Here is a 144179-nt window from a genome sequence, read left to right as displayed (position 1 = left end):
GAGGCAGTGAGGACCAGGGAGAGTTACAGCAGTTTCCTGCTTTGTTTTGCAGAGAATGGCGATGCCTCCCAGGTAAATTGTCTCATCAGCAGCCAGGCTGAGCAGAGGAGTTTGTTATTAACAACAACCAAAAAAAGAAAAAGTATGGAAAGTGATTTTTCATTTTTACCTAACCTAAAAGTGGCGGAACAAGATCTCTTTGTATTTTCCTTTCCAACTTTGCGCTGAACACACAGCGTTTAAACACCAGCATAAAAGTGCTATGCCAAAGAAAGTTAGGAGCGCTGGAAAAGAATGGTTGTGGTGGAAGTGGCAGTGTGGGTAGCCCTGATGAGTGGGATAAAGCCTCCAGCCCATGGATGATTTGTTAAGTGTTTTACAGATATACATACTGCAGGTGTGTGTTATGTGTGTGTGTGTCTAATCAATAACACGTGTGTGCGGCAGACGGACAGGTAGGACAGATAATTACATGATTACGGGTCTCCTGCTGTATTTATGTTCACCCACTAAAGCCACTTGTGAGTTATCCCCTCTCTCCTTACTCCCGCCGATAAAAGTCACGACTGCCACCAGCCAGCAGGTTACTTTACACAAAGCACGGAGACACGGAGGCAGCAAGCCGGGGACCTGACACCTGCCTCAGCAGCACAAATACCTCCGTCGGACACAGCACAGAGGGCCCAGCACAGACCTTTCTGGGCAGGCTCCAAGAAAGCATGGGGAGGGACAAACAAGCCTTGGCCGCACACTGATCCCCCATCGTAATTTTAACCAGCCTGGAGAGGTTGATCCCGACCCCCACCTCCAACCCAGAGTCACCAGCAGACTTTGCTGGAATGGAAAGCTGCATTTTAGCTTTCTAATCGATGCATTTTGAGTTAAAATATTGTAAATGGAATTTGTGACGTCAGGCTCCCATCCTGCTATGCCGTCAGCCGGATGAGATGGATCTGGAAACCAGTGGTTGCTTTTCTGGTTGTGTTCTTACGAACCCAGGTGCAAGAGGTGGAACAACATCGGCCTGAAGTCACTGCACCTCCTCTCCTGCCTTCCTGCAGGCTGCAGCTCAGCTGGGTCCCTGGGCATCGCCCCCTGCAACCTGTCCCCCCAGGGAAATACAAAGACCGGCGATCTCTGCGCCTCTGGGCTATTGATGGACACAAAAGACCGGTTTAGCACTTTCATTTCCACACGGGGAATTGGGGGATTAAAATGCCACTATCTCCTGATTGCGTTGTTTTTTATGCAGGCCCTATATAAACACTACACCAGTCAACAAAACACTGTTAATAAAAATTGCTAATTAGATGAGAACAGTGGCTCGCTTTATTTACAGAAGTATTTATAGGCTTTCTGCTTTCTTGTATTTTTCAAGGCTCTGTATATTTTGCATTTGCTTTTACACTTTGTCCCTGCTTGTCCTTCTAACTATTTCTTGAGAGGCCTTTTTTTTTTCGTTGTTGTTTTAACCACCCTGAGTCAGACATAAGGTTCTGCTTTATATTAAGCCTGTTCTATTCTTGAAAGAGCTTCTCCAACACAACACAACACAATTTTGGAGTTCATAGAAAACCCACACATTTGTTAAATCTATCTTTTACAATGTGTTAGTAGCCAAGATAGCATGTACTCTGGGATAAGACTTGGCTTTTTTAGCACACATTTGTCTATCTCCTCAAGAAATGGGGCCTTAAACCCTGACTGAAAGGAATTTTTATTCAGCCGAGCTTATCTCTGTTAATTCAGGATATGCAGTTGACTTTCAGATAAAGAAAGGCACCCAAACTGCAGCTCAGCGAGGGACTCCAATACATTCAGTCATCTTTCTGCCCGACATGCAGACTGCCGTCCTTCAATTATTAGCACATACCATTAATTCTGCGTAAAGCCACACCGGGCTGAAATGACAGAAGCAGAAGGAAGATGATGTCAGCTGGAGTGCTGCGCTGCTTTATTCCCCAGAAGGCTCCCACGTGGTAGCGAGGTCTGAGCATCATGTCAGCAGGAGAAGTTTCCCTGGCAGAGCGTACCCCAAGGACCTGACACCGCTGCTGGTTGCCGTGGAAGTTACCGGCTTGCACTAAATCACTTTCTCCAGGTCTCCCATATGCTGTATGCTACCCAACCTGCCTTCCCGCTCAGATACGCTGAGAGGCTGACATGCGCCCTGGCTTCTGCCTGTGCAAGGTTTTATTCCAGAAGGTGCCAAAGCCTGTTATCACCTTCCCATCACGGCCCTTGGGGGGCTACAAAGGGGAAACCCACGTTATCGTCAGAAGATGTGCTTTGCAGATTGATCTTCATTAAGCACGGGATGGGAATACAGGGATATCGTTGAGCCAGCACTGTTGAGAATGTAAACAAAATTGAATGGGAGTGAATACGATGCAGAACTTGTGTCCTTGAAAGCTAATTTAAGCTCTCTTGGCTCTGGTTAAGTTTTAAACATTTCTGGTGGGATGAGGGAGACAAGCAGCTGCAATACAGAAGATAAGGGATGGAGCCTGATTGGTATCAGTGTTTTGAAGGAAGGGTTTTCGCAGCCCATCTGGGAGTGATTTATTCGATACCACCAAACACAGAGCCATTCCTGAAATGAGCAGCCCCCAAAAAGACAGCCCCTAAACTGGAGTGAGGAGCGGGGCAAGAACTGAGAATGTTCTGAAATAACCACTCCAGTCAGCAGGTGAAGAACAAGGAATGTCAATTATAATAATCACAATAATAATAATGGCAGAGACTGCAATTCTGACCTTATTCTTAAAAATAATTAGCAATAAAAAGGCATTATAAAGAGTTAAGCAGCATCTGAGGCTGAAAGCCTGGCACACTCCGAAAGACTGCAGAGCACCTTTCAGTCCTGAGGGCGACTGTGGGTTTGAACACATGGAGAACTTACTGCTGGGTAACAAATTATCAGGTGTCTGCTGATCCATGGCAACTGTCCCTGCGGATTCTTGCTGCAGCACGTGTGGGATAACACAAGCTCTCTGTGTCCTCAGTGGAAAAGGAGAGGGGGTCTATGCTGATCTGGGCAGTATCACATTTACTGCCTGTGAATAGTCTTGTAGATGGTTGTCTGCTACCAGTTGACTGGTGGCAACTGGTTCTCCTGTAGCTTCTTTTTTCTGTGGGTGAGCCTGGATGAGGGTGTCACTGACTGTATTTTGGCCATGCATCTTTTTTTTTTTTTTTTTTTTTTTTTTACTGCAATGCAGTTCCTTTTCTGTTTTTCCTCCCCTCTCAGGTAATTAAGACGCCGAGCACAGTGTTGCTCCCCAGTATCAGGACTGTAGGACTGTTCCTGTACAGAGGGTAAAGGGGTAAGCTAACAGTCCTGTGGTGAAAAGTGATTTGGGGACCTTCTGACTAATAACCACCACGGTTTTCACATTACTATTGCATCCTTTAAAAATATAGGTCACATACAGCCATAGATCTACCTTCTTTCTAAGGCATTCTGTAGGGCCTGGGAACATTTCTCTATTGCAAACAAGGGCCACGAAGAGCATTTGTTATAAAAATGGGAACTGCACAAAGCTAACATGAATTTAGATTTCATTATGAACATGAAACCTGGCAAAGATTAATTGAAACATTTGCCAAAGGGGCAATCTAAAGTTTGATGAAATCAAAGGGGGACTTTAAGCTGACTTTGATGGTCTTGGGGTCAGGTTGTAAGGCAGATTGGACAAGTTTCAAGGTCCCTAGGTCAGTGGATTTTATTTATTTATTTATTTTAAATCAAAACCATGACACACTATTAGTTTAGAAGACATTTCAGCCATCATCCATAGAAAACACTTGGTACCAGTTGAACAGGAACTGGATCAGCTCCCATGGGGTACTGTGCATAATGCCTGGCCCTTGGGCATTATTTTGCTCTGGCATGGGGGTGAGGGAGAAACCAAGATGGGTCCGAAAGCCCCAGCCCTCACCTGGGGCGATCCATAGCAGGGCAATCTAAAGAGATGGTCATCATGGATGGTGTTCTCTACTGCAGAAGGCCTGCGGGGCACAATGCAAAGCCTGACGCCTCTTCCCCTATGTATTTGCTTGAGGGAACGGGTGGGTGGGTTGTTTATCTTGTGGGGAGGAGCCTTTTCCTTTTGACTCTGGGAAGAAAAGGAACCACATTGTGTATGTTTACTGAAAGTCCTATGTGCTCCCTGAGACATGAAGATAGGGCATGTCCTTATAAATCAGGGTGGAGAAAAAATAAATAAGGAAAGAAACGGGGCTGGGAGAGCTGCAGAGACAGCGTGTGTGCGTGTGTGCACTCAGCCAGCAAGGGGAATGACACTGACACTGTTTCAAAGGAAGGTCATTGCGTAGACCATAAATCTCAGACACTTAGAATTTGTTTCATTCATCTTCGTTAAGTCTCTCTCTCTCTCTCTTTTTTTTTTTTTTTTTTTTTACAAGAAGTTCAACAACTATCGGAAAATGTTGAAATGACTATTCATGCGGCCCTGCAGCTGCTCGTGGCTACTGACTTCCAAGTCTGACGTGGCCAGCCACAACACGATGGGCCTGATCCTGCCCAGGGCCACACAACATGAGGGATCTGTCCTCACAAGGGCTGCCTCTGCCCAGGCTTAGCCAGGTGCCCATGGCATACAGAGATGGAGGAAAGCACTCTGGGGAGAGACCTTTGCTATGTTCTTACAGCCACCCCCAGGCCCCCAGTTCTGGGCACTCTGGGGGCATTGGATTTGAGGGGGTAGAGCGATTCTTATGTCTGCTGCCAGTCTGGTTTTGCTGCTTTGACACTTCCACGACTCTCATGAGGTTTTGCTGAGCACCAGATGTGGTTACAAGTTCTCCAAAAACTCAAAGAAGAAAAGGTGGGGAGAGTTTTCTCTAAGTGATCACATGTAATTAGTACTTTCCATTTTTTCCTTTCCATGTGCTTTACCTTCGAGACCTTTATACATCTTAATACCTATTTCCATTCTTAATTACGTTCAGTGAGCCCACAGCAAAGAACAGATATGTCATTCTCTTCTGTGATCGGCTTCATGGAAATATTAGAAAGAGACAAACTGACCAGACTGAGCATTTAGTCAAATTCCAGTTCTCCCATTAACTTGCATGGTGGCCATGGCAAGTCATTTAATTTTGCTCCGGGTTGGTTTATTCATATAAAAAATGGAAATAGCAAACTGATCCATATTAAAGATCTAATCCAGCCCCAAACAACTTAATAGAAGCTTTGCTTGGCCTTGCTTAGCTTAGTTTTGCTTGGTAAGTCTTTTTGAAAACGTGAGTTTTACTGTTTTGAAAAATCCCTATAAATCATACAGCGAGGAGAGACAGGGAAAATCTATCCTGTTGTTTAAATAAGCATGCTAAACAGGAAAACAAATGCAGTCTCTTCAAAAACTGAGACACGAACTTTGTAGGGACATGTTTCTAATACGTAGAACATCCTGAGCGCAGCATGCTTTCAACCAGTGCCTCTATTTTCATCAGACGACTTCCTTCAGAAAGTCTGGGTCCGCCAGAGGTCAGAGAGGACCTTGATTTACAAGAGGTTGAGTTTGCAGTCCAAGAGCTCATTCCCAAGCAGTTGGGCACTTTGTATCAGCCCTTACTTGCTAACTAAGAGGATTAATGACCACTTTCCAATTCCAATCTAATGCTGCTAACCACCGACTGTCACGCTTGACTGCTTCCTTTCCCAAGACCAAGGGACTAGAGACATCTAATGGTAACTGCACGCATAGCCGAGCATCTCCTCCCGCTGTAGCAGGCTGTCCTGCAGGACTCCAGCTCCAATATTTAACTCCTACAGCACCTCAGGAGCGTATGTGTCCAAGGCCACCGGAATGACAAGGACTGTTCACAATTCATTCAGGTGGCTGCATGTTGATGGTCTCCATCTGAGCTCGGTTCTCCTCGTCCTTGAAGGGTGTAAGAAGGATTTGAAACGGGAGAGGTGTGTGAGTGAGTTACTATGGCATTCTTTACGGTATCCTCACACTGAAAAAAACCACCCTGGTTTTCCAGGGAAGAGAAGGAGAATCAAAGTAAACTGGAGATTAAGGAAGGGGAAATAGTCTTGGTCAAATGGACAAACGACTCTTGTTCTGCCTTCAGGACTTCCCATACGCTGAGTGAAATGGGTTTACAGACACAAAAGCTGCAAATCCCCGAGTTCACACCTAATATTTCCTAGCAGCCTTTGCTGAATAGAGAGAAATAGGTGCTGTTGAGCAATTCAGGTGGAACGCACAGTAACAAGTATGCCTTCAAGAAGGTGCTCAGCTCAGTAGCAGGTTTTTTTTTTTTTTTTTTTTTTTTTCGGCCTTGCCTGGGAGGATCCCAGAGGAATGACACAGTTGATGACAGGCAGAAAGAGATATTCAGCATGGGATTTAGAGAAGAGCCTTTGCTAAGCAAAGGCAGTGATTTTTGTATTAGCACAATGTCCAAAATCCAGAAGTCTAATTTTTGTGAAAAATTAAAATCTAGAACAGATCAGACAGATAAATGGAGACCAAACAGGGACAAGATTCTGAAGTATTGGAGACCCCACTTTTTTTGTAAAAGAAACATCATTTTGTATAGACCCAGGTCCTGAGATGCAGTCAGTGTGTGAAATGCCTGGGGATTTCCAGGCACGCTGCAAGTGCTCAGCTCTTGTCCAGAGATGTGCCCTTGTTAGCAGAGGTGGGATGGGAGCTGGAGCAGTGAACTGCTGATTCTGGTCCTGGATGTGATGCTGGCACCTTCTGCTGCAGGATTTCCATTTGTACAACCAGAAGAGCAACTTCTCCTTTAGTCCCCAAGGGTGCTGCGAGAATCACCCTGGCTGCTGACAGATGACCTCTGGAGGATCTTGCTCAGGACTGAAAACTATTCCCAGCTGTCCCTTCCCCTCCCACGGCTGCTCTCAGAGAATTCAATGCCAGCAGAGACAACTCAGCTCCTTCCATGAAAGATCCAAGGTCTCAAATTTACTGCCACAGTGCAAAGCTGTGGGCAGCTACTTCAAAACCCAGTACAGCAGGAGATGTAGAGGATTGCCTGTCAGCTTCTCAGGTAATGAGTGTTGTAGAGCACTTTGTGATATGCAGCTATGAAGCTATGAATGCAGATATGAAAGGCAGAGGAGCAAATCCATGAGCAGCTGTAGGCTCCACTACACTTTAAAAGAAAAAAAAAAAAAAAAAGAAAAAGAAAAAAAAAAGAAAAAGAAAAAGAAGACACCAAGAAAACAAAACACAAAACCCCAAACCCTGAAGGTCTGCGTACAACTAGGGTGACGGAAATTGCGGTCTGGCAGAAGCACCCTTCCAGTTGATTCCTTTCATCCCCCCAGCAAAGTGGGGGCCCGGAGCAGAGCCTCCCTGCTGGCAGAGGGTCTCTCAGCCCTTCCTCACCAGCTCTGCTCCACTGACTGCTGCGAGGCTCTGTCCTGTCCCTCTGGATGTGCTTCGTGGCAGCGTCCCAGCTTGCTGAGAACAGGACTGAATGCATTGTTTCCTTCAGAGACAGTATTTAATGGGGCTGTAACCATCTGAACTAGACATGAGCTAAATAACTAGTCCAACACTGCCCATCACATCTGGATTAGCAGTGTACTTAGTGCCCAGCTCCTCCTGGCACCTAACACGGTGTGTCTTCCTCGAGGGCTGTTCAGAAACCAAGCAGCAAAACAGTAGTGTGGCGAAACACAAGAACATATTTGGTTTTAGATCATTTGCACTGACTTTGGCTACATTTTATTTCTGATATCCTCTTACACACTATCTGCAGGGAATTTCATGGCTTGTCCAATGACCATTTAATTCAGTGTCAGACTTTCTGTCAAGTTCTGAGCCCTGCTTGGACTGTGGATTGGTCCTGTAATACGTACAGCTGTGAAAACATCTCAAATACTTCTCTGTAAACCTGTTTTTTTATCTCCAAAAGAATGTATTTGCAGAAGAATGCAGTTTCAGATCAAAGGAAACATTTTCAACTTCAAGATGAATCTGGGAAATAGTTATAAACAAATAATAATAATAATAATAATAATAAAATAAAAAAAAAATAAAAAAAGGAGGAAATGTCAAAGCTTTGGCATACCCAAGCCATCTTGCTGCTGTCTGGGGAGTGGCCTTTGGTCCACCGTGATTCAAAGGATAAAGCATAATCCCAACATGTGGGAGGCTTAGGTACGCGAGCCTTATCTGCTTATTTTGGAACAAACCTTATAACCAGGCTCTTCTCCCTGCCATGGGCAGCTCCCAGCCACCAGGCTCACGAGAGGTCCATCCAGAGGGGTGTGCTGTGTGTCCTGGCAGAGCTATTGCACTCCATAGAAAGACAGACTTGAGCACTCACTGAATTAGAGTAAGAGGACTTCATTGGTCAGACAAGGAGACACTCACTAGTTGGTCCCAGTGCTGGAAGCTCAGACATCACTCAGTACTCCATCGGCTGCTGTGGGTAGTGCTCGTAGGGTTTGAATTGGGCAGACAGTCTGACAAGTGGCTTTCTGCAGCGTGGACGAGCAGACTGAGGTGAAGAGGGAAGGATATCTTTTCCTCTGTACTTTTATGTGCAGTGTCTAAACTAATGTGTAAGACTTGTGATCTAGTCTTTTGTTTCTAACTGCCTCTATTCTTATTTGAAATGCTCATATATATATATATTTAATTCACTAAAAGATGAACAGGTCAATCCGGAACATTTTTCCTTCAATTTTTGAGTTCTAACAGCACTCTGAAAAAGTTACTTTTACTGCAAGCCGAGTCCCATGTTTTCATGCTACGAGGCGCACACAATGCTTCGATAGCAAGTTGTCAAATTCCACGGGACCCTGTCACCCTCCACTTACCTCCTATTGATTTTCAGGCTGGGAAGTGCTGTATGGAACCGATAGGCTGACTGGGTGTTAGCTTAGGTCTTGAGACAATTCAAGGGTAGAATGATCTGATGCGACAGTATCTGAGAACTCGGCACCCAGAGTATTACAGTTCTTGACTAATTGCCAGCGCCAGGAAACTGGCGGACACAGTATCGCAATGCACACAGAACTACCTAATCTGTAGCTTGCAGTAGATTTAATGACCATAAAGAAGATTTCAGAAAAGAAAAAACAAGGCAGCGTCTATGGAAAAGGATAGATAATAGTCGATTCAACCAGGCTTCATTAGTGGAGAAAGACGGCTAGCCATGGGATGAAAAGGGGCTCTGATACTTTCTCGAGCTGGAGTCCTTTTGATCTTAAGCATGTCTTGAGATTTTGGGTTGTTTTCTTAATCTTAAAATGGTTTTTAAAATATCATTTTTTTAGAAACAGGCTGCCCCAGTCTGTAGCCTACTTCCTGCACCTGGACACAGCACAAAGATGTTATGGCTTTCAGGAAGCAGCACATTTGTCAGCATGCAGCCCCCAGCCGAACAAAGGGCTGGATTCATTAATGCAATATCAACCACGAAAACATCCCTCCCCTGCCCCTCCCTGGCTTCTGACTCAATCTGCTGAAACAAAAAAATGAATTGTCATTGGATTTTGCAGCCTTTGAGGTTCCTCACCAGATCAATGCATCTTGGACGTGTTGGCGGCCCCTAATTTGAATGAAGCTGCACAAGAATCACAAGAATTTGAGCTAGATTGCGAGCCACATTTTTTTATTATTATTATTCCTAAAAAGGAGAAGTAATACAAAACTGCTACCAAAGAAGAGATGAGAGACGGTCTCTGCAGCAGGGAAAGGTAAGCGTGCAGTCAATTACAGTCAGTTCTGACTCGGCTCCCACACAGCAACACAACTTCAAGACTTCCCTCACCCCGGAGAAGCACGGTACCCTTCTGACAGGAACTCGGTGTTCGTTAGCGGTGTTTGCTCTGCCTGACATGACATTTAAAAGCCCTAGACCTGTACCACATTTATTCAACGTTGTCATATTCAGCAAAACATTTAAGCGGTTATTCAGCTTGAGGCACCTAAGTAGTCCCAGTGTCAACAACAGGACTCCTCAACTGCTTAAAATTTATGCATGTGTTGAAGTACCTTGCTGAATCAGGGCTTCAAACCCTAATAGCCTGCTGAACTAGAGGGATCACGCCAGTCTTTACCCACAGAGCCTCACAAGCACACACGGCATGCAACATAATTTTAGTTAATTGGATAGGATTGCATACGTACAGTCTGTGGCCTCTGAGAGCCTTGAGAACTAATCATGCCGGTGCCACCCTGCGTACCTGCTTGTGTGATTAGTCACATCCACCTGTACGAGACGTGGCACTGTCATCCGGTATGCTCTGTGATCTGTCCTAGAAGCTGGCACATCTTCAGCAGTGGGTGGGTGGGTTTCCCCCCGTGGCTGTCACACGGCACGGCGTCGCTACCTGTGATAACCGAGGAGCAGGTAGACGTCCCTTGTGCTCCCATTTTTAATGTGCTTTGCTCCATCCCCCTTCCAAAGACTAATAATTTCCGCTGGGCAAGAATATTGTCAGTCTGGTATCAGATAACTTCTCAGACAGAGAGCATGTATACCCTGCATTGCCTGTTTTATCTAATAAAGACTTTGCCATCTCTTGTCTATTGCTTCTAATTTAGCCTTCATAAATTGACTTGCCAACACAGTTGGTTGTACAGAAAAAGAAGTAAGATGCTGACGTGTCTTCAGACTCCTTTCAGCTGACATAAAACATTCCTTGTCAAAATAGGGCAAATAGAGGGAAAACATTTTGGCAATTATAAGCTGAATTTCAACTTGCCCCATTCCTGTCCTTTCAGTACTATGACAAGAAGTAATGCTTTGGTCATTTGCATGCTGGCAGAGGATAATGATTTGAGGATGGAGTGAAAATGAAGTTTGAACCTTTTTTTGTTGGGCGGGAGGGAAGTAACACTCAACCTAGCTAAAATAAAATTTTAGTAAAGGGCTGGGAACAGCACAAGCAGCATCAGGAGTGTCATCACGTCAAGATGGCTTTTCAAGGGTGTTTATCTCCCTTTCTCTTCGCTCCTTTCTTGGGCTAACATGGTGCCATGTGGACTGGTCTGCACCCTACTCCTTTGTGCTTTCTGTACCCACCGACTGGCACAGCAGCTGCCAGCACACAGCTGGTGGGACAACACCATCACCAGACATTTGAAGAGCACACAGTGAGCACCCCCTGCAGATAGTACCAGCAGTGAATCAGCCAAAATTATCTAAACCAAACTGATGGCGACATCTGCCAGGCGCTGGGCTGGGAGCTCTCCCTCTGCCTGCTCGTTGCATTCCACAGCCCAAATCCTGCGAACACTGAGGCACACGAGAGAGGTGAGCAGGACTCCTGGCAGCTACATTGCTTGTGGACACATTTGCGTGACTGAGACCCCAAATTCGTGGTGATTTGGGAAAAACAAACGGCGGCTTCTAGCTGTCCAATAAAAGTGCACCATACCCCTACTCAGCTATATGCATTAATCATGCCTTGAGAATTGCTTCTGAATTTCAGTTTAATAACAACAAAGCCATTTTAAGAGTCTCCTCAGCAGCAGAGGTGTTACCTAAGTATGCTGGAAAATAAAATAAAATTATACCGTCCAACCTGTGGGAGAAATATCAGCTGGGGTTTGTTAATTTTGGATAACATCTAAATTCTTCTGCTGGCACAGTTTTAAACTATAGCCCTATAATGGATCTCCTCATAACTTTTAGGGCAATGATAAGAAAATTGGCTAAAAAATGGTAATGCCCTTGTTGGCTCCTAATGTATCTTTTGAGTCTCGTCTGTTTAGTTTAATGAAAAAATAAAGTTAGTGCTGCCTTATTCCCGTCCCAATAACAATACCCCATGTTCAGATAATGAACGAATCACTTCAGGGGCAGAGCGCTTCTCCTGAAGGGCAGCCAAAAGGGCAGAGCTGGGCACTGAGGCTCTCCCCAGGTGACGTGGTGCTGTGGGACCAGCACCCCGTGTGGGTCACCGGGTCGGTACCTGAGAGGCCAGCACACCCACATCCCCTACTCTTGCCACACTAGAAAGCCTTAGGCTGAATGCAGACCGCTTTACAGAAGCTTGTGGCCACCTTCCAACATCTTTTAACCCTGAAATTTGGGGGGTGAAATTCATATTTCAGTCTGAGTTTCTTCTGCACATAGCACAGGCAACAGAGAAAGTGGAGATGTTCAGATGAAAGTAAATAAATACTTTTTGTTTCTTAATCATAGCGTGTTTGCCAGGTATTTGACAACCAGATTGAGCCTTTAAAGTCATAACATGTTACCTAAAGATGTGGCTTGATTACAGCCTAGACATGAATGTATAATGCCGGTTTTCAAGGGGCCAATTAGATGCAGCATTTCATGCAGCTATTCCATGAAGACTGAAATTATGCCAGGGTATATTATATATTGATCATTTTAGTTTTTAGAAGCTATTTCTTAGTCTGATGACAGTAGCTTTCAGAGCTAAGAATGCTATCTGCAGAGACTTCTCCTCTGCCAGAAAAAACCCACCCCACAGCTATTCAAAGAAAGTGAAAATTTTTATTCAGACTTTCCTGAGACAGCAAAGACAGGGGTGATGGAAATTCTGTTATCATCCCAACAGCAGAGGCAGTGATCAGGAGCACGCTCGCGCTTGCTGTGCATACAGCTGTAATTAAATCACTACGGCTTTTGGGATTTTAGCCATACTCCACTCATGGTGAAAGAGATGAGGTAAGACCACGTGAAAGCAGTCAATACCAACAACCGGCTGCAGCAGCACGGCAGCTTACCTCCATCCGGAGAATTCAAGAGCAGCAGAGGACACGGCACGCCGGCTGCGCTAACGCTGCAGGCACCGGTCCTGTACCTGGCAGCTCCCCACACACCAACGCTACCTAGAGCATCCCAGAGCTACTGCCATGGCCTGCAGGCCACCTCTGCAAGGTCATAAAATAAAAGCTCCTCCACATCAGTGATCCGAGCTTAATAAAAGAGTTTGGGAAGTTTTTCCAGGGAATCTAGGCATTTTTCTTGCTGAGTGCCTTGAAGAATCTAAGCTTGCAGGAAAACAAAACAAAACAAAAATGACAATGGCAGGAAATCAGCCAACTCGAACTGTTCAGATACTGCTAGTTGTGGAAGGTAAAAAAAAAAAAAATAAAAAAAAAAAAAAAAAAAAGTGAAAGTAAACCTCAGGGCAGGAATGTGCTATAAATGGGTGCATTGATCAAACCCCATACACGTTCGGAGACAGATTCATTGCTGCTGCTACCTGCAGTGCTCCTGCCAGAGATGCAGCCAGGCTGCTGGGGAAATCAGTGAGGTTTTGGGCAGGAGGGCAATGATACTACAGTGCAGCACATGATCAATCAAACAGGCTCTGCACATCCTGCAAAGCAGGCCAGCCGTGAACCCGGGACACCCCCTGCTCCACCGCCTCATGCAGTAACAGGGAGCTGCAGCTCTGGTCCCTGGTGGGGTTTCAGGGCTTGGGGATAGGAGTTGCTGCTGTTTCTGCCACCATCCCCATAAAAAGCACACAAAGTGATGCCTCAGCCTATGGGAGAACAGAGGGAACAGGGGATGCAGGGGTTTAGAGAGGGTAGCATCCTTAGGGATACAGACCTCAGCTAGCAAGGACATTGTCTCCACGGGCCAAGGCTGAGGGAAAGATGAGAGGAGCTAGCCATGGAAAGGGTCTGACTGAGCACACTGACACACTTTGCCTTGCTCGAAGCTAATCAACGTTTGGTGAATGTTTTGAAACCTGCCCTCCCACCTCATCCTGTGCACCTCCATGATGTCAGGTACCACACAACCCTACACATGCCCTGCTCTTGCTTTGCAACAAACCCATCAAAACCCTTAGGCAAGTAGGAAAGCTTCCATGCACAACCTGTGATAATAACAGAGTGAAGGCTCCCAGCATTATCACACACTTAAAGGCCCACTTGGAGGGGTCCTCCCTGGGCATTAACATTTACCATAAATTGCTAGAGGCTTACTCTTTCAGCAAAAGGAGAAACACTGCATGGACAAGCTACTGCATAATGTATAACATAGAGGGTATGGCAGAGTTATGAAGCACACATATATGAGAACACAGAAAATAACTGCAGCATGTGGTCTCCGGGGTACAGGTAGCCCTACCCAGCTCTCCTTACAAGGCTGCATCTTGACTGTAATATCTGGCCCCTGCTAGGGCTGGATATCCCTGCCTCACAGGTAACACCGGCCTGCAGCGTTTCAGACACTTGGTCTTGAGGTCCTTGCTTGAGCAAAGCTCCCAATTCAACTGCACAAGCATTTCACTTGATTCACAGCTCCTTGGTCAGCTTGGTCACTTTGGAGGTCAGGTTGAGAAAGTGCAGAGGAAAGCAGGTTTACTGCTCTGGACCTGCAAACACACCAGATCGTCCCAGTTCTACAGCCTGGCAGAGCTTAACGTTGCTTTTGTCTACATTAGGCCGCATAATTATTAATTCTGTTCTCAGCTCATATACACAATTTGGGAGTTTTCTCAATGAAAGGTAGTAAGATAACACATTAAGGAAAAAAATAATAATATTTTTTTTTCCAGTTCCCTAAAATTCAATAGGTAATAAAAGTAACATCAAAAAGACCTGTGCAAACCCCAGAATATGCTTTACTGCAGGTAACGCTTCGTTCAGAGATCAGATACAAACTGACCCAGACAAAGATTAATTATGAATTGCAGGTGTTTGCATCCTTTATAACTAGTTTGGATTGTAACTGTTATATTTTAAATTGCAAATAGTTTAATTTCTCTCCCTGTACAAAAAGATCCCTGCTTTTCAGATGCTCAGCTCTCTGGCTGAGGTTATTCATGCTCAGAAGATAAGTGACTTTAGGCAGTTCTTCAGAGAAATTTTACACTTTCCACAGGTTAACTATTTTCTGGTTAAACTGAAAAGCACGATGCTTTTCTCACTATTATAAAAGTGGTCTAATGACATTTTCTGAACCTGGCTTCTGAAGGCTAGATGAACGTCAGCAGAAACTTGGCACTAAGATGCCAGGAGCAGTCATATGCTGTAGTCTGGGAGGTGGTGAGAATTAAAAGATAGGTGACAGGAAGAAATCCCCTGTTGAACATGTTCGCTGGGGATCATTTTCTACTCATTCTTTGGCAAAAACATCAAAGGGGATTAGGGGAAGCCAAAAATCCTCTGCGAACCTTGGTGCAGGCACCTTCACATGAGCACTTGCAAGGCTTGTGTTTTCCACCAGCATTCTGGCAAATACAGTGACACCCCTTGTGCAAACGCTGGTGAAAAACCTCTGTAGGCAAATCTCTGGGTTTTCTCTGAATGAATGTGCATGAATAATGTTTTAGACAGCTGGTGGCTGAAACAAAACCTAGTCAGAATTTCCAGCATGGCTAGGAACACTAGACTAAAGCAGCAGCTGAGTGGGAAAAAACACAGCCTGCATATAGAAATGTCATGGTGACCCTCCATGGCCCTCCCAGTGACAATGTAGCAGAAATAACCAATACGTAAGCCAATAAACTGTATTGGGAATTCTCTCTCCTCGAGCTCTTCCTTAAAAGTGTGTGCGTGGAGCATTGCCACAAGCCAGGCAGCCCCACTGCATTCATTGATCTGGAGGGATGCGTCCGCTTAATACTGCAGTGCGTGCTTCCCATTTGTTTACCCTTTTCCACACATCTACGTAATTATTTTTTTTTTTTTTAATTTTTAAGCAAATTTCAGCACAATCACTGTATTTGCTTGAAGTTGTGCTTGTGCAACAAAACTGTCCCCAGCCCTTCTCTGCTGGCAGCCGCTGTCATTTACAAAGGCCACGCACTGGGACGGAGGCACTGGGGAGCTGCTGTCACCAGGCACGATGAGGTACCTTTCTCAGGGCCAAGCTTTTACACCTCTCACATACGCATATGTATTTTACCTCATTATTGGCTTCAGCTGTACTTATTGTTACCCGCTCGCGTCCTGATGCTATTTTTCTAGCCAGTCTCAGTGGGAAAGACTTGTGTGCAGAGCAATATTTGCATCTTGGCAAGCCTTTACTGGTATACATATTGTTAATACGCACATAAACAGGATGCCATTCATATTTAAACAGCACTTTCTGAGTCTGATGGCATCACAGTTGAGGGAATGGAAATGTTCTGATTTGTATCACTTATCTCAGTGGAGGTTGTTTCCTCCGCATATTCTGACTTCTGTAGGGCCGCTGTAATAAGGTAGTTATATTCACATAGGATGAGACACTAGGCATTTAATAACACCCGCTTCCTCCCCCCCAAAGCCTAATAAGCTTGCCTTGCCAGTTGATCTTTGCAGTCATTTACCCCTCTGTTTTTTCCAGACTACTGTGCTTCCTTTATACTTCAGCTCTTCTCTTCATTTTCATTTGCATATATTCAGGGCCCTAAAGAAAAACAGCTCTGCATTAAAAGGCTATCACAGAAATATATGCTATTTAAGTAACAATAGAACATGCTTTCCACTGGGAGGAAAGAAAAAAAAAAAAAAAAGAAGAAAAAGAGGATATTTAAATTCCTAATAAGACTTAAAAGGATGTCACATGTTGTTCAGCGTACACAGTGCTCACAGCATTTGTCCCTGCTAATGCTTGCAGTTTGTTGCAGCTTCTGCTGCAGCTGGTTTCCCTCTTGCTGTGTGTTCACACTTGACATCTCTGTCTCTGTCTGGGGCTTTCCCCCGCTGCAGAGAACCTGATGTATCCCTGTTTGCACCCCCTGCAGCTATTTGCTCTGGCGCTAAGGGTGTGCGAGGCGGTGCCACTCGCGCTGGGCAACATGCCACATGTCACAGTGACTTCTGCAGCCTGCCAGGAACCCAGCTCGGCAGGGCTAGCCCTGGCATCAGCTCCACCGAGCTGACCCGGGATCACATTCCCACCCAGGGGATGGTACTTTTTCACCGGGTCAGCAGGACATGGAGGTGGCAGAAGCAGACTCTCCCTTGCGGCTGCAGCCCGTCATCAGTCCAGCCAAGCTGATGGCGGAGTTGCGTGCTGGGTTTACAGCTCGAGGACTAGGTTAAGTTGCTGTCAGGTCTTGGTTTGCTTTAACACCTGAGGCTGGCCAGGTAGTGGCCACAGATTTTGGCAGGAGCCTCTGCTAGGTGGACAAGACATTGTGGGAGAGAGGAGGGCAGGGGATGGCGGTAACATCTCCACCTGCTGCAAATTCATCTTCTCCCCGCTTTCTTTGGGAGGGCTATTTTTAACTGGATCATCCCAGAGACCCCAGATGTCAATGTGCAGCCTCACAGACTGTTGGGTCAGCATGCACAAGGTGGCCTGAGCAGCGAGGACGTGGGGACAGGCGTTGGAGGAGGACCAATCTCATCACAGGAGGCACAGCACCGTGAGGACCACCAAGAGCTCCTGGGGCGCTTGAAGCTTCCCCGTAGCATTTGGGTGTGCTGAGCTGTGTTAGCTGATTTCTTCAAGACTCAAGCTTGCTTTTGGGAAGGAGCTTTGCTTTTGCCTGGGCTCTGGTAAGTAGTGGGCAGTTGATAATGCACAAAAAATCCGAACGCTTTCCCCAGTAACAGAGAAAACGGCGCTCTGAGCAGAAGGACAGCCTGGCTGTATTTTCAGTACATATTTTTTAGCAGTGAGTGAAGAGGTGGCTGCTTTATAGGTGTGAAAACGAGAGGCAAAGGCCAACAAACTATTGCTTGCATTTCTGTATTTTGGAAAGCAGTAGACAAACCAGACGGTTTTTGAACGCAGGAAAAAAAAAAAAGGCCCTCAGAGCAGAAGTAGGTAGTGTCGTGACTTTTCAGTGTTATTCTCATGAGAGAACAGGGAGGATTAAAAAAAAAAGAAACCCTAAAACACCAGTGACATATTTGCTAAACTTGTGTGTGAAGCAGTAGGAACGACTAATTTCTCCATCCTTCCACAAGGACTTTCACGGACCGTTTTTGCAGGGCAGACTCATGGATAACTGCACTTCATCATGCTACCAGGGAGCTCATTCAGACTGAAAGTTGGACTATTGGTTTTTAATTTCAATGCAGTTTTTCATTTTGATAGCTCTTCCACCTGACGTGGAATTGCCATGGTGCAAATTGAATACAATAAAATTGCTAATCAGCCCATTAGAATATGCTGATGGTATAACAGCTATTAGTTGTTGAATAATGTCTTCCTCCAATGTATTTTGAATTAAGTCCGCAGGATAACAAAATGTGCACATGCATGTGTAGCCTTCTCTCGGAAACCCCTACTACTCCTTAACACAGTGGCAACCTATCAGTGGAAGAAAATGTGTCTTCAGGTAGTGAAATAAGCAATAAAGCACAGAGACAAGACAGGCTACACAAGCTATTTGCTCTGATTACATGTCTTTCATGGGAACACAGAACTTATTACAGGATCCAGTTTCTCATCATAGGGCATTTTTCTGACTTCCAGTGCTGCTTATCCCGGGAATACCTCTCACATTTTACCTCCCCAACAATTAAAATAAACCACTCTCCTGCAGCGACATCTTCTTACCCTATTTTCTCCTGCTCTCTTTCAAGCCCTTGCCTGACAGTTTTTTAAGTCCTCAATACTGCTATGCAGAGGCCACAAATCCTCACCACACCAAGAAGAAGAACCCCTAGCCTGTTTCTTTTAAACTCTCTTTAATTTCTCTAACCCAGTCTTCCCTTCTCCATTATTGCAAAGACTCAAAACACAAACTTCTTTTCTTGGCTGCCCCTTCTTGGGGAAAGCTAATTTCCTACGCTGGCACTTTCTCTCGTCTGCCTTCTCTGGTGCTAACTCCCACGGGGCTGGAGGCTGCCACACCAGGAAAGCCTTCGTCTGAAGATGAAAGTAGAAAGAAGGTAGCAGTGAATACAAAATGTTTCCTGATTGTTTATTGTGCTCTGTTAAAAGATCCTACTCATTAAAAACTAAAAATTGTTGAAGGGGAAAATTGTCCCTATCCACAAACACGGGTTCCCTGAAGAATCACCCTTTATAGTAATCTTCTAGCAGAAACATAGCAGTCCTATCATAAAGTCCTACAATTTCTGGAACTTCATTTTCTGGTAGGAATCTTGTGATTTAAAATGAGTCAGAATCCAGACTTATCCAGTAACGCATAATAAGAACACAGTATTACTGAAACTTTCTTATAAAATGATGCAGTCCACTATGAGAGTGACTGCAGTTAGAACGTTACCAACAATATGATTTTAATATATTGGAAATGATAATCCAGGGTTTGTAACCCTGGGCATTAAAACAGAAATAAATAAATAAATAAATAAAAGGCTCTGTGTGTATCTCTGCAACGTTATGCACCTTCAGGGAATAGGCTTTCAAGGCACCCAAATCTCATGCAAACTAACATCTGTGTCATTTATGTCATGGGACTGAGAGCAGCCTACCTGAAAGAAACATTAGGGCTCTCTATCATATGCTGGTAAGAAAAGGAACAATGCATTTGAAATGGGCAAAGATGATTCAGCTCAATCTGAGGAGAGTGGCTTTGTATTCCCAGTCAGTTTAACGACCCTTTCATCGTTCAAGGAAATTATAACTGTGATTCACTGGGACAAAGTTAGCAACTTCTCCTTTTATCTAAGTCCTATTACTGGTGCCCGTCACAGCCATTCAAGGACCTCCTGGGAACCAAAATGGACAATCGCATCCTCCTCCCTCTGCCAGCCATCATTAACAACGCTTAAATTAATAGTGAATTTTGGAGGGAGTAAATGTACACCAGCAGGAAGCCGTGGATGAAGAGACAGGACATACATTTCAGTTCAAAGTCCTGCCTGCAAGTGGAGGTCTGTGACATTTTCCAGTTCAAAATTAGACATTCACAAGTTCACTGCAGCGAGGTGCAGGTTATTGTTTTTGTCTATGGAATCAATATCTGGGAGGGAGGAGGTGGAAGGTGGCTTTTTGAAAAAGGGAGTGTTTTTCAAAATGGAAAGAAATCCATAACGTGTAATAAGTGTCCAAAGGTGGTTCCCTGCCTTTGCTCTTTTCTGTGTGATAGAGGCCTCGGGGCTCTGAAAGGAACTGGAGCACAGGATGACGTCTTTCACCGAACTTTGCATTACCATGGATAACATAGCATCCAAATTTTGCCAGATTATATGAACACAGGAGATGTGCAGAAGCAAAATATCTTGAGCTTAGTCTAGGTGAGGTCAAAGCAGGGCTGGTAAACTGGGGGAAAGCCCACCTTGTGGCCAGCTACAGCCCACCAAAGCCTTCAGTGCACTTTATAACTCCAGGAATCCCTAATCCTAGGGCAAATGCCAGGGTTATCCCTGCACCTCTTAGAAAGGATGTGCCTCCAGTCTGTGTTATGATGGTGGCACCATGCAGAACCCACCACTGCAATGAGACTGAAGGCAGCAGTAACAGTAGTTAATGCTTTATTGCACTTAAGAATGATCAAAGTTGCTATATTCATTCCTTTCTAAGTGACCGGACTGGTATAATGTACATCTTTGTAATCTGGAGGCTATATAACTGTAAAACAGGCTGCCTAGTTTCAAGATCATGAGCTGAGATAAAAGAAAGCATTAGACAATCTACTTCATCTTCTGTCCCTTGCAGAAGCTCTGCCTCTTAATTCCCACAAGTGCTTTGTTGTATATGTTTTAAGTGTCTGCAATGACAGACCTACTACTTTTCAGAGACCATCTTGAAACTTAGCATGACTCTCCAGTGAGATTTTTTTTGTTGTTGTGGCTAGTTCATCTTACATTTTGTCTCCTTACAGTTAACTCCAAAGTTCCTGTATCACCCTAAATATATATATATATTTAATTTGGCTCCTTTCACAGAAATCTATGAATTTTTACTACCTTCAGAAGCAGAAGAGACTGCCCTAAGCCAGCACGAGTCTAGGAAGACAGCGTAGGAATGTGTTACATGTAAGTGTCTCACTCCTTCTTGCCAAAATCCTGGAGAATTATGTCAGGTTCTCTTTTAAGTAAACTCCCAGTGAATGCCTTGATCATGTAAAACTGATTGCCAGGCTTGATACCACACTAGAGCATCTTGCCCCATGGCAGATTCACCTCTTTCCAGTGGTATTTACATACCCAAGAAGCTTGTCATTGGTTAATTTGTTACCTTCCTCATTGTCACTTCATTGAAATTTATGATTTTCCTTCGTCTCCTAAGTCACTTCGTCCAGCCCCAGCTGAACAGGGCTCCATTTGAGAGACCTTCAGCCAATATCACTGTAATTATAGCCTTCTTCTCCTCACCCTCCTTTTGCACATTTTGTCACAGACTAACAATGTTTACCCTTTCTTCAGCAGCTGAGCAAGCTGATGGGCTCAAAGTGTAAAAGCAGAGGGTCTTAGTTTAAGTCAGCTAATGGGGGTCTTGGAAGTAATAAGAAGGACGTAGTGGATGGCTTTGCCCCTTCTCCAAAGCAAAACCTCACTGGAAACCAGTTATTTTCATACTATCAAAGAAACGCAGTCAGTAACAGGCGAGAAATAATCCTCTTATATAACAGGTCAAATAATAATATGTCATCAAGGTGCTTTTAACTTCATTAAAATTTGTCCCTTGATAAGTGACATTTTAATTATGTGATCAGGTAATAAAATAATACATGCCTGAAAATTTACGTCCAACCCACACATTATTAATGGTCCTAAATTAACCCTGAGAGTGTAGAACTTAATCTTAGACAGCAAATAATCTACTGAACCTTTTTCACACACGTTTTGGAGTTTTGAAATGATTATTCATTTTGACAAAATAACTGACATAGGGACATTAGTCTAGCCCATAAAATAAACAATAAAGGTAACAAATGCTTTTTAATCTACACTGTAATGGTGCCATAATCTAACAAAATGTCAGGAATTTGAGGATTAGATTTCTATATTGCTTTAGCATGAGTATTCCCCCAGGGGGCTTTGTAGTTCATCTAAACCTACACCCGGGAGGTGGGTCTCAGAACGGTGCAGGAATCTCATGAACCAGGTAAGGCAGCCAGTCTCCTGAACTGAAGCACCTTTCCTTCAAGATCAGATGAATTTGTCAATATGATTCTCGATCATCATCCCAGCATAACTAAAGAGCTACTCCTCTCTTTTTGTAGTTGAAGAAGAAACTTTTTTTTTTTTTTTTTTTTTTTTACCGTACTCTTATGTTTCAGGTTTTATTTTATTTATTTATTTTTTATTTATTTATTTTTTACCACTGCCCAGATACACACGGATCGAGTGCAGTTCATGCCAAGCACACTGCCTGCCTTTGGCATTTGCCCTCTTTGCATTGGAGGTGAACCTTTAATACAGCAGCCTCCATGCCCTGCTGCTTCTAAAGATTAGCAATATCCAGCCAATAAATCTTCGCTGTTGGGAAAGATGCAGTAAAATCAGGGGAGCTGGTTCCTTAGGGGAAAGTTTGATGCAAAACAAAGAGGCTCATTTACCAATAAAGGTTAAACCACTGTTGTGGTGGCGGCTGAACAAGCTGTTAAAGTCCAGAGCCAATATGTATTAGCAGAGTTGGTTGGCTCTATGAGACAACAAAGCCATCCTGGAGTGTCTGAACAATTCACTCAGAGGGGAAACTATAGCTGTGGTAGTTTCTCTCCTCATCTTCCCTGCCTCATCCAGAGAAAGAGACATCCTTGCTGGGTGGAAAAATTCAAACAGACAGACAGGGAGGGCTTCTGCATGCTAGAGAGTATCCTGGAGCTAGCCCAGTGGGAGAAAAAGTACAAGATGTCCCTAGGGAGGTAGCAAGCACCACTCTAATCTTGGGTACACTTGGGTGAAAGATGGCATGGTCTGTGCTTCGGTATAAGCGTGCTCCGAATCTGTGAAAAAAAAAATTAAAAAAAAAAAAAATCAGGAGCATTTTTCAAGCTGTGCGAGAGAGATCGATTACATAGGTTTACGCATGTAAAGGCCGATATAAAGGCCAATATGATCTTAGTTGATTTGAATTTTTATTTACAACGACATTTAGAAATAAATTAAAAAAAAATAAATTTAAATTTAAAAAATGATTTAAAAATTAAAAAAAAAAGTATGCACAAAACTAGTATCTGTGAATTTTTAAGACTGCTTGTATTTAGAGCTATTTGTTGGAGCAAAATCCATTAAAAAACAGAATGAACTGTGCTAGTCAGAAAACTCAGAGCAAATCATAAACTCCAAAGGTGCAGCTCCAGAATTCAGCCGCTGTGATGTAAACAATATGAGTCTAATATAACATATAAACGTCTCCAAAGCATTTATCACTGTAGTATCTAGGCCATGTACATAGATTTCAGAATATAGTGGGATCTGTCCAGAAGGGATGATCAATTTCCCATTCATCTGCTGTGCTGCCCATTGGCTTTGCCATTACGTTTAAAATAATGAGAGTTACTCTCTGATCACGAGCATGTAATTCACAAATGGGCTGCCCTGATGTGATTTTGATGCAGGCATTCAGGTAAGATTTATTGGGTTTAGATTTGCTTTTTTTTGCAGCTCTCCAGACATTTCCCAAGAGTAGAGTCCCTGGCTACATTGATCCATTTACATCCTGCTGTTCCCAAAGAGCAAATTTGGGTATCAGCAATCCCAGGAGAAAAAGCTAAGTGGGAGGACAAAGGTAAACTGTTTCAAAGATATCCATGTGCATCTGCCACCTCTTTTATTCTGGAGATCTGTTTGGGAACTTGGATGTTTTGTGAGGAGACATAGACCAAGCAGGGATGGGGCAGGTCTGGCCTGGGGAGTCACTGTTTTGTGCCTTAAGGGAGTATAAAAATCCCCACACCACGCAGGAAGCAGAATCTCCTTTCTTCCATCCTTCCCATCCACTGGCATTTCCTCTGATGCTGGGTATAAGCAAATGCAATGTTCAAATGATGAAAAACATGGCAGTTTCCCCCAAATTATACTGGCAACCTGCAAAGGATTTGGGTAAATTTATGTATTAGAAAAACAGGAGCCCAAGAGTGATTCTTGCAGCAGTGTCTTTAAAAAAAAAAAAAAAAAAAAAAAAAAAAAGGCAGCAAGAAGGGGAATGGTTCTGAAGTGGAAAGCATATAATAAAAATTGTTATTTATTAATAGTGCTGCTGGAAACTCCCTGGAAACCGTATCTGCCAGCAGCGATATCTGCATGTCAATCTAACTCCCTCTTTTTATTCTACAGCAAAAAAGCTGCATTATTGTTCTTGCTGCTGTGATCCCCTTTCAGGCTGCTCTGATACATGCCTCTCCGGTTCCCTCCTTTTGGGATAAATCCCCTCCCATGCCATCTGTCTTACGCCCCGGCTTCTCCTCAGCCGTCCCCACTGCTTCCCACACACAGCCTGAGCCAGAGGCTCCTTAGCACCCTTCCCGAGCCCACAGCAATGAGCACTGTGCTGGTGGAGGTTCTGGAGGTCACTGGTGCTTCTGTCTGCCCTGAGGGCCTCAGTGGTGTCTCTGAGACAGTGAGACACTCTGATGGACCGTGGACATGTCACCCCTGTGATCTCAGATGTCACCAAACACAGTGTGGTTCCTCTTCCATGTGCAGGCCTTTCCAGGCCAGGCCAGGCGAGGTGATGACTGGACCTGGTGTTGACTTAACATTGTACCCCGGGTTTTTCCTCTGCTGCTTTTGAGTATTCTGCCCACCCAAGAGCTAAAGAAACCACCCTGATCCCAGATGACTGGCAGAAAAAAAGTGTTTAATTATGGGGAGTGGCTGCAGAGTGGTGGCATGTTCAGCAGGATTAAAGGAAACTGGTAGCCTCCAAAACCATCTGGATGCACATGCAGTTAAATCAAGAAAGGTTACGGGGTGACATCTTGACAAAACCCTTGGAGGAGGGCAGATAGAGGAGGATTTGACATATTTCCAACTGGCATCATCAGCCCAGTGGTGGGCCAACTTGGTGTCCAGCTTATTCCCTATGTTTGAAGTTTTTACTAGACGGCCTCTTCCAGGTGCTCTGATCCAGATACCATTTTTGGATGCATTTCCCCAAATCAGGTTGCATGCTCAGCTCTCCCCAGACACTAACTAGCAATCTGGTGTGCTCCTGCAGCCAAGGAGCAGCGCGGTGGAAGAGCAGCTTCCATCAGAGCCAGAGTGATGAGAGCTGGATGCTGCGGAAAAGGAGCAGGCCTCACGGAAAGCAGGCTCAAGGATCTGCAATGTACCAAAGCCAGCAGGCAGCTCCCACTTGCAAGTGAGGAATGAAAAGGAGTAGGAAGCACGGGCCTGGACAGTGTGATATGGCACCTGGGGTTGTTCAAGGAAAGGTTGGACGTGGTGCTCAGGGACATGGTTTAGTGGGTGACATTGGTGGCAGGGGGATTGTTGGACCAGGTGATCTTGGAGGTCTCTTCCAACATTAACGATTCAGTGATTTCCTTCCAGACCACAGCTCTTTGCAGGATCCTGCCTACCCCTGGGCTCTGTTTGGCAGGGCTTCGTGCTGGGAGCCAGCTAGAGCAACCTCCAGCACTGCGGATTGGCAGCACGCAGCCGGGCAGACGGCACAGTCACCGATTAATAGCAGACAGCAATATTTAAACTAATCATTACAGGGATCAGCATAAAACAAAACTCTTGTTAAAATTAACAACACAGTCACTGAAACTGATGCTGTTTCATGCTATTCATTAGCTAACAGCTGAATCTAGCCAACAGCCCTTGACTGGGTCTGGTGGTACTTTTAGTCCTGTGTCTTCTGGAGACAAGGCTGGTGTGATGTCAGATGCTGTGTGGACACATTAGCGTAACCAAATGGAGTCATGCTAAGAGGGAAGGACTCCAGCCTTGGGCCCACAAGGTGGGAAATGGCTCCGAGCTGCTCACTGCCATGACCAGGTGGGTACTGAGAGCAGCTGCAAGGCTCCGTGTAAGGACACAGGGAGAATTTACACCAAAAAGAACCTCTCCAGCACACTAAATTAATTGCTAAGTTGGACACATGTTCCTAATAGCTTTTGAACTATTCAACGGAGTATGGAAGGCTTTAAAGTTAATCAGCCTCTGAAATGTTCATGAAAAGGGGTAGATGGACAGAGCCCTTATTAATATCCCCACTGATGGAAAGGCTGCTCTATGAACTCACACTTCGAGGAACAGTGAATCCACAAAATAAAATCCTCAAAACAAAGCTGCCAAGTTACCTAACTAGCACAGCACAAGAAGTGTTTGACCTATAACAGAGGGGATTCCTGCCTCATATGAAGCTGTGATGCATCCTCCCCTAGCCCACTGTGAATGCACAATGAAACATTTTCTTGAAATGCTTTTCTTCTTAACCTTGCATTCACAATGGTCTAGAAGTGCATGCACCATCATTTACTGTGTCTCTTAGGGGGGGAAAAATATTAAACTGTGATTTTCAAGAGACTTAATTGGTACAAGAGCAGATGCTAAACTCACAAGAAAAATTACTGCCATAAGATTTTATTTTTTTAATCTTTGTATGTGTCTGTCTATCTATATCCTTCATGTGAGCTTCCACTCTCCTTCCTCTACCCCCAAAGGCCCCCTTGAACTCTCTGCTTTTTAGTACTAACCAGCACTTTTGCTGGGTGTCTTCAGACTGAGTGCTCTCCCTGCTGACCCCCAGACACCTAATTGCTCCACTCCTTAATGTTCCCAAGGTCACAGCATGTGCCACGTCCCCCCTGACCTCTGAGGCACTTTCAATACCTCGTGAGCTGAAGTCAGCAGCCATCTCAGCCTAAAACATTACCATCAGCTCTGTTGCAGTAGCATCAGAAAGACCCAAAGAGGATCAAGGCCCCATTGTGCTCAGATCTGCATAAATACCCAGTGAGAGACAGCTCCTGCCCTCATGAGGTTACAGAATGAAAGGGAAGGCAGCCAGAGTGAAGGCAAGTGGGAGACATGGAAGTGGTGTTGCTAGTCACATAGCATGTTCATCTCTTGTTCTCCCTTTCCCCCAAAAATTAAAGTAAAATAAGTTGTTGGCCTGTTTTTCAGAGTTGTAATTTACTGTTTGCAAAAGTGATCATCTGTTTCCATCCACCTTGGTTCTGTGCCAGCGCTGCTCCGGGCTGCATTTCCTGAGGAAGCCCCGTGGCTCTGCAGGAACGGCGCAGCACAGGAGCACCAGGAGATGGAAGAAAACCCTTGGTCACCCTCCTGCCCCTGTCAGAGGTGGCTGCAGCCTTGCAACAACCTCATCAGGGGCAGACTGCATGCAATGCAGGGCGCATCCCAGCACACGCCTGATCAAGGAAGGAGAGAAGGGAAGTTTTGAGAACTGGAAAAATTACTCTCAAGTAGGGCACAAGGTCGCTTCAGTCTGACCCTACGGAGAATAATGCATTCTCCTCTTTCCTAGGCAGTGGAGGTGTACCAGCATCACAGAGCTGCGCAGCAAGGACAAAGGACAGTCTGTCCTGTCCTATGCAAAAAAAGTCCGACTCTTAAAGCAAGGCTTCAGAACGGTGTGCGCGAGTTTGATTTGCATCCAGAGTGGAAACATGCTTGCCAGCCATCAGGCTGATCTGATTTGAAGCAGCTGAGATATTAAATGCACTAAACCAGAATGTATAATAGCTGTGCTGGCAGACCTTTAATTATTGTCGTGCTTGTGGGCACTGATATCATTCAAATTAAAAGCTTTCCCTACTACTTGCATTTTTTTAATATGTTGATGTACTCTGCACTGATGGATTGTCCTCTCTTGTCCTTCTCTCACAAAATGCTTGGCAGCATTTGCCCCAGTGCAGAACTAAAAATTATTGGCACTTACTTGCCATATTCTTGTTCTTTTTGTTTTGTTTTAAAGCAAGGACCCCATAACTGGGAGAAAGACTTGATGAGTTTGGTCAGGAAGCGTTAATTCTTCAGTCACCAACCCTCCTCAGAAAAAGCAGGAATGCTCATTATTAATAGCAAGACCAAAGTTCTGGTGCAAGCTTCCCTAGAGGATCGTGCTGGCTGATGACAGCAAAATTTCCTAGCTTTGTGCTGCACAGATGCTCTAATTTTCTTCTCTCAGCTGGTCCGGAGACAGATATTTTAGGCCAGTTCAGTGTTCAGCTACAGCAGTAGAAAGCTTGAGCAGCTCCTCTGAAGTTCAACAGCATCTCTCGGTTTGCACTGCTGTCAGTGATACGAGGATTTGGCTCCATGTCTAGTACTGTGATAAGGCTGCTCATTGTAATTCTGGAGCAAGTGGAACTGTTAAGCGGAATGAGCACAGGACCAGCAAAAAGTATTTATCTGAAAAGTTGCCTACATCCTCTCCAGAGATGGAAAAACCCTAAGATAGGCAGAGGAATATTCTTATTTACTCCCCTGGCTGACACGCATAGCACATCACCTCTTCATTACATCTTCACAGGAGAAGCAGCACTCGTATCTTCCATATTGCTTCCAAATTACAGGCCCTGCCTTGCCACAGCTGCTGCAAAACTTCTTTCAGCTCCTGATGTGTTCATCAGCTCCCCTTGCTGTACACGCTATGCGGCTGGTTTTATCTTGGGAGCAGTGATGGAGCACAGAATGGGACCAGGGCTCAAACCAGTGCTTGTCCTTCCCTCACGTCTCCCTTGCTCTGAGCCTCTCTGTATACTCCACAGCACCTCTTGCTTGCGGGGGAAGGTCATGCCTGCAGCCGGTTTTATCCACCGGAGACTTGGTCTGATTGCCTGAATGCAGAACCAGGAGGCAGAAAACTCCTGCATTTGTGATCTTGACTGCAACGCTAAATCTCGCATTGGCCTCAAGCGATTCACTTCACCTCTCTGCCTTACTTTCCCCACGTGCAGAAACGAGATAATGTTTACTTTCCTCTCAGGGATATTGCAAGGATTAATTAGTTAACTGAGTTTGCTTCAAAGGTGAAAAGCATTTTACACCTGTTAAGTATTGTTGCTTCCTTGGGACGAAAAATAGACTCCACTCCACAGAAGTGATTTTAGAAGCCCAGAACCAAATAAAAGAAAAGCTGAGAATACCCGTGTTAACACCAGCCAGCAGGATGTGGGAGTGCTGAAGGAGGGAGATCATTGTAACACGGCAAGGTTTGCAAACGTGCCGCCTTCCAGCCCTTGGGAAGACAGATGAGGTGAGAACAAGCAGCACGTAGCGGACAGGCAGGATCTATTCCATGGCTCCTGGCGCACGCCCAACATAGTTAGTCAGCAGCCAGATATCCTGGCTGTCTGGTGGCCTTCGAATCCAGCCAGTCTGGCAGCAGGCGTAGCGTGGGCCATGCTGTAAAACGTGCTGTCCTAGTGGGGCTCCCAGCAGGGCAAAAAAGGACAGTGCTGCCTCACGTGTGCTTCTGAAACAGACCAAGGAAAGAAAAGGAAATCCAAACTTTCCCTGTACAGGCTTGATCCAGCCTTTGGGATTAAAGGTACGTAACTATTCCTCCTGCTTTCACTACCATTACATTAAGTTAAAAGAATTCAAAAGTAAATGCCCAGGACCCAAAAAGAGCTGCTGTCACAGGAAGGGGATGAGAACCTGTTCAAGAGACTAGTATGAGCCACAGCACCACCTCCAGACAAGGGAGAAGGTAAAGGAAAGCAATAACTCTAATCTGCCACTTAGGCAAATTGAGCAGGATAAAACCAATTACGCTAGCTACCCTTAGAAGTGCCTTTCTGCAGCTTCTCAGGATGCTGGCATAAAGGCAGCATTAACAGGGTATCTACGGCGATAGCCAGCCAGCTTCTACATTTAGTGATGTCCCTGGGAGGCAGCATGACCCTCAGGTCTGCCTCCCCACCACAGTGTGGTCCTTCCTGATGTGCTGAAAGAGTAGCCCATGTGTGCATGTCCTGTCCTACAGCAGGAAAGGTCAGGCATACACAGGCCGAGCTGCCTACCTGTTTTGCCTAATGTAAAATGGGGGAAGTTTTTGCAAGCTAGGGTGCAAGAGGGGATTTAAGTTCGACCTACAAGGTGCTAAAGAGTTCCTGTCCATTGACTCAACTGGATCTGAAAAATGGTGTCTGCTTGTAGCCTGCATGATATGAGAGCTTGCAAAGGTGAGGCTCTGTCATTGAGAACTAGCCAAAGGCTGGTGTTTCAGTGCTGCTGCTGCTTTCTGAATGGCACAGCTGCAAAAGCCTTTGCATCGCTGCCGATCAGCTGCTCAAGTCCGCTCTGCCCCCCTTCTCTCCTTTCCTGCATTTGTACCTACTGGGCGGAGGTACATTTGCACCTAAATTGCTACACACGTTTTGGCTCTAACTGCTCCAAGGGGTCCTGCATTTTCTCATTTTTGTATCAGTATAAATCAGGAGTAATCCTCGAGGAGATTCACAAGGGCAAAGCCGGTGAAAAAAAACTGAAATCAAACGGAGGCCCAATTCACAGAGACTGAAAGCTGATTTTCTTGAGAATGGAGGGTAATCCATTCTAAAATAGGAAGCTTCTAGATTTCAGGACTTCTAAGAAGGAATGTTTTTAGCTATAAAGAACAGATCATTCCCGTCTGTCACAGGCAGTGCTGCTGCTGAAAGCAATGGGTGTATTGACTGGCTCCAGCTGAGGAAGCGGCCAGGTGGAGTTAACTCTTCTAAAGAACAATCCTTCATGAGTTTACAGACAGAGAAAAGTCCACATGACGGGCCTCAGCATGACCTTCCAGGGGAAGTAAGGACCCAAGATGTGCTCCATATTCACAAACAGGAAGGGCAGATGGGAACTGGCCATGAGGCATCTGCATGATGTCCACCCCGCTCTGGATTAGCCAAGCAAACACCAGTGCTTGTGGACTCCTGTGTCACTGATATTAGCAAATTATTCTTACTAGTGCTCAGCATGAGAGAAGGGGGAGAAATTAGGGAAAAACAAAACAAAACAAAACAAAAAAGCTCGTAATATTAAAATGTTGCTGGAGCCTGAAGTCAATATTGCCTGCTGTTCACAGAGCTGCTGCTTCTGTTTGAAGGACCCTACATCTCTCTTTCTTTGCCACATTTGCAATTAGTTTTCCATACACATCCACTCCTGACTTTAAAATAATTTCCCCTTCACCCCTGAAGGAAAATGATTTTGTAAAGAAATTGCTTCTAAAATCGCAGTTCTTTTCTCGCCCGGGAGTGGCTCTGGCAGGCAGTCTGACGCATCCCAGCGTACTCCTGAAAGCAGTCGTGCCTTGCTGAGCATCACATTTTGTGGCCAAGATTTCAAGGAAAGCAATCAGGACCAAAACTTCAAGCACTAACACCATATTTAAGCACTCGTGTGAGTGCTGTTTTTGCAGCAATGCTTAGCGTGTGGCAGCTCCATATGACTTCTTTTCATCCTGTGCCTCGTTTTAACACCAAGTCCCAACATAACCATGGTGGTTTGCTACAGTGGCAGGTGTATATTCCTCCTGGTAGACTTGGATTTGATTTTCTGCATCCTGTGACAGTATTTGGTAAGGCTGAAGGGCAGGTAAGTGAATATCACTGGATCTTATGGCCATATAACAAAAGCAGAAACCCTGTGCCAGACCAGAATACTTCCACAGCATGGAGTAATTTCCTTTGTGACTTCCAGAGCCGTTTTCTTTCACGCCTGCTTTAGGCATATGCATTTATTGCACTTTGCTGAAATTCTCAAAGCTGGTTGTAAAGGGGATTCATGTAAAGCAAAGGCTCTTGGTGGTGTAGCCAAGTATTTTGCCATGGAACAGTTCTGTGTTATCCCTGTCATGGGTAGCTGAGCTTCTTGTCTTGCGTGCTGGATGTTTCCTCTCTGGTTTGTTTGACAGCTGCCCTTATGTTTGGGTGCCTCATGTCATGGAGACAGAGGACTCAGAAAAAAAGGCAGGGAAGGTGAAAAATACGGAATTAACATAGAATCATGTTATCTAAAGGAAACAGAAACTACAGAACACTGATAGCAGAAGATACAGGGGGCTGCAGCACATCATCCCTGATGTTACATTTAGTTCAGTCACTTACACAAGGGACGGATTTGGCCTGCCCAGAAGCAATTGTTTGCTTTAGCCAGTAATGTTAACTGCAGAATGCAAACAACATTAATTTTATAAAAGAGAGGAGAGGGAAAGATCCCATTTCAAATTTTAGAGTAAGGGTTGGGGGGGGGGGGGGAATAAATATTGAACCTCCATACGGTGTTAATTAGCTCCGGCATGGTAGCCAAAGAGCAATAGCCAGAGAGGCCTGCGTAAGAATAAAACTCACATGGCTTCTGTGGAAACATATTTTCCTAGCTTTTTAAAAATAAACAGAAACCCAAATCTGTCTCCTTGACTTTTTTTCCTTTTTTTTTTTTTTTTAAAAAAAAAAAAAAAAAAAAAAAGTCTATCTGTTACAGAAGTTGTTACAGCTGCAATCTGAATTCAAGTTGGGAGGATGCAGTGAGCCTGGCAGTGAGATCAGGGCAACGTGAGCACTTCTGCAGCACAATATCAATATTCGCTCATTGCATCTTTAAATAGTGTGATTTTTTAAAACCCTCAGATTCAGATCTGTGTACTAATTTGCTGTTTATAGCACCAACTGTTACATTTTAGTCCCTTGTATTTTGTGTTTTTCCAGATCACCTTAAGGAATTTAAAAAATGTTTCCCAGCCTGGTGTAGAAGTGGTATGTTAATCACATACCATTATGCAACTGATAAAATAAAACTATGCTTTTCCAGATGTCAAAATCATGTATGTGTTGGTCTAAAGCCTTGTAGTAAAATTCAACCCCACAATCCTTTGAATTCCATACATTCATTTTTATTTAATATTCAGAGCTCAGGAGTACAGGGCAAAGGAACAGCTTTTGGTTTGAGACTTGCAGAGAGAAAATTATATTTTATTAAGTTAGTGAAAATGCTGACTGCAGAGAAATTTTAAATAATTTATTTTTTAAGAAATGAAAGTACTCTTATGTTCTGATATGAAAGAAAAGCTAAAGCTTTGCTGTTTATATTAGGGAGCAGAGGTGAAAAGTGGTAAACTCAGTGAACTGCTAACAGTCAGTGCTTTTCTTCTATGATTTGTCCTGGAATTGCCTTCTCAAAAAACACACTTTTAACTATTGAAGTTCTATATCTGAAGAAAAATGTAAGGTGGACTGGAAGATCCCCCTATGTTGGCAGAGGGGCTGTGGACACCAAATAAGTAAACAAGGTGACACCAGGCTCTCTACAAGGTGATGGATGTCACATCCCACTGATTGCAGAAAATTTTGCACTACAGAATAGTAGAAAATTTCTTCTTTTCTTGGAGTTCACCAAGCTTGCTTTTTGTAAACATTCCATGTAAAACCATGCTAACAGGCATGTAGTTCTGCATGGCTCATAAACAGCAATAATCTTTCAGTTTGGGGGACCACTGCCCTAGACCAAAGCTGCTGGTATCTGAGACAAGTTCTGATAAGATATGTCCAATATCCCTTTCATGAGAATTCAGCTTCCTTCCTGTATATGTAAGTCCTCTAGCTTCAATTTCCTCCTTTTCCATCTCCCTCTTCTGCTGTAGGTTTTAGCAATATCAGAGAATTCAAATGTGGCTCCTGAAACCCTCAAGAGGCTTTTAAATGGATTGGACTGGTGGAGGTAGGAGCCTGGATCACGACACAAATAATAATGTGTGGCCAACTCCCAAAGAGTCTGGTGGCCTGTAACCCCTCCACAGAAGGGGCACAAGGCACTGACCTTTGTCATAGGATCTATCTGAAATGTACAGCACCCAAAATGTGGGCCACAGCCAGGCTGTCAGATCCTGTCTTGGAATCTCCCATAAAAGACAGTGAACCATGCTGTTCTCCTAAATCAACCTCCAGGTTATATATATATATATATATATAAAAAAAAAAAAAAAAAAAAAAAAAGAATTTGATCTGTGAGTTGTCTGCTCAGACGGGCAATTAATTGGCCTGGAGAGAACAACCCTGGGCAACCATTCCCAGTGTGTTGGGAACAAGAAAGAAGAAAAAAAACATAAAACCAACCAACCAGCTTCCAACTCCTTGTCAAAAGCATGTAGACCTGGTGTCTGCTTTTCACTCTGACTTGGCAGGTATCTGCATCACTTTGCTTTCTACCTCAGCATGGGTCTTTGGAGGTGGTTCAGAGCATGTCTGTGAACAATTTTTCCAGCACCCATCTGTTCATAAATAGCCTCCTCTGAACTCTTTTTGATATGCATTCGGATCGAGCTAGTCATTCAGATCAAGCTGGGCCATCTCTGGTCTGGAAGTGAGTCAGCTCTGTCCGTTTTGTTCCTTTGAGGCATGCTGTGATTTAGCTTGGGGGTGAGGGGGGAGCCTGGGGACACCACACCTAAGGTTAAATAAGCAGTCAAGAGCAGCCTCTGTGCAACCCACAGAACACCCTGTATGCAAATAATAATTCCATTTAGCTTTTCATAACTTTATGACCACATTTACATACATTAGCTATAGACACAGTTGTTGCATCTGCAGAAATGACTTAGCAGACTGAGCTCTGTTCTGCTGGTTGGTGAGGAAGAGGAGAATACCAGCACCAGTTATGGCCTGTAATGATAACTGCTGAGACCAAACCTTCATAGGGATTATATATGCATGGGGCTAGTTGTCATTGTACATTATAATTGGCCCTGAGTTTAGAGGTGGCTGGTTGCTGAGCACCTGTTTGTTGTCCAGCAGTCCCAGCCACAAAGTTTGTCAGTGAACAGTAGAGCACTGAAAAGCCAAGCAATGGTGCAAGTACTGTGGTTAGACCCATTCCCACTACAAGGATCATGGTGGGCCTGGGGCAAGCCCTGCCATCACAGGAGGCCAGTTGCAGTTTCCCAGCAATGGGAGTCTGTGGGATTCCTTTCTGGTTCTACACCCAGGCAGCTGGTGGGACAACAGTCTGCTCATGACACTGAGAGGTCCTGTGTGCGCTGAGGAAACTCAGGTTGCAGGCTGGGCCATGCCGTGGCGCAAGTAGCGTGTGTAAGTCCTTTATTTGGAGGTCAGGGTATTCTGCAAGACCTGGGTAGCCCAAAATTTTTGTTCTTGGCCCTCTTGTACTGCTGAGGGTGCCCAAGATATCATAGAATAAATGAATGGTTGAAGTCAGAAGGGACCTCTGGAGCAACTTGAGGCCATTCCCTCTGGTCCTATCACTAGTTACCTGTGAGAAGAGGCCGACCCCCAGCACCCCACACCTTCCTTTCAGGTCATTGCAGAGAGCAATAAGGTCTCCCCTGAGCCTCCTCTTCTCCAGACTCCAGTTCCCTCAGCTGTTCCTCATAGGACTTGTGCTCCAGGCCCTTCGGCCCTTAATCATCTTTGTGGCCCTTTGCTGGACTGTGTCCAGTACATCCATATCACTCTAGGTCAGGGACTTAGAAGATACTGAGTGCATCATTAGGGTACTTTTAACCTGACAGAGTATCTCCAGCCAGAAAGTATATAATGAACAAAATGTTTCAAAAGGCCATGTGTATCTTCAGTACTGCTTTCCCCTCTATTCTTTGCACTCGCTGGTATTCTTATTTAACCAAAACCAAATGGTAAGGTATTTTAAGCTAACATGTATTTCCACCAGCAACACTCCTTTGCCATGAAATAATTCTCATTTAAAGTTGTCTAAACTGGCCCTGAAAACTGGATTTTCTAGGTCCCATTCCCACAAGAATGGGTGCAGACCCAGCTAAACCTATTTATTTATACATAACAGGGATGGACAAGAAAAAGTTTGATTTTGCAACTTGAGTGGATATTATAAAATCAGAGCTCTTCCATAGCAACATTATGGAATTTAATGCCATGGTAAGTTATATGCAGAATCTGTGCATGCCAAAATTAGAATATGTATATGTAAGGTTTTGAATTCAACTTAGATCAGGCAGAAGGGACTGCATTTTACAGTGGGGCTTACAGTGTGTTATGTCCAAGAGCTGCAATGCACAACTCCAAATTTTGATAAATAAAGGACAGGTGAAGAGCCAAAATATAAAGTTTTTCCCAATGAAGATCTACCATGTCCTTTTCTTCTACCTATATATTATCTGCTCTACACACAACTCGGGAGTCTTGATCAGACCTATTCAGATCATTTCCCGGCTTGCAGCAAAGACAGTTGTGCAGAGAGGCACATCACTCCTCATCTTCTTTTTGACTTGTCTCACAAGAGTTTTCTGCTAATGCTCCAATACTTCTAGGCCTGTCCAACAGCAAAGCAGACAGATGGTGTAAGCGGTGATCTTGCTCAACAGCCCCCGTCTAGAACATAACACTCAGCTACTGGCTAAGTGACTTCCTACTAGTTAACGTGAAGAACTGTCCATGTTCAAAAACCCACTCAGGCAGAGGCATAAAACAACCTGCAAATGGGCTGCAGGGGATGGAAAAGCTGAAGTGAAAAGACCTTGGAGTGAACAGGTGAGACATTTTGTCCGTATCCTGCCAGCCTCTGACATCACTTTACTGATGAGGAATCCTTTTTCAGTACATTTGGTCAATGTTAAGAGGGAGAACTGAAGGTTTCTGGATGCAAATACAGCAGATTTTCATAATAAAAGCACATTTATTACCTTCCATTCTTGTCTTAAATACCTAGAGCAGATGCAGAATATTGTTGATTCATACTAACCACTTAAGCAATAACAGTTGAGTCACAGAGCATTTCCTAGGGATTAATGAGTAGCAGGGAGAGTTGATGGGCCAAAGCAAAGCAGAGGGCCATTAACCCCAGTCAGACATTAATTCCCTGGGAAATGCCCTGTGCTTCAACTCTTATGTACAATTATGACCTCCATCCCTTTTTTACACCGTTATATGGAGGAAAAAAAGATCTTGAGGAGCGACAATGCTAGTTCCTGCAGGAAAAAACTATTCCTCAGCCCCATGGATACCTGCCCATGCCAGGAGAAACCAGCAGCACACTGCTCAGCTGTGTTCATGTGCTGCAGCTGCCAATCAAAAAGCATTTCTGTAGATGATTGCTGCAGAAGTGCTTATCTGTTCAAAGTGCTTGGACAGCAATGGAGAAAATTCCTCTCTTCGAAAGATAAGTTTATGGGCCACAAGAAATGCAACGGGCAGTTTATGCAAATAAATAACTTGAAAATATAAACTTATTTAAACTTATTTAAATTAAATGTAAAATCAAAACAATTCATCTCAAGGCCCCAAATGATATCACAATAAAGTAACATTCAGCAGTATACTGTTACTGCTGAAGTTCTAGTCAGGTGAACCAGGCGAGTTCCCTGAGACAAGCATTTGCTGAAGCAGCAAGCCAGGTTTGGAGGCAGTAGCCTCTTTGTGCATACAGAGTATTTAATCACTGTATTTTACTCACCTAGTTCTATTCGGTAAGTTCATTTCAAGTTGAGAAGGCATAGAGAAGTTAGGGGAAAAAAAAAAAAAAAAGGAAGACTTGTTCTTCCTCCTCTAATTTATGAGTAAAAATAGGTGGAATGGGTTCTACAATTTCTTGGATATGGCTCAGTTCAGTAACTTGTAATATAATTATTAATAGTAATAAACCAGTTACTTTTAAACTTAGAAAAACATATATATATATATATATATTTCCCTCATGTGCCTCTTCCATTTACAGTAGTTCATTTACACAACAAGGAATATGAGGCTATTTGGAAATTTTGATTGAATTCTATTTTTCATTCAAACACAACAAAATCAAGAAAAGAAAATCTGTAAATAAATTAATCATCCTCCATTTTCCAACTTAGAAACATGACGAAATTAAGATTCTGCTAATGCAATTCTTAATTTATCGCCATAATAAATATGCATAGGTAAGTACATTTGTTTAACAAGAAGAAGGACCTTACTGAGTGCTATCTCTTGTTATAAATCAAGGTGTTTTAAATGTTACCAACCCATGAAAGCTAACTTTCCTTTTAAAAAATAGCTAGCATAACCTGCAACTGCAAAAAGAGATAAAATCAATGATTTGAACCAAGATTTCTTGCTTGCTGGTTTAAATCTTGATTTAAATCATTTCACTGTGGGTGTTAGAGTTGGCTTACAGCCCTCAAATAATTGTAGGGAGGAAAGGAAATTCTGCTGAGACACATGCTATAAATGTAGTATTTGCTGGTGTCTGAGGCTACAGTGACGTCTTTAAACTCAGAAATTCTGGTCTGTAGGCATTGGAAGGCTGGGTAAGTGACCGTAGCTAAGTAAAACCACAGTAATTAGTATTTGAATATTGTAATGTTGACCTAAAATGGTATGTATAGCTTCTAAACACTGTTTAACAGACAGTCTGTTGGCCAGTTACCTAACAAATTTATCTTTCAGTGTGGGACAGATCCTGTGATCCCGAAGCTTCGCAGGCAGCAGATATAACCTCCAAATCATGGGACCAACACCTATGAGAATCACTGTGTGATTCTCAGACAGGAGAAGAGGAGCAGAACCATACACCATAAAAGGAAAGTATGACAACAGGCACAGATAGCTAGAGAAACCTGCAGAATGACAGATCATAAAGCATAGTGAAGAGAGACTGAAATACAGAGACCGAAAACTGGCAGTGGTAAAGTAAGGTGCTGTAATCTGTGCCTTCCCATTTTCTTCAGTTCCTGGTGAACTGATTCCATAGACCCATGCTTCCTCCTCTGCTGGTTCTGTCAGCAGTCTCCAAATCCACGCAGACAGCAGCACGCCTACAGCTTCTGTATACAGCTCAAAAATAGCTTCTTGATTCATCCAGCTGCTTGAGCGCTCAGCCTGAATGCTTTGGACGGCTGGTGCTACATCTGCATTTGTCTGCCTTTTGAAGGCATCATCGCTGATTGTGGTTCACAAATGAATCTTAGTTAGTGGTTTAGAAGAGCCAAATGCTGCCTTTTCTAGCCAGTATGGGTACTTTCAAATCCCGTTCAAGAATGGCTGGTATCCATTTAACTTAAGCCAGCAATACCTTACATTAAAACATATTTTGCTCTGAAACATTTTAAAAGCAATTTAAAAGTTCATTTACACTTACTTACAAGTAGCAAAAGACCAGTCGTGATTTACAGTAATTTCAGTCTTGTGATGGTGATAGGCTACACCACTGCACAATGCTTGCTCTTGCTTCCAGTTTTTCATTTATTTTTATTACTATTATTATTAATACAAGAAACCTGCAAAACACTACAACCCCCACAGAGTTGTGTTGGTATTCAGATGTAGCTTGTTCTGGCACAGATGTTCCCTTAGGGGACATTAAATGATGCCACCTACATTATATATATTTTCAGATATAATTACATCCACAACCATATCTGTACAGATATAATGACAAGGGTGAAAAGTCACCCTCACACCTGACACGGTTACTTGTGCAACTTTTCAGCACCAGCAAGGACAAAGAATGACCACATCCACGGTAATACTAATTTAACCGAAGAAATTAAATCAATCATTTCAGCGGAAGGTGAGAGAAAGTTTTGGGCAGCTTTGAGCAAAGTTCTTCTCACAAAGCAACCCTTGCCTACTCCAATAGTCTCCCGATCAGCTATGAACAAACCTAGTTGCATACGATGCTTGAAGTGTAGTTTGTGAGCAAGCAGATAATAACAGCCAGGGAATGCAACGTCTCTCAGAGAGCACTTCATCTCAAAAAAACTAAATCTGCTTTTCTCAGAATGAGACAGCAATCTGACTGTGGCTAGAACAGGACTGCCAGGTATACAGCAGCATTTGTATTACGCTATTCAGCATAGAAGAAAAGATAGACTGTCAGCCTTGCCCCCATATTGAAGCTCTGACGACTGCAGTACAGAACTGATAGCTTTTTTGTGTGTAAAGAACTGGAATAATTGTTGATATTAAGTTTAAGCTTAATCAAGAAAAGAGCAAGCATTCTTTCTAAAGATTCTGCAGTGCATGTGGACATTTTGTCTGCCCCACAAAGCCATTCTCTGATGTAACTAAATATTGTCCATTTTACAAAACCAAACTCTGATGCAACTAAATACTCTCTGTTTTACAAATGGGCATGCTGTGATACAGGAAGGGACTCAATCACGTGGTTACTGGTGCTGGATGCCCTACAAAACACTTCGGTTCTGACACGTATTTATAAGCGGTAGCTTAGGCTACCATCTTAGCAATGCAGAGATACATTTGCAAGGGGTTTTGAAAATGCAGCACTCACTTGACATCTCAGCTGAAGTCAGTGGTATTTCTTTAAGGTTAGTACACCCCAGAGCATCTCAGAGGCAGCAGCCTGTATTCATTGCTCCAGAGCTCCTCAGAGAGGCAGATGGGCTGTGCACGAGAGAGAGATCTTAGTTTTCAGGTTTCCAGCAGGACTCAGTGGAATGGCCAAACTCGTTGCTGTTAGATGGTTTCCATTTGGCTGAAAAAGACTTGCTTTTCCCGAAGGCTTCCCTTTATAGCAATCTGACTGGGCTCTGAAGGTCTGGAGGAAGCTCCCTGTGGAGCTTACCTGTGCTGTTCCTTTTCTGCATGGTGAGGGAGGCTTTCCAAGCCCTACAGAAACATGCTGGGCCAAGTACTTTACCACCTCCAAGAAACCCTGAAACTACCCTTGAGAACCCAGGTGACAGCACTAACCTTCTGGGTCAGCTCTACATTTTATCTGTTTTTAAATTTCAACCCCTCGCTGCCTGTGATGAAATAGAAGCCAGAGGGTGGATATGAAACGAGCATTTTCAAGAGACATACTTGTGTGATAGTCTATTCTGTAGTGGCTTAAATACAGGCCAGAATGAATGCTTAAATCAAAGCACAAACGTCTTGGCCTCAGGGTAAGAAAAACATTTAAAACATCCCTGGCCTCAAGGTACAAAAACAAATATTTGCTAAACTTCCAGACTTCAAAGAGTTGGCTTTTCTAAGACAGTTCCTTATTGCTGTTTCCCTGGGAGGCTTTTCCCTTTCTCTGCTTCCCACCCTTCAGGAAGAACACAGGGAAGGACTAGGAGCACAGCACAGCTCCAGCTCCCTCTGCTCCTGTGCAACAACCATCTCAGCTCCTCAGCTGCCAGCCAACTCTGAGAAGCAAAAATGAAAGCAGGACAACAGAAACAGCGTCCTCTGGTGATGGTTCAGAGGTGGATTGCATTGCTCTCATGCCCTTAATTCACTACATGGATCTCAAGTAAACACTGATCTCTTCACATCTGCTGCAGGATCAGGAAGCTTGCAGCTAATGTATGATTTTCTGTGCACCCTCTGACGTGGTGAGAGGGAACGTAAAAAATATGATTAAATGAAGAAGACAATCTCTCACTCAGCTCCTAGGTCCAGTCAAGACACTGGATGGGATTAGGCATGACACAAGGGTTGTGGTTTATTCATTTCTCATTATCTTCTATCACTTAGTCTAGCCTTTGCAAATTGTTTTCTTGCTTATCAGTTGAAGTCAACGTCCCTCCACCTCCCTAAGTATTATACAAACCACCTGCTGGGAACTCACCCTGCCCATGCACTGTCAGGTCTTACTCTTGGCACCTGGGCTTGTTTGTAGGCAGAAACTTGGGAGCAGACTGCCCATTAATGCATCATTTGAGCTGGTGGCTGGCAGTAAAGTCAAGGAGAAAAGGAAACCAGTGTCACAGGTGACTGTTTCCTTCAGCCTCACTGCCCAAGCAGGCAGCCCCTGCACCTTGCTGCTTGCTCCTGCACCTTGCAGCTCCTTGGTTGTGCCAGTTGTTTATGGCCCATAATGCCAACCACACTGAAGAGGTGAGCCGAGTTTAAAATAATCAATGCAACAAAAATGGGTAAATTTTTAACCTAGAATGGTTCCCTGGTCCAGCCGGGCCACCACACACCGAACCATTCCTCCCACACTGGAAGATATGACATTTTGGGCTGCATCAGGCACCGCAGCAGCACAGGGAGGTACAAGGAGCCCAGCCGAGAGCCCGGTGTTGAATAAAAAATTTGCATGTCTGATACCTGAACTGTACTTCCCGTGGGGCACCACAGCTTGACAGAGACTGAGATTAATGTCACAACGAACTAAGTGTCAGTGGCTCCCTCTTCCTTCACCAAGTGCGAGCCAAACAGTTCAGACCCGAAATACCAAAACTTCAAAAGGACTTTTTGTAATGGAACACTTCGAATTGAAATATTTTAGGACATCCTGTCCCACTGAGAAACTCATTTCAGCTCAGCCTTCATCCCGACTCTAAACAAAAACAGATTTTAAACATCTGAATAAAGTTGAACAAAAAGTCTTGTTTTCAGAGAAGTCAGGATTATATTTAATATCAAGTATAAATGACAGCAGGGGCAAGTAGTGTTTGCACAATATATAATGAACAAAGAGGATGAAAATCCAAGGATCAGATAGGTATTACCATCCTTACACAAATCTTGTGTAAATGTAGCAAAATGACATAGCAAAATATATTTAAAAATTGCTAATATAATATTGTCATACAGTACACATGTAACAATTTAAAAATTTCACATCTGGATACACAATATTCACTGCTTGCTCCTCTAATATGGCTGTATAATTCTAGTATTATTTTCGTCATAAACACTCTGAAGTAACTCTAGGTAAGCACTCCCGAATAACAGAAATGTTGAAGCAATAACTTATTTTCAGGAAAAGTGTAGGTTGAGAGACTGGGACTTTTAGAGGAAGGTAAAAGGCATTTTGTTCTTTTTATTTGTTATTTTTCAACAGACAAGTAGATTATAGTTTTGTTGCCAGTTATTGAAAATCTTGAACATTTTATAGGAAAAAAAAGACAACACACACAAAACAAAACAGAACTCTCCAGCAAAACCAAAACCAACCAAACAAAAGACTTTCTTCTTTCTGTAACCTATCATGTCATTGTCTTGATCAAAGATCTGTTACTCACAGGTATAGATGCTTTGTAATGGAAGTATTGGTGCTATACAAGGACTTCTAATAATAAATCCGTATGACTACATAGATGCAGTCACTATGCCACAAACACTGAATACTCAACAATGTTCTGGGGAAAAGCCAGCAAAAAATATGTTATGGCAGCTGAGAAGAGGCTAAGAAGAACTTCTGGATGAATTATGCATTATAGAAAAAAAGAAAAAGAAAGAAAGGCTGAGGAGAAGACTAGAGGAGATCTGTACTTGGACCAGGAGGCAAAATTACAGTAAGTCACTTCTAACGAGTTTGTTTATTCGCTCCTGAAGACCTATCTCTCTAACTAAGCGACTATAATACTTGCTATTCTTAGCTCTTACCATGAGGCTGGGAGGAAGTCTCTGCTGCTACGATTACATCCTGCCTGCCCCAACCCAGATTCAGTGAACAAGCTACGCCTTTTTCTCTTTGCAAGACTTTTCCACAGGCTTCAGCGAGAGATTTAAGGCCGAAAAGAAGGAAGTGATCATGGAGAGAAAAAAGGTTAAACAGGACAGAGCTTTGGGGGCACAGTATCGCAGTACTGTTTATCCAAAACAAACTAAGTGGCCTTTGAGGAAAAGCACTGTGACTTACTGAAGGAATGAGCATGGGACAGAGCAAAAAAATGGGAAGAAATAGAATCAGAGATTTCACTAAACATAACTTAAAAATTGATTGTATGAGGGCAGGTGAAGCAAACACTTCCTGAACAAGAACAGACACACAATAACATGCTGAAGCTTTGCTGGAAGTGAGCTGTCCTTTTTAACATTACTTTTTTTTTTCTCTCTTTGGTGTGCCCAGAATAAAAAGTCCTCAGATACATGCACAGCATCTGCTTCCCCTCATTGTGCTCTGATGCAAAGGGAGGATAAACATTAACCAAGCTTGATGCAAATGAGAGGCAAACATTTACCTTAAAAAACCTCTGTGCTTGGGCCTGGGTTTGAAATCTCTGCATTTACTAGGTTGGTGGGAATGACTCATTTATATGTTAACTACCCCGCAACGTTTGACGCACAGTTTCTTATCCAAAACATGGGTGCCCAGAAAAATGCTTCTTAATAATAATAATAATAATAATAATAATAAAAGCTTTATCAGAGCTTGTGATAAACAGTTAATGGCATGCAGTCCCAGTAATAAATGCTTGCTTATGAAGAAGATGCCACACATCTTACCTTTCAAACTCTCTGAATTACGGATCTCTTCCTAATGTTCAGGGAACTCTTGGAAACCCATCCTCACATGGGAAGGACGATGTAAGGAGCAGAGCTTTTCATTTAAAGTCTTGTGCACTGGAAGCATAATCCTTCCAAACTTGGAAACTCAAGTGCCTTCAGAGCCTACAGTCAATGACTTACTACCATTACTGAAATAAACTGCAGATCTTCTTGTGATCTGCTCCAGGAAAACAATTGTCCCTGCAGCATAGCTCCAGCAGTGCCCACGTTCACCTGCACAGCACCAGGGAGTCAAATGCAGAGACTGAACCCTGTCCAGGGGTGTCCATGGGTATTTTTAGTTGTCTGCTCTGTTCACAGCAGTGTGTAATTCTCGCTGGAGCTACATAAACGGAAGTTGAGGAAAATACACCTCCACGTTTGCCTGAATTTCTCCTCTTCCTCCCTGTGGGTGTCACAAAAGTCTTAAAATAGCTTGTGACATGTCGCATATATATCTATAGCAGATATTTGAATGGGACAGAGGGAAGGAGGTAAAGGTTTGAGGTACTGTTTATAAGCTTAGGGAAACCACCAGCACTGGGTTTGCTTAGCCTAGCAGCAGCCTCCTCTTGAAGCTAGAGGTCAGATTTTTAATTCCACAGTGCCTGCCAATTTTGGTGTTTCAGAAATGAGCATTGTGTTAAGAAATTAGGACGCTGTATCTCCGCGTCTCAAGGGATTTGGCTTTGTTCACTGCTCTGGCAATCTCTAACCGCGTCCTTTGAAGAAAAAAACCCTCTTGTACCTGCCTCTATTTTTAGTGTGTGTTTTTGAAGGAAGAACTCTGTCTATAATCTTTTCATCTAAATGATCCTGGAAGACAGTCTCCAGGGCAGAAACACACTGGCGTATGAAAATGAACATCGTGCTCTGAACATCGCATCTCTGCTCCATGGGCTGATGCTGCACATCAGTTCATGATTCAAGAAAGGAAACCTTGTCCTCTGACACTCAGCTCTAATCCCCTCTTTCCTGTGTCAAGCCACTGAAAGTCTAACTCCTAAGGAATATTGTCCATTTGCTGATGTAAAAGGCCCCTTGTATGAATAAAAGCAGCATTTTCTATGCTGCCCTGCAACGGAAGGTAGACTTCACATGGCAAGGTGATGTATTATGAGAACCAGCACAATCCCCCAAATTCCTTCATGAAATTGAAATAAATTTTGTTTTGTTTGTAACAGCGTTTGCTATTTTTGTTAAAATGCCCTCTCTCAGGTCCTATCCCAAGTAGAAATCCTGTCAGGAAGGATTATTTTTGGCCACTTCTCCTTCAAAGAGTCACAATCAATAATCTGTCTTATAGAAGACAACCTTCGGGAGCACTGTAAAGGATGTTAATGGTAGTTCCTATGGACATTTCACTTTCTCTAAAGGCAACAAATGAAATATTAAAAAGCTAGGTAACATTTAAACAAGTCACTCACCATGAAGTCTGCCTCAAAACACACAGAGTAATCAAAACCAGAGCAACGCGAGGGACCCTAGCTTTATAAAAATAATCTTTCCTCCTATACCATCCATTTCATAAAAGGCCTTCAAAATCCACAAGAGTAAAATTGTTTCTCACTTAGAGAGAAGAGAAGAAGAAGAAGAAGAAAAAAAAAAAAAAAGAACAAGAAAAGTCTGCAGGCTTTTTAAAGGAAGTAATGTGGCAAAATATAGCCTTGTGTAATACCATTTAAATAAGCCAAGTTAACTACATACGGCCTACAGATTTGTGGGGTGGGAGTCTGGTAGGCTCTAGAAATTCAGAAACATTATAATCTCCTTACTATCACCTGTAAGTGGGATATCACTCCGTGTTTTTTCAGCACTAAGTGGCTTATCAATACAGATGCTCAAATAATAGCTTCAGATTTTGTTACATACCTTGAAAACCTTCACTTTTTAACAATGCTTGCTGTGTATCAGCGTCAGCACCATATATATATATATATGCACGTGTGTATGTATTTGTAGGAAAAGCATAAACTGAAACACCTTAATACCTTTCCTGCCAATACCTGCCTATACATTTACTATGAATCTTGTGAAGGTTTGGGTAGGTCTGTGATCTGTCAGGTACTAGAAGTAATAGTTGGGGTTGTCTCTGCAGATGGAAGTAGATACAAAAGGAAGAGCTGGCAAAGTTGGTTCTCAATAGTTAGGGTATACATGAGACATATTAGGACATACATGAGACATGGGGTATCACAGATCCTCCTGTTTTTTCTAAGCCATGTTACTGATTTTCCCTCTCCCTGTTCCCTTTTCTTCCTGGATGCTCTTTGCAAGTATCTGCGTACAAACTCTGTATTGTCCATTCTGCATTGAGCTCATCTGTAATAAAACTGCAGGCAGAAAAGCGAAGAGCTATCTAAACAAGGAAAAGGGAGGCCAACTTCCAGTTGGATTCTTTCCTGTGCAGTACATCAGCATCAAGTGCTGGAGAGTTGTTGCTGCACTGTGCTTATCAGCTAGAACAGGACTTCATATACTACAGACAGCAGACAGCCTAACTAGGGCTATGGCTAGCTACGATTTCACTATAGTGAGGATTACATATATACATGTGTGTGTGTATATAGAGAGAATATATATATTCTGCAGTCCCATAGTTTTGAAAATCATTCTCATGCAACTGCGCTCTGGCATCTCCGTTTAATTGTGTTTCTACCCTTTCCATTGCAGGGGTAACCAAAAAACCTTAATCTGAATGCAGACTGATACAAGCATCACTGCCAGCATCTTGAGGGAAACACTGACATCAGTCTGAAAGGCCTGACCCATCTCACTCCTCTCCCTGGGGACTCTAGGACTGTGTCTACACAGCCCTTGGTGGCTGCCCCTCAGTGCAGCCATGGACACAGTGTGCTCTCCTCGCCTCTTGCTCTCCCTGTGCACAGCTGTTCCCCAGGCAAGCCTCAGAAGATGTGTGGGGCACCTGCAGGCATCCCAAGGGGAGTCTGCTCAGGTGTGTCCACCAAGGTACCAGGCCTCTAAGTCCCTGCAGATATTGGTGCTGCAGGGCATGTTCCTACCCCACCGGTGGCTGTACTTCCAGCTTCACTATCAGTGCTAGCAGATTCATCTGGCCACACCAGCCCATACTGGCTCCCTTTCAAGAGGGATTTTCCTGCCTTGAGGTTCGTGCAGCAGCTTTCTGCTCCCCAGAGAGCAAGGGGGATGGTTTTCTAAAGATAGCTATGAGCTTTCCACTTTCCCAGAGCATGTGAGGAACATGTGGAGAACACTGATGAGACAAAATCTGAAAGTCAGGGAGATAAACTGCTGAAAACAGATACACATTCTCCCTTTTCATAGCATGCTCAGAGCAAAAGAGGCCATGTGGCTCTTTAGATGGGCGCAAAGAATGACTTCCCATCCTCTCCACTGTTCCTGAAGGAGCAAAAGAAAAGCTTTCCTCCTACCCCCAGCTGGCAAATAAATCAATTTTCTGGATTCCAATGTCAGCTGGTGGAATTAGGAAACAGTTACTTGCCTAGGACACTTGGCTGCAGAACTTTCATCCCTTTTATGACCAGGCATGAAAATGGCCTGTTAATGTTCAAAGCAAAACCAACCAGCAGCAGATTCTTGACATCAGCTCCTCACTGACAAACTGTGGACCAAAAATTATTCATGGGAATCATTTTATCAGGACATTTTCAATAGAAACACTTTTCATACTTGACTTGAATAGAAGCAGACCTCATTCTTTCTATCTAACTAACTAAACAGGCCAAGAATATATCAGTCTTACCAAGATCATGGGAACAAGATTGGTTTATGTTTTGTTTGTTTGTTTGTTTGTTTGTATGTTTAAATAAGCTCATCACTAGCAAGGATGTGGAAATTAAATGTCCTATTATCACAAACATCAGAACATCAAGGAGGAAATGCAAAATTAACATATGGCAAATATTGTAGTACATCTTCCCGGTCTGGTTTGAATGAGTTTGGAGATAATACCAAATAATCCGTGTCACCAAGTGTCTGTTCATATGTTCAAACCATAAAGACAGAAAGCAATCTGACTATGCATTCTTTGCTAATACCACACTAACCAATCAATCATGGCAAAAACTCATTCATAATCAGACATTTAAATTGGTCTCAAGTCGCTGCATGCCATAGAGCTGGGCATGGCTCGAAAGGCATGTAGGCCTTACCGCATACCAAACGTTATACACATCCTTAACTTTAAACATGGTAATAATTCCCTTAAAATTGAGTATTTCTGTGAATATTTGCCAGGTTGGATCCTAGCACTGAGCTGGTCTCCACAAAGACACTCGGGAAAATTAATCCAAATTAACTAAAGGCTTAATTTAAAGCAGATTAGTTAAAGTGCATTTAACCCTGTAAAGACTTTAAAATTAAAGTAGTCTTAATTCCATTTTGTATAATGCTTAATCCATTTTCAATTTATACTTTAAGTTACTTTGGATTAATTAAGTTGAATTAATGTAAATGAACCTGAGGCCCTGATTCAGGTATAAATCCATCCCTATTCAGATCAGCACATCCTTGAAGTCAGCTGTTTTCAGTGAAATGCATACAGGTACTTAAGTATTTTCCAGAATCACACTCAACTGTTTTACATTCTGAAACCATTTGAGAATCATAGTTCGATGGTAAGGAAAAATCATAGCCCAAAGGGCTGAAAGCCAGATAAATGTATCTCCTGTACTGTCTTCCAGATGATACCAATTTCTTCAGTGTGTGTAAAAGAAATCTTAAATCATCGTTTTCCGTAGGAAATCTCTGATTGGCACAGAATTAAAAACCAGTTCTTCAGGCTGGAATTATTTTTTTTCCTGGGAAGAGGAAAAGAAGATTAGCCCTTAATTTTCTGGGAAGACTTCCTAATGGAGTGTTGTTCTCTCATCCCAAACTGGTAAATCACATTCTCCATTCCTAAAAAAAATAAATAATAATAATAATAAAAATCAACACCTGTAGTTCTCTAGGATTTTACATCCCATATTTTTCATCTTTTCTTTCAAAACTCCCTTCCATGGAAGTGTACTCATAGTGTTTGAACCTGGATTATTATCTCACTGGTTATGCAGCAAGAAACTGAGAAAGAAAAAGCAACAAGCTTTATAACAAGGTCTCGGTAACTACTCTACTTCGTATGTGAGTTGAAATATTTGATGTTAGTTACATATATGCTTAACTACTTCATTGAAGAGAAGTAAAACTGTTATTATTGAATAATACAGTAGTAGTATTGCTAACAGTGTAACATCAAAGGCAGATTAAATGGCAAGTTGTCTGCTGGCTACCTAAAGTGAACTATGAAAAACAGCTACCTCCAGAATAAATTTCACCAACTATACTATACACAGAGCCAGAAAGGTTATTTACAGAGTCATGGAGCCCAGGCAGATATCCCAAGTCTGCTTACTCGGAGTGGCTTGGAGAAGTCAGTTCACACATGATACAGCTTAGCTCTGGATCCATCCAACTTGCTGTCCAAGCACAAATTCCTTTAGCTCCCCCTGGCACTTGAATGGTTGTACTCACATGGTGCAGCAGAGCATAGCATAGATCTCCAAGATACCAGACCTGAGGTGTTGCACCTCTACGGTCTGCTGTATCCTCACACAGAGAACCAGTACAGTTGTGTTTTCATGGCACTGAGCCCAAGCAAATACTCACCTTTCAGCAAGCCAGTGCAGCTTCTGCACACAGGCTGGCACAGGTACAGCTGGCTCATGCATTTTCACTTGATCTTCCTCTTACTAGAATGGGTAAAAACAAATTGAATGTGTCTGCACCACCACCTAACCACGGCCTACCTGATGCAGTGAAGCCCTTTGTCACCTGACAGTGGTGAAATGGCCAGAGAAAAACTGAGATTTGACAGCTCTGTACATCAGATTTGCCAAGTGCCCATATTTTGAATAGTTTTCCCCAAAGAGGAGAGTTCAAAGAGAAGACTTTTTCATCTTTTTCTAACTCATGCAGTGAAAAAGGGAGAATTTATCTTACGTAGGTTCTTCATAGCTTATCACTCTGCTATGTGCACACTGTCCAGAAAGAGGATGAGGAGGTATTGCAAAGAGATCCAAGGGCAATGACTGCCACCTTGCTCAGCAGCTACCTAATTCCTGCTGCCAAGAACAGCAACTGCTTGGCCCTCCATTCTTTTGCAGCTTTTCTTTACATTATTGTTCTGAGTCTGGTGAAGTTACTACTGACATCCTTCCCACTTTGCAAGGCAAAGAGAAAAGAGATTCACAAGAAGAAACACATAGTTACCTTCAAAAATACTTTGCAGAACGGTTGCTTTGTTAACATAGCAGTCAGTGGCATAATGTGGAGGGAGCATTGATTGTAAATGGGCTTTCTTTTTAATTTCACTATCATTGTTTCCAGAATTTCCATGTCACTCTTTTAGTTGAAGCAATGTTCCTGCCCCTCAGGGCTAAAAGAGCTTTTCAGATTGGTTTGAAGGCTGTTGGCCACCATCACACACCAGCCACTCTCTCCTTGTGTTCTCTACGTTCAAGCACCCAGTGATCTCTCTGCTCTTGCTGGTATTTCCTCTTGAACCAAGAACCTTTACTATTTTTCAGTTTGCAGATGTGGTCTGGATGAGGACCAGTGCATAGCTGAGGTGTGAACAGTAAAATAAGCACCCCAGTCACAGGAAAGCAGCTTCTCCCATGCACACATTAGGCTGGCAGCATTTAACTGGCACTTAGATAATAAGGACATCTACTTCACTGCAAAACACAGTCGGGACTTGCAGCCATGAAATGGACTTGATAGCCTTTAAATGCTGTTTTATGGTGCTGGCTTACAGAGATGGCTTGGAGCCGACGTGGCAGCTCATTAACACTCAGTTAACACTTCTCTATATAGCACAGCATTGACTTTTACATTTTCTTATTTGCAGAGGAGCAATGTGCGTGGAATTAAAGGGAGGCATAATAGTTTAAGACACACTAAATATTATGAACATATTAGTCACGAAAATATTGAAACAAATAATTATAAAATACTATGTCCTGAAACTATTATTTGTGAATATAGAGTCCAGGAGAAGCATTACTTTTACCTTGCCAAGTTTCCCAATGGAGGGGATTTCTGAGGGTCCCAGCTTCAGCTGACGGGGACAGATATCTATAAATGAGTAGTTTGTTATCTGAATCATGCATCTAAATCAACTTCTGTGTTCAATCTCATAACAACATCTGTTTTATTTAAACAAACAAACAAACAAACAAAAACCTATAACTCACTTTTCACTTTTAGGCTGCAAAGAAGGGGGAGAGTGCAACCTGCTTTCTTTGATGCTGCACTCTTTGGCTCTGAAAGCCAGAATGGTCTCTTCTTGCAAATAAAGCAGTAAAAGAGAAAGTGAAAATGTCAGGCTGCATTCGATTGCCAGAAAATGGACTGTTCCCCATAATAAAAGAGAGCAATCCCCAGGTGAAATGGGGATCGTTCCATTTACTGGTCATCTCATACCTCAGACCACATGGTGAGAGTGTGCAGGAGATTAATAGGAAGTTAGCTTCCAGCCCTCCCCACTGCAACATCTGCCTGTGCTAACAAGCAGCCTCGTACACAGCAGGTAGAAATCCTGCTTTGGCTGCTCCCCATCAGCACAAACCCAGAGTTTAACAAAGGATCAGCAAGCAACGAAGTGCAAAGCTAGCTGAGGAGGCAGAGGGCATGTCGGAGGAGACCAGCAGAAACACCAACAGCCTAACCAGCTCCCCAGAGGAACCCCCTCTCCCTGCCTCACCTACATTTGTTGGACAGCCTCTCCTGGGGTGCTCAGCAGAAGCAAAGTCTGCTTCTTCCTGGAAAGGTGGGCATGGGTGTGCTGCACATCAGGATGCCCCGCAGAGCTACCAAGCTGGCCTTGGGAGAGAGGCAGGAGAGCTGCATCAGTGCAAAGCTCCACCTGGACCAGGCAGCCCCACTGAAACCCCTTTGGGTGCCTCTGTGTGGCCCCGCGTTGTGCCAAGCCGGTAGACTCAGCCAGTGCATTTGCAAAGGCGGCCTTTACGCCAGAAACACTGCATGCACAGATCGAGTCATTAAGCAGATTTCAGCTGAATGTCCGTGGATGAATTCTGGCTGCTGGCATGAGAAAGATGGCAGGCAGCAATTGAAGAAGTGGCTTCTGGCCTCTGAAGGGGGCTCGTCTCACAAAGAAGATGCAGTCCTAGCTGTGGAAGGTAAAGGGAACTGAACTTTCTGTTGGAAATGTGAATGCCAATGGAGATGGAAAAGCAGTAGAAGGATCAGCAAGAGATAATATATACAGACAGAAATCCCTTTTTGGTGAAAATGCCCATGAGGAGTGCCTCCATGTAATGCAACAAATTCTCTGGTGAGTGGGCAGATGGGACAAAGGCAAGCCTGACGCAAGCTGAATTTTGCTCTTATTTGCAAATGAAGCAACTATACTGTAAGATTTTTAATGATCTCTGCTACTCTTTTTTCCTTTCTCCTCAGACAGCCCTCAAGACATTCAACTGCAGTCATCCTTCTTATTGATCACTGTAATTCACCACAATACTACAACTGGTTTTATTTTTTTTTCAGATGTAAAATACCCCAGGTCAGAAATACAAAATATTTAAGGGCTCATAAGTTGGCCAAATATTACTGCTTGTTACAGTAAAACCAAAAAGTACCTCCATGCAACAGGAAAGGTCTCCCCATTAAATACTCTGTCCCGGCTATGGATGCAAAGATGCACTAGATTTGTTATATAAACTGAATGTGAACTCTTTGACATGGGGGGGGAAAACAAAACAAAACAAAAAACTTGCAATGTTTTATAGCCTGCCTCATTTTGAAAAATGGCTAAACCATTTTATCTGAAACTTCATCATCCCTATCTCCCTCCCCCTAGGCAGACATAACGAAATTATAATTATCTTAGGGTATGCAGAAGGCAAAACTGCAACCCCATCAGTTAAAGTTTGGCAAAGGGTCTGAAAAAGAGTTATAGTGGGAAGTGTCAGGTGAACTCAAGAGGAAGAGTTACTACATGCTTCACCTGTAATGTCTTCACTACTGGGGTCTTGGATATTATAGTGGTGGCTGCTACTAAACACATCAGACTCATATCCTTACATTAGTCTCTTTCGGTGATATTGGGAAAATGCCCACAAGCTAATAAGTGCTCAGCACATGGGAGGATCAGATTTTATATAAGTGAACTAATTTTTCTGGGGCTTTGGCACTTAGCTACATATTTAAGAAGCAGAAAATAGGACAAAACCAGCAAAGTAATATGAAAACACGTGATGGTGGTTTATTAAAAGACTTACAGCTGAAAAACATGAATGCCACCTTTTTGTCTCTCTACACATGATGTACCAGCCCTTCTCCTAAAGCTCTTTGAAGGCAGAGAGTCCAGAAGTAACAGCTGAATTTTCAAATCAAAATGCCAATGAGCTGGAATATTCCCCTCAAAAGAGATGCTGGTGGCTTTATTGAAATGACTCTCCAAGAAATGGCTGGCTCTCAGAGTATAGTGGGGGAGCCAGCCGTCTCCTGGAACTGAGTTGGCATAAATGAGCAGTAATCCAAGGCAGCGTCCATGCCAGGCCTCTTGTCATCATCTGACCGCGCTGCTGGGATGTTCAGTCTCAGGACCCTTGGCTGAAAGATCCCAGGCTGCCTGTCAGCCACAGGCTTCATTCTTTCTTATCCAGGACAAGGAATCAGTGGGAGCTCAACCAGGATTTTCAGAAAGGTACTTGGTGTGGCACAATGTAAGGGAGGCTGAGCCTCAGGGAAGGGCCTACAAGGCAGCGCTGCCAACTAGTGCTGCTTGAAACAAAGCTCTCGTGATAGCATCTTCTCTGCTGGGAATGAGCGTGAGCACCAGCCAAGCTTGCGTTCCAGTAGACTGCAGGGCTATTCGAGACATCAGATATGCTGGATGGAAGATCATCATGCTCTTGACAGTCTGCCTGATATAGGTGAGCTAAAAAAACTATGAGTAACTGCAAAGGCACCACCACATTTACCTAGTATAAATAAACTAAAAACAAATGTATCTTGCACACAAACTGTTGGGCTTTTCTAGCAAGCAGCAGTGTGACCAAAGACCTTACAGAACAAAAGGAAACAGAGCACTAGAAGGATCATATGCTTGTTTCACTATACAGTATACATTACACAAACTTTGCATCCAAATCAAGCAATAAATCTACATTGCTTTCCTTCATTCAAATTGCCAAGTTACTCATCAACAATAGATTTAGTTTCAGAGAAAGTTGCATGTAAGTGGTGGAATTATTTGCAAAGTCAGATGAAGTGTTGGTGATCGTATTCTCACCATATGATAAAGGGATATTTCACTGAGCCTCAGGACACAGAGTAACAGCATGGTCCCTCCTGTGATCTTGTTCAGGGAAAGGTCAGCTAGCTACAGAAATTATATTTACTTTTGGAGCATTCAGCTACATAAGCTACCAACTGGGAAAAAAGCGTTGAGTGACTCAGAGGAGGAAGCTTCTACAGCCCCAACATGAATTGAAGTTATGAAGGGTTAACAATGAGAAACGCTGGAAGATTGTTCAATCAGCTTATCTGTGCCCACTGTTCCAAAAAGAAAGCCCAAATATTCCCAAAGTAGGGAGGATTCTCCAAAGCATTTAAAGCCATTCTCTATTTCACAGATGAAAAGGTGCATACACATCCATGTTACCATGGAGAAAACTACATCTATGCTCTCTCCTACTTGTAGGTTTCAGGCTTTGAACTTTAGATTAACACGGGGAATTTTTTTACCTTCACCTAACCCTTCCCCACAATACAGATTGTCCTGAAAATGAAAAGTAAAACCATTTACTAAGGGACCCATAGGGTTAGATCCAAGTCCCAAACTTTACACTAAAACTTTCAAACCTTTGGCATATTTAAACCTATTGCTGCATTTTGCATGATAGCTATTTTTTCCTAACATACTGGATCAAATTCTGAAGCCTGACCGCTCAGGCCAGATTCTGATGCCTTTCAGAATGAGTAGCACTTTTTTTTATTTTTCCATGAAGATCCCCAAAGTAAAGAATTTGTATGAAGAGAGACAAGAATGTGATGCCTTCTAGCATTCGAAAGCTGGATTCTGATCCATATTTTATAGGTTAGGTCTAGCCCACAATCCAACTCATTTGGCAACACTTTTTCTTCTAATTGAGATATATAGTTCATCACAAATTAAATAATTCCATATTTAAAGAGGACACTAAAAAGCCTTTTTCCAACAGATATCTAAATTCCTTTTATAGTAGTAAAAGCCTGATTATAGGATGATGTCATTGCTTGGACTAACTTAATTCTAGCATCAGATAAATGAATAAAGCTAATGAAGGAGAAAAGTGTAGCGGTGTGTTTAGCTGAAATTAATACTTTTAGCACTCTATGTTAAAACAGGTAGCATTCTCCTAATATTTACTTTGATATGTGCTTTGTTTCCATGTAGTGCCAGTGCCAGGATATTGATTAATTAGTAAAATGAAAAGAAAAACTTCTAAGGATATATTAATATTTTAAAATTAATATATATATATAATTGTTCAATTGTTACACTGCTCTCTTCAGTCTTAAGTTTTGATATCGGAAATTGAACTGAACTTCTCCAAAGAATATATTGCTCAGGACCTCTTGATGCTAATCTGACTGATATTCTATACGGGTTTCAGAAAAATGAGAACATTTCAAGTACAAAAGCAGTACAGAAAAGAGACTTTAGTACAATGGTACCTTCTTAGTCATCATGCATCAAAACAGCAGGGCAAGAGAGCCTCAGAGCCAAAGCATTGACTGTGATTTCCCAACTGCTCCCAAGGGATGTCACGGAGTGCACCATGAATGCCTCCCTGCCCCACCAACCATGGAAGCCAGGGCTCGTACAGGAGTTGGGGAGGGAGGTGAGCTTTCCCTCCACACATAGTCAAGATGTTGCCAGGGTGCTCATCCAGATCCAGAGTTTAGGGCTCATTCTTGGATCCCATGGTTTAGATGCTGCCCATATCTCTCCACTTTATAGACAAGAACAGCTGCTCACCAACCCACCCCCAGCCTGCTAGAGAAAACTCTGATCTGAGAAAATGAGCTAAATTCTATTCTGAGTCCTGCTTTATCAATAACATTTTCTGTTAATAACATTGGAGCAGGAAAGATCTCATGGGTCATTGAATTTGAGCTCCTTTATCATAAAAACTACATCACAAAATCTGTTTTATAGAATTATCGAGCATAGTCTTATAATAAGCTAAATTGTTTGTTGCCACCACTCTTCCTGGGACACTTTTCCAGAACCCGTTTCTATTCTCTATCTTTAATTTATATAGCCCTGGAGATTTTTACTACAAGCAATGATAAGCAAGCCAAAAAGAGCTTAGTTTAATTCTTGAAACCAGCATGAGCAAAGAAGGAAAGTCATTAGGAGAACGTATCTCTTGGGAAGTAAGAAAGTAAGAATTCAAAGGTATAAGAGAAAATAAGTATCAGCTGTTCCCATATTGATCACTGACAGGTGTTAATTGAATGTTCTGGACCTACATCAACTTTTATCTGGTTTGGTTTTATTACGAGGAATATGGTCCTACTCTTTAGGATGGGGGGAAGTTAAACCTCCAGCCCTGTTCTCAGTACCTAGCCAAGAATAGGCACTTCAGATTTATGGGGACCAAAGAACTCAACAATGTTTATGAGGGCCATTGTAGAAAATTTTAGATGTAATCCAGCCTAGAAAACGTTCTGATTGCAAATGTTTATTGTTTATTTTCAATAGAAAGGGACGTACATTTTCATAGATGAAAACTGTAACTTTCCTAATTCTAATTGCACGCCAGAAAAATTATATAAAATCTTGACTTCGGATTTAATTTCTGACTTTACAAATGACCCAGTTTGTGTTCTCACACCGGTCTCTTATCCTCTTTCTGTCTCCATTTCCTCATCTTTAAAATATGGGTAATAATACTCCCGCATCCCTCGAGTGTTTCTTAAGCTTAATTAACTCAATGCTTACGAAGTGCTTTCTGATCTGGAGATGAAAGCGCTACACGTATCCAAAGGATACTATTCTAGACCATTTGTAAATAAATAAAGCTGTACTCTCTAGGTCTTAATTTTAATACAGAATTGGAATGACCCAGCCTCAGGCGATCTTCTCTCATGGAAAAGGCATTGGGAGGCAGGTCCGTGGCCAACATTTTCTCCCAGGTCAGTAGTTCTCCCCTGCCTGGGAAATGTGAGAACGTGGCTGCAGGCCAGCCTTCTTCTGCACAGAGGGAGGGAGCCGGAGCACCAGGCCTCTGGCCAGCACTTGCCAACCAAAGCCGCGCTTTTCTCATAGAAAGCGAACGGGAAAATGCACGCCTAAGCCAAGGGACTGTGCTCAGCTGAGAGCTCTGCAGCTGTCCTGCTAGGAAACGAACATGATGCAGGGGCAGCGAGCTGTACGAGAGCTCAGGGGCCCCTTGTACCTTGAAGGAAGGGGAAGTGGAGGTCAACAGCTCTGGCCAGTCTCGCGCTTCCCCAGGGCTACAGCTCTGCAAATCAGGCTGCTTGAGGGAGGACACGATTTTCGGAGCTGACGCTCCGCTACAAGGCCAAAGATGGGAAGCCCAACAGTGGGACCAAGGTTTTTCAGCTAGGTTAAAGTGTCTGCTATTTTCAGCGGGCAAAGCAGCTCGCACGGCATTGAGTCACCCTGCCTCAGTGTCTCGGTCTCCCCCTGCAAAACGGGAGACAATAGCAAACAAGTGTCACGGGGACTGCGAGATGCTCGGATGCTAGAGGAAGGCAGGCCATATGTGTTGTTACTAAAAAAAGTGACAGCTTGGAGTAGGGCTATTTTGGGACAACAGCGCTGTGATAGCTTTCCATGTAACTGCCTCCACCACAGAAAATGTATACAGGTTTAAGAAAAATGTGTACACACATGCACACGCCGCGTATGCTGTGCTTCTCAGGCCAATGACTTTGTTTTTTTACGTTGCTCAGGTGATAGATAGTATTCAGAAATTCTGGCAGCTACTGAGCTGCGTTTTTAAAGAGCACAGATGATGCGGTGGGATAGGGTTGGGTAGCCCAAGAGTTACAGCATTATGGGCTGGTAGCCTTGAGGGTGAGATATAAAGAAGACATGGGTTTGGTGGCTATGTGGGGTGCCTGGTGTACCCTCACTGCCCACACAGCCAGGGAGGGTGAGGTGAACACCAGCACCATGCCATGTACAGGATCACAGCAGTGTGGTGAAGAAACAGTGATAGTGACAACGCTGCCTCATTTTCATCATTTTCTGGCTAAGGCTCTGAACACTTCACCACCACATGTGCCTTGTGGTTGCTTGTGCCCTTCTGCAGGTCTAACTCTTTATATCTACCCCTGAACGGTAAAAGACAAAAGCTTTGAAATATATAGCTGTGAAATAAAGTGCATTTGGGGCACATATGTGGCTTACAGTTATTTGCCATAAAGGTCTGTACAATCTTACTTTTCCTTGCCGTGCACATCCATGCCCCAGACCGTGCCATAATCCAAGGAGTAGGGAGAAAAGAAGCCACTGGACAGGATCGCTTGAACTTGTACCCAGACTTCCAGCAACTGGAGGTGAGAACAGGACATAAGGGTTGCTGAATATACCTCTAGCACTCAAGTAACTCATCACCTAGGGACAGTTCGGGCATTTATTGTGATATAGACCTGGGAATTGGGCTTGTGGTAAACACAGTGGTTCAAGCCTGATTTCATCAAGCAACCCAGTTTCACCTTATAAACTGGTCTTTGATATCTAGCAACATGCTTGTATTCATACATACACCCCTATTCTACATTTCGTGTTGTTGTTTAAATTAGAAATGTTGCAGTAATGTTCACTGCCTTTTAAGTCTGTGAACAGATGCTGAAATTAAGGGATTGTGACAAATTAACCCCACTTTTCCAAACATCAAAAATATTCATGTGTGTTAGCTGCTTTATGTCTTCCAATTTATTTGCTCTTATTTATGGGTAGTTCCCATGCTTCTGCACTAGCAAACACAGTGTATATGCACATGCAAGATGAAATATTGCACTGAGTTACTACAGTCACCATGATTTTCACTCAGGGCTCAACTCCCACAGGTGCTAAGCACCACAGCCTGATGCAAAAAGACACCGCAATATGCACGATGGCTCTGTGACAGACCTGCCATGCCTCAAAACAGAGCCTACAAAATGACTTTCTGGTTCCTCTGTGAAAACATTTCAGAAAGGGCAGCAACCACCAAGCAAGGAGGGATGCCAAAGCAGGGGCAAAGGAAGAAGAGGTGCCCAAGCAGGGGCAAGAGTAAGGGAGATGCTGGACAAAATGGGGGCACAAAAGGAGCCCAATCCAGGCCAAAAAGGAGACGCCCAAGCAGGACTGAGAGGAGGCTCTGGAGCAGGCTCACCTCTGAGGGGACTGTGGCCCATGGAGGAACCACATCAGAGCAGCAGAGTAAGGAATGAGGAGCAGCAAAAGGGAAAAACCACGTGCTTACCCTGTCTCCTGCACTGCCTGTTGTCCCACCAAAAGGATGGAATACAACATGCAGCGAGGGCACTGGGGGCTGGGAATGGGGAGGAGAGCTTTCACAGACACAAGTGGTGCTTCCCCTACGTGTTTGTTTTCTGTATTTCTAAATACCAGGATCAAGGACTAGGAGTTTATATTAAATGTAATAAACTAAATTCCATGAAGTTCCCCAACTTGAGACTTTTTTTTTCTGTCCACGACATTTGGATAACAAAAAAGCAACAGAAACCTTTACTCCAAAACTTGAAATAACTACCTCCCTCTCAGTAAAAGCTGAGTAAAAAGGAGAAACCTTCCCTTCTGCTATCTTCATGCTCTCACCATGTTTACCCCAGATACAAACACGTCTGCATTTTATGGATTGGACAATACCCAACAACTATGGGAATTAAAAGATAATAACGTGCTAAAACACTGACTGCCAGAGTTAGACAGACACCAGGGACAAGAAGAAATGTTTTTTCCTATCCAGCTGCTTTGAATTCAGCTGAAATGCAGCGCCTTTCTGAGAATCCCAGCAAAAATGTCTTATACCAAGCGAGCTCACCCCACTGCTGCCTGCTCGCTCAGGGCTCGGACAGCTGGGGCATGGGTGGGGTGATGTGCACCTTCTGAGGAGGGGGACGCATCGTTTCCCACACTAAGAAATGTCAAGCACAGGAGAACGGGTGGGATGAGAGGGAGCCTGTGATGAGTTTTGGATGCTGCTGGCCCTCACCCAGGCTCTCATCATGGGGTGCTCAAGCTTGCAAGACCTGGACGTGGTCCCTGCAGAGCTGGAGCCAGACCAGCACAGAGGGCGCGGAGTTTCTCCCCATCTCCAGCTTCATTTCCCTTAGAGGAAATTAAGCTCCCCATGGCGACACTGACCAGCCCAAAGGTGATGAGAGGTTGGAGAATGAGCCCTGATCATTGTCTAGCACGAGGCTGGATAGACCTTGAAGCTTTCCACTTTTTCCATCCTATACACAGGAATACTGCAAGTGCTAATGTTAAGGTAAACCTCTACTTTTAACCGCAGCCCCTGCGATTTTTCCCCCAATTTTTTCCCCATTTCTCCCAACAAGGTTTGGACTTTTGTGTTTTGTGGACAGAAGCTGGGAAGGGCTGGGAGCTTCACAGAGAACCCCTGCAGATGGTTTACAGGCAAACTCTTGCTAATTTACAAAGGGCACCCGATGTTTAAGTGTGGTTGCCTTTTCAGTTGATTCACGTAGCTCCATATAGAACAAAGACTGGGATTGGCACTTCAGGGGTGTGTAAATCATAACCAGCAAGGCTGAGGTATGCAGATACTATTTATCTCGATAACTCCCCTTTTATTTACGATGACCTGAATATACCTACATCAGCTGCACACAGCAGCTGATGTGCAGTCTCCAGGTAGACTGGCTCTCAGGGCACGGAACTTACAGCATAACCAAGAGGACAGCAGACTTTAACTCATCTTCTCCAAAGCACAGCAACACAAGCTCATTAATGTAATAAAACCTTTTTTTTTTTTTTTCTTCTAATATGGCCTCCTTGCTAGGCATGTTGAGTCTAGTATACCCTTGTCCTCTAAAACTTTACTGCCTTATTTGTTTTGTGCAAAGTAGCACAACACAGCTGCTCTTTATGGACTGAAACTTTTACCTGGCACTGAAATGATCCTTGGCTTCATTTTATAAAGCTGTGGAAAACCTCAACCTGTGATTATTTTGTTAGCTTTAAAAATGGCTTTTGTTTTCACATGCCTTCAGTACTCTCTAATTGTGCTAGGGAGTTAGCTGCATAATTTCCCTGTGTTGATTTGGAAACTATTCTTTCTGCCATAAGATCCATGTGTGTGCTTGTAGCATGGAAAGTTCCAGTCTGTGATTCAAAAGCTGCCATTCAATTAGATATGGACATTTCGACTTCAGTCTGGCACAAACACTACAGCGATTTCCCAACATCACAGATGCTTTATCTGCACACAAACCCTCCAGATGCTCGTGCTGTCACATACATACTGTTGAAGGCTGTCCAGCAATGCTCCAAGATCCTAAGAGCATTTACAAAATCAAGCTCTACTGCACTCACCAGCAGAGAAATCACACTGAAATATGACGAGAGTGAGGACATTGCAGTGAAAACAATGACCACAATGGGCAGTCACCAGCAGGAGCCGAGCACCTCTGGACCTCCAAAGGTCCCCGTTGTTTTGTTCTTCAGCCTGGCAACCAACGCACCATTAGGTTTTAAAGAAAGGCAAGAGTAGGTTCAAGGCATGCAGGGCCTGACTCAAGGCCCTCTGCAATCAGAAAGAAAATACCACTGCTGTGTGGGGTAGTGGTGTTGGTCTGTGATGGGAGTGCCTTTGAGAATACATCAAGTAAAAGGAGATGATAAGTGGAGGTAAAAACATATTGCCAAATTTTATCTGGAAAATCGTGTTTTCTAAAGCTTTATTTCTGATACCAATTTGTACCAGTTTTAATTTTGCTTGTAGCCCTTTCTATTTGTTTGAAATTTTGCTGCTTATGCCTGTGACCTAGACCTTACAGAATGGAGCGCTGTTATGCTCAGGGGCAAGGAGTATCTGTCACAGACATGCCCACAGCTTTGTCCAAATCTCATTCCATATTTCTTTGGTCCTTCAGAGAAAGACCACAGCCTCACACTCATAAGTAAAGAGGAAAAAAGTGCTTTTTTGCCATGATGAACGAGATAGAAGAAGTGTTGCCTGAACCTACCCATGGAGAACAGACTGTCCCTACTGGGGCTTCCCTGCAGGGAAAGACACCATCACCAAGGGGACTTCCATTGCGGCAGCAGAAATAACCCCCAAACTGTCTGTCCCCTCTGAGGCTGCCCCTCCATTAAAGTTGTTGTCCAGTGGAGGAATGGAGCTGACCCGTGCCCCACTCAATGTCAGCTAGAGTGAGGAAAAAAAAAAAAACCTTCTTCCACTCATCATTTTCTGAGTTCTGCTTCTGGCAGGGGAAAGGGCTCAGTAGCATTCTCCAGGCTGTCAGTAAAGGAGGATGGGGTCTGCTCTGAAAAAGAAGGGATGAGCAACCAGAATCAGTCAAATCACTTAAGAGCAGTGTTTGGAGGAGTTTGGGGAATTATGAGGGGTTTGGCTCAAAATTCCTTTCAATGTGTTGAGAGAGAAATACTATTTGATGAGAACACCAATTCAGCAAAGCATTAAGTGGATACTTAAAGTAAAGTTAAATATAACTTTAAAATTAACCGAAGGCAAGTATAATTCACAAACTTTAAGAGTCCTTTTGCCTATTTCTTTGCATAGATTTATTCCTTACCTGACCCAAGAAACCACTGTACTGAATCTGTTCCCATTTTTCTCTTCTAGGAATGGGCCAGAACCCTTTTTTTTTTTTTTTTTTTTTTCTTCTTTCCCAGAAAAATGTATTTAGTAAAAAAATAAATCTTCCCCACCCTCCTGCTTATGGACATGACGTTGTGGGGTTATACCATGTATTTAAACAGATGCTCATAATTACAGAAGTGTTTTCTTGAATCAGAATTCAGAACAGAAACTGGAAATAGCAGTGAACACTGGCTATAACCTACTGAAGTCTCTGAAGTTGACCTGGCACTACCATGGCTGAATTTGGTTTGGCATGTGATTATGTCAAGCATTTGTTTTAAAACAACGTGGCCAGCAGGGCCAGGGAAGTGATTGTCCCCCTGTACTCGGCTCTGGTGAGGCCGCACCTCGAGTACTGTGTTCAGTTTTGGGCCCCTCGCTACAAGAAGGACATGGAGATGCTCGAGCGAGTCCAGAGAAGGGCTATGAAGCTGGTGAAGGGTCTGGAGAACAAGGCTTACAAGGAGCGGCTGAGGGAGCTGGGACTGTTTAGCCTGGAGAAGAGGAGGCTCAGGGGTGACCTTATTGCACTCTACAGGTACCTCAAGGGAGGCTGTAGCGAGGTGGGGGTTGGTCTGTTCTCCCATCTGCCTGGTGATAGGACGAGGGTGAATGGGCTAAAGTTGTGCCAGGGGAGGTTTAGGTAGGATATTAGGAAGAACTTCTTTACTGAGCGGGTTGTTAGTCACTGGAATAGGCTGCCCAGGGACGTGGTTGAGTCACCATCCCTGGAGGTCTTTAAAAGACGTTTAGATGTAGAGCTTAGGGATATGGTTTAGTGGAGGACTTGTTAGAGTTAGGTCAGAGGTTGGACTCGGGGATCTTGGAGGCCTCTTCCAACCTAGATGATTCTGTGATTCTGTGGAAGGCACAATATTACAGAACACCAAAAGGACAGAATTAGTATACTTAGATATATTCTCATCTCAGAACACTCTGTTCAGGTTCTGCAGTAATAAGTTTGATAAAATCTGTCATATTTATCTATACCATCCCATATTCTTTAGAGACACAGGGAAAAAATATATTCCAAAGCAAGATTAACACACTTTGTATCTGAAAAATATTTAGCTCCCAGGACAGCAGCTATGCATGCAGAGATGAAGTAGAATTGAGATGAATGCTAACCTCGCCAATCTCAAGTGAGCCCAAGGGTGGGAAACCTTTTCCTCATTGATTGTCTAAGAGACCCTTCTAGCTCCAGTGACACTCACCTCACCTAAAAATAAAGCAAAAAGAATCCCACAACATGAAATTAAGTCACAGGTCACAGCCAGCCATCAGCCAGTATTTCCCTTCCCTGACCTAGACAAGCTTTGTGGAGCATGAACCTTCACTTCTTGTCTGTAACTGTAAAGCCCAATGCACATTGCATCACGTTGTAAAAATTGCAGTTGCCATAGAGGAACACTACAGATTGTGAAGTGGCCCACACTTTTGTAAGTATTGTTTGGTTCAGAGCCTTGTTTGCAGAATGTAATGTGCAAAGACTTTCTGCAGACTTAAAAGCAAACAAACAAAAAACCCAACATGATTTAACTAACAGAAGGAGTTCAGAATGAGAGGCAAGAATTGTTCCATTCTTCCTGATGTAATTCCTTTATTTGCTTTATTTACAAAATTGGAAAAATAATGCCCACCCCTCCCTTCTACTTTGCGTCTCTGCCATGAAGCCCATATGTACAGTACACTGAATATGCAAAAGAGTGTTTAGCTGTGGTATTTGATCTTGTATTCAGTAACTGGAAAAGCGTGTTCCTTTAAATTCCATCTAGTTTGATTGGAAAATTGTTTGCTTCAGAAAAATCGTGTCTGGCACTTTGAAAAAATGTATTGTGTGATAACTTTGTTTTAGTCCCATCTTTTATGGGTTTGTTAAGCCATTTCATTTAGTGTTAATGATGCAAACCATCTTGTTTAATGCTTTGATGCTGCCTAACAAATTATTGCTTTGGTCTGCAGAACAAGGCACTTCTAATACCCCCCTTTTCAAAACCATTATCATTATTTAATTTTTATTACACAAGTTAAAAAAACATGCTGCCTCAGAACAAGTAATTTATATATTAGCTAATACCACAACAGCTTTCAAAAATCACTGCAGTGTTCCACAGGATTGGCCCCAGACATCACAGCAGGACATCACAGCAAGACTTGTACAAGCGTTTGGGACAAGTACACGGTACAATGTCCCCCTTTAACAGCCAGGGTACAGCACAACGTGGTGTCACGGCAGCATCACCACCCTGGAATGCCGAATTTATTTACACGGGAATGTTCTAGCCAGAAGCCTTTCAATGAAAGAGACAGTGTAGCTTTGGGGGCAATCCTAACTTGAACAAAGTTCCTCGTTCAGTGTCAAGAAAGCGACATTTCTGATTCTTACAGGCCTCTTGACAGTAAAAACACAGGCTGGAGCAGTGGCAAGCTTAGCTTGAGGGAAACACTGCAAGATTTTCTTAACGACTAAGGCTAACCTGCTGGTGGGGCGTCTGTGGGACTGCCACGAGATCCCAGCAACGCTTCTGAAAACAGAATCACCAGTAAAATGAGCCCTGCATTTGTTGTTAGAGGTAAGACCAAGCCCTTACAACCTCATGCAAGGTTGTAAGGGCTTGGCCTTACCTCTCATACCACCCTTCACACCACCACCGCTACCCATACACTTACTTCAGCTAGACATTTCCTCTTACTTCAGTAGTCCTTCAACTTAAGCAGGTAACTATGAAACCTCTTTGGCACCAAAACTGCTGTGACATGCTGCGAACACATTTATTCCTTGCAGGCAGATACCTATGCCTCAGCATAGACCCATAGCCTCAGCCCAGGTTTAACATTGCTGCTGATGTTTCTATCTTGGTCCTAATGGATGTAGCAGTTCTTTGAGCTTCATTTACGTTTTGAATGGTTCATAAGGAAGCAAATGTTTTTACATTCTCCAAGAGCGGACAGTATAGAGATCCAATGGAAAAAAGGCACTGAATTCTGTGAATGTACACCAGAAATACTCAGGTGTATGATTAAAACACATAAAAACAGGAGATAGTGCCTGTATAGTAGGGTCGTGAAAAAGCAGCTGTCTACCAGAAAGACCCTTATTTTCATGTCTTACTATGCTTATTTTTTTAAGAAATAGAGTAAGTAAAATTCTGTTAGTCAATCTAAAGTATCTTTTACCCAACCACAAAGTAAGTGTTTTTTTTTTTTTGTTTTGTTTTTTAATCACTTTCCCCCACTATTCCAGATTACAACTTTTTAGTTTCCATTCCACCTGTTCCAGTAACCACATTATTTACCTCAAGGCTCTGTTTCTTTCTGCATAATTCCTCACTTCTCTTATGCCTTTATATGAAAAACATTTTTGTTTGACATTTCATAAAGGCTTATCTTTGTTTTGAGACACTAAAAGGTAAACTTCATTCAAGCCAGTTGAGATTATCCATCTCATCCCAAATCTACACTGGCTGGGAGCGATCTTTCACAGAACTGGTCAGGCAAAGCCCTCCCTTTTCCATTTCCTAGACTGCATCCTTACCCACAACTCAGAGCTCCTTTGACCAGTTTGCTTCTTTCATGTTCTGATATTTTTTTTTCTTTCTTTCTTTTTTATTTTTTAAACACAGAGGATCCCAACAGTGGTTATTCCAAATCTGACAACGGCTCTCCAATCACCCAGATTGGAAAGAGAAGGAAATCAGCTGAATAAGTCTATAATCAGTTTGGGACTCCACTGGGAAAAGTACCCAAAGCAAGCACCAAAACTTACTTACAGAATAATTGTTAAATGAGACAAGGATATTGCAAGCTAGAGAGGTCTTCCCGTGGCTTGCAGATGAATTGCTGAATCCTTATTTATTTTCCCAGAGGTGTATGTAACTATGCTGTGGTTTCACATTTCATGAGGTAAGATGCAATGGGATGCAACGTCCCAGGAGATGCAACATCTCATACTGTATATTATCAAAACCATTTTCACTGTCTCCCTTAAGTTCTCTGTACTTACAGATGCTAACCATTATACTGCTATCCTCCAGCTCTCGAGCGTGCTTCCTCCTCCCACAAGTATCAGCAGAAAATGAGACCGAGGATGCAGCGCAACTGTGCGTGAATAGAACTGACCTGATTTTCACAAACATTAAGTTGCTACTAAAGAAAGCGTGAGAAACATTAATGAAAACAGCACATTTGTCAGAAAGTGTCTCATTTGGAAGCCCAATTTAAAGGGCACAAATTTGAAAAAGCTGTCCACGGTTACAAAGTCATTTAATTCAGGTCGGAGCCCATGCTGATGCTGACACAGCCCCGTTTTCAGCCTGTGCTTCCTGCCCGCCTGCTTGCAGCAATGCTGACGTTTGTACGGCCACATCACTGCCTAGCTCTGAGCTGATCCCACTGAGGAGTGACCCACCCCGCAGGAAGAAAAGCTCTCTTGGCTCGAGCTCCAGTGCAATGGAGACAGCACAAATAAGGGAAGGGAAGGTGGAATTCTTCTGGCAACAGCAGCAACCGAGAGATGCAATGCAGCCTGAGCTAATTGAATGCCATCGGGTCACCAAAATGGGAGGGCCTCCCTTCCCCCATGTCCACCCATGCTCGCATGCCTCTCCCCCTGCCATAGCTTTGATGCTCATCTCGCCTCTCAACAAGTCATTTCAGCTTCCTGAAGTTTAAGAAAACCAGCTCTGCAAAAATGAATAGTTTTCTGCTGAGCTAAGAGCTGAGTTAAAATAACCACGCAGCGAACTGAGAGGAGATCCACAGCCCATGCAGCACAGAGTGGGGAATAACCTAACTTGTGGGAGAAGAGAAACGTCATCAGCCCTTTCAAAAGCTAAAAGCTGTAAGATTAGTGCTGCAGTACCCTGCAACTTCACACTGAAAGTTGCAATGACTACTAAAGCACCTGGACTCTTCACATCAGCAGGAGCTTCTATTGGGCTCAGGATGGAGACAACATAAAAGCTGAATGAGGACAAAACATATTTTAAATCTTAACTACACTTTTGTTAACTATTTTGGTAAAAACAGCAAGCTAAGGTGTTTAGCTGCTGTTAGCAATTTCTCCCCTGGGTGAACTACAATTAAATCTCTCCAGGAATAAGGCGGAGAGTATCAGATTTAAGTTTCTCCATCTCACCAAAAATACTGGAAGAGATGAAAGGCTGAGAAAGGCTGAGTAGTCACAACAGGATATTAGGTTTGTGGGGCTGCAAAACTATCTTGCTGATTGCCACAAGAGGTCAGAGCACAGAGGCCTCGTTAACCAGAAGTATGAAAGGCCACATTTGCCCCTTTCAGTTGGGAAAGTGAAAAAGGCAGATTTCAGAGGCCAGCTCTTAAACCTGCTATGAAGGAAGCATAAATTTGCTTAACCCTTCACCACAGGGGAGCTAATTTACCCTGCCCTGCTGTCACAAGTGTGTACGAGTACCACTCACACACAGGTACCAGTGCTGCCTCACTAACCTGCAGGACAGCCACTGCCCAGCTCACACACCTGCACATAGGAGCTCAGGCTGGGTTTTCATGTTATATTGGGTCCTTGTGCCAGAGAAGGGATGATGCTCTCGGTACACTGTGCACTTAGGACAAGATGACCTTTTTAGCTGCTATTAAAACGTGTAAACTCAAACAAGTGGGACAGAACAACTTAAGTTCTCGGCTGACCTGGAAGAAAACAGTGAACACTGATTTCACTCCAGCTCTCACCAAATTCTTGTATTCCCTTGTTCTGGTTCAGTTTCTGTCATCCACTTCAGTGATGCTGTTAGACACTGCTTACCAGCTCGGCCGGGTAGTGGGACAGGACTGGGACCCTCAGGAGGCTGCGTTTCGTTTAACTTCTGCTTCAAGTACGAGAATGCAAATCCAGAGAGACTGCAGCTGTACTCTCGACCACAAGATGGTGCCAAAAGTGCTTGCTACGTAGAGAACTACTGGAACTACCTACCAAAGGCAGCTGACAAACCTACTTTGCTCAAGTCTTTACTGCTAAAATTATTAAGAAAATGCGAATATAAAGTTAAATTTAAATTAATTTAAATACCTTTAAAAACACACTCTCCCCCTACCCTTAGTGGCTTTAAAATAGCACATTAACATGTGTTTTGATTAAGCTGACTTAATTAAAAGACAGTGAGTAATGTGACTTTGAAACTACTGAAATGAAATAATCTCTGCTGTGTTGACTACAGATGACCACCTTCCTCAGACCTAAGTGAAAATGATATTCTTACCAGATTTCAGTGTTGTGTACAGCAGCAACACGTTTGTAAAATACATTTATTGAACTCCACCACGATCACTGGAGGCAGAGAGATCACTCAGGGGTGGAGAAAGCAGCATAACCTGAAGTACAGGCAAGAGAGGCAGGGTCCTCCTCCTTGCCAGTCAGCTCTGATATAACTTATTCCAGCCCCTAATACTATCCAGACCACAAATTCTGCAGGATGGGGGTGAAATGAGTGCGCGGTGGCATGCTGACCTCCAGTGAGCCCTCAGGTGCTGGCAAAGTAATAAACAGGGTTCTGGAAGAATTGTTATTAAAAGACACACACACACACACAAAATACAGTTATCTTTATATGAAGAACACCTAGGATCTAGCAAAAAGAACCCTAAAATGGGGTTCTCATGCATATTTTGAGGCTTTAACTGCAGCTTAGACCCATGGAAAGCTGGCAATCATCTTTAAGAAGACAAAGTTAGCTATCGACTGACAGAAGAGAAAGGCACTTTTCCTTCCTTTCACAAACAGTTAGAGAAGACATCTCCAATTTTTTAGTGAGGGGAGAACTTACATTTTGCTTATGATTTCATCCTTCATGAAATCAGCTGATTTCATTTCTGATGCAGCCTAAGCCTTAACTCAGTAACAAAGGGTGGCTGGTTGCTTTTTGTTGTTGTTTGTTTGTTTGCTTGTTTGTTTTGTTTCGTTTTTGAGCCATTTAGATATTGAGCCGCCTTTGATTTAGTCATGGTGTCCCCATTTGCAGGAACACTGTTTCTGCTTACAGAGACAGAACCTGCAAACAGGGACAGGACAGAAGAAACCACAAAACCATTCAATGGCAGGGGCTGGCAACCCTTCACGTGAGACCCATCACTCGCAAAGTCGTGTGAATGGCCTGCCAGACTTGGCACATGTGCTTCCAAACAATCGCCTCCCCTCCTGGTCTCTCAGCATGTCAGCAGCCCCACAACTTGCTGCCTGACAGAGGGGCTTTCAGACTTGTCCCGACCCCTCAGGACACAGACCAGAGGATGTCCAACCATCCTGAGTTAAACAGATGTTCCACTAGCATGCCAACGTCGGAAAGCACCACAGAAGACAGTGTTTTATCATCTCAGTCTTATTTTAAAAGCTTATGCTTAGCTTCTGTGCATAAATTTTCTGTGGCGCTGTAAAGCCTGGTACCAAAGGGAATTCTTCTGGACCTGGTTGGTCCAAATGGTACCTGGCGCTGAGCACTCTTTCTCTCCTACAGAATATGACTGACCTGGTGTCTGCCACAGTTATGCAAATATTCTTCAGTTACCATATTTTGGAAATTATGGTTGAGACGATTCCTTCTGCTAGAAGCTACACTGACTTTAGTAGTGATGCATGAAACCAAACGGTAAGGCATTAGTCCAGTCCAAATGGCTGTCTCTTTGACTTAGTCCTTTTCTCATATTCCCTCTTCTACCATCATTTCATCTTCAATGCTGTTAGAGTAGTCAGGGCTCTAGGCAAAGGCAGCATCTAAACACCACATGAGCAATTCCTGCCGCAGACATTTTTGCACAGCACACTACTAAAAGAGCCAGTGAATCCTGATATTCTGCCTACAGCTGGCACTTTGATTTTGTGACTGCTACTAACAGTATATGGCTTAATAAAAATTATTTCTGACCTAATGTGCATGTCATCTCATATTTTTTTACTTGCCCTGAGCAGGAGCTCAAAATGAAATCAGTTTAATAGAATAATTTTACTGCGTGTAGATTTTGTCACAAGTCTTGCTTACAGGATTACAAAATTCACTCTCTTCGAAGCACAGCTGGGATCTAAATTAAGCCTAGAGAAAATAGCCAGAATTCTGCCAGCCTCTAAAGCAATCGTATTATTCTCTTATACCAGGGCTTCACTGCAATGCAGATACCCAGTGGGCACTGAAAAGCGGTGCACAGAGTTAGTGAGAGCTGACTGTTTCATAATAAAATGTATTGCTTCTATTTGTTATTTTTGCAAAGAAGAAACCAAGACGAGAACAAGAACGTGTACGATAGATGAGAGATTTTTTTCACAAGGCATCTTTCTATTGAGACTTCAAGAAGTAATTCAAAGCAGAAAAGGAATATAAGAATAGCCAAATGCAATACTCTGATTTCTGTTCTATTTCTAGGATTAAGACTTAAAAATAAATAAATAAATAGTTCTGTAACTATGAAAAAAGTAAGTTGAAACTCTTTGTAGCATGACTTCCATAATTAATGCTTTATGGAAAACAATCTCAAGATAATCCTAACAAAATCTGAAATGACTGCTAACATGCTTAGATTTGAAATGCAGAGACAGTAGCGGATACAAGAGAAATAACTTCATTGAAGCAGTCTTATTTACCCTGTCCCCTTCTTTAATACTTCACATTTTTAAGAAATCCTTGATTTAGACAAAGGAAGAAACTTCTTCCCTCCCACGCTCCTTTCTCTGCTCTGCACTTTCCACTACGTTTCCATCTAAGACATCATCACGTGCACCTAATGCCCTCCAGCAGTTTCACAAACTTGCTGCTTTGAGGCAGTTAAGTCCTTATTTCTATCAACATTTTGGGAGTATATCCAGTCCGAATGGGGGCTGTGCAGCCCTGCAATAGCTCTGCTACTGCGACAAGGCAAGCCGGTGCACACCCCTATCTGATGGCCTACGACCTCCTGCTTTAGGCTACAGGCACGTTGCTGCCTCATTGTCCCCGTTAGGTAAAACTTTGTGAAATTATGCTAAAATGTACATGGTAGCCAAGACCGCTCTGCCTTTGCAAAGCCGGGCACACAAGAGCTCGTAAATACCAAGAATGAGGCAAGGCACATAACCTTAAACTAGAACCCACGGACATAGACGTCGTGTGAGCATTGTGAGCTTACAAGATAGCTTTTACCATGCACTCCTGCCTTCCTCGGTGAACAGAACGGGCCAGGGTCCCTGAAAAAGCAGTTATTCGCTTTCCTTGTTGTTCCGTGATTCAGGCCTTGTCACCCACACGTTGTCTTACCCCTGCTGTGGAGGCAGAAGGGCCCGTAAGGAAACGAGCAGTCCCATCACGCTCGTACTACGGCACCCGGGTAATCTCACAAACAGCTATCCGCATTTCCTTTACAAAAGCTGTTTTGCGGCGCTGGCTTTGTGACGCACAATGAACAATTATTAATACGTGAGCATGAATCTGAAGCGCTCGTGACCTGCGCAGGAGCTGAACTTTGGAGCATGGCTTATGAAGGTTATGGTTATTTCAGGAGAGGCTGGACGTGGTGCTTGGGGACACGGCTCAGTGGGTGACACAGGTGGTAGGGGATGGTTGCACCAGGTGATCCTGGAGGCCTCCCCCAGCCCTAACGGCTCCGCACCCCCCCCCCCCCAGCCCCGCCGGCTCCCTGCGCACGCAGCCGGCCCTATGTAAGGGCTCGCCCTCAGCGCCCACATCGCTCGCGCGGCGTCTCATGGGGTCTGTGACTGGTTGGCTTGGCTGTCAATCAGAGCTCCTTCCCTCCCCTCCGCCCAACGCCGTCACGGCCGCGCTGGGGGGCGGTGGGAGGGGCGAGGCCCTGATCTTTCGCGCGTCGATTGGGTAAAGCGGTTGTCAATTCAGTCCTACTAGGCTCCGCCTTCTTCCGAATTTACCGGTATGGGGAAATGCTGCAGAGCTCCCCCCGCGATCTGATTGGTCCACTGGAAACGCCACTCAAACTACGGCTCCGCCCCCAGCGCGGCAGCGCCTCACCTGACGGGCCCGTCCTGTGAGGGGGCGGGGCTTTCTCCCCCGGACAACGCTTAGTCCCGCCCCGCCGCCGGAAACGCCGCCCTCTCATTGGCCGCGGCGGCTGCCCGTCAGCGCTTCGCAGCAGGGCCGGGCGTCTTGCCGGCGGGGCCTGGCAGTGCGGCGGCTGGCGGCGGGGGTGCCATGGGGCGGCGTGGTGCTGTGCCCGCGGCGGTGCTGCTGGCCGCGGCCTGGCTGGCCGGTGAGGGGGCGGGGGGTGAGGGAGGGAAGCGGGCGTGCGTTAACGGCTGTTAGCGTCCGTTAACGGCATGTCGCGCGCCTCAACGGCCAGGCCGCAACGGTTGGGAAGGGGCGCGCGGGGGAGGGGGGGGGGGTTGTCTCCTCGGCCCCAGCGGGTGGTTGGGGGGCGGTGGGGCGAGCGGCAGCTCAGCGGGCGCTGCCTGGGCTGTGTGGGGGTCAGAGGCTGGCCGGGGAAGGAAGGGACCTCCAAGACCACCCAATTCCACACCCCTGCCGTGGGCAGGGACACCTCCCACCAGACCAGGCTGCCCAAAGCCCCATCCAGCCTGGCCTTGAACACCTCCAGGGACGGGCATCCACAGCTTCTCTGGGCAGCCTGTGCCAGGGCCTCACCACCCTGTGAGTGAAGAATTTCTTCCAAATATCTAATCTAAACCTACCCTCTTTTAGTTTAAACCATTCCCCCTTGTTCTGTCACTATCTGATTGAGCAGAACTGTAATTGTAATTTCCTTCTTAAGCAAACTGGCATGGGAACACTTCTGTGCTTCAAGATACGGGACCGTGGTTTGCTCTGCTGTTCCAATTGATAGCAGGCCATCCAGAGAACAAATACCAATTTAAAACAAAAGCATTTTTGAACTGGCTCTGTGTGCATCTGTTGATTTGGCCTGTTGCCTGCCTTTTGCCACCCTTCCCTGACCTGCCTCACAGTACTTTGTTCCTTTAGTATGTTTGTTGTAACATAGCTCAGGTTTACTGTCAACATTTGTATGCATGATCATGACCCAGGTTTAAAGCAACATCTTCAAGGTCAGATTGGCTAAACTGATTTCAAGAAAACTTAAGACTGCCCATTGCATCAGTTACTAGTGGTGCTTGTTTTTGTGTGTTTGTGTGGAGGGCCTTTAGGTTTACAGATGCATTGGAGAGGTACTTTCTATAGCTGCTCAGGCTGGTAAATAATTTCCAATGATCATGAGAGTAGATGCTTATATTTTCTTTAAAGGATTACCACATATGTGTAATTTTAAAGAACATAATCAGACTGATTGTGTAATTGGAACTGAAGCTTAGGTGGCCTGCAAGTACTTGTTGCTTTCTTCCTTGATTTTCTTAAGATTTGTATCAGATGATTTTTATGGTAGAAGCATGTACAGATTGCTCATCGGGGAAGGATATTTCTGAAACTTGTGTTGTGTGTGTGACTGCTTATATACAAATGTTAACCAAATATGTTTTAGAATTGATTTAGATAGGCCGTTAGGACTTTGTGTATGCACAGTCTTGCAGTTCTGCCTAAGTGACGTTAAATAGATAGCTAGATTGAAGTAACTCCAGCTCTCATTTCTATGTAGTCCTCTCTGACTTTATTACAGCATAAATGTCATCATACTACACCTTACAAGTGTGCTTAGTCAGCTTTGTTGTTGAAGGTAACAGGGAAGAGAGGAAAGGGGGATCCCAGGTAACTGAAAACCCAGCACAAGGAGCACTGTGGATTGTGGCTCCACACAGTCAGCCGAGGCCGAGTGCTGCATCCAAGCAAGAAGTCTTGTGACCTGTGCTTGAGGAGGGAGGGCAGAGACACCGGAGCTGTTCTGCAGGAGCCAGACTGTTCCTGGCAGCGCTCTGTTTAAACCAGCACTGATGAGCTCAACTGATCCTGTCGGCTCTGGGCTCAGTGGCTCAGGCTGTTTACTACACAAATAAAGGGGTTACACCGTGCAGTCCTGGAAGAAAACAGAGCCATGTTGGTGCATACCTGCTGCTGAGCTGGGCTTTTGGATTCTGTCTGGCTCTGCTGAGGGTTGGCTTTGCCAGGCCTAAGTTGTAACACAGCTCATGGTCTGCCTGTGAGTAGGTAGAAGAGTACTGTGCTGTTGCTTTAGTTTTTGTCACTGTGGATTTGTCCATTCTTAGTCTTTACTGTACAGATACCTCGCCTAGTGTTCCAGAGCACTAAATCAAATGCTACTTGTTACATATGTTGCGTAAAGTGGTAGGTATGAGAAGTCAAGAATGAGTGAAAGCTCTGGTATGCTTTGCTTCTGTGATGCGAGTGAAAGACTGTAAGAAATGTGACAGCTTGCTTATTACTATTATTATTTTAGGTGTATGCGGTGATGAATTTAGTATCTTACGAACACCTCAGTCAGTTGTTTTTCGAGATGGAAGTTGGCCAATTCCTGGTGATCGGATCCCAGACGTAGCTGCGTTATCCATGGGCTTTTCTGTTGAAGAGGTATGTTTGATGTCTTGTTTTTGAAACAACTCTAAAACTATGGACTTGCTGGGTTAACATGCAAATCTTCCTGTCATGTGCTGGAATATATAAAATACCCTGTCTTGAGGCATGTATGACTTGTCAGAGCGTGGTTTCCAAGCCCAGAGCTGTATCAGTCATATGAGCAGAAGGAGGCTGTGCTAGCTGGCTAGTTTGAATCATCGGCTATAGAAGGAAGCAAGCCTGCAGAGTCTTTAGCAGTCATGTTCATCAGTTGTTCAGAGGCCCGGCTACGTGCTGTTCCCCACCCCCTATAGTCTTGTAGCGAGAACTTGTGGAGTCCTCTCCAGATTCTTGTGAGCTATCCATAGGGATCTTTTCTTGGGTATTCTGAAGATCATGAGAAACGTCTTGGCTAAGCAGGCATTTTGTCAGGTCAGCAAGTTTGTCTGCTAAGCACAGTTAATTAGAACAAGTGAAAAGGCTGCTTAGGAAGTATTCGAAGCACTTGAAAACCTAATTTGTTTCCCAAATTAGTTTTTTGGACAAACATAGCTTTATTGATACTTGAAGTGGGGCAGCCAGGTGAGTCCATGGACAGATTCCATGCTGCTTACTGATTTTTTTGGTGGGCTGCAGAAGGGACGAGTGACTACTGAAGTAGCATATGAAAGTTTTTAATGGCAAGCCAGATGCTGAAAGCTGCAAGCTGGGATATCCTCACAGTGGTGGCGGGGGAGTTCAGTTCCCATTTCTTCCATACAGCAACTGTGCAAGAGGTCTGATAACTCTGTTTTGAACGCAGGTCTGTTTAGCCTGTATTTTGGAACTTGTTTGAACATTGTTAACATAATTAATTGACATCATGCTCTCATGAAACTAGTAAAAGAAATTTGTACACCTAGTGTTCACAGTAAGTATTTTTGTATTATTTTATCAAAAAAAACAATACATCAGATGGTTCTGGGTACGCTGCATGTGAAGATGCTCAACAAAATGGTGGGGTTTGGCCCATTTTGAGCACCTGACTTTCAGCAGAATGGTCATTCTGAGGAAGGACATGGTTATAAAGGAAAAAAGGTATTAGGTATTTGTTCTGTTCCTTTAACCAAAGCTTGGAATTCATTTGCTGTGATAGGTCCATAGCATCATTTAGAAATTGTTCTCAATTATTATCATGTCAAATGCTAGAGGAAGGCAGAAAAGAAAGGAAGGAAGCTCTTTAGATTGCTGTCTTTAGTTAAGCACTGAAACTGAAAGTTGTTACCAGCATTGTCATTAAGGCAGAGATGACAATGTAAGAATTTTCTGACACTGCTGTTGAGCATACCGTGGGTCCAAAACACTCATTTTGTAGTTTGCATCAAGGCTGTAGTCTAGGAAACTAATCTGACAGTGCAATAGGTTATTCTGTAAAGATTTTTAAATATGTACTGCATTAGATTGGAGATTGGCAAAAATAGTCATTAGGTAGTCTTCCCCTTGTTAAGGGAAGGTCAGACTGAACCATATTTTTGTCCCCGTTGATGTTATAAAAGTTTTTTTTTCTTTTGTTTAAAGTGACACAGTTCATAATGTCAATGACAGTTTACATCCAAAATCCAAATAATTTGGTTTCATGAAACTTAAAAATAAAAATCTTTTACACAAATGGAGAAGTTTGTTTGAATTCATGACAAACAGATGAATTTGTATTTTTGTGCCTGAGTAAACTAGCCATGTACCATTCACCGTTGTCTTGCCAATATGTAACTGTAGTTAGTTACTAAAGAATCCTTTAATGTCTCTATGGAAGTTGGTGGGTTTTTAGGTTGGTGGTGGTTTGTTAGTACTACTAACACCCCTCCTCCCATTTCTTTGTGGTACTGCTGTATCAAGATATTAGTGTTTTGATGTTTCTGTGCTGTTTTGTGAAAGTATTTTTTTGATTTTGTTTTAAAATCAAAGCTTTACTTAATAAATACAGGCTGTACTTTTACTTTTTTATGGGAAAGAACTCTTGAAGTATCCGATATGTATAATGTTCTCTCAATGCAGACTTTGCTGTGAAATTGCTGGTAGCTTTTAGAGTAGCAGTTTCTTCATGGTTAACTTCAGACAGCGTTACTCAAGATGGAAGCGTTCTAGTCATACTTATTTCCCCATGAAATTTCCAATGGGCTGTTCCGTACAGAGATATCAACAAGATAATAAATTATTTTGCTGTAATGGTTGGGGAGGTTCCTCCCTCTGTCCTCCTGTGAAATACAAGTGATTGTTTTGTTTTGTTTTGTCTTCTACTGTTTTGTAACAGGACCTTTCCTGGCCTGGGCTTGCGGTGGGTGATCTGTTCCACAGACCACGAGCTACTGTGTTAGTAACGGTGAAGGGAGTAGACAAGCTGACGTTGCCTGTGAAAGGAATTTCTTACCCTATTGAGAACGTGAGTATCTGCATCTGGAACAGTCTTTCCACTTCTGTGACTCTTTTGATCTAATTAGAAGTGCAAGGCTTTCTACTGTAGTCCTTGAAGTTCTCATAATTCTTACTTCGCTTGAAGTTCATGTATCCCCCTGGAATGATGGATCAGGCTGTATTGATAAATAATCCAGTTTGACTCTTGTACAAGGTCAAAGGCTTTGAAGTTAACGTAGACTCTCCTGTGCTGAGTTTGTTTGACAAAAGCACGTTTTTCTTGAAAGGCATCTAGTTGTAATATGTTTCCACCAAGAGGCAGAGAATCCACTGCTTCCTTTGTTAACTGATTCATAATCAGAATTGTTAAACTTTATTTTTTTTAAACTAAGTATGTGGTAGCATTTTATATGCTGTTGACTCTTTGTTGTACTATTTCTATCTCTAAGCAGTCTTTGAGTTTTCCTCAAGTACTAGACTGTGAAATGTTGTACTATGAGACACAATTTGATTACACTATAGCAAACAGAAAACAACAAAAAATGTTATGTTTACCTGTCACCAACCATCTTTGCTGAAACTTTTTTCTCAGACTTGTCACAGAATCATTTTTGTTGAAATGGAGCTCTTGAAACCATCTAGTCCAATCCCCCTGATCAAGCAGGGTCAGCCAGAGCAGGTTGTCCAGGACTGTGACCAGTTGGGTTTTGAGTTTCTCTACAGAGACTCCACAACCTCTCTGGGTAACCTGTGCCACTACCTGACCACCCTGACAGTAAAAAGGCACTTTCTTGTGTTCAGGTGTTATCTCCTGTATTTTAATTTATGCCCATTTTTTCTTGTCATAAAATTTTGTCTGCACACACCTTAACAGGAACACAGTAACTGTACAAAATATTAGTAACTGTACAATTTATGGTTGCTTCTTCATTATTAATACGTGGTCTGCTTTAATCAATTCCACTGCAGTATTGCACTAGTTCTTTACTTTGAGCTGCTGTTCATTCAGCATTAATTCCTAAATCCTTTTCAAATGAGTTGTTTTTCAATTAAGTTGTTTTTCAGGTCACTTCGAGTTAATTATGCTTCTGCCTGTCTCAGAAGACTATTTTGTACCAGTTTATCGTGCCTTTTGACTTTGCATGACTGCTGTCTTCTTGTTAATAAAACAATGAATAATATTATTATTTCAACCAAACTATGAGGAATTATCAGTGATGGTTGAATAGTCTTTTGTTCAGTATTGCTAACCTGATGTGCACCCCAAGATGAGATGATGATTTCCTTATGAAATTACTTCTACAGCTATCGGGAAGTCTTTTAATCTATCGCAAAATATCAACTATTAACTGGGACGTTACACGGCTTTAAATTGAGTGCAGGTCAAACTCAGCTTAATGCAAATCTTCTTTCACATCAGCCTTCCAGCACAGCTCATTAGTTCAGGTAGTAGCATACTAGTTTTACTGAAATGGTGTCTGGACCAAAACTGGTTGAAGATTGCCTGTACCAGACCATGTGGTACACCCAACTTGCAGAACCCTTGCATATAGATAAAGTAGTCTTCATGCATATTCTCACTCATAACTTATAAAAGTTCTGACGTGTACTTAATGCCTATTTTCTTTATTTCCCATTAAAAGAAATTAAGATTCCTAGTCTTCAGCTTTTTCGCTGCTGTGGCTTCAAATGAGCTGCCTCAAATGTATGCTGGCAAAGTACTGGTTCTCCAGTGTTCAAGAGTAACTTCAAATGATCATTGCCGAGTTCATGTTCGGGGCCACTGGGTACTAATTATCCTAACCTACAGACTTAACAATATCTATTAGTAAAAAGATTTTTGTGCTCTTTAACTAATGAATGGAAATGTCATTCTGCTTCTTTCTAGATAAAACCCAGAAATAAGTGTTTAGAAAAGCTAAGAGTTTTATTAGCTTGCCTGTAATGGTTCTAATGCCATGCCATGACTTCTTTTGCTCATAGCAATTTTTATATGGTTCTTTTCTTTGGTATTCCAGCAGTTGGTCTTTCTACTGATATATTTCCATTCATCAGCTTTCTGTGGTTCATAACTTTCAATTTACGGTAACATGGGTTCAGCCTTTTGTATTGCTTTTATACTTGTGGGTCTGGCCTCATTGGTAAATGAGGCTATACTTTCAGCGTAAGTAAGCCTCTTAATTACACAATCATGGTCTCTTGGAGTTCTTAAAAATGTATTGTGTTCTTCATATTTGCAAGTATTCTGTTAACAGACGTGCAGTTGTTATTTTGTACCTTGGCTCCAATTGTTATCACTCTGGAATTATTCATACTCTGCTCAAAAAGAGGTTGATCTATTTTCCAAACTTATGTAGTTAAGTAGTTTTCTCATTTTATATCATTAGATATAGTTTTATCCCAAAATCTAACTAGACTTTGTGTTTCAGGCTGTTCCTTTCAGTCTGGACAGTGTTGCGAATGCGATTCATACTTTGTTCTCTGAGGAGACTCCTGTGGTCTTGCAGCTGGCCCCCAGCGAGGAAGTGAGTATTGCTTCAGTTCTGATTGCAAACGCTCTAAATAGTAAGAACACTTTCCACTTGTATGCTTGGGGCAGAAGCAGTTACATGAAAATATCTTGCATTGGAGCATGATTTGCAAGTATGGTTGATGGTTAATGTGTGATTGGAGCAACTAAAAACTAACCTCTCTTATTAAACAATGGCCATTCCTGCAGAGAGTGTACATGGTGGGCAAGGCAAACTCTGTATTTGAAGATCTTTCTGTCACGCTGCGCCAACTGCGAAACCGCTTATTCCAGGACAACTCCATTCTCAGCTCCCTTCCTCTCAACTCGCTCAGCAGAAACAATGAGGTAAAAAAAACAATAAATGAGTACTTGTAGATTATTTTCTAATGTGCTTTTCCAATTTCTTCGGCTAGAAGAACACCCTTTTCTTTTTCTAATTGAATTCTAAGACCTAAGGTTTAAGTTCTTCTGTAAGTAACTTGATTAAAAGTAATCGCCTTCTAGTTTGTTTTGATGCTGTGACGAGCATACCCTGATAGAAAACACAGAGGCTTGCAACAAAATAAGGCTTCTCTGACTCTGGTTTCACCAAAGGAAATACCCTTCTTCTTTTTGTCTCCTTCTCCAGGTTGACTTGCTTTTTCTGTCAGAACTACAAGTCCTACATGATATTGCAAGCCTGGTAAGATCATTATTATTATTATTGTAAACACATCCTACATCTGAGGTCTCAAACTTCAAAGATACTGTTTAAAGGTAGAGAAGCCATAGCCAGGGTACTTGGCCAACAGTGATGTGCACTCAAGTGTATTGTTTGGTGCATCAGTTTAAATAGTGTGTTCTTGAGGTGTTCGAATCAGCCTTGTTGTTATGGAAGGAAGTGAGAACTTTGGACCTTTGCAGCTTCTTTTTTGTTGTGTTTGAGAGAGCACGGGGCGTTCTCAGCTACTATTTCTCCATACCCCCAGGAAGTACTCAATGAGGGATTTGCAGGTCTTTCCTACTTTTATTCATTGAGAAGTGTAATGGTAGTTAAGAACTTGTGGTTTGCCCTGTCTACCATTTCACTTCAAAATGTCATTGTTCCATTTACTTGAAAAAGATAGAGTGACTTCTGTAGCATGAATTGCGATGAATAGATGATACTCCTTAAGTAAAATACTTTTGTATGTGGGCAACAGTAAGGTGGAAGTTGCAATTTACTCACTTTTGCAAGGCCCATCTTCAGTGGAGGGAATGCTAGTATCCAGGTATCTTTTCTCTGTACTTGCAATAAAAATAAAGGATTCTGACAAGAATAAAAATGTTTCTTCTAGTAGAGCTCTAGATTACATGCATGTAATCTCATGTTGTGTATAGATGCTACATGATGATCGTCTGCTTTCTTCTGTAGCATAAGGAAAAAAAACATAAACCACTTGTAGTTTGTAGTTAATCTTTGTAGTTAAGTTAGCCAAAAATTCTGTTCTCTAATCAATGTGAAATATGACTGGAAAGTGAGGCTGGATTAGTCTCAGCAAATTGAATTTGTGAAAATGTGTTTTTAAAGTAACCTGTTTATGAATTAAATTCTTTCTGCCCTCAATTGTGTCCCAAAGCTGTCTCGACACAAGCACTTGGCCAAAGATCACTCTCCAGACCTGTATTCTCTGGAACTGGCTGGTTTGGAAGAAGTTGGAAAACGATATGGGGAAGACTCTCAGCAATTCAAGGACGCTTCTCAAATTCTTGTAGACTCCTTGCAAAAGGTACTTTCTATGTAATGAACAAAACTTATAACAATACTAAGGATTTTTTTTTTGTGTTAACAACATGGAATTTAGCTTTTTGTGTTCTGCTGTGAACTACCATTTCATTAGTGATGGCCTTACTGATGTTCGTTTTTTGATTGATTTTTTTTTTAAAACACATTTGTTCAGTTATAAAATTGAATGTTAGAACTTGTTGCTGTATAGAATCATGTCAACATCTTTCACAGTATGTTAGATGTTTTGGATGAAGGAGTAGGAATATATTAAACCTTATATAAGACATGAGCTGATACGTCTTTTTCCTAAACAAACATCTTGCATTTGAAAACCACCAGTATGTCTCACCAATACTGGCCAGTGAAATGTGGAAATCTTTTTTTATCCTGGGGTACAGTGATTAGTTTCCCCTTGCCATGAAGTTGTATAAGTTTTAATTTCCAACCATTCAAGTAAGTAATGCCTTAGCTGGTGTTACATAATCATTAGATAGTATTTATCAAGACCTGACACCAGGAAGTTTCGAGTTTCAAAAGCATGATGGGAACGTGTAAAAGCATGAATTTACTAAGGCAGGTAACTGTTTACTCTGAGATGTTTTAAACCATCTGGAAGTTGCTCCTTTCTTGCTGGAGCTTAAAAGTAGTGGGTTTCGTTTTACAACTTTGTACAGTCCTCTTAATCCTGAAACTGACATGTTATGGCTTAGTACATCTTGCTAACAAAGCCCTCCTTAATTCCTGGCTACAGTTTAGGTTTTAAATGAAATCACTCTTGCTCTTCCAGTTTGCAGATGAGATGTATAATTTGTATAGTGGGAATGCAGTAGTAGAAGTGGTGGCTGTAAAGACATTTAATTCTCCCCTCACGAGGAAGACTCGCTCCATTCTCCAGTCTTCACAGGTAGTATACGTACATTTTTTCTGTATCTTGCCTGTTGACAGCACAAATGCATCCAAACTGCATTACTTCTTTACCTAAGCATAATTTTGTAAGGACTAGAGTACTGACTTTGTAGGCATAGGTGTGAACTTGCCTTTCATGATTTGCAGTAAATCATACAGTAATATAGTTTATAGACAGCCTCTGGGCGTGGTTTAATCCAGCCCACTGCTCAAAGCAGGATTCATTTAGGAGTTTGATCAGGCTCTGTAGGTCCTTGTCCAGCCAAGTTCTCAAAATGTTCAGAGAGGCTGTGGAACTTGTAGCCTTGGACAACCTGTTCCAAAATCTTACCACTTTCCCTGTGAAAAATTCCCTTGTTTCTTGTTAGAATTTGTACTTCTGTGCTGTTTTCCCCAGTACAGTAGTGCATGCAAGCCCTACTTCATGGCGGTTGAGTAGAGAGAAGCGATTGCCTTCTTTGACCTGCTGCAGCTGAGGATGCAGTTTACCTTCATCAGTGCAGGGCCCGGCTGCTGGCTCTGTTCACCCTGTCCAATGGGCCCCCTCTGCAGAGCTGTTCCCCAGCTGGTCAGTGCCCAGCCTGTGCTGTCAGGTGGGGTTATTCTATGCCAGGTGCAGGGCTTTGCATTTGCTTTCATCGGATTTCACAAGGCTCTGGTCAGCCCCTTCCTTTGGTTTCCATTAATGTCAGTCACATAATCACTCTTGCATTTTGTGCCCTAGCACCAGAGTTGTCTAGACAAAAATACATCTGTCTTATTTAGATGGCTCAGATTTTTGATGTAGTCAGAATGTGCTTTGTATGCAAAAATAACTTGTTAAAGTAATACTTATTTTCTTCGTTACAGAGTGAATCAGATAACCCATATAACCTTGCCTATCCATACAACTACAACTACTCTGTAATCTTCAACATCATTCTGTGGATGATGATAGGTCTTGCTTTAGCTGTGATAGTCATCTCCTACAACCTCTGGAACATGGATCCCGGGTATGACAGCATTATTTACAGGATGACAAATCAGAAGATACGAATGGATTGAACTAAAGTGTTCCAGCGCAGGGAAATGATGAAGAGTAAGGTCTCCTTTACTTTGTGTGAAAACAAATATTCTTACATGGTTAACTGTGGAATTTTTAAAGGTGTATTTATTTCCAAGTATCTATTTTTTTCTCCTCCTCTTAATCCTATTTTAAAAGTTAGTAGTAGCACTAGATTGGGTTTAGAAATTGAAATCTGCTTGTTTAACAAAGAAAACACTTCCCCCAGACTGATTGTTATGAAAGTAACATCATTCCATTTTTTATCACGTAACATGAGTTTCAGAAATGCCCTGTACTGCCTGTGACTGTGTGCAAAACAGACTGAAATTATGACACAGGAAGATTATAAATTATAGTTAAATTGTTGTGTTGTATATTATGAACCAGTTGTAAATGTTTGATGTAAATATTTATAATGGCTATATGTAACTTCGGAGAGGATAGTTGTTACTCTTTAGTAAAATATTAAATGCTACAAGATCAGGATTCTAGTGGCAGAAATGGCATTTTGATCTCATGATGATGGCTCAGATGCCAGAAGGGTGCTTTACCTCGAACCGTAATGATTTGGAGATAAATAACACTAGTGTGGCTGGTCTATACAGTGGAGAGTCTAGAAATATTGAAGTAGCACCAGTCTGAGCATAGTCTAACATCCTGTAGTTAAAGGTTCCTATTATGATGCTACATGTTCCTTCCATTTGTGTTGATGTTATTAAAAAAAAAATGAACAGATTTCTTTTTGATGATAAGAGTGGACCAACACTTGATTATAGTCCTGCTTCGATCATTCAATAAAACAAAGAACAGTTCCTGAATGCATGTATTGTTTGTGGCTTTGTGGGTGGGGCCACTTCTGTTTAGTTCTAGCTCAGCTGAAGGGAGCAGCTGAAGGGAGCAGCTGCGAGCAGCCTCCCATCTGTGAGAGTGGGCCCAAGTTTCTTATGGCTTAGATTTTACTGTCTTTCAAAGTTAAATGTTGGAGGATCATCTTGTATGCATTAATTTTCTTAAACCAAATAGCGGGTGTAGCTAACGCAAACTGTTGATCTGTGGCTTGAATCTTCTTTAGAACTACCCACTTTTTAGGAACTTTCAGTTGCTCTTGTGGAAGATGAAATTCCTTTAGAATATAGTAATATGAGTGAAATCTACTTCTTTTTTTTCATCTTGTCCTCTTGTGTGCTTAACTCTCCCTATTGCTAAGATAGATTTGATCCATTTCCAGTAAAAATCTGCTTAACAAATTAATTTGTCTTGCTTCCTGGACACATCAGCTTTGGAGGGATAGAACTTGTGCATGTGCTCATGTCTTGGAGACACCACAGGATGCTTTGTGTTGACATGAGTAACTTCAGCTTTGCTGAAGTCTAGAAAATCCCACTTACTGTTTTTTCTTTTACAATTCAAAATTAGCTTCAACAGCATTTAAAGTGAACGTGGATGATTAAAAGTAGGATCAATAGATGGAAGAGTGCACTGCCAGTTTCTCTGGACAATTTTAACCCGACAAGAGCATGCAGCCCAACTATCGGTCATTCTGTAATGTATTTGTGGTGTTTTGATAAGCATCAGATACATCTGATGAAGCTGCACAACAACTTTGTTATGAAAACAGTTAAAATAGTGCTCTGTCATCCTGTTTGATAATCATGAACCCTAATGTTTAAAGTGAACTGTAATGTGATAGTCCATATGTTATTTTAAACTTCGTTGACTGCTTTGGCTTTGAGATCACTTAATGTGGAAGACAGTGTCACAGAACTTCAGTAGAAGCAAGAAGTAAGAAAAGGGGGAGTACATCAGTAGTAGAATCTTTCCAAATCAAGTATAACTTAATGAAAATGACTTATGTGGCAGGAGGGAAGAGTAACTACTGTCAGGTTACTGTCAGATCATGGGAAACATTCTGCACTGAAAACACACGCAAAGGTAAGACATGTAAATGTTGTGGGAATATTCAGAAGCTTGTGTTGTGTTCAACTGTCTTGGACGTAAAGCAGTTGATATAGAGTAAACTTCTTCATGAGATTCTGCTTGTCCTAAACAACACTAAGAGGTTTGAAATGTTAAAATACTTAAAAAAAAAAAAAAAAAAGATGTAATAGTTCCATGATACTTCAAGTCACTCTTTGAAATTTCTTGTTCCTGAATTATGACTTTTGTGACTTTTTATATTAATTTCTGTGTTCCTTAAGGAGATGCTCAAGTTCCCTTTCTGAGATTCTTACTTGAACTTCCTGGTCAATTGCAACATCTTTGCCACAACCTACAGTGATTACAAGATGTGCTGAGATGACCTTATGTACTAAAATTTTGAAATGATGAGCTCAGCTGTACCACAGGGCTGCTGTAATTCTTTTAAAGCAAAGGGGAAGCATTGTTCTAACAGGCTTTGAAGAACCTCTGAGAGATTCTTTCACGTGGAGGAAAAGTACCCCAGGGGTAAAAGGATATTGCAGTGTGATTCTGATAGGCCAAGTACTGTTGTATCAGAAATGTTGATCTTTCTCCTGCTTTTATTGGTGGTAGGTGGCTCCAATTGCAGCTTCCCAGGAATGTTTCAGGTAGAGCTTTTTTTTTTTTTTTTTTTTAAAAAAAGCAAGAGGTAAAACATATTGTATATCTGTCTGGTACTAGGATTTCCAATACTTTTGCAAGATTAGGCTAGTAGCTCCACGGGTTCCTTATTCTAAGCAAGGTGGAGTGTTGATTGCCTGAAAATTAATCACGCTAAAAGCCTTTTTAGTGAGGATTTACTTCAATTTGATCTTTATACTGGTCTACATCCAATTAATGCAATCCTAGTTTACTTAATCCAGAGGTCCTCATCAGGTTAATAGTCCACTTCAAATACTGGTGAAGAGTTTCCCAGGAGCTAGTTGTTCAAAGTGACTGTATAATTAATTATGTTTAACATCTGCATGCTAGCTAGCTGGGTAGCTATACTGTATTCAGCCTGAAGTTTGCAATATAGTTTCTTGACACGAAGGACTGACTTGCCCTTGAGATGGTCATCCTGCCATCTCTTCCTTTTTGCTGCTGCCGCAGGCTCTAACTTTACTTTTTAAAGCAAGTCTTAAGCCTACTGCCACTTTCCACCCTCTGTTTGAAGGACACGTTCCAATTCCCGCTTTCCGTGTTAGTAGCACATTTGTTCACTTTCATGGCTGTGGGCCCCCAGCGGGTGCTGGAGATGCTTTTGAGCACTCCCATGTGCCATTTCTTAAATAACAGCGGCTTTGTACAGGACGAGCTACTTTTAAAGCCACTGTAAGGCCACTGTGCTTTTAGATTAAGCTTATATATTATACAGCAGTGCTGATCCTTAGCTGCTAATCAAATAAGCAATTAGAATACTGATTCCTGAGCCAGGAAAAATAGCCTTTTTGTATTTAGAATCTAATTAATTAATTAGAATGAAAGTGCTGTCAACACCATTAGATGTGCTATTGATCGTTACCTTTAGATTTAACCTCCCCAAGAATACAAACTGTATAAAGGCTTGTGATGCGGCAGAAATTGTAGGCTTTGTGTACCATGCTGCCAGGAAAGCAATGAAACTGGCACAAGAAGTTCTGTGAAGAAAGACAACAGGGAAGCCCATAATTTTGTTTTTGAAAGGGAAATTACCACTGTTTCACCATTTGCCCAAGGCATTCCTACGAGGCTGGGGGGGAGTGAGAGATGTGGGGAAAATATAAACACCCTATTAGGATCCTGCCTGAAGTGGCAAGGGCAAGAGAGGGGTCATACAGCGTCTACTATCAAGCAACTTTCAGCCAGGCAGGAGAGGGCTTTTGCAGAGCTGTCTGAAGGATTTAGGATGTAACTGCTGCAGGGAGTGAAGAGCTGGTCACCAGAAGGAATTCCTTCTGTATCGAGGTAGCTGGCCTCTGGCATAATGGGTTGAATGTGTTTCGTCAGGTTTGTTTCAGCCCTTGGGCATGCGTTGTCTGGTAGGTGGATGGGAGAGTACCTCTATGCTCAGAAAGTGCCAGCTTTTCTGAAAAGGGAGAGGTCTGAGACAGAACTGAAGTGTTGCTTTTGGTATTTGGATTGAAAAGAGGAAGTAAAACATACAATAAAGGGTTCTTTTAAGAGTCAGTGTGATACTTCTTCTAGATAATCCCTCAGTGCCCCAACTTGGCAGGTCAGAGTTGTAATTTAGGTTTTGGATATGCTTCAGCTCTCCAGACTGCTCTGTGGTGGACATGGCAACTTTCAAAGTCCTTCCAGCCCATACCGTGCTGGTGGGACACACAGGCAAGTAAAGCCCAAACCAGCTCTGAACTGTGCAAAGGCTGTGTTCAAATTTAACAAAACCACCTGGAAGTGAAGAAAACATTGAAATGCAAATGTTGAGCAACCTTTCACCTGACTGCTGGGATTTATAGGCCAGCGGTAAGGGAGGAGACAAAGACACGGCCGGTGTCTAGTGCAAAGAGATGAGCATCTGTCTCAAGAAACAAACAAAACCGAAAAAGCAATCACCCACAATAACAATGAACACTTGAATCCTATTATTGATGCTGTTTTATGGCTAGGGTGAGGTGGATGGTTTGAGCGGAAATTCACAGATGTTCTGATAAAAATAAGAACAAGATTTCTTGATGGCAACTAGCATTTTTGGTTTTCTCTGCTGTGACCAGGGCTATGTTCTTAAGAACTTCTACCATATAAAGGGGTGAAGGGGGACCTGCACAATTATTGAAGGACAGATATGAGGCAGATCAATGATGACTGAAGTGGAACTGTAAGCTTTCACATCTGGAGAAGAAAGTGGAAATAAATGGGGAGCCCAGAAGTTTATTTCCTGTCCCTTCCTGCCAATAATGCAAGGTGTTTCTATGGAGGAGCTATATTTACTTGCAAAGCCCTAAATCCAGAGGGCTTCTGCAGCTCACAGGGCGAAGGGTGGAAGAGGAATGGATGAAAGCTAGCACGTGTCTGCAGAAGCTGTGCCCCTGCAGAAGCTGTGCCCCTGCAGGAACGGGACTGGTGTGCAGCGTCACTGGTCTGAGTGCAGAGATTGCAGCAGCTCCCTTCCCTGCAGAGCTAGCACGGATGCTGGCACAGCTGTTGCCATAAGCCCAGGTGACCACATTCCTGGCAGACAGGATTGATTTTACAGTGGTTCAGGTACAAGAGAGTACTGGAGGAGGCCAAAATGGGAACAGACATGCAGTGCTCTGACAGGGTTGTGATCCTGATCGGTATCTAACAAAATTATTAGGAATTCGCTTCTCAGGTAGGTCAATAAGGAACACTAAGCAGCATCTGTGCTTGGAGTGCCTGAGGACAGCTTTAATAACAATGCTGATGTACTTTCAGAGTTAAGAAGATTCTTCTGTTGTTGAACAGTTTCACAGCAGAGGCCGCTGGCAATCACATTTCGTAATGCCATTGATGTCATCCAACATCATCAAAAATATATAGCTAAGTTCTTGGCATGAATACACATCATAAAATACCTTAGAATGCTTCATAAGGGAGACAAAATTAATGGCTGCACTAAATGTTTTTAGAAAGGCTGTCAAATTCCACTTTAATTATGTTCCAGTGCATGAATTTACAATGAGAAATTTATATGCCCTTAATTTAGTGAGCATATGCTTTACGTTAGGCAATGGGGATAGAGGCAGTATGGCTAAGATAAATTCATAGTGAGTGAGCTGGGATCATACAGCTGGCACTGTGGGGTCATGGGCTTCTGGAGGACCTCAGTGCTGCCTATCTGCTGACCTGCCTGATCACCCCCCTTGTTTTACTTCCTTGAAATGCTGTGGTCAAAGCACCTAGGGAATTGATAAAAAGAAATAATAAAAAAAAGTCTGTTCCAATACCCCTATAATCAATTACAGTGTTTGGAACACAGCAGAGCTAAAAGGGAGTGCTAAGTACATCCTACAACAGGTCATCAATCAAACTCCTGACTAATGTACAAGAGCAGTATGGAAATAAAAAACCCTGTAAGTGATCAGACAGCTCTCAGCTCCTAAGAATCTATTTCTGTCACTGCATCTCTGCTGTAAGAGGGGGGGAAGAAAGGAGGAAAAATATACAAAAACAGCTGTAGCACTTATCTTCAATACCTCAAATATTTCAGCGAGTTGACAGAGCTGTGGAGGCAGCTGGACTCCTGCCACTGCTCGCCACAGCCAAGCTGCCACAGCTGCATGGGAGCCAGGCAGGCCTGGCTCTGAAGGGAGCACTTCTCTAAGCTGTGTTAGGGAACGTGCAGCTCTGCCCAACAGGAATCTTCAGGGAGGTGAGAGCTAGGTTGTAGGATTTATCCTGGGGAGCAGAGAGGCTGTGCCTGGCAGTGGAACACAGTGTTTTCCAAGGAAAGCTTGGGGCACCCAGGTGCTCACAATAGCTCAGGGTAACCTGGAAGGAAAATGCACCAGAAGGAGGAGTGCAGTCAACTGCCCGTCATGCAGAAATGGAGGGTGAAGAGGTGGAACAGGACTCTATATAAATTGGTCTTGATCTTTTTGTGCACACACAGGCACACACTGTTAACATCACCCTTCACAAATGAAACATTGGTAGAAGAGGTTTCATTCCTCTATTAAGAACATTATTTAAAATAAAAATACATTCTTTCCATCTTTTAAAGATTTCAAAAACCATATACACAGTATTTTCTAAAAATGAGGCTTTATAAACTCAGAAGGCTAATAGTAATACATGCACTTAAAAGGACATCCAGTAAAAGTATTTGCAGGAAGATTGTTCGCATAACACTTATGTTCACAAAGGTGATGCCATCTACCAGAAACTGGCTTATTTTTGTTACTTTGGGAGAAAAAGATCTTCCTACCAGAAAGTAAACAAACAGCAATCTCCTCTCTATACCATCCAGGATTATTTCAGTTGTAGTCATCTGAAACATCAGTTAGAAAATATTTATTTGAAAGCACCATACTTCAAGCAATGGTGCTGCTTCAAGGGTCTTTCCTTGACAAAACTGTGCTATTCTGCAGTGTCTATCAGAATCACTAAATATATGCTTGTGGATTTTTTTATTTTTATTTTTATTTTTGTTGAGATTATCATGCCAGGGGGTGGGGTGAAGGGGGAGATTCTGGCCTTTTGCAATTGGAGTCATTATCACGGGACTGTCTTCCTCATCTTGAATGAGCAGCCTGGATCTAAACATCACAAAACATTCTAGTTCCTCCTCTGCTTCCCTTTTTCCCCCCACTTTTGTCCCAGAGGTTCCTGGGGGTTCATCCACACAGCAGTCACCTTTATGATGTTCCTCCTTCCCAGCCTGTGTGTGTATCCCTTACACGGCCCAGACCAGGTTCCGAGCAAATCCCACCGCTGCCGAGCTGTTCTGAGTGCTGGTAGGGGTCACCAAGCCCCAGACATCATCATTTCCAGCGCTGTGTAAGAAGCAGCAGTCACCATAGCCTAAATTAGCCCTTTGGTGGAGGGCTAATACCTAAAAAGCTCTAGTCTTTTAATCATACCTCCCTCCTAATTCCTTCACGAGGTTCCCTGTGGCATACAACACAGCTTTAAGCTAGAAAATAAATAAATTTACATTCCTACCTTCATTTTCTTTCCTGCTCAAGTTCTTCTTTGGTCTCTATTAAAATTCTTTTTTTGGTTGTGTTTCTAATTTTCAAAGCCTTGTAACCTCTGCCTTTCTTTCCTTCAAGAAGTTCTTTATAATCAGCATCTCTTGTAAGTGCCGGAGCAGCAGAAATAAACAGACAAAAATATTTTGACAGAACGAAGTATTCCCACAAGAAACGCCTCATTTTCTTGGTATCAGATGCCTCATCTGAAACTCCACGTTCTCTAGCCAGAAATAAACTCTCCTGAACTCACGGGCTCTTCCCCCAAACTGCCAAAAAATTAGAGGTTGAAATGATTTTAAAAGCACAAGCTATGACCCAGAGGAAGGATCTAGAAAAGACCAAGATACAGGGAACATCTGAAACAGACTACCATAACTCTTTAACCCCTCTCTGTGTCAAAAACCGCCCAGGCTGTGCCCAGCTGGATTTGGGGACCCCTCCATTTTACCACAGGCTGCCACGGAAGCCGAGCCTCGGGGCGGCCATTTTGTGGCTTGCTGAAGCCACCTCAGCCACAGAGCCAGACGGCTGGGCTGCCGCGCTCACCCGGCCTCCGTGGCAAGGGTGTTTCGTGGCCTCACGCCGTGACCTGTGCTTGGGCCTGAAGGTGGAGCTGCCCAAACAGGGGCCAGCCTGGCTGCTCCAGCCCTGTGTGGTGCATCGGCCTCCTGTCAGCACGGTGTCCCCAGCCCGCGCCCACCTGGCTGCTTCTGCCCAGCGCAGAGGCCAGAGAGGCGGCCTCTGTTTGTCTCCAATGTATTGGTTGAAAGGGAAGATCAATGTTTAATCAGCCACCATCCTACTTCTACAGTCAAGAGAAAAAGATTACCCAAGATTGCAGAATTATCTTTTACACCACAGCATTGAAAAAGTGCTGGACCACATCACATTTCTGCTGCCTCCAACGCGGAGCCCACAGGAGGACTGTGGTGCTAAGTACAGAGAAAATAGCTCAGCTTCCACCTCAGAAACGTTTATGAAGATAATCTGTGGGGCCAAATCCCTCAGATTAAAGGCTACAGAAGGCCAGAGGATGGCAATGGAGCACCGACAGCCAGGACTGAGATGGAGGAAGACCATGCAAAGGGCAGGCGACCTTCCTCAGCATGGATAAAGAGGAGAGTGGTGGGAAACCCCTCCAGCACCAAGCCTTGTGCTGGAAATAATGTGCTGTTTTCATGTTCCATCCGAAGGGCTAGGCACGTGTCCCCGCTGAGCATACAGCAGAGCCAGGTAACCAATAACTGCAATATATTACAGGTTAAGGGGGGGAAATAAATGTTTATTTTCATTTTCTTACTGATCCTCACACCTTAAGTACCCATGAGGTCTGAAATATTCATATAAATAGAAAACCTACTGCAAAATTTAGGAAAATATGTGGACAGCAGAGAAAGCCAGGCTGAGGGATATTTTTCTCCACCGAAATCAATGCTTCATGTAAAAGAGTATTTTCACTATCACTGTAAGAATTGCTGTTAAAAAAAAATAATAATAAAAAAATAACAACAAAGCTTGTTGAAGGTAAAATTAGATTTGTTCTATAAAATCATCTGTGACAACAGCAGAGCAGAGGAGGAAGAAATGCCACATTTGCTAAAAGCTTTATTTTAACTCCCGAGCTATGGAGGAGAACAACAAAGAGCTGTGCGTGGAGGAGGGCTGGAGGAAGCTGTTATCAAGACAATAGCAGAGACTGTCAAAAACAGGCTCTTTTGGAGAGCAGGAAAATGGGATTCTGACAGCTCGTTTTTTGTAAGTGCTTGTCCAAAATTAGAGGTCAGAAACCACAAAAGCGAGCCCTAGTTCGTGATTGAACCGTAGCCATTATTTACCTTTTGTTCCTAGAGTTCCTGCATCAGATTCTGCCCAAGGACCCTGAGGTGCAAGAACACAATAGAGGCGTTACAGGGTGTTACAATCATGACCCAATTTCTCTGTGCAAAATATTACAGAGGCAGCCAAACGTGGGACAACACTGCAGGGTCCCAAAGGCCAGCAGGTGGGTTCAACGTGTAATAAATTACAGGATAAAATACAGTGGGTGGGTGTGTGTTTTAAGCATCCTCCCACAGCTGGAGCTTAAAGAGTGAGAGAAACCACATTTTTCATTCAACATGAGTTCAGAACCACATTAGTATAAAAAAGATAAGGAGAAAAAGAAGCGTTGGGCAGTGGAAGGGTTCCTGGAGTTCCTGTCATGCACAAGGGCAATGCGAGTCGGTTCTCCATGGCTGGTCTCCTCACAACAGCTCGCCTCACAACACGCTATCGTGAGCTTCATTTAGCCTGCCAGTGCCTGAACCAGGTGAATCCTGCATGGTTCCACACGTGGGGCAACCTGGGAAAGATTTGGGATGGGACTGCAGGCTGTGTGTGCTTACCTTTAGTTATTTAAGTGTCTATGCAACTCAAAGGAGGAGGAAAAACTGGAAAATCTGAGAATCAGAGTAAGATTTTTGTTTTTCATAGACTTATAGAATCATTAAGGTTGGAAGAGACCTTCAAGATCATCTGGTCCAACCATCACCCTTTCCTCCTTTCTTTAAGGACTAAGGTGTGAGAAGCTCTGAAGTAAGACATCAGTGCAGGTTAGTCAGCTGTCCATTCTGGTGGTTGCTGTTCATTAGCCTAACGATGCTATATTCAGATGTGCAAAAACACAACAATGTTCTTATTATAAAAAAAAAGAGCCCTGAAACAACAACAAAAGCAGCAGTCCAAAAGCCAGTGCCTCCCATCTCAGCTATCTCCAGGGAAATTAGAATTTGAAGGAGTAATTTTGTAATAATCCGATTGTAAATAAATGTCTTAAAATTTCTTTATGGCATTAAATCAAATTTTGCAGATAGAAGTGGGCATTATAACAACTCCATTTGCTCCAGAACCTGAAAATGACAGGTTGGCTTTATTATTTTTGTTTTCAGCCATTTCCTTGTATAAGCTTGGATAACTCACGTCCTCCAGGGCTGCGGTGGAACGCATGCAGAATCTTAACTGTAGGACAAAAAGCTCCAAGAAACTGTGGAATGAGGAGAAAAAAAAAGGCAAAATAAATTCCTTTTGGCTGACTGAGCACCAGCCAGCAGGCAGTGTCTGAGGTGCTATGGAACCACACCTAGGAGGGATGGAGCTGCTCACAAAAGCCAGCAGCAGTGGGGGCAAAATGGTGCCTGCAGCCTCCTGTGGCTGACCACCTCCGGTGTGCGCCACGAAGTTGGAGGATCTCCGAGAGACCCCCCAGGGCAATACCAAGGGGACTTGGGAGTTCAGGCAAAGGCATGCACCTTCAAGATGGAGCCCGCTAACTTTATAAACAGAATCTTAGGGCACATTTACCTGCAATGGATCTGAGTTTCAGAACAGGAGGCCACCAACAGGCCAATATTCCCCAATGAACTCAAAGCAGAGCCACCCCATTTCACCTATTTTTATATCCGTACGAGCAGTCAACCCCTTGGCACCTTCTTATGCAGCAAGTCTCAAGTCTTCCCCCTAAGCTCCTGCCGCCAGGAGGAAGCAGCAGCAGCAGCTCTCCTTTCCAAAGCTCAGAGCAGCCCCTCACCCCTGAGGAGAAGCAGCAGTGCCACCACGGGGCCGCAGACGCTCTGTGCCCAGCTAACTGTCCCAGCAGCCTGCGGTGGCCTGCCTGGGGTCAGCGTCTCAGCAGCGCACGGAGGGCGGCTGCCCGTTCCCAGTGGGCTTCTGAGGTGATGCTCATCTTGGCCAATGTAGGGCTGTACAGCACTGTGTCGTGAAAGAGAAGAGGAAAATACTTGGAAATACTCCGGTCAGCCGTACTTCTGTGACTTTCCAAAGTTAGGAGGCCTGAGGAGTGCTGCTGGGCTGCCATCTGCCCACACCGTCCTACCAAGTGCACAACCCTCATGGGTCACCTTGGGCTTCAGATGTGCGCTCTAACATCACTACCTGGCCGCAGATACTACTAATGCCTCAAGGCCACGTCATCTAAAGTCAATGAAACAAACTGAATAACCCTCTTTTAGGATGCCCAGAAGCCCACGGGCTGTGTTTGCTCACCATCAGTCTTTGAATAAAAGGTGGTTTCCTTCAGACCGAAATCTTTCCTTCTTTGACCAGCTGCAAGTGGCCTGTGCCATACTGTGCCCAACCCACAGACAGCAAGAGATGGTGGTGGGGAGCAAACCTTTTCTTTTTTAAGCACCCATCTGCAGCAGGAGACAAACACAGTAGTGGAGAGCATCTCTACATACCTGATTTTAGGTTTAGGCCCAAGGAGCGTGCTTTCAAGTCTCAGACGAACAGAAGACAAATTGACGTCTGCGGAAATCAAAGGGAATTTGATGTTTCTGAACATCCCAAAGCTACCCCAACGTTGTGCCCCTGCGCTCAGCAGGGAAACGGGCAAAGGTGAGAGCCACCCCCAGAGGCCTCTTTGCAAATACCATTTCTGTGCACAGGGACACAGCTGTCTTGAGCTATGGCAGCTGTCTGCAGCTGTGCTGCTCCGCACAGCCCCCAGCACAATCCTTCCTCGCTCAGCATCTCTTATCTCTCCCAGCAGCAACCGGACGGACGTTTCCTTTAAAAGCTATTACGCGGGGTCATTTCCCAAAGACGCTAATTACTGCTCTGGAAGAACGTGCGGGGCTGGGAGTACACAGTCGAGCACCACAGCTCTGCTTCCTCACTTTGTGGCGTTCGTGGAGACAAGCCTGAGGTCTTTTAAAAACAATTCCTCAAATATAAGCACACTGCTTATGATCCAGCCAGCCTACGAACCACCAGCTGCTCTTGGGATGTCTTAGGAAAAGCCCCACATATTTGAAGTCAATGGGATTTAACCTAAGTACGCATCTCTCAATTAGGTTATACAACAGTCACAGCTTTGGAACTACAGCCTAGATATTATGTAGTTAACACATTTCAATTCCACGTTAATTTCTTGAAATGCATTCCTACCTTAAAAACATTTGAAATTCTGTGAGTACCTGGAAAATTTGGGCAACAAGAATAACCACTTGAGGTAAAATAATAGCTGGCATACCACAACTTCTGAAATGAAACTGTTGACAGTTTAATCATACATCTAACCCAAACAATCCAAATTATTCTCCCAGTAGTCCATTGTCCTAGCTATTTTTCCACGTAGATTTTGCTTTAAAATGCCCACTACCTGGAGTAACTTTCGACTAATAGATGAAACATATGCTTAGAGACAAACTAAAGCTCTTGAAAGAAAAACAGCTTCTGGTTTTACGAAGCTTTGTTTTGTCTCAAATACTCATTATCAGAACTTGTCTCCTGCAGTCTTTGAAAACTCAGTTAAAACATTTGCAATCTCAGAGGCAAACTGCAGGACAAACATACAAGGCCAACAAGCAATTTAAACTTAATTCAAACAAATCTCACCTTGATTCAGCTTCTTATCTGAGCGTTTGGTTGGCTACCAGAAAACTGGACTGAACACATGAAAAATGAAAATTAAAACTGCACTTGTAAACACCCAAGGTTACTTCTCTGAAAGGAAGAGAGTTGTTGCTGGGCTGTGGGAAATGCTTCCTTTTTCTAGTAGTGTTTTTCTTTCAGACATTATTTAGGATAAAGGCTCCAGATGTGGTGCACATTAACAGAAGTGGTGTATATGCAGATACACACACACACAAAGAGCCACGAAAATTCATTAATCTTCCCACGGTCTCAGGTTGGGAACGTCACCTCATAACCACCTGTCACTAGTTTACATGCGCTGTTTTCTCTCCACCCTGTGGGGACACCCCCACATTTATTTTCAAGTGTTGAAGTTCAGTGGGGCCTTTGTCTTCTAGTTCACTCAGCTGCCCATGAGCACAAACAACATCAGACATTTCTCTGCGTAGCAGAAAGCTTCCTTTTGGCCTGGGAATGCTCAGACCTCAAACCCTGCCCGAATCTCCAGCAAAATACCCAGTCTTTCAGATGTTATTCTATCCCCTCTCAATCTAATATCATTGGTTTAGTTGAGAAAGACAGAACTACAAAGTCTTTCCCAAATGATGAGCAGAAGCAACATTTAAAGATTGCCATGGTTTTCACTCCAGCAGATAAGTTTTGTGTTTCAGGAACAAACTGTAATCACCTGTTACATACAACCAAGCTAGAGCATTACTTACTGATGGAGTACCAACACTCAAAACCACAGGTTCAAGGCCGCAGTCTAAATCAGAAACCAATGAAATAAATGATTGTAAATAATGTAAGAGCCTTGACAGACTAATTCAAGAATAAAAAAGAAGCCTTGTGACGGTTGGAGGAGCAATAGGAGCCTCAAATCCAACAAGGTAGGCTAGAATACATCCACAAAAAGATTTTTAAAATTAGTTTGAAACATCCTTCTGCTTAGTGTTTGAGAATACTAATCTATGTAGACAAATGATCAAATGAGTAATTCTAATCAAATGGCTAATTCTAAAGGACAGAATTTTTCTGATTACAAAAGCCTTTGGTCACCACCACTTGCAAAGTTAACCCACATCCAAACGTGAGATTGTTTCTATGGTTATTTTCTCGGTCATCTTCAGCTTTTTTGGATCATCCTCTCCAATTTCATGGCATAGATTCAAGGTTCTATCTTACTTGCCTTTACAATATTATTACTGAGGTGTCTAAAAGCTCTAAAAACAGGTGAAAATGGGTGCTTCCTATCTCTAAACATCACTTTGGGGACAGAACAAATGCAGTTCCTTACAAATGTAGGAAATGAAGCACTAAGTAATTACTGGATACTTATACAATAAGAATGATCAAACATTATTTTCTGAAGGCTTAGAACCAATCGAAACCATACAATCAATAAATATATATATACATATTAAATTAGCAGCACGTGGGGGAAATGGGATCACATATAGAGATAGCCATGTAGGTGAGTACAAGAGATCTGGCCAGTAACTACAGCAGAAAAGGAGTAACGTTTAAGATTATACAACATCCAGTTTAAGAACATTTTTTTTAATCCAGTTTATTAAATATTGCTTTCTGGGGACATGTTTACAACAAGCCCAAATAAATTGTTTAAGGATTCAAAGCAGTCATATTAAAATACAGCTTCAATATAAAGTTTGTCACAGTTTTACAGTATTCAAAAATGACAGACCTGCCTTAAAAAAAGACTATTACACCAAAACATAAGAAAAACAAAAAAACAAACAAGTTTGGCATTTTCATACTCTGTATAGTATAAAACAGAATATTAAATCTATTACCAGCAAGCTGATACTTCAATCTATTACCTAGTCTGAAGTGTCTCCCATTAAAACACACTATACAACAGCACTATACAAAAGTCGTGGTGATACTCATTTGATGAAAGTGCATCCCTGAAAGTTTGCCAGTTTATTAGTTAGCTCTTAAAAAAAGTAAAATTAGAACGTCCTCTTTTAATTGAAGGCTTAATTTCAGAGAGATTTTTTTTTTGCTGTTTTGTCTCATTTTCAGCCTTCTTTTAAAAGTGTCTATGGACGCCCACCAGGGGGCAGCGTAAGATTAACCATCAAATCCCGAACGGCTGCAAATATTGTGCATTCACCTGGAACAGGGAAAAAAGACATGTTAGCATCACACGCAACAGCAGAGCAACAGGCAGGGCTTAATTCTAACAGGCAGGCAAGGAAGCGCGCTACTCGCGCTCCCTCCATGCTGGGACGTGCCCTCTGCCTGCTGGCACACTTTACGGTGTGGCACTACTGCTGTCGTAGCCTAATACTGGGAGGAGCTCACAATAATTTACAAGTTCAGCTAACACAACGGTGATAGAAGGGGTTCACAATAACCGGTGGTTGCAGCTTGCAAATTCCAGTGACCTGCAGGGAAGTCTGGATTTGAAACGAGTTCAGCTGAAGAAAGTTCAGCTTCCTCCTGTGGGTCACGAAATTGCAAGAAGCCACTGACAGCAGCTCTGAACTTTTAATAGCCTTTGAGCGTCATGAGTCTATTACAGAATTTATCACATGTGGCACTGCAAACCGTATCTGTATGTATGTTATAAATCAAGAGTGCTACAAAGGAAAAACAAAACCTTTTTCAAGTTCCATTTGCATTGATTAAGAACAGAAAATAACATTTCAGAAGACTCAAGTATAAAACAGCTGGAAACTGTTCTTTTGCCCTAAGCCTACTTTTGGAAACACTTTTAGTTCCAAGACTGGGCAAAAATAATTTTTATTTAAAATTAATTTTATTATTTTATTTTCCCACCCAACTGAATTGCTCTGGTTCTAGCCTTGTCTTCAAGGCTGCAAAACAAGACACAGAGCAAATAAACTTTGTTTAAAACTGTTGAAAACAGAAAAAAAACAGCCATAGCTGTCTCAAGTTTCAAATATTGGCATTTTTTAAAAAAGACACACACACATTCTGAAATAGCTTTAAAAATGAAAACCAACAGAATCAAGAGGATTTACATAGACCAACAAGAGGTTAGGCATTATTAGACAGAAGTAACTTTCATCTACTATTCCTGATAACAGCATACAATTAATAGCCACTATTGTACCCTGTCACCGCGGGCTGAATTGCTCCTGCGTATTTCAAGAAGCATCAAGCAGAAGAGACTGCATTTTGTTGCTGAAGAAGCAGCCGCATGAGCAAAGAGATGAGAGCAGAGCACGTGGGGATGTATCAATCCTATCTGCCAAACTAGTGACTCCCAGGATTATTTTGGGCAAGTCGTTATCATATCAAAGCTACAAATCAGGGCTAAAATACCATCCACTGCATCACTGAAAACCAGACATTAGGCAATGCTTAGTGACGAAGTGTTTTAAGAAATCTCACACAAGTTCCTTGAGCTCCTCTCTACAGGTCACCTCCTGCATCAGTAGGGACTTTCCTTACCAGACATCAGTCCACTACGTAACGCAGGTTGTAGGCTTAGAGCTCAAGTGTAACCCTGTTATTCCAGGACATCGATTCCATCTCAGTTCACATAAAACTATTTCCCCATTTTTTTCCCCATGGAGTCATTGGTAAAGTGATCTCGGAAAGACAGCGTACTCGCAACGAGCCAGCGTTTTACTGTTAAACACAGCATAACGTGCTTGTCCACAGATCTGAAAATAAAACTCTTCCAAAAGAACTCACTTTTCAGTTACTACCATTTTATTAAGAGGAAAATTAAGCTGAATACAAAATACTTTCTCACAAAGAGAGAAAGGTAAAAAAGATACAGCCAAAATGAGGCAACACTGATTACGGGTTACAATGAAAGTGCCAATAATATCATACGTGCATGGTGGGAAGCCCTGCTCCTTTCTGACTGAAAGAGTTAAAAATTCACTTAACCATGCAGATTGCAATTAATGCAGCAGAAGAGCTAACACAGGTAGGAAAATCCGGAGCACAGCACAAAAGCATCATAAGAGGAAGGATATGCGTATTGGATCTCCCATGCACTGCTGGTAAAGAAGTCTCCCAGCTATCTACTTTCACCTGCTGGCTCTCCCATCACCTTCAATGCCAAAGAAAAGAAGGTATCTTTTCTCTTTTGTCAAATAAAATAATGCAAATTTTGGCAATAAGAACACAGGAAATTGCACGTTAAGTGTCCTCAGGAAAGATCCTACTCCGGGAGGGAGAAACCAACAGACTCATTCAGAAATTAGAGGAAAGCCTACTAGAAACATCCTCTGCTCAGCTGGCTGTATTCTTCTTTGCCTGGGGGTAAGGTCCTTCTTGAGGCCAGAGCTCTTTTTAGATGCATTTTTTCCCCGTACTGCAGTCCTGCATTATTTCCAGACTTGCGTGACAAACAAAAGTTGTCTATCCTAATCTACCTAATGATCACCAGAAGACATCTCACCTGGGATACTCAAGAGCAGCTCTGCCAATTACTTCCTGTGCTGTAGCATTTTGTGGAGGGTTTACCTTAACACACAATTTAGTGCAATAATACACAGCAACACAAGCATCTACCCTTCCCCATCAGGGGAACTTAGTGGGGAAGCACCTTCCAAAAGAAACACTTGAAGTTTAGTCCAAGTGTTTTGAAATAAAAGTGCTGTTCAACCAACAGTTCTATCCTATACAGAACTCTTGCAGGGAACTCAAAGCTATTCTCTCTTATATACCTACACTATTACTACATGTGAAACAGAAAATGTTAATTTAAATCTCATCACAGTTCTCCAGAAATGTATACATATCCATACCAATGTAAGATAAACATTACTCATGTTCTAGCAATCGAAATAAACCATCAGGCATTGTTAAAATTACCATATAACGAGATGAATAATTATACAGAAGGAGGATTCAACCTCTGGATTCACAATTTCAAACTATTCACTGGGTTACCAGAAAAACACTTCGATCTTCAGTGTGCAACTACAGCAGAACTGAAAGATTTTGTTCTTTTGAACCACTTGGGTATTAGGTCCCCAAACCACTGCTTACAGACAACATACTGCCCAAAGAACCTGCTACTGCCGTTCAGCGTTGTCAGATATTGAGAAAAATTAAAAAGCGTGACAAACAAGGGGGAAAGCAAAGTACGATGCTGCTCACAGTGCACTACCTACAGGCCGATGAACATTCAGAACAATCTATTGAGCTCAAACACTTCACAGCACATTTGGTGGATAGGACTGTATGCGCCTCTGCTAGTGTACACACTGACAGAGGAGTATACAATCACACCAGATACTTTTTAATCATTCACAGCACACGGACAAGTTTTGATAACTATTTTAACATCCCTTTATAGTCTACTGTTAAGCTTAATAACTTTATAGTTAACCATGAAAACTGACACTTGACCATAGCATATTCATTGTGATTCATTGTGGGCCCATTTGTAAAAACCTGAACTCCTACTGTGCAGCAAGAGTTGGGCCAACAAGAGGTGCATCCTATTACTCGGGAGTAATACTCTGACGGTGATATTCAGCCTGAATCACCAGTGTAACCTTCTGGCAAAAAGTCTGCTGCGTTGCCAGTACTTGCTATTAAGTTACGTATTGCCTGTCATATCAGGAGTTTGTGATCACTAAAGCAGTATAATAGGAACCAAGAAGAATTCAGACTTAAGAGAGATTTAGTTTTACACTGGAGATTTGTCACAGATGTCTGGGTGGAGAGAATATATCTACTGGACATGTACAGTACCTGGTCGTGGTGAATTCAGTTCAGCAAACCTCTTTAGAATATTGCTAACCATCATTGGAGCAGCAACAGAAGAGTTCTGTTGCCTGGGAATGTCAGCCTGTTGAGTTGTACCCGAAGCCATATCATAAATAATTGGGACAATAATACTAACAGCTTCCTGGGGGACTGTCGTTTTCTGTGTTAGCTGGAGCTGTGGGGAAAAAAAACACAAGAACTGTGTGAAGTTGAACAATGTACTTCAGCACACCTTCCCATATGGTTAAACACTCTAGACCTACAGATAGAGTGCAGTTCCACCCCTTCAGTTTTCACACATCAATCCTGCAACAGAGAAGTTATCGCTGAGGAGTAAACTAGTTTGTTCTTGAGACCACCCTACACTGAACGCTGCCTCGGAGCTGACACCTACACATTTGTTCTAACCATCTCATTCATGCTCTCCTTTCTCAGCACAGCTAATGTACATCACTCCATCAAGGCACTAAGTGCCTCACAGAACAAAACAACCAAAAGTTGAGCATACGAAGATACCTGCAGCTCAGGGAGAACCGAGCTTTCGGATATATTGTCAAGATCTCTTTGAAAGCACAAAACACGAAGAGCTGCCATGCTTTTACAGGAGGGAGAATAGGAATATTAACTGAATTCTAGTACAAAAGAGATGCATGCAGATCTAGGCTTCCAGAGAGCAAAACATTTTTAGCTACTACGATTGCCAGAGACAGCACGTGTATGTTTTGCCCCTAACCAGCGGTGACTTCAAAGACACGCAGCCCACAAAATTTTAAAACTGATAGCTGTACTTACAAAAAACAACATTTTGGATTTCAGCACAACAGCAGGTGTTCCCGGAGGCGCAATTGGCGGTGCACTGGGAGGAATTGTTAAACAAAACTGCACGTTCCATTTCAGCTGACTTGCCTGATCAGGGAACTGTTTAGAGAGAGCATCACAGAGAAAGAACAGCAAAAGCCTCACATCAGTGATGTACATGTCTACAAACTAGGGAAGAGTTAGAAAGTAAAACGTTCCTTTACAGATGTTGCCAGGTTTAGCACAGGTCAGAGTAACTGGAAGAACTAAGCATATGGCAAACAGGAATACAGTGAGAAAGATTCCAGCCAGGCTACACATGTGCCTATTGTAAAGTAACATGCCTGCTGCTTCTCAAAATCATCAGTTTACAGGAGAAATTTGGGGAATTTCCAGGACAGGTAATAATAAAATGAGAACTTCTTTATTAACACTTAGTGACATATATATAATTTGTGTTTGGAGATAAAGATGTGGCACCTTTTTTCCCCCCGCTTTTGTTTTTTTTTTAATACAGTAACTGAAGTTGAGTGAACTACATAGAAATTAACTTACCAGCTCAAGTTTCATGATGTGAACGCAGTCCCTGAGGATATGCGTTGGAGCCCCTAGTAATTTTGTGAAGGCTATTAGGGTGTTTGCTTTAAAAGGTGGTCCTGCAACCTAAAGAAAGACACCGATTAGTACTGCCTATTTAGATAACAGCTGCACCATTTAATGGTAAACAGCATGCACAACTGTTAATTTTTTATTTTTTATTCCAGCCCTTAAGGACATATCCCACTGAAACTCAGCAGAACCACTCAAAACACCACCAGATTGAAAGTAACGCGCAGAAACTTAAACATTATTGATTGAAGTACGTACTCTTGTTTCAAAGAACTTCTCCAAAACTTGTAACTCTTCCGATTTCCACTGTCCCGTATTTTCGGGTGTTACTTTTAGTTGCAAGGTCTGGTTGGTTTTGGGATTGAGAGCAACCCTGCACTTCAGTGCCTCTGTCTTAAACATAATTACACCTGGTTCGTTGGAGTTTATTAACTGTAACTGTACAAAAAGAAGAATTACATTCAATGAGTCGCTCATTAAATTGCCTGAGAACACACAGAATCACTCTGAAAATTCTAGTGGTCAGTCTATGGTGCTTCCAAAAAGAAATGTGACATTTCTATGACCTGTACGTACACAGGTAAAATTGCCTTGAGAATGAACCTTAGGCAAGATTTGGCTTCTTTCCCTATTACCAAATGAACGCTGATGAAGCAAAGAAGCACACATTGTCTGTCTCACCCTATAGCATCATTCACGACCAATTCAGTTATTGTCAATCAGTAACTAATTTCTTGGGCATTGCTGCAAAGCAGAGACATCCATAGTAACCCTGTGGCTGTTCTAGTTCACTCACAATTGACATGCTAAACTCACAGAAGCCAGGGCATCAGAAAATTTGGTCACAGTCCTGTTATTGTATCAGTTATTTCACCTGACCAAATAGGTTTTCCACTTCTTATTTGTGTGGAAAAGAAGAACTAAATGTTTTCTCTACATTTAGACACTTGAGATGGTGAGATTCAGAAGTATAGCATAACAAGTCCAATAGCAAATACTTGTTATATTTGAAGTTTGTATCTGATTTGAAAGACACACAGTACAGAGGCACTAAAAAGAACAGTTGCTAAGTCAGATTTGCAAATCAGTATTAAAACAGCCTAAACCATACCGTTTCCTGTTGTATGATCCTCTGAAGATGTCTCCTCATAATAACTGATCCAAGGAATCGCTCAAGAGGGGAACAAAGATAGCTGCCAGCTAGTCCTGGCACGAGCCCAGGAGTAGGAGAGGGCAACAGCAGAATATTCAAGGCACTGTGGGTGAGGATTGTAGGTATGGATGCAGCCCAAGAGCGCTGAGGTAGTTTACGAGGTGGAGGCATGCTCGTTGGCATTGCTTGGGAACCTGTGGGTAAGGAAAAAGTACTCGTAGTAAGGAAGGATTTATGGTGAAACCTAAGACATGTATTCACTCTCTTAGCTTGAACTATGCAAGCAACAAGCACCCTGGCCAAAATTTAAACTTTCTTATTTAAAAAGTTGGCTAACTAATGATAGGCAGAGCAAAGTCAAAGAATTGGAGCTTTGACCCTCCACCGATGCCAAGTCTCAGTTAAATTTAATCCTACTCCCTTCTCCCCTTTTTTCAGCGTGGCACCAGATACCAGCTTTGTACAACTAACAATGAGATCTAAAGATGTCCAGATTAGTCTTGCAAGAGCAGCATTACAGCTCTATAATGTCAAAAGTTACTGTCTGGGTAGGTAATTATGTTTATCGTAGTTTTCATTCCAAAGATTTTTCTCTCTGTAACAGAGTTCCATAGTTTAAGATTTAACTTTGTAGTTCAACAAGATGCATCAATCCTCTTCAAGTTTATGCTGTATGATTCAATTCATTTTCCAATTTGTTAGAAAAGACTTGAAATAGGCTGGAATAAAGGCTTCAACTCCTTAGATACTTTACTACACAGAGACAGTAAGGACTGTTAGGCTGAGACACAAACCTACCAAGTCGAATCAAACTAGAAATGTTAAGCATGAGTGTTGCACAGTCTTTAACACTAGTAATGTAACCTACTTGTTCCAGCTCGTGGGGAATGAGAGGCATCTGGGACAGGTGAATGAAGGGAAGGGTTGGCTGGTGACATTCCAGGCATCCGTGCTGCTGGTGATGGACCAGAGACCTGGGGAGATCCTGGCCAGTTCCCTGCACGCTGACTGGGTGACATCATGGTGTATGGTGAGCTTGGGTCTATGGTACCTACAGATGTTACAAGACCATCATCTTTAAAAAAGATTCAAGGTTTTCTAATCTAGAAGTCTAAAAAAATCGTAGAAACATAGAATGGTTTGTGTTGGAAGTGATCTTAAAGATCATCTAATTCCAACCACCTGCCATGGGCAGGGACACTACTAGACCAGGTCGTTCAAAGCCCCATCCAACCCGGCCTTGAACACTTCCAAAATGCTGATCAAAATCTACAAAATGTGAAAATGTCTTAGATTCTTTTTCATTTTATAGCCATATTGATAAGTGTAACAGGGAGAAAAAAAAAACGATACAAATTCAAAGGGTACATTAAGGCAAATCAGCACGTTTAACATAACAAACAAAACTAAGAAGTTCTTGCATCTGGACTTGGGCTTCTACTGCTCCTTAGTAAATGAAAGCCTCAGCTAGACTGTTCTTAATCTATAGTGTATCTTGTAATAATTTCTGCAAAAGTACCTTTGGTTTGGTACTGCATTATAGCAACTGATTAGATCAAGCTTCTTAAACAGTCTACTGTGTATCTCTCTCTCTGTTTATCTTAATATTTTTATCGGTGTGCTAAAATTACGACCTGAGCTTTCATTGATTGTAATCCATGGAATGGTTTCCAACACACTGTGATTACATCAAAAATTAGTTTTGGCAGCTTTCAGAAAACTTAATAAATGAAAAGACTAAGAGACATATGTTGCTTCTGTGTACGTATGTCAAATCAGCAAGACTGCGGTAATGTTTTCAAGTTGCAAGTATTTGAATTTCTAATCTGTTCCAGTTCTATTTTGAGTAAACTTAGTGAAAATAAAGCAACTATTCTAACAAGAGAGTGCTCATTAGAAGCTGCAGCCATGGTTCAGCTACAAGTCCACACGTAATTTCCCCATATTAGTAACCAGAGACAATTTTTGAAATGTTAGTGAAGACCTCAACATGCCATGCAGCTACTCTTGACTACTGTAAACAGTTACACCCACATGTATAAAAGCAGCTGCTTAAGACAAGTACAAAACTCTAATTTTTTCCCCAATTAACTTAAGTATGCCCAAGAACACTTAATTTCAAGCAGCAAACATGCTCCCCCTGTCTCTATATCCAGACATGCCAGTAAGGAACTCACCATGTGGGCTGGCAAAGTTAGCTGTTTGTCCCATTGTGATTCCAAGGGAGGAAGGTGAAGGTGTTGGACCAAAGGATGCTGGTGATGGTGCTCTTAAAGCTCCACTAGGTGAGCTCGCAGCATGCAAGTTTCCTAATCAAAGATACAACATCACAACACACACATTTCCCATTTTTCTGTTAACATTTTTTCCATCAACTGCTACAGCTCTCTGCTTTTTAGGGAGATGGCAAACAAGATTCACTAGGATTCGTGCTTGCACTCGAAGGCTGTATTTTGTACATGCACGAAGACTGTATTTTGCAAACTGATTCACCACACAAAAGGAGCTTTCCAAGATATTTGACTTGAAGAATGGCATTTCCCCTTTGCCCAGCCATTCCCCAAACTTAAATACTTTCAGCTGTTGAACTAAAACAGCTGGGAACAGAAAGCTATGCTTTGGTGATAAAAAGTTTTTATGAAGAAATGGGTATTTAAAATGAACAGGTTTTGACTGAGCAAGCTGTAAGCCTTAAGAATTAAATGGTCCCAAAGACTACACAGCTCAGGATGACACCTTTGCCAAGGGCCTTTTTTTTTTAAGCTCCAAAATGTACTTTCAAAGCCTGTCTGGTAGGCCTTTGCTATTTTTTCACATCACAAGGTGCATTACCTTGGCTAACTTGGAGCTGAACACAGCTCAAGTGACAGAAAACCATGCACACGCAAAAAACAGCATGTGTGTTGCCAGTATGTTATTAGCACACACACTCTCAACCGTCTTACCTGGTGACTGTGTGTGCATCATAGATGGAGAAGGTGTCACTGTGTTGTGATAGGAGGTGGGTGGTGAAGTAAGAGGATATGCTCCTGATGCTCCTGCCTGTTTTGCAAATGGCTGAAAGTGTCAACACAAGAAAACAAAAGCCTTTGATCATTTTGAACTAAAAAAGTAAGTATATGCAAGAGAATACTCAATGAGAGTTTGGTTCCCACCTATCATTTATTCGACTCACTATATCACCTTGCTCACAGTTCACTATTTTTTCCAGGGTCTTTTTGTAGTTTTTCCAAGACATAATGCATCTGTACCTCATTCTTTTTTATCTACCACATTATAGAGAGATGCCTCCTGACTCTCCAGTCTGTCCCCTCCCCATATCTTTTATCTTAAACAGTCGATTTCCCTCCCTCCGTCCTTTGCTTCTAAAGCAGCAAGTCTCATGTGACCCTCCACAGCTGCTGTTCACCTGCTGTGGGTTTTTTACACTGGAACGAGAAATGACAAAATAAATCAATGGTTTGCCCTAAGGGCAATTCCACCGCACACTTCTGTATACTTCCTTTCCATTTTTTATTACCAATGCTTTTGGAAGTTAAGCTCTTAAAAACCCACGGTTGTGGAAGACAAACACTTATTTGGTCTGCAGGCTACCTGTTGTTGTGGTTGCTGTGGTGGTTGCTGGGGTTGAAGCTGTGATATCAAAGAATCCATCATGTCACCTCCAATAGGAGAAGGTGGGTTATCGTCTTCATTTACAGATCGTCTTCGTGCATCCTGATTGCTGTCAACAAACATGTTGAGGAATGTCTGTGGATAAATCAGTCTTGTTATCAAACAGTTTCTCCATTTACATTTGATTATATAAAATGACCACAGCATTTCCTAAGGTTGTCAGCAGTAGTAGAACTACTAGCAGGCATTTAATACACAGTATGAATAGTTTACAAAATACAGCAATTCATAAAGAGTTTTCTCAGAGGATATTTAAACTTAATTCCCTCCCCCCTTTTTTTTCTGTTCAAAAATAAAGGGGCCTTTCAACACCACCGAACAAGAAACCTTGCTCATCAATATGAAACATCTCTAGTTACTTGAAATAGCAACATTCTTCTTTTTTGTTACAAGGAAAAGCCTACAACTGGAAATATCTCTTCCCATTCCTATACTTGGGCAGTTCTATAGCAGTTCCAGAACAACTCATCAGTAGCCAAAACCTACTGGGCTCTTGTACCACACCTACAATTGCCCTGTCTGGTTAAGAATGCCCAGGCCATCTCTTCCATAGCATTCTCCTGTACCCAAAGCAATTCAGCATTCAGTTGCGACTGAAGAAAAATCAGCAAACTAAAAACAAAGATTCACCGAGTTTTAATAAAACACCCTCCCTGAAAAAGCCTCAACATTATTTTTATCACGTAGTTAAGAAAAAAAATCTGACATTTGATGCTAGTTTTCTTAAAGGAAATGTTTTAATTCAAGCTAATTAACAAATTTACATACAAATCAAAAATTCCTTCTGCGTTCACAATTTTGGAAGGACTACGGCTCTCCACAAAAGCTCTTCACATCAGATCCATGCTTCAGGTTAGAAGCTCACTTTTACGCACGTGCCAAAAAACATAGAACTAGTCACCTTTAATCCCGGTGCAGGGTAAAATCCTTCAACTATTTTGCTGTTGTCAAAAAGACTGTACGCTCCATCACGTATCGCTACCACACCACGGCTCCGGCAGTAGATGTCAATGCAGTACATATTCCTAAAAGCCAGCCTGATATGCGTGGGTGACTGTGGCAAAATTGAGAAACACTGGTAGGCAGTGTTGGTGCGTTGAGTCAGACCCAGCATGGGCACAGTTGGAAGTTTGTTGATAGCATTTAATGGAGCCTGAGTGTCAAACAGAACCTGAAAGAGAACAGACATTGAGACGAGGTAGGTTACCTTTAAGTAAAAGTGTGCAGAAATCTGGGTGGGGGGAAAGGACAGGGGCAAGAAAGATACAATGCTCCCCAAGCCACCTTTTGCCAATGAGTTTCATAAGTTATTATAATACACACCTCATTTTGAAGACAACAGTTTCATCAGAACCCAGCTCTTATTTACCTTGCACTTGCATTGAGAGAAAAGTTTAAAACGTTACCTGTAACAACAGCACCACATTTGGTGTTTTATTGAACATCTCCTGGAGCTGGTGCAGAATTGTGTTGTGACAGTTGCTGCAACCTGAGTTTGGGCCAACAGTTCCCAGTGAAATGTGGAACTTCTGGAGTATGGAGTTCCACTGAATGCTGATCTAAAACATCAAGAACATGAAATGATCTTGGAAACTAGAATTAAGAGGTTATAACAAGCAAGCAATCTGCTGTCATTTTCCCCCATTTTTCATGAAACCTCAACAGATTCCTAACTCAACTTCCTCAAGTTGCTGAGGTTCTGAAAAGAATGCTGTTAGCTTTGACACAGCTTATGCATTTAGTTAGCTGGATTGTTGTCAGCCATAAAAGTGGACAATTACTCTGTCAAGTCAATCAAAATGAACCATCTCAACAAAGGTGAGATTAAGGAAATTAAACTCGAGAGATTCACTACTGATATTAAGAGCTGCTGGAGGCAGACTGATTTTCTCAGCCGTATCACACACACATGCTAATATGTAAGGAAGTGACATGCAAAATCCACACTGCTACTCAGTGAGATTAACTATCACAATCAAATGGATATAGAAATACTCTTAAAAATTCGCCTTAGACCATGAACACAAAAACCTTTTAGGATGCAAATTGCAAGTGCATCAACTATTTTGCATCAGTTGCACGCAAAAATACATTATTTGTCTGTAATAAACATGCAGTTACTGCCACCTCTGCCTGGCATTTAATGCAATGGTATGAGCAAGTACACAGACAGCTGTCAAAGTAATTAATGTGCTGTAAATTCAAATACTACAGAATAAGCTAGACTTCTGAACAAGAGAACAGTACTGCTACAAAATACTTAAGGACTGCATAATTTGAAAGCACATTACTACATTTAGAACTAAGTCCTTTCTGATAAGGCTGTATTAAGCACATAACCTATGTTCAGATCAAAAGATGGACATATCCCAGTGTAACAGGGAGCAGTAGCAACACCTCGGTTAGAAAAAAGTTACCAAGCCATCTCTCACCAACCAGGAGCACATTAACTGTCCTTCACACTATGTGAAGTACATTCCTCAAAAATTGTAGACGTTTAGGAGCCTAGCAAATCAGTAACCCAGCACCCTTAACTTCTATCTTTTCTGTGTTCATCAGCATTAATTCCACAATAATATAATATGAGGAACTATTTTGTAGCACAATTCTGAGAACTCTACACCTGCCCAATTCTGTTTGCAAATACACATTTTTAGTGCACTTAGGAAATACTTACTGAGCTCCCCTTGGTAGTTCCATAACAAAGGATAAGTTTTCGGTAATTGTAGATACGAACTTCTGAGAAAACGTTTAAGTGGTTAGGTATGTCTTTGAAGAGAGGAGGGAAAAGAGAGTGAGAAAAATTGTAGTAATCTGGTAAACACAATTTTTAAGTAAGAGGAGATTATTTCTGTACCTGGTAAGGATCGTGCAAACTCCAGGACACATTCATAGAGCCGAGCAATACTGTTCCAGTCATTGAGGAACATCTCAACAACTTTGCGACCTCCAACTGGTTCAGATAACTGGTTTTCGTATGTCAGGTAAACATGACGGGTTGGTCCTGCAGCATTAGGAAATCAGTAAATACCGATTAAACTAGTAGCTACTAAACCACAGTTTACAGACTATGACTGAACCGTGATGAGCAACCAGGAAGCTTACTTAAATAACAAAAGTGCATCAACTCAACAGCCAAAAAAGTCTGATTCAGGTGCACTGTGGCTCATGAGAATTCTTAGAGCAGACAGTTATCCATATCACCACAACAGCAGAACTATACTGGAGCAGACAATGTAAAACACAAAGAAACAAAATTTACCTGACCTCCCTTACCTTGCTCCCTGGATGAAGTGCTATTAAGCGGACAATTTGCAAACACCAGCTCAGCCACCCACGTGCGATTATTTCTACCTTGTAATCGGAAAGTGCAATCAAGAAGAGATCGGTCCAGAGCCTTCTGCGTTTCCTCATTTACACCTTTACAGGGAGGAATTCTATTTGTGAAGAAAAGAGGTCCTCAGTTGTACACAGTATAGCCCCCAAACTGCAAAATACTACTTTTTTACAATTTCTGGGAGACTTTTAAGTCTGGATGTGAAAGAAAGAACAAACCAACAGCAAGACAGACAGCTGGACTGCACAGATAGATATGTTATTGCTCTTCAAGGACTGTAATAACGGTGTTGTAAAAGCACTCTGAGTTGAATACATATAAAAATTGGTCTTAACACCTGTGAATTACAGACTACTATGGGATCTGCTGAATTGTTCTGATCTCCAGATGAAAGTAGGAGCACACTGATATGAAGGTTTTATCCAGAGGCACCAGGCCCTACCTTTTTTAAGCCTGATGCCTTTATACCACTACATATTGCAGCAGCATAAAAGAAGTTAAGAAGATTATGCTTTAGAAGGTCTATCTTATATTCTTTACTCTTTGGGGTTAACACAGAGACCACTACTGTTAAACAACTTCAACAACCTACATGATGCAAAGGAATATAAAGTTTGCAGATGATGCAGTTTGCCAAACTGAAGGAAGCACTCAGTAAGCTGGCAGGCAGCGCTGCCATTCAGAGCGACCTCAGCTGGCTCAAGGGTGAATTAACAGAAGCTTCACAAAGTTCAGTAAAACCAAATTCAGTCCTGCACTGGGAGCAGATAACTCCATGCAACAGCTCAGGGTGGGGACTGACTGGCTGGGTAGCAGTTCTGCACAAATAGAGCGTGGGGGTCCAAGAGAGAAGCCAAACAGCAGTCAGCAGCATGCTCTTGCAGCAGTGCAGGCCGCTGCCTCCTGGGCTGTATTAGCATCAGCATAGCCAGACAAATCAAGTGACCGCTTCCCTCTGGTCACCATTTGAGACCTGTCCCACAAAACCCTTAGGGACTGGAAAATTCAGCTGATCAGCCCTGCTCTGAGCAGAAAGTTGGACCAGATGTCCTCCACAGGTCCCTTTCCATGCTAAATTACTGTAGGATTCTCAGATGTTTCCTCCACAAGTTCTTAACCACAAGTTTGTCTTTTTTCAGGATTCCTTGCATTTTCCTCTGCAGTATTACATATTGGTCGTTGTTAAGTAACACCTGGAGTAAGTAGGCCTCTGACCTGATCTAAAATTGCAATTACATGTTCTTCAGCCACCCCCATTCTGTATCTTCCTTAGCACTGCCTGAACGTAAGGACTGAGCACTGTCAGACTGTTTTCAGAGCTCCCCAGTTTAGGTAATGACAGAAACTGTCATTATAGTTGGCTCCGAATCTACTCTTGCTTTCCTCTTTCTACAGTACTGCTTCATGCAGAAGTGCAGGACACACAATAGTTAAAATGAAATGAAACTAAGAAACTCTCCTTCCGCTCCACCCCCCCCCCAACATTTTTAGTGTTACTCTCCAAACAACAATCCTTTTTTCTCTCAAGCATATGTACTGTAATGAAAACAGACACATGAGCATATCCACTTACTTTAATAAACGTATGGCATGGCTGAAGCCATCTCCTTCTACTTGTACTCCTTGGTGAGGAATGTCCATATTAGATAACTACAAATGAAAAAGAAAAATGTTATCCCATGCAAAAACAAGTCAAGCAAAGTAAGCAACTTTTTAAAAATTATTATTATTTTTTTTCTCTAGGGGTGACAGATGTTTCACACCCTCAAGCACTAGAAGGCCAAAAAATGGGCTGTGCAAATCTGAAACAAAGTTGTCTCTCACACCCTCCCATAAGACTCTCTTTTATCCTCTCATTCTCCCTTTTCCCTAAACGTCTCAAGGCTTTTGTAGTTAGTGCTTGGTATTAGAGAACCAGCTACAACAGGAATAGAGCAACCCTGTGTAGAACATCAGCCACCCAGACTCAGCTAACAAGGGAACTAGAAAGTGAACACGTCCACAAGTTCTCCAGACAGTCACATTTAGACAAGAGAATCGAGAGCAGTGGAGGGAAAGAAGCAAACAAAATATGTCTGAATACGTACCTCCATACGAAGCCCTATAAATGGCATATTGGTATCACACATGGCTACTATATGAGCTAGGACTTTATTGAAGGCACACATTTCTCCCGACCGTTTTGGTTTCTTAGGTTCTATGGAACATGTATCACCAGATAACTAGAATTAAAATAAAGACAAATGTACTTGCACATTTGGAGTAAACTTTTTTTAAAAGATGTCAGAAAACAATTTAATTCATCCAAGTTTTAAACAAATCATACCCTGAGCACAAACACCTGAAAGGGTTTGGTCCACTTCAGGGCTACAGCAATTGAAGTAATTCATAATCACCTCCTTCCTTAAAATAGTGTTTATACATCACCAAGCCAGGTCAAGTTGACCTGAAGAAGTAACTTCTATCAGCCCCCTCAAGTCTTTCAGAGACTATGCCTATATGGCACAAAGCGTATCATACAGACACCAGCACTTTGCTTATGCGAGCTACTCTAGCTACCTCTGCACAGTATTCTGCCTTGGCTCTTCAGACCAACTGAGAAGGCCTGGCACCAATTAGAAGACAATAACCATTGCAAAACAGTTTCCCAACACCTCCCCAGGGAAGCTAGCCCAGAGAACCAAGCCTCAATGTAAGTTGTCAGCCACACAAACTTTGAAACAATACTAAAACTGGTATTAACGCTCAGAACATGTGTTTGGCTTCCACACTCTAGTACTAGCCCGAAGGCTTCTGAAGCACATACCTTGCGCTTGACACCACTTTTCATTTGTTTCCCACTTTTTGTGTCTAGTACCAACTCTTCAATGTTTGGTTTGAATTGTTGTAATAAAAGTGCAGTAGCAGGGCTGTCATCTCCTTCAGCATAGCTCACAGAGAGAAAATGGTACTTGTACTCTAGTTCTGTGGGGTTGCCAGAAACATCAAACATCTCTACAACCTGTATTTAAACAAAGCAACAAATCAACAAGACCCTCAATTAAGCATACATCTATATCAGTTCCTATCCTGCCCCCTTTCAAAGATATGTTTCAAAGAAAACATATATATATATATATAATTTAAGATATTTATACTCGTGGCTAGGAAAGGGATCCAAGAAGAGAAAGCAGACTAAACTTTCAGGAAGTAAGGAAACAATGCTAAAGCTGCTGAGTAATAAATATTTATGCCCCCTTCTCTCTATGAACCTAACTGCTTAACAAACCCATTGAATTAGAGTAGGTAAAGAAAGGTTAGAGGCAAAATGCTTACAGCAATGACTTTGTTCCTAATGTTGGAGTTACTGCTATGAACTGCCCGAGAACAGAAGATAAGAAGCATTTTTCAGTTACTTACAATGTAGTACTGTGGAAGGCGAGTGAGTTTGATAAACAATTTGTGTTTGGAAAGGTTTCCCACTGGATGGCTAGCGTAATTAGCTAGCTGAAGAGTTTCACTGCTTACTGTAGGCAGATGCTTTATAGACTGTTTGCAACGCTGCTGTCCAAGCCAGAACCTTACATTGAAATAAAGGCATTAGTACCCCAAGGCTTTTAAATTACTCTAGTATACTGCTGTTTAGAGCAGTAGTGTCAAATTAAGACCCAGTCAGATTCCAAGACAACACCTAACATTACCACACAAGCTAACATAGAAAATTACAGAGAAAAATTCTTGAGTTTACATCTTCTTATTACTATCTTTCTATATTGTCTTCAGCATGGGTAACAGACAGCTGTTAATTTATGAAGAAAATCCCTGAAATTATTTGCTCAAGGAATATATAATCGTTTTTTATAGAACACAATATAAAATTACAATATAAAAAGGGATAAGCTATAAAATATGCAGATTACAGTCATTTTATGATGTAGAATCTTCAATTTTTTTTGGTATAGAAAAGTAGATCTTTGCTCCTGTATGATGGTACACGATACGGTAAGAAAGTCACCTAGGAAGGATTAACATCACTCTAGATTATATTATAAACAAACTCATTCACCTGAGTAAGTTTAAAAGTGAAGAGCCACAGCAAGATACCAAATCTATTCTGATGTTTGGAATTATACTTTATTCTGCTCTGCTGGATTTTGACCATAGTGGCAAGACCAGAAAGTCTAGCTAGGCTCTAAGGCCTCAGAAATGTGTGGCTTAGTATCTCAGGGAAAATTCCACTGAGAACAGCAGCAAATGTTGTAGGTGTTCAACATCCCTCCATCAGGGCACACCATGTTTATTCTCATAGATACATATGAGATATAACTGCCCTAAAAGACATTTCATAGGACTGCCTAGCTTCCTCAAAAACAGCAGCACTACCGAAGCCATTATCTCGAGTACATTATCTATAACAAAGGGCGGTTGATTAGTTTCTCCAGGGTGCCAGTGCTTCATGCGTCATCATGCTTCTTTTAGAAGCAAAATTTCTCAAATAGAGGGTTCACTCTGCAATTAGCTCAGAGTACTGGGAATTTCCAAAAAGACTGAGCAGGTGGAACTCAATTTTCATGCAGATGCAAACCGTATTTGTATTAGTTGCTACAGCCTCTTAACAGGAGAGAGGAATATACCTTGTGCCTAAATCTCAGGGCTTTTTAGAGGGAAGAGGCTTAAACCAGCAAGGGCTGAAGTGTTACAATATAGACAAGATACTCTTTAAATCATTACAGGCCAATTCCTGATCTTCCCTCTGTATCGTGAAAAGGGAGATTGTTCTTGCTGAGAAACAAGCAGAATTCAGTTGTAGAAACAGAGTGAAATAGAGGAGATGGAAAATGAGCATGGAAACAAAATGAGAACCCCAGGAAGCAAGTGATCTGCTACTGACAAAGTGAGAAGACCTCACACAACATGTGCATGCAGCAACACCTGAGCCCTGAACTTCCTCCATCCATTTAGAGAAGACAGCAAATACTCAAATTTGCTTAGAACAGAGATGAAAGATACTCCCTACTGTGGCAAAGCACAAAGCCAAGCAAGCATGATCATCTAAAATACAAAACACGGTGATTCATTCTGTGCAAACTAAATTAATTATTCAAGTCACTTACTTGAGCTGCTGGAGCCAAGGAATGATACGTTTCATATCATCATTAACAGACTTCTCTATGTCATCCAGCGTAAGTTGATCTGTAAGAGTATTAGGTGAGTAAATGATCTTAACATCTGTTCTTAAAACACCAAACTTTTGACCTGTTAAAGAAAATGTCTCATCTAATTTAACAACCACAATTAAGACAGAACAAATGATCCATAATGCCTGTAGAACCAAAGCAGTATGTTTTCATGCAATTAAGTTAAAAGAATTAACTTTTCTCTCTTTTTTTTTAAGGTCATCTGAAACCTCAAGTTAGACTTGAACAGTATCTCAAAATATTTGAAGTCACATAATGCAATTCTTAGTTAGGCCCATAGGAAATGACTGCATCCATTACCAGTACTGCCCAGGGATCACGAGCCATAAAGAACAACTGCAAATGATGCCTAACAATGCTTAAGTCTGTCCTGCTCTTAAAAGATGCTTAACTGAACTGTGGATCTTGAACACAAAGATCCACTTCTCCATTCCTCATAAACTCAAAGACCTATCCGATTAGTCAACATGCAGTGCTTATTCGCTTAACTCTTACTTACAGAGCTTCGCAGATGTGACAGAATTGTTCACACAAAATAACCTCATAATACAGAGTTGTTGCAATATATCAAACACAGCCTGTTTTTTCACCTACTTACCAGCACCATAAAGCATCAGTTGAAACATTCCAGAATGAAGATCAACAAAAACATGCAGGCACTCTGATCGACCACATGGTTCCAAAATTGGAATTACAAGAGTTGGAAGAGCTGTCTCAATGAATGCTAAACAAAAAAAAAGATGTTAATAATTTGACACAAAATTCAAGCCCATCATATTAAAACTCAGCCCATTATAACACCCAAACCTGTTTGTTTTTAATAGGAACAATCTTCTTCCAGCAATCCTGAATTCAGTATGAGCATTTGCACATTATTACATTCAACATAAAGAGGGAATTGAATACAATAATTTCTCTGTGAAAACAGTGCTAATAACAAACCAGCCAGAAGAAACAGACTAAATTTGAAGATTATAAATCCTTGAGTAACTTTTAACTCATTGCTTCAAGATTATAGGTTCAATTTGAATCCCAAAGGTTTCAAAAGCAGTTAAAGCAAGGTCTCACCCCAAACCAGATCAATGCAGTAGAAGATTTGCTTTCAATTCCAAACAACTACAAGTTTCACAATAGACAACTTTTAACCATTCTACCCGAAATATAATACTCTATCAGCTTTATCTATTACACTACACTTAAAGGTAGATATTGTTGAGTATTTTAGTTATCAATGCATAATCATTTAAAGCTAGGTCTAGTTAATTCTGAACACGCTGCCTTTTAATTTTGTTTGTGTATTTTGTTCAAATTAATGAAAACAAGAAACAACAAGAAAAAGGGGAAACATTCCCAGCATAAAGGGAAATAAACTTAAAATAACATTCAGTAGAAAACCCATACAATTGTCATTAACATTGTAGCTCTTAAGAATGGCTTTCAGCTCCTGGAGTTTCTGATGAGATCTCGCATGGACACTGTCTATCAGGAGTTTTTCTATTGATAGATGGTCAATCTGTTAAAAAAAAAATAATTAAAAAAAAGATACATACGCAAGCAAGTTCAAGTTTGATGCATAAGCTTTATGCACTAGCACACAAGAACAATGCTTAATAAAATGATCACTCTGGAATTAATTTGCTGAGAACTGTGGTGAACCAAATACATTATTAACTTTAGTATTTGGGTCACTACAAAACACAACAAACTAACATATGATGTTGCCTGTGCAGCATGCAGGGGGAGGGCTTTTGACAGTAGAAGAAAATGTAAAAGAAAAGTTTTACTAACTGTGCTGTTATCACTTCCTGTGCATACCTACTTCTGGATAAAGGCTGAAGTATTTTCCACCTTAGCATGTACCCATCTATAACTAGCCTAAGCTAAGGAAAAATAAACAAAACTCTGTTAGAATATGGTTGCCTCTACACTAATCACAGAATCCTAGAATCCAGATCCAACCTTCACCCCCAGCCATGGGCAGGGACACATCCCACCAGACCAGGTTGCCCAAAGCCCCATCCAGCCCGGCCTTGAACACCTCCAGGGATGGGGCATCCACAGCTTCTCTGGGCAACCTCTCTCAGCACCTCACCACCTCGTGAGTGAAGAATTTCCTCCTCACATCTAACCTAAAACTCCCCTCTTTTAGTTTAAAGCTGTTAGTTACCACTTGGCCTATCACTCCACTCCCTAACAAAAGAGTCCCTCCCCAGCTTTCCTGTAGGCCCCCTTTAGATACTGGAAGGCTGCTATAAGGTCTCCCTGGAGCTTTCTCTTCTCTAGGCTGAACAACCTCAACTCTCAGTCTTGTTTCATAGGAGAGGTGCTCCAGCTCCAGCCCTCTGATCATCTCTGTGGCCCTCCTTCGTGGTGCAAATTCATATGTAAGTATAGCATGAAATATAATATATTAGTTCAATTTCGCTAATAGGGTAACAATAGAGTTAAGTTGCAGTGGCTGACTGTGAATATGAGCTACCCTACTGAATCTAGGAATTATCTACAGGCTCGCTGCACTTCCAGCACTGAAGTTCATGTCACCAGCTTGTATTCACTGTAAATGACTTGTGCAACCTGAATTAAAGCATTTGCATTTATGTCCATTCACATTAGTTTAGTTCTTTACATATTTTGCATAAGCAAAGCCACACCTTACTACAGACCCTTTCTCTAGTCAATATCATACTTTTTTGAAAACTGTTCAAGGTGAATTAAACACAAATTTTATTCTAGCACAGGAGATAAGTGCAGAAGAGGTTTATACCAGCACAGAATTATGAAGAATTTCAGTACCTGCCTTCAGGTATAGCAGAACAACCTTCGCCTAAAAGACTAGCTTTCCAAGACAAGGTCTTAAAATCAAATGTTGATCCACTCACAAGAGTATTTCAGCTCAGCAGCTGCTACCAGTCAAGTCACTGTCTTCACTAACAATTGACTACAGCTTCTACTGCTACAACAAATTTTCTGTACACTGATGTATAATAACCCACTTAGACATATGTTTGTGCCAGCTTTGTGTATTATCTCAAACAAACAGAAATGCAACATGCTATCTACATCATTAAAGCTAAGATCATTATTCAAACAGTAGGGCGGCAGCACATAAACCATAGCCAATAAAATTTCTAAGCTCTGAGCAAGTAGTTAAAGGGAACCAGCTTTAACATCGATAAATCTCAAATTTACAATGACTTCGTTAGTGATAACGTAAAACCAAGCTTTGAATAACTCTCGTAACAAGCAAACCACGTTAACTCTTTTGTACATTTCCAAAACATAACGTAAGATTTTCTAAACTCAATAGCACTGCTGGGGAGCCAGCTCAAGCCACATGGGGAAGCTGAGTTTCAGCGGAAGGTTACGCAGCATCTCCAAGACAGGAAAGGGAAGAACTGGCTCCTTATGAAATATTTCACACAAGGACTAACTGTAACTGAAACTTTGCTGCTGTTCCCTCCCAGCCCCAGAATTTTATCATCAGAGGTGGCATAAAAGGCACTGAATAATAGGTGTAACTTTAAAGAAAGTGAAGACCACTGGTTTGTAACAACAATTTACAGTCACAACACACTGTGACCTAGAGTAACATGAGTGTAAATCTTACTACTACTCAGAATCAAAGCAGAACAAACATATTTCAGCTTAGGGATATGGTTTAGTGGAAGAATTGTTAGCGTTAGGTCAGAGGTTGGACTCGGTGATCTTGGAGGTCTCTTCCAACCTAGACTATTCTGTGATTCTGTGATATTTAAGTTGCTGATTTATAAACCTAGATGACTATGGCAAACTTTTACCTTCATGGCTCTTTCCATCAGTTTGGAATCACAGGCTGGCAGTGGAGGTTCATGAGATATTTGCAAGGGTTTTGAAACATCAGTCTCATCAATCTTAATAGTGACCTTATGAACAGAAGCAGTCCCTGTTTTCCTGCCAAGCACCTGTTGGCTTAAAATAAAGAGAAAAATTAAAACGTGTAATTGGAGTAGCAGGAAGTATGCTTTCCAGTAGCTAATCCTTGATTCTGAGAGTTCTGCATAAAAAATAATATTATGTAAGCTGAACTGAAAAAACATTTTAGTTTAACCTTTTAATGCAGAAACGTTAGTAAACTATACCCACATAAGTCTTAGATGGCTGCAAACTCAGCGTAGGAATCAGAAGAGCCTTTGGACTGTATATTTTTTAAATTTTATCTAGTGTAAGCCAAGCAATAGCTATAGTGAAAGACTGACAAAGAATTGTCCGTTTATTAGCATATTCACATAAATATGAGCTGATTTTATGACTGCATCCACTGTTCTCATGTATACCCCTCACTTCTTTGCAAGTACAGCAACACATCTAGGTACTTAATAACAGGAATCTCAGAGTTCCACATCAAGGAGAAAACACAGTTCTGAGAATTCTGGCCCAGGCTTGGTAAATGAAAAGGTTCCTATTGTTTCATTTATTGTTAACAGACCTTTTTAAATCAACTTACTTCCAAACAGAGAGCGAGAGGCACTTTCCTGCATGATATCGCTCCACTTGCACTAGGTCACCCCAGCGCTCTCGAATCAGCATTAGTGTTTGTGAATGCAACACTTCCAACTGAAGCGCTAAGCAGAAGGAGTCTGAGGAACGGAGTTAAGAAAATAGAACACATCCAAAGAGTCTGTACGCTACATAAACCCATTTCTGTATGTTACCTAAATCTGTTTGTCACAAAAGTCAGACGAGATGCTACCTGAAAACACACTAACAAACTAATCCAGAGATAAACACACATAAACAGAAGCCAAGTTTTTTGTTTGCTTGTTTTTTAACCTCTTACCTAGGACGTGTTGTTAGACAAGAGTGTCACAATAGCTTTGTTTCAGAGATTTCAATTCTGATCATCTTTTTTTTTTAGAAAAGAAGATTACTAATAAAGAAATACAGTTCATCCTACAGTTACCACTAAGCCACTAACCATCTACCACTAACCATCTTCCACGGTCACCTGTAACATGACTGTTTTTGTTTCTGCAGAAACTATTTCACTGAAAATGATTTCATATTGACAAGTAATTTGTCCTTTGCATAGAGAAAGACACTGCACTTCTTTTCTGAACAAGCTATATCCTATTTTATTTTTTGTACAGGTGCAATATAGTCAACACACCACCATACTACAGAACGACAGTTCTACAGGAAGAATTGTCAGCTCACATACCTTTAATGCAGCACTGTATTCCACCTCCAGAATTGGCACATGCAAACAGCTGCTGCTTCACTGACTTACTGTACAGCCGGATGTTTCAAGCACCTCAACTTGGTTAAGTGTGTAAAATATTTTTTTATTCAAAGGCAAGTGAGAATAACCGTCTCCAAGGCCATCACTTTTTACTCTACTTCCAGACATTTCCCCTTAGCTTTATAGGGCATCCATCTTTCTTGACTTCCAGCTACTAGAAAGGGTAAGACTACATTACACAACTTATTCAGAATCAGCTTTCAGAAGGATACGCAGACAGCTGTACATGTCCTGAAGTGGCTTTTCATCAGCAAACAGCCGTGACTGGACCAACTGATGGATGAAGTTGATTTGCATGCTGTGAACCAAGGCTCGACCATCTTTCATGAGTTAAAAACAATTCATGAGACATCAGGAAGGCAGGTATTTAAAATAATTAGATTATAAAAAATTAATAAAATATAAAAAGAGAGACAACTGTACAAAGCAATTGCCACGCTTGACTTTCTAACAAAGTAACACAATCCTTGGTTTACTCTGGAAATTTTACTCAGCCTACTGTAATGTCACAGACTACTACTGGTAAGGTATCAAAAGCATGTAGTGTATGGTGAAAAACAGACATCTATTTGCAGTTTCATTATCTCAAGTTGTGATATGCAGGACAGTGTATAAACAAGACTTGCTGTACCAGAGATAAACATCACATTAAAATTAAAGTGCAATTTTATTTATTTATTTTTTAATTATTATAATTACCGCCAGTTTCCTTGTCTTCAACCAAAATTTCCAGTTTGAGAAGGCGCCAGGGGATGTCAGGGTCATCACCCATCACAGTCAAGGTGGCCTCAAACTCCCCTTCAACTCGGAATTTCACACGGCCATTGGCTAATGAAGAAAAAATGTGTTTTATTTTCCTCAGTCTTACAAGATGCCTTTTACACGGGCAGACTGCGGTAGGAGTGAAGGGGTAATGGCTTTAAACTAAAAGAGGGGAAATTGAGATTAAATGTTAAGGAGAAAATTCTTTACTCAAAGGGTGGTGAGGCCCTGGCACAGGCTGCCCAGAGAAGCTGTGGATGCCCCATCCCTGGAGGTGTTCAAGGCCAGGCTGGATGGGGTCTTGGGCAACCTGGTCTGGTGGGAGGTGTCCCTGCCCATGGCAGGGGGGTGGAACTGGATGTTCTTTAAGATCCCTTCCAACCCAAGCTATTCTGTGATAGTATCAGTGTAGTAACTCCTGGCACTCACATGGATTACTTCCCTGTAATCTTTGCTCTGCTGCGTATGTTTCTGTTCCACTCTGAAGACGTGACAGTTGCTTATGTAACAGGACCAGCACCAATGAGCAGCATCGACAGAAGTCCCCAACTGTCTTGCTAAATTATCCTGACTGAAGTACTGCTGTGCATTTGTGCTACTTTTTACACAGAGTAACACTGAGTTGACTGCTAACATGTCAAGCTACATAAACAAAATGTCTACCTTAATTTTCCAATTCTTTGCTATCTCAATAACTAATACCTGAAGCAATATCCAGAAGAGGTTCACAAACAAAAAGCCCAGGCTAGCACTGGAAACATATCACTGCAAACCAGTTACTTAACATTAAAATATTTTAACTTCATTTTCATGTAAGGAAGATACACTTCTGCATAATTTATATATATACACACAAGCAAAGATTATGTACACTATTCATGCAGTCGACAGGTACGTCCTTACACTTTCGTAAACACTGCTACCAGATTCAAGAGCTGAGAACAAAGACGGCCAAAATTAGGTAAGGTCATAAGGGGAATGAGTAGCAAAGCAGACAATTTGGTGCAAGTCATTAATATAAACTGTAGGGCAGTCTTCTTTTCAATCACCTAACAAAATATGTCATACATACACCTTTACAATTCTTGAAATTTAGAAAAATTCCTACTGAAATTTTAACCATTTAAACTCAAAGTTGCACATTCTGAAGCATACCAGACATGCTCTTAAAACAAAGTAAATCCAAAACAAACTACTAATCATTGAAATGTTAACTAAACATTCAGAAGACTCAGATGTATATCCATTTACACTACGGTTAGACAAAAAAAAAGGCTTTAATATTGGTATTGCAAGTGTTTACAGAGGAATCAGTGAAAACTATTACTGTGATTTTTCAGAAACAGCTTCAGTCTAGACCTGTGGGGTATGATTTATACGTAGCTAATTTTGTCTTAGTAAAAAGTATGGACTAAGTCCATTCCAGACCTATTTTCTGTCTGTGATTCTGTAATAATCTAGTTTATAGCCACCCTGCCTGAAAAAAAAAAAAAAAGGATAAAAAACATGTCTATCATCATGTCTATCACTACTTAGGCTAAATGAAAACAGAGATCTCAAAACAGATCTCTACAATTAAGAGATCTGGAGCTGCAATGAGCCACAGACCAAAATGTGTGCAGAAATATGAACAGATTTCATGCGTGAAGATGAATATTGAAATAGACTAAAAAAAGCAACATTTGAGTAACTTGGTTAAGCTAAAATTCCAAGTTTCTACAGGAAACACCTAACAGTTTAATTATATTGCATTTTTAAAGTAACTTAAGGTAAAGCAGTTACATTGTTAGGTTTAACATGGACCAGGAAATGAGCATTGTCTTAGAAGAAGGGAAGAACCTTTCATAATACATTTGTTGAAAGAGCAAGGCAGTGTCTACAACCTTTTGCTACCAGCTGCAAAAGATTTCTTTTTGAAAGTAAATATTTCAAAAGGGGAAAAGACATGATTTGATGGTATGCAGACAGAATCCCAGCTTTATAGATCAAACATGCTTAATGATTGCCTAATGATCTCACTTCAGTATTTAGCTTTTTTTTTTTTTTTAAGCACTTAAGCAACAACTTAAAATCAGTTGGAAATAAACTGTTCTTCAAGAAGTTAATTCCAGTTCTTACCAACTGTAAGATTTGCCAGCTGGGGAGGGAGATCTGTAGTCACTAGTCGATGTCGAAGAATCTGGTTTAGCTGATGAAGGGTGGTTTGCTTTTCACTCTTTGTAATTGGGTCAGGAGGGATAATTTTATCCTGTTAAAATAAACACAAAAAAAATCTAAACATCTCAAACACATTTAATACGTTACCAGAAGCAATGATGGAAACTTATCAGACCAGAAGTCTGAAAATATGAATACTACAAGCCACTATAGCTGAGGAAAGGTGTTCCCCCCTGACCCCCACCCCGTAATTTACACTTCACCTGAGACTGATCTTGGAATAAAACTGATCAACTTGGATCAGTCAAAACAATTCTGGGCCTTACAACAGGCTAAACTCATTTTTAAATACTAACACTTGAAAGCCATTCCTTATCTGTAGCTATAGGTCTAAGTCACAGATACTGCTGTTTATATTTCTTCACAAATCTTATTTTGCATTTCATCAGTAAGAAGAGGCAGCAGCATTAAAGAGATCAGTGAGTAGTTCAGTACATTTCCAAATACAATATGCTATAGCCAAAACAGAATATCAGATGCCACTATTTTTTACACCACATTTTTCTCGGATGGTGTCTTAGCATTTACAAATAGATAAAGAATGAAAAGAAAAGTTGCTGTTATACTCACCCTGTAGCAGAGCTAGTTTAAACTGAAATAATGTTTTACTGGGAAAGGAAAACTTTTTCAAATAGGAAGTGCTCTGTCAGAAACTGACACTACAGAGACTTGGCATTATGCCTACACTTCCATTTGCACATTCCAGAAAACTAGATTCATTAGCATGCATTAGCATGGATAGGGATCCCTCTCACCCCAAAACATATTGTAGCGTTATTTACCCTAATGCAGGTAGGCAGGCGTGGGTATGATCCAGTTGTCAGAACATCAATTGCATATGGGATAGCAAAACTAGGTAGACGAGCGTGAACCAAAGCATCTCTAGCTAGAGATGCCAGACGATCAGCAGTGTCCACAAACAGAATGGCTTGCTGATCTAAAAAACTTGATATCATCTGTAAAAGAAAAGGGGAAGGAAAAAGAATGACAAAAAACTCACAAGTCAATGGCTCTTTACATTCAGCTCATTTGACCACATAGGACTGAGATGATTCTATCCCTATCCCTTACTTCCTTTCCATTCAAGTAATCACATCTGTAAAACAAAGAATGAATGCTCTGGCCATTTCTTACATTCAGATGCTGAGGACACTTTAAATCTGCATGCCATTTCTGATGCTGCAGAGGATCTGTGAAGTCTCACAGCTCTTTATCTGATGATTGCTACCGGAATGCTACCAAACTTGTTTGTCATCACTCCAGGCTTGGTGTTTGGTTTGCAACATTCAGGGCTTTACTCATATTTAACCAATAACAGGATAAAAATGATAAGAACTAACACGCTGAGATCGCCATCTTCCCCATCCTCTCACCTAACCCTCGAGCACTCTTGAAACCCTGTGTAGACATGCCTTTCGTTTGCTGCCACTGAGTTTTTGGGAACATGAACTGTTAAGAGACAATATTATATGTTTTTTCAATAGGAAGAAACTGGTTATCACTTAGTATTCATTTGCCTGTGGAATACAGGTTTGGGTTTGTTTTAAACTTCCATAGCAAGGCAAAGTTAGGGTGTACCAAAATCCCACAGAACTAAAAGATTATTCCATACCAAACTCTGTTACTAACTTACCGCACATTTTTCCACCTTTCCAGCGTTATTAGCCCATTTGACTAAGGCTAACAGACGAACAAACAGTTGACGAGTGCGGCTTGCAAACTGTACTATTTCTATTTTTCTGCAAAAACAAGAAACAAACAGACATTAAACCAGCACTCAGGCAAATAGCAAAGCTGCGTTTCAACTCAGTACCAGTAATAAATAAATAAATTGGCAATGATAACTTCTAATTGTGTTTACATAGGCATCACTAATAGATTGCATGTTTGAACAGCGTATGTGCTTAAAACAGTGAGATTCTAACCAAACAAGACTGGCTGGGGAAACAAAAAAGCATACTCATGAATTAATTACTAATTTTAAGAGGAACAATTCCCTAGTTAACTCAACTGCATTATCTGTATACCTTTTATGATTAAGTTTAAAGTAACAAGAGGAAGCAGACAAGAAGAACATTCCTCACCACAACAGATATTAGCCTCTAACAAACAGAACTTGTATCTCTCCTTCTGATCCTAACCTGTAACATCCATACTCATAACACAGATAGAGTCTGTTTCTGCTAAGCGTTGGTGTAACGAGGTAAACCCTTCTGTGTAATACATAAAGCACAATCTGATTGTAGCAGGTGACTGTTTAGGCCAGAAGTGCCACTAATACCATCTAGTTCAGGCTCTTGCATTACACATTATAAGCCTCATCCAAAAACTTGGGCATTAAGTCAATAACTTCTCTTCATTCCAGAGCATGTATTTTAGAATGCCATCCAGCCTGATATTAAATTTTCATGCGATACACAAGCTGCTGTGTAAGTATTGCACAGTAACTACAGTAAACAAAGCAAGATGTTAAAAAATTTTTAAAGGTTAACAAAAACGTAGTGGTATTTGGAAGAGGACTACAGTGAGACTTTAGAATGTCAGAAATCTCCCCCCAAAAATTAACCAGAGAAGTTGCTAAAATCTAGAAGTAGTTATGTCAACCAAGCACCTGTGGTGAAAAAGGCATGACAGCAAGAAAAATTCAAACTGTAGTTCCGTGGCTGGAAATCAAAGGGTATCCAGAAAAAAAAAAAAAAAAAAAAGGAACAGAAAAAAGCACTGCAATTTAATAACAATAAATATTTTTTAAAAGTAGTGTTCCAGTATCTGCTTCATTAATACCACTATACAAAATTACAGAAGGCTTGTTACTTCTATTTGAGATAATCCTACTTCCATAATCATGGCTATCACCCATAGATCACAATTGCACTGGGAATTCACATCCCTCTACGCCTCTACCAAGAACCCAAAGAGTTTCTCCAATTTTTCTGTGTTCTTTCATTCTTCATTACAGATATGAAGAACCTTATGTTGGGCTGCACCAAAAAAAAAAATGGTTCAAGGAAGATGAAACTTCAGGAAAGAGTACATCTACAAGTCCTATAAATACAACGCAGAGCACTTTAAAAAGCTTTTTAATGACCATGTTTAAGAAACTCTTCAAAATAATTCATGTTTAATATAAACAAAAATCACAAATGCTTTGTTTCTGACAAAGCCTGTTCCAAGGAGCAGAAAGCCAAGCAGGTTTGGCAGAGGCCAGCTTGATTGAACAGGGAACCCTTGACCGAACTTAATGCAAGTAGGAAGCACAAAGGTGGGAGAGCAATACACAAGAACTGTTCAAGCATACAAGTGTAGGAAAATCAGAACTCAGAAGCAAAATTAGCAACAGATGAAAGTCAACTAGAAGGACTTCTATAGGCACATCAGCAGGAAAAGACTAAAGAAACAAAAATCCAGTGCTCTGTGGAGCAAGATACAATTGGCATGGAAAAAGCCATGATACTGAGTACATTCTTTGCCTTGGTCTTCACTGCTAAGTTCTGATCTCAGATGTTTCACATCTTTCATCCTAGTGGCATAGTACAGGGGAGTGAAGCATTAGCTACAGTAGAAGAATACCAAGTTAAGGACCACTTAAGCAAGCCTGAAATACTAAAGTCCCTTGGAGCAGATGGGATGCTTCCAAGAGTGCTGAGGGAACTGACCCGTTCCACTGTAAAGTAGCTCTGTAATTTTCAAAAGGTCACAGTGATGAGGTCTTAATGACTGGAAAAAGGCAAATAACATGCCAGCCTTCAAGAATAAAGATTCAGGGACCCATGTGCCAGTCAGCCTAAGCTCAGTTAATAAGAAATATTAAGCAGAAAATCTTTCCAGAAGCTCTTGTAAGCAACAATCACGAAAGCGGTTTGGGAACCGTCAGTGCAGATCTTCCAAGGACAAATCATCCCTGGACACCACAATTGCCTTTCACAGGACAGCCAGCCCCATGATCAAGGGGAGAACAAAAGATGTATTTACACTGACTTTCCCACAGCTTTTGACAAGATCGCCAATAGTATCCTTGAAACTAAGTTGGTGACATCTGAATATATGAGTGCCAGACATGAAAAGCTGGCTGACTGCCAGTTGGACTTTCATAACAGTGGTTACGACTCATGTTCTTTAAGGGTCTGCACTAGGGCCAATACCATTTAACACTTCCATCAACCTGTACAATGTGAAGGAAACCACCTTTTGAAAACTTGCAGGTCATGTCAAACTGGACTGAGCAAACAAAGGGACCTCAGCTGGACAGAGAAACTGGTCGACGTGAATTTGGACTGGGTTCACTTGGCAAGGGTTTGGTAGCAAGGGGGTTGCAGGGGCAGCCTCTGTAAGCATAGCCCAGCATAGCCTCACATCAGATCATAGCCAGCTCCAGCTGGCTCCAAAAGGGACCAGCCGCTGGCCAGAACCCAGACAGGGAGCAACGCTAGGTGGGCCTCTGGGATAGCAGAGTTAAGGAAGGGAAACAACACCATGCAACAGCAGCTGGGAGAGAGGGGTGAGAACATGTGAGGGAACCAGCCCTGCAGCCCCCCAGGTGAGTGCAGCAGGAGGGCAGGAGGTGCTCCAGGCAGGCAGCAGCAGTTCCCCTGCGGGCTGTGGAGAGGCCCCTGGTGGAGCAGGCTGTCCCCCTGCAGCCCATGGGTCCCACACGGAGCAGATCTCCACGCTGCAGCCCGTGGAGGAGCCCACGGGGAGCAGGTGGATGTGGCCTGGAGGAGGCTGCGGCCCATGGAGAGCCCCCGCAGGAGCAGGCCCCGGGCCGGAGCTGCAGCCCCTGGAGAGGAGCCCACGCAGGAGCAGGGGGTCTGGGGGGAGCTGCCGCCCACCCGTGGGGGACCCGTGCTGGAGCAGTTTGCTCCTGGGGGATGGACCCCGTGGTACGGAGCCATGTGGGAGCAGTGCTTGAAGAGCTGCTGCCTGTGGGCAGCCCCCGCAGGCTCAGCTGGGGAAGGACGGCATCCCGTGGGAGGGACCCCACGGGGAGCAGGGGCAGGGAGGGACCGTGAGGGAGCGGCAGAGAGGAAGCATCAGGGACTGACCACAGCCCCCATTGCCCGTTCCCCTGTGCTGCTCAGGGGGAGGATGTAGGGAAGGGGTCTTTATTTTGCTTTCAGTTTTTCACTGCCCTCGTCTGTTAGTGATAGCCAATAAATTACATTCATCTCCCTGTCTTGAGTCTGTTTTGCTTGTGAAAATACTTGGTGAGCGATCTCCCCCTCCTTTTCTCAACCCTTGAGCCCTTTCCATTGTATTTTCTCCCCTTTTTCATTTAAGGAGCGGGAGTGAGAGCACAACTATGGTGGAAGTCAGCTGCACAGAAGGGTAAAACCACCACAGAACCTCATGAGGCAAAGAAAACCTGCAACGTCCTGTACGTGTAACCAAATAACCTCGTGTAACAGCAGAGGCTGGTGATGATGCAGCAGCTGGGCAGAGATGCATAAATGGACCTGAAGGTCCTGGCAGACAGGTGAACAGGCATCAGCAATGTGCGCTTGCAACAACAGCAGGCTGTATTACCATAAGCCCAGCCTAGCTCAAGGAAAGTGATTTTTTGCCTTGAGTCAGCAATTCTCAGACTGCATTTGAAGCACTACGCCCAGTTTTCACTCCCTAGCCTAGAAGGATTATCACCATATCACCACACAGAAGTAAGTTAGGGGCTAGAAGACATGAGATACAAAGAGCAGCTGAGGAAACTGTGTTTGCCTTTGCTTAAGAGAAGGTTACGGTGAGATACTCCTGCTGTCCTCAAATATCTAAAGGGGTGTTATGGCAAAGATGGACACAGACTCTTCTCAGAAGTGCAAAAGGATAAGGAAAGACAGCCACAAAGTACAACATGGAAACACTCGTTATATATTAGGAAAAAACACACCAAAACCACAATAAGTTAGTGAAAGACTGAAGCAGGTTGTCCAGAAAGATTGCAGGAATTCTACCCTTGAAGATACTTAAAACTGAACTGGACACAACCCTGAGCAAAATGAACCAACTTTGAAACTGTCTTTTACTTCAGGCAGAGGTTTGGGCCAGGTATCTCCGAAGCACCTTGCAAACCAAAGTTATGTATGCCTATGACATGAGTGAAAAAGCAGCCATTTTGTCATTATTAAGGAATGAAAAATAAGTGTTTCACAAAAAATAGGCAATTGTGCTGCTGTTGAAGTTATAAATAACCCATTTTTACAACAGTTCTGAACTTGGTTCTCTTTAAAATCTTCTCATGTAGGTGATATCCTTTCCCACAAATTTGAGAAAGTAACAGACAGGTTCACTAACTACTGCAAAAAAAAAAAGAGGGAAAAAATTAGGTTTTAGGAAAACTGTGTTTATATAGTTGTTAGAAGAATAACAACAGGAATTGTTTGTTGAGAAACACAGGCATAAAGGTTCTACCTTCAGTTTCCCAACAAAAGGAGACAGGGCCTTGCAAAGACATTGTAAACCGCTTCCAGTTAAGAATCAGGCATTACTGTATTTAGAAAAACAATTTCATGTACATTATACTATCAGAGGATAAAGGAAAAGAAGATAAAGAATACTGAGCAAAACAGTTGCCATTGCCAAGAAGAAAGTCCCTGGATTTTCCCTAGAATTCAGCATTATTTTACACCACATTGTGGTTTTTAAACCAATTGCTTTCTTGACACAAAAAGATTAAGAGTGATTTATTCCTGTCAGTGATGATTATGCTAATGTTACTTCAAGCCTGTGTGCAGCAGGAAAGCCCCCACACGAGTAAGAGGGAGCTCTGGACCCAAGCTGAATGCCGTAGCTTCAGTAAATATAGTGAAATTTTCCAATACAAATAGATTGTTTTTCTTTATAAAATACTGTGCATAGGAACAGAGAAATGAGGTGCAAGGAATCATTCCAGGTTACAATTTCCAGAAAATGGGATCAATTTCACATGTTATGAGAGTTTTGGAAAATTTGAGGTAATTGAATTAATGATCATCCTGTTACACAGAACTCTTTATTGGCATTCCTAGGAATATCATCGCTGTTTTAAGTCTCCAAAGAAAATTAGGTCAATAAGAGTGTTAATACAAATAATAAAGGAAATTAAGTTTATTCAAAATAATAAATAAATCTCATAAAATTTATTCAAAGGGACAAAAATCAAGCTCTTTAATCTTTGGGGGAGGGGATGGTGGAAATGTAAAAACATAAAGCCTGTTCTGCTCTCTTACACTTGCTTTCTAATAATCTTAATAATGCAAAACCACACACAGCAGGTAAAGAACATGGCTCTCTTAAATGGTATCTTATGTTAAGAAAGACAGGTAGCACAGAAAAGGGCAGAGAAGTTTTTACCTTGTTTCCATTGTTGAACTGCTACTTCTGATCAAAATGTTTCTGTATCACACTAACTAGAATCTATTTAGGTTCTCCAGCTCCCTTTCACATTTTACTGTCACTTCACTGCCATTAAGAGAAAAACACCCTTAACAGATTTTACCTATTATAACAACAACAGCATGTTACTGAACTGCGTAACAAGAGCCCAAAACCCACCCTCCACCCCCCCAAAAAATAAAGAGTTAGCATTGTCATTGATGCTGAGGAAAATCTTGAAGCTATGTAGCGACATCAAGACAATCAAGGCTTATTTTGTTGCATAAAATCTAAAGTTAGGAGAAAAACATCCTACTGAATCAGTTCTAAACCTTAACATCCTAAACAAAGCTGTATATTTTAACAGGCATTTCAGACAGTCTTATCATAACTCACCTTTCCATATCAGTCTTCCTTGGTAATCTGTATTAAAGAAGAAAAAAAAACATTACCTATTGTTCCATTACATTTCATACCACCATAAAGGCAATTTAGTTCGTAATCTTCAACTAAGCACGTGAAAAACTTACACATACCTACAGAGAGCATTTTAAAGTTTCTACGATTGTCAATGTTTCCTAAATACAATGTAATAGCATGTTTGATATCTCTAGAAAACGGTCTAGTTTAGGCAGTAGAGGGTGGGGAGCGGGGAGAATCAGGTGTGTAGCAGCAGTGCTGGTACCTGCTGGTATCCTGTACTGGTTAAGCTGGAACTGGCCAAGTGAACTGAAAAGCTTGAAGAACATTAAAATCTGGAGACTTCGGCTACACCAGGAGAGCCATATGTACAGTACCACTACCTGCACTTCACAATTTATGATTCTCAGTCAGCATCTGTGACAAGTGTTAATTCATAGTAGCGATCCTAGGTCGTCTACAGCAGGCGTTAAATTCGGCTGTTTACTGACTTGCCTGAAGTGAGTTTCTCTTTCATCAGACTAAAAGGGAAGAAATGCCCTGCTGCAGAGCTTTATCAGCTACCTGTGTGACAGACACTGCTGCAGAGAAGACAGTATTCTCATAAACCATTAAGGTCTAGACGTGTTACATGCACCTTGTTTCAGGTAGTTTTCATTCCAGGACTAAGCTGATGCTGGTAAAGGAGCAAGAACTCATTTTGTTGGAAGGAAAAATATTTTCCAGACCAGCTTTTTATTAGCCAAATCCACACTTCAGAGGGAAATACAATAGAAAACTCTAGCTTGCTGCACTTTTGGAGGAGATGTCATGTAGCTTATAAACCACCTGGTGAATCAAAGTGCCCAAAGCATTCTCCATGTGTTCTTCACACTATCTAATTTACTTTGTATCTAATTACACTCTCAAGTCAAAAGAACCAGTTCCTCACCATCAAACAAGCACAGAAGACATCAAAGGCACACGCTCCTACAACAACGTGTACATAACCAATTGCTGCCTACAGATACCATAAGCATGCAGGAAAGATACTAACATTTGGAAGCTATTCCAAAGCAAGCTAAAATTCCCTTTCCTTTCTGCAGTTTGAACGCTCTTAACCCCAAGTAAGCAACTCTGTTCGCACACTTGCCAGCTATGATGTTTTACAGGAACTATACATGCTTTTTGTCTTCCTTTTGCCCTGTATGTTACTTCTTCCAATATACACAAACCTCACAAGCATCTCTAAGGTTAAGCAAACTAAAAGTGAATGAGGCTCACTCACTGTCAGAACGCTTTCAGGAGTTTTTCTTGGCCCTAAAACATTCCTTTGTTGTGCCACTTCAAACACAACTGTGTTAGCACAACAGACTGTGAAGCAAACATAAATATTTTCTTTTCCTCCTAAATAACCAAGTGGCGTTTCAAGGAGCGCTTCAGTAACTCCAAGAGCTGTGGCACCTGAAAATGCCTTAGTTGATGCCTTAGCTTCATGCATTTTGTGTATTTTGACATCAGTAGCAACACCACGGCGGGGCTTTCTGGCAGTCCCACGGGGTCAATGTCGAGCATCAAGCCCACAGCGTGGATTAGGACGCTCTGCACTCCCCACGGTCCTTGCCCCCCTTTATGCCACGGTGCTCACCAGCTTCCACCGGACCCCTGCAGACCACCCGGTGCGAGGCACAGCTTCACGAACCGAGCACCTCCGGGGGCGGCAGAGGGGCCAGGAGCCCCGGAGCCCCCCGGGGCCGGGACACAACGCGTCGGGGAGGGAGAGGGGAGGGCTGGGGGGCACTCACAGGTCTGCCAGCACGGTGAGCTCGGCGTAGGTGCGGTGCAGGAGGAAATCGATGAGGGTGCTGAGCCGGTAGCCGGGGCTGGCGGCGGCTGTCACGGCGCCGGGGGCCGGCGGGGCCGGTGCTGAGGCGGGGCCCCCGCCGGCCGGCACCAGCTGGTTGCTCTCCAGCTGCACCGGCGCCATGGCGGCGACGGCGGCTACGCCTCGAGCCCGGGCAGGAGCGAGCTCGGCAGCCCGGGGGCCGAGGAACCGGGCCCGGTCGGGGGGCGGCGGGGAGCGGAGCGGGGCGGGCGGCGCTCACAGCCCGCCGGGCGCAGGGGCCGCCGCCATCTTGGCGGCACGGAACCGGAAGCGAGGGGCCGCGGCGGACAGGAAATAGAACTGCTCCGGCACGGCTGGGGGCGGTGGGGGCGCTCCGGCTATAGGGGAGCCTCCGCGAGGAGGCGGGGCCTCGCGGAGGGGGGCGGGGCCTAGCAGAGAAGGCGGGACCTAGCGAAGGGGCGGGGCTTCACGAAAGGGGCGGGGCTTCTCGGAGGGGGCGGGGCCTGACGGGGGAGGGCGGTTGCGGCAGTTGGCGGTGGCCGTTGCGGGGAGCTCGCGCCGCCGCCGAGCCGTTGGGGCGGGGCCGCCTGAGGGGAAATGGCGCCGCGCAGAGCGCGGGGGGAAGATATGTGGGGAGAAGGGGAGCCGGGCTGCTGGGTGCTGGGGGTGTCGGTGCTCAGCGGGGGGAGCCTTTCCAAGGCGCCTTGGCGTGTTTTTGGCTTCCCTAGCAACTGGTGTTTTTGGGGGTGGGGGAGAAGGAACTGTAAAGAAGGGAGCGTGGGGTGTTTTTGTGCGCTGGTTGGCGAAGCGTGCTGGGTAAGGAAGGGAGCGGTGTAAATCCGGGGGGGGGGGGGGGGGGGTCGTTAACGGCTGCCTCAGGTTTTAAACTGTAAACTCTTGCCGTGTGGCTACAAAAAGATCCCCAAAGTAGACGTAATACAGGTAATAAATACCCAAACCTTCAACAGGAATTAAAACACTACCACTTCTCCAAGTTTTTTAAAATAAAATATAAACTTGTTTTATAAAATACGGACTTAAAATATGTTTTCTTACCGATCTCTTTCCAAGAGGCTAGTAAGCAATAAAAGGCAACGTGTTTTTTTTTTTTTTTTTTTTCCAACGTAAGAAATATCTAATCAACAGTTTAATCAAATAAACACGCATCTATGCCAGGAGCGAGAAGAGTCAGTTCTGTTCCTATAGGGAGTGCTCATTGCGCCAGGTTATGAGCTTGTTGCTGGCTGACAGGGAGCAGCTTCACTGGCAGGAGAGCTCTGCGATAACCACTGTGGAATCACAGAATCATTAGGGTTGGAAAACCCCTCCAAGATCACCTGGTCCAACCATCCCCCTACACCAATGTCACCCACTAAACCATGTCCCCAAGCACCCCGTCCAACCTTTCCTTGAACACCCCCAGGGACGGTGACTCCACCACCTCCCTGGGCAACCTGTCCCAACGCCTGACTGCTCTTTCTGAGAAGAAATGTCTCCTCATTTCCAACCTGAACCTCCCCTGGTGCACCTTGAGGCCATTCCCTCTAGTTCTATCACTAGTTATCTGCAAGAAGAGGCTGACCCCCAGCTCCCCACACCTTCCTTTCAGGTAGTTGTAGAGAGCAATAAGGTCTGCCCTGAGCCTCCTCCAGACTAAAGAAGCCCAGTTCCCTCAGCCGCTCGTCAAGGCAGCACCTTGAGCAAGGCAGGCTGGCTCTGCATCCAGTGCATCCACCTGGAGCAGAGGGTGGGTTAGGAAGGGGCTGGATTGCTACAGTGGTGAGCTGTGCCAGCCCCGCTACTGGGTGCTGTGCTCTGCAAAAAACAGTTCTGTAGACTGCTTCAGTGGAAGTGAGATAGATGTACAATCCTTTGACTGGCAGGTGGGCGCTGCTGCTTGTTTGGGATTTTTTTTTTTTCCTAAAACCCTTAAAATATATTCAGAGCTACGTTTTACTCCTCCTTTACCCCCCAATGCAGGTGAAAGAAATGCCTGCTTTGTGCTGTTAAAATTATAAAGGATGGAATGATGAATACTACTGGGATTATGTTGTGATGCAAACAAGTGTGTTTTGCGTGGTGTGTATTGTAAGTTCTTGCAAAGATGTGTTTTTCCAAATGTATGGAAAACATTCTTTCCCCCTATATGCATGAATAAATGCCATGTACCCATTTTATGGCCAACTAGTTGCATTACTGAAGAAAATGCCAACTTGAACATGCACTGGAACGTGGTTAGGCTGTGTAAGACCTATAACTTAGAAATACAGGCTGTTTTTATTGTACTTTCTCCTTCTTCCCATCTCTTCTCATACAATTTAGTCCAGAATAAAATCCCCATTGATTTTAGTGGTGCAGGCTGTGACTTTTTGATGAGGCAGGTGGAAAATTGTGATGGGATCTGACTTTGCCCCTGCTGGAGCTGTTCCTCTAGTCCCGGTGAATTCTCCAGCTTTGCTGGAGAGGGGCTGAGGGAAGCTACCTTTTTCCACTTATCTTGGAGAGGAGAAGGTTGATCAGAGCTGCTGCAGGGATCACGCTGAGCTCTTCTCTCACGTGGCTGCCGAGGAAAGAAGCTCTTGATACTGTTTTCAAGGAACTGAAGCTCAAGGCTTATGCTCGTGGGCAGACATCCACGGTGCTGTTGGGAGACTCTGCAAGATTTGTTGTTTTGATGGTAAGCTGGAGATGAATATTAGGAGCTCAAAAATGGAGTGACTGGCCTATATAGTACTCATGAAAAAAGAAACATATGTACATGTGGTTTTCCTTCTTGTTGCCTCTCTGAGGTTGGCAGCACTCACACCCTTTGTGCAACCACTTCTAAGAAGAATGAGCATTGTATCTAAACTTAAAACCTCACCTTAAAGAAAATGGAAATAAGTTTCACAAGTCTTTTGGGGTGGCAAAGGCAGAACTACGGGGGGGAGAAAGCAAGGGCTGTTGGGGTTACTGTAAAGAGTACCAGGCTTTTTTTGGGGAGAGAGGACTCCACACAGTGTTCTGATAAAGACCTGAAGAATTGCACTGCTGTTAGGGAGACTTTAGATAACCTCTGTATAATCTACCATTCTCCCTGAGGTTGATGAACAGAGTTTTGGATTTATCAAGTTCTAAAAAAGGACAACACAGCTTCAGTTCTGACTGGGGCTGTTGGTTCCTGCAATCTCACAGAGACTCATTTTCTTAACATTGAATTTCATGAACGGAAAATGCTATATCTGGTTGTGGACTGCAGTTGTGGGCTGCAGATCAGGCCTGCAGTCATATCTGCAAATTTTTTGCTCGTAGGTAGCAAAATGTCTTAATATTTCAAGATAAATAGCATTCTCTAGATGCAGTTCTCCAAATAAAAAAAATGGACTCCCGATACAATATAATGGTGCATTTAAGCAGAATAGTCAAGCAGAAGCAATGAAAAAGGATGAAAATTAATCCAAATTGTATTCTTTGGTACAGTAACATGTACCTTGGGAGACTGATTGGGAATTAAAGAAATTTGCAGTTAACAAGTGTAAGAGGATAACTTGGCATAAGATATAATCTGATTTCATTTGACAGGTGTAGTTTATGTTTCTGTTAATAGTTAATCAACTGTAGTTGGTCTGTTTCTGTAGTGCCTTGTTACTGAGATCACGATAGTTTACTGAAACTTCTGAATTTGCTGCTGAATAATTTAAAAGCAGTGAAATTTTAACTGTCCAGTATTACTGTTGCTCTTTCCTGTTGCTTTTTTGCTAAGAGAGAGGCAGTGCCCATTTGTGGGGAGGAGGAGGATGGCTGTGTTCACGTGGGTTTTTCAGCCCAGTTAAAGACAGATTTCTACTGTATTTTCATTTGTATCCATTCTCTTAATTCAGCAGTTTTCAATCTCCTGCCGTGTAAAGCCGACAACAAATTTTCTAGCAGGAATGGGATGAAACCAGACCCGGTAGCCCCATGCACGCAGTTGTGTCTCACCTTGGGCTTTCTGCAGGCAGGCAGTGCCTCACACACTCGCACAACATGCTGCTGGGACCTGTGTCCAGCTCTGCAGCCTCCTGGCGTGCAGGGCACGGCTGGACACTGTGTTTAGCGTGATGCTGAGCTCTGTCTGGCTCACATGGAGCACAGGCAAGGTGTTAGTGCTGCAGGCGACGTGCCTGGCAGGAAAGCTGACTGTGCACACAGGGATAAAAAAGTGATACCCTCGCAGAGCACTGCAGTCTGTCCCCTCGTGTGGCAGAACAGGCCAGATCAACCACTGTGATGGCTGGCACCCCACAGAAAAAGTACCTGAAAGGCATGGGGAAGTGTTTCTCAGTGGAGGCTTCATTCTGCTCACGTACCTTTGTTTGTTAGGTGTGGTTTTCCTCTTGCTGTCACCAGCATAGCTGGCTTGCCTGCAGCCCTTGCCTAGATGCAGTGGAGCCCTGATGGTTTACGGCCAGACTAAAACGTGCTCAGCCAGATGTCAGCCCGGCCAGCTGCTGCTGTGTACATCGTGTCCTCCGCTGTGGGGTAGATGTCTGCCACTAGCAGCGTGGTAGTCTACTCTGTTATAATGCCTGTACCGCTGTTGTAACTGCTTAGTTTGGCTTAAAGGAGGTTTGTGCTGAAAGGAGGATTGAGCATTCCTGCTGCCAGGAATACACCAAGGATTCGGAGCACCGCCTTCTCCTTCCAGCATTATTATTAATATTCCTGTGACTCCGGGCAAACCATTTTCTCTCTCTGTGCCTTGACTTCCCCACTTGTGAAATAGCTACAGTAATGATTGCAATTAATATTTACTCAAGCGTGCAGGTAAATATTTTAAATTGGCTCCTCATTGTTACCATAATGGTAAGCCTAGAAGCCTGACCTCAGATAGGGATTTGTTGGTCAACTAAAACCCATTGCTATTCAGTCATGGAGCTAGCTGTGACAGAGCCAAAAAGAAGAGCGGCAGATGACTTTTGGTTTCCAGAAGAGTTAGACATTTAATATTATTTGGAGCTGTGGGGTAAATGTTTGGTGGGAGGTAAGTAAACCATATTGCTCTCTATGAGACAGCCTCCTAGCCATTCTGTGTTTGTTTGTTTTGGAGTTTGGATGTTCTGTTTGTCTGTCAAACTTTTTTAATCAGAGAACTATCTAATCACGCGGGTGATAATCACACAGTCCTCCTGGACTTGACATTTAAGCATTCTTTTAATAGTATATATATAAAAAAAAAGCACATGAATATTATATAGTGCAAAGATTTTTTTAATAACTTGATTTATAAAATGTCGTGACATTTCACAATATTATATCGAAATGCCTATATGAATTATGAGTAATAGGAGTTTTATATCTTCCCTCCTTTTCAAAAGACATCAGAGAATCAGATATATTGTGGGTGAGTTTGCATCTGTAGTGCTGCGTATCATGAACTTACAACACTTCAGCCTTGCATTCAATAAAAGCTGAGGTATGTATTTAAATTCTAATAAGATAACATGCATTATTATACATTAAACACATAACCAGTATCCAAAAATTTTTAGCCTTTTCCATTTTAGCACTTGCTAAAGTTTTTAAGTTTTTTCTGTTTTGATAGAAGTCCAATTGAAAAATATTGATGACCTTGTAAATCACAAAATAAGGAAGAACAAATGATTTTATGGCTTATGTTTTTATCAGTGATTGCATTATTCTTTGACAGTTCAGTGCTTCATGACAAATCACTGGTTGTGACTGTACGGGACTATTGTACCTACAGTGGAGCACACTTTGCAAAAGTGTATGTGTGTGTTACACGCAAGGGGGTTCATAGCTGGTTACTGCACAAGTGCTCTGCTTTTTTCCTTTAGTGAAAGGGTTACAGAGGGAACCAATTTCAAAAAAAAAAAAAAAGTTTTAAAATAATAAGTTATTTCTCTTTTTTGATCTGCTCTGTTCATATGATTAAGTTTGTCAACTATTTATGGAATGGAAGAAAATATATAGTAGCAGCTTGAAAGTTCTCTGGCAGTCATTCATGCTTTGTAAAACAGTGTGCCACTGTGAGATAGAGCATCTCTTGTACAGTGTGTAGTAAAGTACCCTACAGTCCTAATTATATGTTGTGAACAACTTAAGAAAAGAAACATTCTCCAAGTCATAAAATAGAATCTTTGATTTTATTTGAATTTACAAAAGTCCCCTTTCTTATAATAACACAAAAATGGATTATTTTTTAAATGCTGAACATAGCCTTATTGGTCTGAGCTTCTTTTGGGGCTTCTTTTCTAACAATGTTGATGTACGCTGTAAATTTTAAATTGGTTTGGCTCTGTCAGACTGGAACTAAAGCTAGCTAAAGGTCTTGTTATCCTCAAAAGAGTGTATTTTCATTATTATTATAATTCAGTTAATTACAACTCAATTTACTATTTCAACCATACAAGCTGCATTTTTCTGTGGGTAAAAATGCTTTGTCCACAAGTAATTCTGAAATGGGAGCAAAACAGTAACATCCTTTCTGGACCCCTCATCTTTGAAAAGCTAACAAAGGAGAAAGAACCCCTGATCTAACTCGTGGCAGTGAAGCGATGAATTGCACCGTTCAGTCACTTCTTCAAAAAAGTTGACAATATCATACATAATCTGCGATTCTTCCCTGTCTAGCACTTCCTGAGTGCTACTCACAGAGTTTGAAAAAATAAACATATGAAGGAAAAATGCAAAGTGAACACTTATTTCATCATGAAAGTACTTTTGGCAAAAAGAATTTATGTGCACAAACACCTAAAGAGATGGAAAGACTATCGGGAAGTACATCTGATTAGTCATACCCAGTGGGAGAAGGACTGCAGCTGTGAGGTATTCTGTCCTAAACTTAGAAATAGACAGCTCGATTGTATTTAACTGCTGCTGGCTAACACATTCAGACAGTGCAAACTCTTGCACTCCTCCAAGACAAGGGTGGGTATCAGAACGTACTTAACTGCAAATGCTTTGTAGATCTGCAGCTGTGGTCAGATAGTGTTTAAATGCTGATCCTCACACTCACTCAAAAGTAAGGACATGCTTAGAGAATTATTCCTGAGCTACCATCCTCCATGCAGACTTCAGAGGTGAAAGGAGTTGTCTGAATTTCTAAGCTAAGATGCTATCCAACAAGTTCTTGCACAGCTTCTAGAATTGACTTTTTTTGTGTGTGTGTTTTTTTTTGTTTTGTTTTGTTTTGTTTTGTTTTTGTTTTTGGTTTGTTTTGTTTTGTTTTCCCTAAAAGGATAAATTAGCACTTTTATGGAAGTTAGGAGAAGCTTATCTGAACTCTACCTCTGTCAAAGAAAAATCCAAGATGTCAGCTTTGACAAAAGGGCTACGAGAATGGGTTTGACTCCAGAAATTGAAGAGCTGATTACATGTTTAGCTGTGAGATTGCAGACTTGGTGGACTGTGAGTGAACTCCAGATGCTCTTCAATCTGGGGGCCTGTTAAAATTGAAAGAAAAGCACAGTGAAAAGGCAGAATGTTACATCTGTAGCAGTGCAGGAACACTTGTCCTGTGGAGGATTATGGTATATTTTGCTTATGGACAAGAGGAGCAGTTGTTCTCAGTAGTCGTTGGAGCACATAGAAAGCAATTCCAGCCAGTGCCCGTTTTGGAGGTTAATGGAGGTTGAGAGTGGAATCACCTCTGTGTAAGAATCCCAGTTCTCCAGGAAGTACAAACTTCTTATACCAAACTAATTATTGCCTATAGTGCCAGAGGCATATATGGCATGTTGTGTGGATTGGGCAGCACAGAGCCTAGTAGTTATGTGGGGCACAAACCACGTGTTGAGGTTTACATATATCCCACCATACGTACACCTTACATTTTATCTTAGAAGAAGAAGGTTCCTGGCCCTACCGATTGCAAAGATAATCGACAGGCAGTGACATGCTGTAGTGCTGTCCAAGTTTACAAAATGCTAAAATTTTTACCTTTTTGCATAGCTGGAGAATGCAGAAGATGTGATAGAAACTCACTATATCCCAGCATTTCATTTTAAGTTGAGGTTTAGCCAGGAAGGCTGTAGCCCCTTCTGTCCTTTGTTTGTTTGTGTATTAGAAAATGATCTGAACCTGAAAATGGGTACTTCTTGTGAAAATGCTTTCTCAACAGAAAATACAGCACTGTACAATGGCGCTGTACCACACACTGAATAAATCATGTGGGGAAATGACTGAGCTGCACCTCTGTACGTCACGCATTAAAATTGTTTCCTTCAGGCTTGAGAGCATGACTGGAAAGAAGAGCAATAGCTAAGCGATCTCTCTCCCTCTAGTACCTACAAAGCCAGACTTTGCAGTGTGACAGCTCAAAGTAAGACTGAAAGAGATGGAAAAAAATGGTGTCTTTCTGCAGTGTATTTAGGACAAGCAAAAGAACATTCACAGCTAATTTTAAGCAGCCTTCAGAATGCAGTGTAACACCTTATTAACTCACTCGTACTTAATCCATTGCATTCTGGTATTTTTAGAAGCCATCATGCAATTCAGCAGTACTTTCAGACCATATCTTCTTTGTAGTGGATGACACCGCTCTATTTCTCATTTTAATATAGAATTAGCTTTGACAATAAGTGTGGCTCACACACAAAGTTATACTGATTTCACTACATTAATTTAGAAACAACATTAAAAATGCCCATTTTTCTTTCCCTGCCCCCTACCATGGCATTTTTAAGTTGGCTGAATGTCTTTTGTTGCAGTGTAGGATGAACTAGTAAAAGCCTACCTTCCCCACTTGCTCATGTCTAATCCTTTGCGGAGCAATGAGAGTTTTGTCTGCTTGAACCTCTTGCAATCTGAAACTGTAGGAGGGTGAAGTCACCTTCACAGATTTAGGGCTCTTTGCCAGAGGGTTAGCTCCCTTGACCGGAGCTAACAAGTAGCAAGTAGCCCTGCGAGTACCTGATCACAATTTGAATGGTGCCCTTTGAGTCTTTTGAAGGTAGTGCTTCTTGCTTTACTACCATGTATCTTATTTTTTTTGATCATATGG

At 42.4% G+C, this 144179-nt stretch overlaps 2 protein-coding genes and 1 long non-coding RNA gene across 3 annotated transcripts; 2 read left to right on the top strand and 1 right to left on the bottom strand.

Moving 5' to 3' along the window:
• Window positions 1–17016: 17016 nt before the first annotated feature.
• LOC118160911 lies at window positions 17017–26880 on the top strand. Its single transcript, XR_004747746.1, has 3 exons — window positions 17017–17447; window positions 24979–25089; window positions 26555–26880. It is a non-coding gene; the product is annotated as an uncharacterized LOC118160911 (long non-coding RNA).
• Window positions 26881–72905: 46025 nt separating this feature from the next.
• Window positions 72906–84685, top strand: ATP6AP2 (ATPase H+ transporting accessory protein 2). The gene is made up of 9 exons (XM_035316011.1): window positions 72906–73038; window positions 75151–75281; window positions 77557–77685; window positions 80087–80182; window positions 80377–80514; window positions 80798–80851; window positions 81768–81917; window positions 82704–82820; window positions 83672–84685. The coding sequence occupies exons 1-9, from the start codon at window positions 72981–72983 to the stop codon at window positions 83864–83866; spliced, it is 1068 nt and encodes a 355-aa protein (XP_035171902.1). The 5' UTR covers window positions 72906–72980; the 3' UTR covers window positions 83867–84685.
• A 13743-nt stretch (window positions 84686–98428) lies between these two features.
• Window positions 98429–135469, bottom strand: MED14 (mediator complex subunit 14). The gene is made up of 31 exons (XM_035315989.1): window positions 135156–135469; window positions 133348–133374; window positions 127241–127346; window positions 126390–126563; window positions 125509–125638; window positions 123328–123456; window positions 122841–122948; window positions 121834–121966; window positions 121148–121298; window positions 118752–118863; window positions 117949–118074; window positions 117267–117345; window positions 115573–115732; window positions 114980–115174; window positions 114261–114395; window positions 113747–113823; window positions 112113–112273; window positions 111694–111840; window positions 111514–111605; window positions 110243–110395; window positions 109738–110007; window positions 108756–108911; window positions 108107–108218; window positions 107339–107470; window positions 106030–106212; window positions 105120–105355; window positions 104267–104446; window positions 103955–104062; window positions 103394–103519; window positions 102587–102776; window positions 98429–99011 (listed from the first exon to the last, which is right to left on the bottom strand). The coding sequence occupies exons 1-31, from the start codon at window positions 135335–135337 to the stop codon at window positions 98938–98940; spliced, it is 4344 nt and encodes a 1447-aa protein (XP_035171880.1). The 5' UTR covers window positions 135338–135469; the 3' UTR covers window positions 98429–98937.
• Window positions 135470–144179: the final 8710 nt, after the last annotated feature.

The sequence above is a fragment of the Oxyura jamaicensis genome, chromosome 1, assembly GCF_011077185.1.
Source record: "Oxyura jamaicensis isolate SHBP4307 breed ruddy duck chromosome 1, BPBGC_Ojam_1.0, whole genome shotgun sequence".
Taxonomy (NCBI): Eukaryota; Metazoa; Chordata; class Aves; order Anseriformes; family Anatidae; genus Oxyura; species Oxyura jamaicensis.
This window is presented reverse-complemented; position numbering and strand designations above follow the sequence as displayed.

Excerpts from the sequence above, each read along its gene's own strand:
- ATP6AP2 (XM_035316011.1), top strand. The coding sequence starts at position 72,981 with ATGGGGCGGCGTGGTGCTGTGCCCGCGGCGGTGCTGCTGGCCGCGGCC. Across the intron at positions 75,282-77,556 it reads TGGGCTTTTCTGTTGAAGAG|GACCTTTCCTGGCCTGGGCT; the intron begins GTATGTTTGATG and ends GTTTTGTAACAG. Across the intron at positions 80,515-80,797 it reads CGCTCAGCAGAAACAATGAG|GTTGACTTGCTTTTTCTGTC; the intron begins GTAAAAAAAACA and ends CTCCTTCTCCAG.
- MED14 (XM_035315989.1), bottom strand. The coding sequence starts at position 135,337 with ATGGCGCCGGTGCAGCTGGAGAGCAACCAGCTGGTGCCGGCCGGCGGG. Across the intron at positions 122,949-123,327 it reads TGAAGACAAGGAAACTGGCG|ATGGTCGAGCCTTGGTTCAC; the intron begins GTAATTATAATA and ends AACTCATGAAAG. Across the intron at positions 104,063-104,266 it reads AGAAGTTCTTTGAAACAAGA|GTTGCAGGACCACCTTTTAA; the intron begins GTACGTACTTCA and ends GTCTTTCTTTAG.